Source organism: Narcine bancroftii, chromosome 13 (genome assembly GCF_036971445.1).
Source record: "Narcine bancroftii isolate sNarBan1 chromosome 13, sNarBan1.hap1, whole genome shotgun sequence".
Lineage (NCBI taxonomy): Eukaryota > Metazoa > Chordata > Chondrichthyes > Torpediniformes > Narcinidae > Narcine > Narcine bancroftii.
This window is the reverse complement of record NC_091481.1, coordinates 41,014,839-41,159,017: the sequence shown is the minus strand read 5'-3', so window position 1 is coordinate 41,159,017 and position 144,179 is coordinate 41,014,839.

Here is a 144,179-nt window from a genome sequence, read left to right as displayed (position 1 = left end):
GTGGATGCTCCTCTTGCCAGAGTAATTATCAGGGACACATGCAGCTGGATGCACTTGCCGGTGTAATTATCAGGGACACGTGTAGTTGGATTCACCTCTTGCCAGTGTAATTATCAGGGTCACTTGCAGCTGGATGCACCTCTTGCCGGAGTAATTATCAGTAAAACGTGCAGCTCGGTGCACCTCTTGCCAGAGTATTTATCAGGGATACGTGCAGCTGGATGCACCTCTTGCCAGTGTAATTATCATGGACACATACAGCTGGATACAACTCTTGCCAGTGTAATTATCAGCGATACTTGAAGTGGATGCATCTCTTGCCAGAGTAATTATCAGGGACACATGCAGCTGGATGCACCTCTGGCTGATGTAATTATCTGGGTCACCTGCAGCTGGATGCAAATCTTGCCAGTGTAATTATCAGGGACACATGCAGCTGGATGCACCTCTGGCTGGTGTAATTATCAGGGCGGAGTAATTATCAGGGACACGTGTAGCTGGATGCACCTCCTGCCGGAGTAATTATCAGGGACATGTGCAGCTGGATGCACCTCTTGCCACTGTAATTATCATGGTGGAGTAATTATCAGGGACACGTGTAGCTGGATGCACCTCTTGCCGGAGTAATTATCAGGGACATGTGCAGCTGGATGCATCTCTTGCCGGAATAATTATCAGGGACAAATGTAGCTGGATGCACCTCTTGCCGGAGTAATTCTCAGGGTCACATGCAGCTGGATGTAACTCTTGCCGCTGCAATTATAAGGTTCACTTGCAGCTGGATGCACCTCTGGCCAGTGTAATTATCAGGGTCACCTGCAGCTGGATGCACTTCTTACCATAGTAATGATCAGGGACACGTGCAGCTGGATGCACCTCTTGCTAGAGTAATTATCAGGGACACGTGCAGATGGATGCACCTCTTTCCGGAGTAATTATCAGGGACACGTTCAGCTGGATGCAAATATTGCCAGATTAATTATCAGGGACACATGCAGCTGGATGCACCTCTGGCCGGTGTAATTATCAGGGTCACTTGCAGCTGGATGAACCTCTTGCCAGAGTAATTATCAGGGACCCGTGCAGCTGGATGCACCTCTTGCCGGAGTAATTATCAGGGACACGTTCAACTGGATCCACCTCTTGCCGGAGTAATTATCAGGGAAACGTTCAGCTGGATGCAAATCTTCCCAGATTAATTATCAGGGACACATGCAGCTGGATGCACCTCTGGCCGGTGTAATTTCAGGGTCACTTGCAGCTGGATGTAATTCTTGCCAGAGTAATTATCTGGGACACGTGTAGCTGGATTCACCTCTTGCCAGTGTAATTATCAGGGTCACTTGCAGCTGGATACACCTCCTGCCGGAGTAATTATCAGGGACATGTGCAGCTGTATACACCTCTTGTCTTTGTAATTATCAGGGACACGTGCAGCTGGATGCACCTCTTGCCGGAGTAATTATCAGGGTCACTTGCAGCTGGATGCAGCTCTGGCTGATGTAATTATCAGGGTCACCTGCAGCTGGATGCACCTCTTGCCACTGTAATTATCAGGGACACATGCAGCTGGATGCACCTCTTGCTGGTGTAATTATCAGGGTCACTTGCAGCTGGATGAACCTCTTGCCGGTATAATTATCAGGGACACGTGCAGCTGGATGCACCTCTGGCCGGTGTAATTATCAGGGTGGAGTAATTATCAGGGACAATTGTAGCTGGATGCTCCTCTTGCCGGAGTAATTATCAGGGACACATGCAGGTGGATGCACCTCTTGCCGGAGTAATTATCAGGGACATGTGCAGCTGGATGCAACTCTTGCCGGAGTAATTATCAGGGATACATGCAGCTGGATGCACCTCTTGCCGGAGTAATTATCAGGGACACGTACAGCTGGATGCATCTCTTGCCGGAATAATTAACAGGGATAAATGCAGCTGGATGCACCTCTTGCCGGAGTAATTATCAGGGTCACTTGCAGCTGGATGTAACTCTTGGCGCTGTAATTATAAGGGATACGTTCAGCTGGATGCACCACTTGCCAGAGTAATTGTCAGGTACACATGCAGCTGGATGCACCTCTTGCCGGAGTAATTATCAGGGTCACTTGCAACTGGATGCAGCTCTGGCTGATGTAATTATCAGGGTCACCTGCAGCTGGATGCACCTCTTGCCACTGTAATTATCAGGGACACATGCAGCTGGATGCACCTCTGGCCGGTGTAATTATCAGGGTCAATTGCAGCTGGATGAACCTCTTGCCAGAGTAATTATCAGGGACCCGTGCAGCTTGATGCACCTCTTGCCGGAGTAATTATCAGGGACACGTGCAGCTGGATCCACCTCTTGCCGGAGTAATTATCAGGGAAACGTTCAGCTGGATGCAAATCTTGCCAGATTAATTATCAGGGACACATGCAGCTGGATGCACCTCTGGCCGGTGTAATTATCAGGGTCACTTGCAACTGGATGTAATTCTTGCCAGAGTAATTATCTGGGACACGTGTAGCTGGATTCACCTCTTCCCAGTGTAATTATCAGGGTCACTTGCAGCTGGATACACCTCTTGCCGGATTAATTATCAGGGACATGTGCAGCTGGATGCACCTCTTGTCTTTGTAATTATCAGGGACACGTGCAGCTGGATGCACCTCTTGCCGGAGTAATTATCAGGGTCACTTGCAGCTGGATGCAGCTCTGTCTGATGTAATTATCAGGGTCACCTGCAGCTGGATGCACCTCTTGCCCGAGTAATTATCTGGGACACATGCAGGTGGATGCACCTCTTGCCGGAGTAATTATCAGGGACATGTGCAGCTGGATGCAACTCTTGCCGGAGTAATTATCAGGGATACATGCAGCTGGATGCACCTCTTGCCGGAGTAATTATCAGGGACACGTACAGCTGGATGCACTCTTGCCGGAACAATTAACAGGGATAAATGCAGCTGGATGCACCTCTTGCCGGAGTAATTATCAGGGTCACTTGCAGCTGGATGCAACTCTTGGCGCTGTAATCATAAGGGATACGTTCAGCTGGATGCACCACTTGCCAGAGTAATGATCAGGGACACATGCAGCTGGATGCACCTCTTGCCGGAGTAATTATCAGGGTCACTTGCAGCTGGATGTAACTCTTGCTGCTGTAATTATAAGGGATACGTTCAGCTGGATGCACCACTTGCCAGAGTAATTATCATGGAGACATACAGTTGGATACAACTCTTGCCAGTGTAATTATCAGCGATACTTGAAGTTGGATGCACCTCTTGCCAGAGTAATTATCAGGGACACATGCAGCTGGATGCACCTCTGGCTGATGTAATTATCAGGGTCACCTGCAGCTGGATGCAAATCTTGCCAGTGTAATTATCAGGGACACATGCAGCTGGATGCACCTCTGGCCGGTGTAATTATCAGGGTGGAGTAATTATCAGGGACACGTGTAGCTGGTTGCTCCTCTTGCCGGAGTAATTATCAGGGACACATGCAGTTGGATGCACCTCTTGCCGGAGTAATTATCAGGGACATGTGCAGCTGGATGCACCTCTTGCCACTGTAATTATCAGGGACACGCACAGCTGGATGCACCTCTTGCCAGTGTAATTATCATGGACACATACAGCTGGATGCAACTCTTGCCAGTGTAATTATCAGCGATACTTGTAGTTGGATGCACCTCTTATCCAGAGTAATTATCAGGGACACATGCAGCTGGACGCACCTCTGGCTGATGTAATTATCAGGGTCACCTGCAGTGGATGCACCTCTTGCCACTGTAATTATCAGGGACACGTACAGCTGGATGCATCTCTTGCCGGTATAATTATCAGGGACACATGCAGCTGGATGCACCTCTTGCCGGAGTAATTATCAGGGTCACTTGCAGCTGGATGTAACTCTTGCCGCTGTAATTATAAGGTTCACTTGCAGCTGGATGCACCTCTGGCCAGTGTAATTATCAGGGTCACTTGCAGCTGGATGCACCTCTGGCCAGTGTAATTATCAGGGTCACCTGCAGCTGGATGCACCTCTTACCATAGTAATGATCAGGGACACGTGCAGCTTGATGCACCTCTTGACGGAGTAATTATCAGGGACACGTTCAGCTGGATGCAAATATTGCCAGATTAATTATCAGGGACACATGCAGCTGGATGCACCTATGGCCGGTGTAATTATCAGGGTCACTTGCAGCTGGATGCACCTCTTGCCAGAGTAATTATCAGGGACCCGTGCAGCTGGATGCACCTCTTGCCGGAGTAATTATCAGGGACACGTTCAGCTGGATGCAAATCTTGCCAGATTAATTATCAGGGACACATGCAGCTGGATGCACCTCTGGTCGGTGTAATTATCAGGGTCACTTGCAGCTGGATGTAATTCTTGCCAGAGTAATTATCTGGGACACGTGTAGCTGGATGTTCCTCTTGCCGGAGTAATTATCAGGGACACGTGCAGCTGGATACACCTCTTGCCAGAGTACTTATCAGGGATACGTGCAGCTGGATGCACCTCTTGCCAGTGTAATTATCATGGACACATACAGCTGGATACAACTCTTGCCAATGTAATTATCAGCAATACTTGAAGTTGGATGCACCTATTGCCAGAGTAATTATCAGGGACACATGCAGCTGGATGCACCTCTTGCCACTGTAAATATCAGGGACACATGCAGCTGGATGCACCTCTTGCTGGTGTAATTATCAGGGTCACTTGCAGCTGGATGAACCTCTTGCCGGTATAATTATCAGGGACACGTGCAGCTGGATTCACCTCTTGCCAGTGTAATTATCAGGGTCACTTGCAGCTGGATACACCTCTTGCCGGAGTAAATATCAGGGACCTGTGCAGCTGGATGCACCACTTGTCTTTGTAATTATCAGGGACACGTGCAGCTGGATGCACCTCTTGCCAGAGTAATTATCAGGGACACATGCAGCTGTATGCACCTCTTGCCCGAGTAATTATCAGGGACACGTACAGCTGGATGCATCTCTTGGCGGAATAATTATCAGGGACACATGCAGCTGGATGCAACTCTTGCCGGAGTAATTATCAGGGTCACTTGCAGCTGGATGTAACTCTTGCCGCTGTAATTATAAGGTTCACTTGAAACTGGATGCACCTCTGGCCAGGGTAATTATCAGGGTCACCTGCAGCTGGATGCACCTCTTACCATAGTAATGATCAGGGACACGTGCAGCTGGATGCACCTCTTGCCAGAGTAATTATCAGGGACATGTGCAGCTGGATGCAACTCTTGCCGGAGTAATTATCAGGGATACATGCAGCTGGATGCACCTCTTGCCGGAGTAATTATCAGGGACACGTACAGCTGGATGCACTCTTGCCGGAACAATTAACAGGGATAAATGCAGCTGGATGCACCTCTTGCCGGAGTAATTATCAGGGTCACTTGCAGCTGGATGTAACTCTTGGCGCTGTAATCATAAGAGATACGTTCAGCTGGATGCACCACTTGCCAGAGTAATGATCAGAGACACATGCAGCTGGATGCACCTCTTGCCGGAGTAATTATCAGGGTCACTTGCAGCTGGATCCACCTCTTGCCAGAGTAATTATCAGGGACCCGTGCAGCTGGATGCACCTCTTGCCGGAGTAATTATCAGGGTCACTTGCAGCTGGATGTAACTCTTGGCGCTGTAATCATAAGAGATACGTTCAGCTGGATGCACCACTTGCCAGAGTAATGATCAGGGACACATGCAGCTGGATGCACCTCTTGCCGGAGTAATTATCAGGGTCACTTGCAGCTGGATCCACCTCTTGCCAGAGTAATTATCAGGGACACGTTCAGCTGGATGCAAATATTGCCAGATTAATTATCAGGGACACATGCAGCTGGATGCACCTCTGGCCGGTGTAATTATCAGGGTCAATTGCAGCTGGATGAACCTCTTGCCAGAGTAATTATCAGGGACCCGTGCAGCTGGATGCACCACTTGCCGGAGTAATTATCAGGGACACGTGCAGCTGGATCCACCTCTTGCCGGAGTATTTATCAGGGAAACGTTCAGCTGGATGCAAATCTTGCCAGATTAATTATCAGGGACACATGCAGCTGGATGCACCTCTGGCCGGTGTAATTATCAGGGTCACTTGCAACTGGATGTAATTCTTGCCAGAGTAATTATCTGGGACACGTGTAGCTGGATTCACCTCTTGCCAGTGTAATTATCAGGGTCACTTGCAGCTGGATACACCTCTTGCCGGAGTAATTATCAGGGACATGTGCAGCTGGATGCACCTCTTGTCTTTGTAATTATCAGGGACACGTGCAGCTGGATGCACCTCTTGCCGGAGTAATTATCAGGGTCACTTGCAGCTGGATGCAGCTCTGTCTGATGTAATTATCAGGGTCACCTGCAGCTGGATGCACCTCTTGCCCGAGTAATTATCAGGGTCACGTTCAGCTGGATGCAAATCTTGCCAGTGTAATTATCAGGGACACATGCAGCTGGATGCTCCTCTGGCCGGTGTAATTATCAGGGTGGAGTAATTATCAGGGACACATGTAGCTGGATGCTCCTCTTGCCGGAGTAATTATCAGGGACACATGCAGGTGGATGCACCTCTTGCCGGAGTAATTATCAGGGACATGTGCAGCTGGATGCAACTCTTGCCGGAGTAATTATCAGGGATACATGCAGCTGGATGCACCTCTTGCCGGAGTAATTATCAGGGACACGTGCAGCTGGATGCACTCTTGCCGGAACAATTAACAGGGATAAATGCAGCTGGATGCACCTCTTGCCGGAGTAATTATCAGGGTCACTTGCAGCTGGATGTAACTCTTGGCGCTGTAATCATAAGAGATACGTTCAGCTGGATGCACCACTTGCCAGAGTAATGATCAGGGACACATGCAGCTGGATGCACCTCTTGCCGGAGTAATTATCAGGGTCACTTGCAGCTGGATGTAACTCTTGCTGCTGTAATTATAAGGGATACGTTCAGCTGCATGCACCACTTGCCAGAGTAATTATCATGGAGACATACAGTTGGATACAACTCTTGCCAGTGTAATTATCAGCGATACTTGAAGTTGGATGCACCTCTTGCCAGAGTAATTATCAGGGACACATGCAGCTGGATGCACCTCTGGCTGATGTAATTATCAGGGTCACCTGCAGCTGGATGCAAATCTTGCCAGTGTAATTATCAGGGACACATGCAGCTGGATGCACCTCTGGCCGGTGTAATTATCAGGGTGGAGTAATTATCAGGGACACGTGTAGCTGGTTGCTCCTCTTGCCGGAGTAATTATCAGGGACACATGCAGCTGGATGCACCTCTTGCCGGAGTAATTATCAGGGACATGTGCAGCTGGATGCACCTCTTGCCACTGTAATTATCAGGGACACGCACAGCTGGATGCACCTCTTGCCAGTGTAATTATCATGGACACATACAGCTGGATGCAACTCTTGCCAGTGTAATTATCAGCGATACTTGTAGTTGGATGCACCTCTTATCCAGAGTAATTATCAGGGACACATGCAGCTGGACGCACCTCTGGCTGATGTAATTATCAGGGTCACCTGCAGTGGATGCACCTCTTGCCACTGTAATTATCAGGGACACGTACAGCTGGATGCATCTCTTGCCGGTATAATTATCAGGGACACATGCAGCTGGATGCACCTCTTGCCGGAGTAATTATCAGGGTCACTTGCAGCTGGATGTAACTCTTGCCGCTGTAATTATAAGGTTCACTTGCAGCTGGATGCACCTCTGGCCAGTGTAATTATCAGGGTCACTTGCAGCTGGATGCACCTCTGGCCAGTGTAATTATCAGGGTCACCTGCAGCTGGATGCACCTCTTACCATAGTAATGATCAGGGACACGTGCAGCTTGATGCACCTCTTGACGGAGTAATTATCAGGGACACGTTCAGCTGGATGCAAATATTGCCAGATTAATTATCAGGGACACATGCAGCTGTATGCACCTATGGCCGGTGTAATTATCAGGGTCACTTGCAGCTGGATGCACCTCTTGCCAGAGTAATTATCAGGGACCCGTGCAGCTGGATATGCACCTCTTGCCGGAGTAATTATCAGGGACACGTGCAGCTGGATCCACCTCTTGCCGGAGTAATTATCAGGGACACGTTCAGCTGGATGCAAATCTTGCCAGATTAATTATCAGGGACACATGCAGCTGGATGCACCTCTGGTCGGTGTAATTATCAGGGTCACTTGCAGCTGGATGTAATTCTTGCCAGAGTAATTATCTGGGACACGTGTAGCTGGATGTTCCTCTTGCCGGAGTAATTATCAGGGACACGTGCAGCTGGATACACCTCTTGCCAGAGTACTTATCAGGGATACGTGCAGCTGGATGCACCTCTTGCCAGTGTAATTATCATGGACACATACAGCTGGATACAACTCTTGCCAATGTAATTATCAGCAATACTTGAAGTTGGATGCACCTATTGCCAGAGTAATTATCAGGGACACATGCAGCTGGATGCACCTCTTGCCACTGTAAATATCAGGGACACATGCAGCTGGATGCACCTCTTGCTGGTGTAATTATCAGGGTCACTTGCAGCTGGATGAACCTCTTGCCGGTATAATTATCAGGGACACGTGCAGCTGGATTCACCTCTTGCCAGTGTAATTATCAGGGTCACTTGCAGCTGGATACACCTCTTGCCGGAGTAAATATCAGGGACCTGTGCAGCTGGATGCACCACTTGTCTTTGTAATTATCAGGGACACGTGCAGCTGGATGCACCTCTTGCCAGAGTAATTATCAGGGACACATGCAGCTGGATGCACCTCTTGCCCGAGTAATTATCAGGGACACGTACAGCTGGATGCATCTCTTGGCGGAATAATTATCAGGGACACATGCAGCTGGATGCAACTCTTGCCTGAGTAATTATCAGGATCACTTGCAGCTGGATGTAACTCTTGCCGCTGTAATTATAAGGTTCACTTGAAACTGGATGCACCTCTGGCCAGGGTAATTATCAGGGTCACCTGCAGCTGGATGCACCTCTTACCATAGTAATGATCAGGGACACGTGCAGCTGGATGCACCTCTTGCCAGAGTAATTATCAGGGACACGTGGAGATGGATGCAGCTCTTGTGTTTTTAATTATCAGGGACACGTGGAGCTGGATTTACCTCTTGCCAGTGTAATTATCATGGACACATACTGATGGATGCAACTCTTGCCAGTGTAATTATCAGCGATACTTGTAGTTGGATGCACCTCTTATCCAGAGTAATTATCAGGGACACATGCAGCTGGACGCACCTCTGGCTGATGTAATTATCAGGGTCACCTGCAGTGGATGCACCTCTTGCCAGAGTAATTATCAGGGACACTTGCAGCTGGATGCACCTCTTTCCGGAGTCATTATCAGGGACACGTGGAGCTGGATGCACCTCTTGCCACTGTAATTATCAGGGACACGTACAGCTGGATGCATCTCTTGCCGGAATAATTATCAGGGACACATGCAGCTGGATGCACCTCTTGCCGGAGTAATTATCAGGGTCACTTGCAGCTGGATGTAACTCTTGCCGCTGTAATTATAAGGTTCACTTGCAGCTGGATGCACCTCTGGCCAGTGTAATTATCAGGGTCACCTGCAGCTGGATGCACCTCTTACCATAGTAATGATCAGGGACACGTGCAGCTGGATGCACCTCTTGTCAGAGTAATTATCAGGAACACGTGCAGATTGATGCACCTCTTGCCAGTGTAATTATCATGGACACATACAGCTTCATGCAACTCTTGCCAGTGTAATTATCAGCGATACTTGCAGCTGGATGCACCTCTTTCCGGAGTCATTATCAGGGACACGTGCAGCTGGATGCAACTCTGGCCGGTGTAATTATAATGTTCACTTGCAGCTGGATGCACCTCTTACCAGAGTAATTATCAGGGACACTTGCTGCTGGATTCACCTCTTGCCGGAGTCATTATCAGGGACACGTGCAGCTGGATGCAAATCTTGCCAGTGTAATTATCAAGGACACATACAGCTGGATTCACCTCTGGCCGGTGTAATTATCAGGGTGGAGTAATTGTCAGGGACAAGTGTAGGTGGATGCTCCTCTTGCCAGAGTAATTATCAGGGACACATGCAGCTGGATGCACTTGCCGGTGTAATTATCAGGGACACGTGTAGTTGGATTCACCTCTTGCCAGTGTAATTATCAGGGTCACTTGCAGCTGGATGCACCTCTTGCCGGAGTAATTATCAGTAAAACGTGCAGCTCGGTGCACCTCTTGCCAGAGTACTTATCAGGGATACGTGCAGCTGGATGCACCTCTTGCCAGTGTAATTATCATGGACACATACAGCTGGATACAACTCTTGCCAGTGTAATTATCAGCGATACATGAAGTTGGATGCATCTCTTGCCAGAGTAATTATCAGGGACACATGCAGCTGGATGCACCTCTGGCTGATGTAATTATCTGGGTCACCTGCAGCTGGATGCAAATCTTGCCAGTGTAATTATCAGGGACACATGCAGCTGGATGCACCTCTGGCTGGTGTAATTATCAGGGCGGAGTAATTATCAGGGACACGTGTAGCTGGATGCACCTCCTGCCGGAGTAATTATCAGGGCCATGTGCAGCTGGATGCACCTCTTGCCACTGTAATTATCAGGGTGGAGTAATTATCAGGGACACGTGTAGCTGGATGCACCTCTTGCCGGAGTAATTATCAGGGACATGTGCAGCTGGATGCACCTCTTGCCGGAATAATTATCAGGGACACATGTAGCTGGATGCATCTCTTGCCGGAGTAATTCACAGGGTCACATGCAGCTGGATGTAACTCTTGCCGCTGCAATTATAAGGTTCACTTGCAGCTGGATGCACCTCTGGCCAGTGTAATTATCAGGGACACGTGCAGATGGATGCACCTCTTTCTGGAGTAATTATCAGGGACACGTTCAGCTGGATGCAAATATTGCCAGATTAATTATCAGGGACACATGCAGCTGGATGCACCTCTGGCCGGTGTAATTATCAGGGTCACTTGCAGCTGGATGAACCTCTTGCCTGAGTAATTATCAGGGACCCGTGCAGCTGGATGCACCTCTTGCCGGAGTAATTATCAGGGACACGTTCAACTGGATCCACCTCTTGCCGGAGTAATTATCAGGGAAACGTTCAGCTGGATGCAAATCTTGCCAGATTAATTATCAGGGACACATGCAGCTGGATGCACCTCTGGCCGGTGTAATTTCAGGGTCACTTGCAGCTGGATGTAATTCTTGCCAGAGTAATTATCTGGGACACGTGTAGCTGGATTCACCTCTTGCCAGTGTAATTATCAGGGTCACTTGCAGCTGGATGTAATTCTTGCCAGAGTAATTATCTGGGACACGTGTAGCTGGATGTTCCTCTTGCCGGAGTAATTATCAGGGACACGTGCAGCTGGATACACCTCTTGCCAGAGTACTTATCAGGGATACGTGCAGCTGGATGCAACTCTTGCCAGTGTAATTATCATGGACACATACAGCTGGATACAACTCTTACCAGTGTAATTATCAGCGATACTTGAAGTTGGATGCATCTCTTGCCAGAGTAATTATCAGGGACACATGCAGCTGGATGCACCTCAAGCTGCTGTAATTATCAGGGTCACCTGCAGCTGCATGCAAATCTTGCCAGTGTAATTATCAGGGACACATGCAGCTGGATGCACCTCTGGCCGGTGTAATTATCAGGGTGGAGTAATTATCAGGGACACGTGTAGCTGGATGCACCTCTTGCCGGAGTAATTATCAGGGACATGTGCAGCTGGATGCACCTCTTGACACTGTAATTATCAGGGTGGAGTAATTATCAGGGACACGTGTAGCTGGATGCACCTCTTGCCGGAGTAATTATCAGGGACATGTGCAGCTGGATGCATCTCTTGCTGGAATAATTATCAGGGAAACATGCAGCTGGATGCACCTCTTGCCGGAGTAATTCTCAGGGTCACTTGCAGCTGGATGTAACTCTTGCCGCTGTAATTATAAGGTTCACTTGCAGCTGGATGCACCTCTGGCCAGTGTAATTATCAGGGTCACCTGCAGCTGGATTCACCTCTTACCATAGTAATGATCAGGGACACGTGCAGCTGGATGCACCTCTTGCCAGAGTAATTATCAGGGACACGTGCACATGGATGCACCTCTTGCCGGAGTAATTATCAGGGACACGTTCAGCTGGATGCAAATATTGCCAGATTAATTATCAGGGACACATGCAGCTGGATGCACCTCTGGCCGGTGTAATTATCAGGGTCAATTGCAGCTGGATGAACCTCTTGCCAGAGTAATTATCAGGGACCCGTGCAGCTGGATGCACCTCTTGCCGGAGTAATTATCAGGGACACGTGCAGCTGGATCCACCTCTTGCCGGAGTAATTATCAGGGAAACGTTCAGCTGGATGCAAATCTTGCCAGATTAATTATCAGGGACACATGCAGCTGGATGCACCTCTGGCCGGTGTAATTATCAGGGTCACTTGCAACTGGATGTAATTCTTGCCAGAGTAATTATCTGGGACACGTGTAGCTGGATTCACCTCTTCCCAGTGTAATTATCAGGGTCACTTGCAGCTGGATACACCTCTTGCCGGAGTAATTATCAGGGACATGTGCAGCTGGATGCACCTCTTGTCTTTGTAATTATCAGGGACACGTGCAGCTGGATGCACCTCTTGCCGGAGTAATTATCAGGGTCACTTGCAGCTGGATGCAGCTCTGTCTGATGTAATTATCAGGGTCACCTGCAGCTGGATGCACCTCTTGCCCGAGTAATTATCAGGGTCACGTTCAGCTGGATGCAAATCTTGCCAGTGTAATTATCAGGGACACATGCAGCTGGATGCTCCTCTGGCCGGTGTAATTATCAGGGTGGAGTAATTATCAGGGACACATGTAGCTGGATGCTCCTCTTGCCGGAGTAATTATCTGGGACACATGCAGGTGGATGCACCTCTTGCCGGAGTAATTATCAGGGACATGTGCAGCTGGATGCAACTCTTGCCGGAGTAATTATCAGGGATACATGCAGCTGGATGCACCTCTTGCCGGAGTAATTATCAGGGACACGTACAGCTGGATGCACTCTTGCCGGAACAATTAACAGGGATAAATGCAGCTGGATGCACCTCTTGCCGGAGTAATTATCAGGGTCACTTGCAGCTGGATGTAACTCTTGGCGCTGTAATCATAAGGGATACGTTCAGCTGGATGCACCACTTGCCAGAGTAATGATCAGGGACAAATGCAGCTGGATGCACCTCTTGCCGGAGTAATTATCAGGGTCACTTGCAGCTGGATGTAACTCTTGCTGCTGTAATTATAAGGGATACGTTCAGCTGGATGCACCACTTGCCAGAGTAATTATCATGGAGACATACAGTTGGATACAACTCTTGCCAGTGTAATTATCAGCGATACTTGAAGTTGGATGCACCTCTTGCCAGAGTAATTATCAGGGACACATGCAGCTGGATGCACCTCTGGCTGATGTAATTATCAGGGTCACCTGCAGCTGGATGCAAATCTTGCCAGTGTAATTATCAGGGACACATGCAGCTGGATGCACCTCTGGCCGGTGTAATTATCAGGGTGGAGTAATTATCAGGGACACGTGTAGCTGGTTGCTCCTCTTGCCGGAGTAATTATAAGGGACACATGCAGCTGGATGCACCTCTTGCCGGAGTAATTATCAGGGACATGTGCAGCTGGATGCACCTCTTGCCACTGTAATTATCAGGGACACGCACATCTGGATGCACCTCTTGCCAGTGTAATTATCATGGACACATACAGCTGGATGCAACTCTTGCCAGTGTAATTATCAGCGATACTTGTAGTTGGATGCACCTCTTATCCAGAGTAATTATCAGGGACACATGCAGCTGGACGCACCTCTGGCTGATGTAATTATCAGGGTCACCTGCAGTGGATGCACCTCTTGCCACTGTAATTATCAGGGACACGTACAGCTGGATGCATCTCTTGCCGGTATAATTATCAGGGACACATGCAGCTGGATGCACCTCTTGCCGGAGTAATTATCAGGGTCACTTGCAGCTGGATGTAACTCTTGCCGCTGTAATTATAAGGTTCACTTGCAGCTGGATGCACCTCTGGCCAGTGTAATTATCAGGGTCACTTGCAGCTGGATGCACCTCTGGCCAGTGTAATTATCAGGGTCACCTGCAGCTGGATGCACCTCTTACCATAGTAATGATCAGGGACACGTGCAGCTTGATGCACCTCTTGACGGAGTAATTATCAGGGACACGTTCAGCTGGATGCAAATATTGCCAGATTAATTATCAGGGACACATGCAGCTGGATGCACCTATGGCCGGTGTAATTATCAGGGTCACTTGCAGCTGGATGCACCTCTTGCCAGAGTAATTATCAGGGACCCGTGCAGCTGGATGCACCTCTTGCCGGAGTAATTATCAGGGACACGTGCAGCTGGATCCACCTCTTGCCGGAGTAATTATCAGGGACACGTTCAGCTGGATGCAAATCTTGCCAGATTAATTATCAGGGACACATGCAGCTGGATGCACCTCTGGTCGGTGTAATTATCAGGGTCACTTGCAGCTGGATGTAATTCTTGCCAGAGTAATTATCTGGGACACGTGTAGCTGGATGTTCCTCTTGCCGGAGTAATTATCAGGGACACGTGCAGCTGGATACACCTCTTGCCAGAGTACTTATCAGGGATACGTGCAGCTGGATGCACCTCTTGCCAGTGTAATTATCATGGACACATGCAGCTGGATGCAACTCTTGCCAGTGTAATTATCAGCGATACTTGTAGTTGGATGCACCTCTTATCCAGAGTAATTATCAGGGACACATGCAGCTGGACGCACCTCTGGCTGATGTAATTATCAGGGTCACCTGCAGTGGATGCACCTCTTGCCACTGTAATTATCAGGGACACGTACAGCTGGATGCATCTCTTGCCGGTATAATTATCAGGGACACATGCAGCTGGATGCACCTCTTGCCGGAGTAATTATCAGGGTCACTTGCAGCTGGATGTAACTCTTGCCGCTGTAATTATAAGGTTCACTTGCAGCTGGATGCACCTCTGGCCAGTGTAATTATCAGGGTCACTTGCAGCTGGATGCACCTCTGGCCAGTGTAATTATCAGGGTCACCTGCAGCTGGATGCACCTCTTACCATAGTAATGATCAGGGACACGTGCAGCTTGATGCACCTCTTGACGGAGTAATTATCAGGGACACGTTCAGCTGGATGCAAATATTGCCAGATTAATTATCAGGGACACATGCAGCTGGATGCACCTATGGCCGGTGTAATTATCAGGGTCACTTGCAGCTGGATGCACCTCTTGCCAGAGTAATTATCAGGGACCCGTGCAGCTGGATGCACCTCTTGCCGGAGTAATTATCAGGGACACGTGCAGCTGGATCCACCTCTTGCCGGAGTAATTATCAGGGACACGTTCAGCTGGATGCAAATCTTGCCAGATTAATTATCAGGGACACATGCAGCTGGATGCACCTCTGGTCGGTGTAATTATCAGGGTCACTTGCAGCTGGATGTAATTCTTGCCAGAGTAATTATCTGGGACACGTGTAGCTGGATGTTCCTCTTGCCGGAGTAATTATCAGGGACACGTGCAGCTGGATACACCTCTTGCCAGAGTACTTATCAGGGATACGTGCAGCTGGATGCACCTCTTGCCAGTGTAATTATCATGGACACATACAGCTGGATACAACTCTTGCCAATGTAATTATCAGCAATACTTGAAGTTGGATGCACCTATTGCCAGAGTAATTATCAGGGACACATGCAGCTGGATGCACCTCTTGCCACTGTAAATATCAGGGACACATGCAGCTGGATGCACCTCTTGCTGGTGTAATTATCAGGGTCACTTGCAGCTGGATGAACCTCTTGCCGGTATAATTATCAGGGACACGTGCAGCTGGATTCACCTCTTGCCAGTGTAATTATCAGGGTCACTTGCAGCTGGATACACCTCTTGCCGGAGTAAATATCAGGGACCTGTGCAGCTGGATGCACCACTTGTCTTTGTAATTATCAGGGACACGTGCAGCTGGATGCACCTCTTGCCAGAGTAATTATCAGGGACACATGCAGCTGGATGCACCTCTTGCCCGAGTAATTATCAGGGACACGTACAGCTGGATGCATTTCTTGGCGGAATAATTATCAGGGACACATGCAGCTGGATGCAACTCTTGCCGGAGTAATTATCAGGGTCACTTGCAGCTGGATGTAACTCTTGCCGCTGTAATTATAAGGTTCACTTGAAACTGGATGCACCTCTGGCCAGGGTAATTATCAGGGTCACCTGCAGCTGGATGCACCTCTTACCATAGTAATGATCAGGGACACGTGCAGCTGGATGCACCTCTTGCCAGAGTAATTATCAGGGACACGTGGAGATGGATGCAGCTCTTGTGTTTTTAATTATCAGGGACACGTGGAGCTGGATTTACCTCTTGCCAGTGTAATTATCATGGACACATACTGATGGATGCAACTCTTGCCAGTGTAATTATCAGCGATACTTGTAGTTGGATGCACCTCTTATCCAGAGTAATTATCAGGGACACATGCAGCTGGACGCACCTCTGGCTGATGTAATTATCAGGGTCACCTGCAGTGGATGCACCTCTTGCCAGAGTAATTATCAGGGACACTTGCAGCTGGATGCACCTCTTTCCGGAGTCATTATCAGGGACACGTGGAGCTGGATGCACCTCTTGCCACTGTAATTATCAGGGACACGTACAGCTGGATGCATCTCTTGCCGGAATAATTATCAGGGACACATGCAGCTGGATGCACCTCTTGCCGGAGTAATTATCAGGGTCACTTGCAGCTGGATGTAACTCTTGCCGCTGTAATTATAAGGTTCACTTGCAGCTGGATGCACCTCTGGCCAGTGTAATTATCAGGGTCACCTGCAGCTGGATGCACCTCTTACCATAGTAATGATCAGGGACACGTGCAGCTGGATGCACCTCTTGTCAGAGTAATTATCAGGAACACGTGCAGATTGATGCACCTCTTGCCAGTGTAATTATCATGGACACATACAGCTTCATGCAACTCTTGCCAGTGTAATTATCAGCGATACTTGAAGTTGGATGCACCTCTTATCCAGAGTAATTATCAGGGACACATGCAACTGGATGCACCTCTGGCTGATGTAATTATCAGGGTCACCTGCAGCTGGATGCACCTCTTGCCAGTGTAATTATCAGGGACACATGCAGCTAGATGCACCTCTTGCCGGAGTAATTATCAGGGACACGTGCAGCTGGATGCAACTCTGGCCGGTGTAATTATAATGTTCACTTGCAGCTGGATGCACCTCTTACCAGAGTAATTATCAGGGACACTTGCAGCTGGATGCACCTCTTGCCGGAGTCATTATCAGGGACACGTGCAGCTGGATGCAAATCTTGCCAGTGTAATTATCAAGGACACATGCAGCTGGATGCACCTCTGGCCGGTGTAATTATCAGGGTGGAGTAATTATCAGGGACAAGTGTAGCTGGTTGCTCCTCTTGCCGGAGTAATTATAAGGGACACATGCAGCTGGATGCACCTCTTGCCGGAGTAATTATCAGGGACATGTGCAGCTGGATGCACCTCTTGCCACTGTAATTATCAGGGACACGCACAGCTGGATGCACCTCTTGCCAGTGTAATTATCATGGACACATACAGCTGGATGCAACTCTTGCCAGTGTAATTATCAGCGATACTTGTAGTTGGATGCACCTCTTATCCAGAGTAATTATCAGGGACACATGCAGCTGGACGCACCTCTGGCTGATGTAATTATCAGGGTCACCTGCAGTGGATGCACCTCTTGCCACTGTAATTATCAGGGACACGTACAGCTGGATGCATCTCTTGCCGGTATAATTATCAGGGACACATGCAGCTGGATGCACCTCTTGCCGGAGTAATTATCAGGGTCACTTGCAGCTGGATGTAACTCTTGCCGCTGTAATTATAAGGTTCACTTGCAGCTGGATGCACCTCTGGCCAGTGTAATTATCAGGGTCACTTGCAGCTGGATGCACCTCTGGCCAGTGTAATTATCAGGGTCACCTGCAGCTGGATGCACCTCTTACCATAGTAATGATCAGGGACACGTGCAGCTTGATGCACCTATGGCCGGTGTAATTATCAGGGTCACTTGCAGCTGGATGCACCTCTTGCCAGAGTAATTATCAGGGACCCGTGCAGCTGGATGCACCTCTTGCCGGAGTAATTATCAGGGACACGTGCAGCTGGATCCACCTCTTGCCGGAGTAATTATCAGGGACACGTTCAGCTGGATGCAAATCTTGCCAGATTAATTATCAGGGACACATGCAGCTGGATGCACCTCTGGTCGGTGTAATTATCAGGGTCACTTGCAGCTGGATGTAATTCTTGCCAGAGTAATTATCTGGGACACGTGTAGCTGGATGTTCTTCTTGCCGGAGTAATTATCAGGGACACGTGCAGCTGGATACACCTCTTGCCAGAGTACTTATCAGGGATACGTGCAGCTGGATGCACCTCTTGCCAGTGTAATTATCATGGACACATACAGCTGGATACAACTCTTGCCAATGTAATTATCAGCAATACTTGAAGTTGGATGCACCTATTGCCAGAGTAATTATCAGGGACACATGCAGCTGGATGCACCTCTTGCCACTGTAAATATCAGGGACACATGCAGCTGGATGCACCTCTTGCTGGTGTAATTATCAGGGTCACTTGCAGCTGGATGAACCTCTTGCCGGTATAATTATCAGGGACACGTGCAGCTGGATTCACCTCTTGCCAGTGTAATTATCAGGGTCACTTGCAGCTGGATACACCTCTTGCCGGAGTAAATATCAGGGACCTGTGCAGCTGGATGCACCACTTGTCTTTGTAATTATCAGGGACACGTGCAGCTGGATGCACCTCTTGCCAGAGTAATTATCAGGGACACATGCAGCTGGATGCACCTCTTGCCCGAGTAATTATCAGGGACACGTACAGCTGGATGCATCTCTTGGCGGAATAATTATCAGGGACACATGCAGCTGGATGCAACTCTTGCCGGAGTAATTATCAGGGTCACTTGCAGCTGGATGTAACTCTTGCCGCTGTAATTATAAGGTTCACTTGAAACTGGATGCACCTCTTACCATAGTAATGATCAGGGACACGTGCAGCTGGATGCACCTCTTGCCAGAGTAATTATCAGGGACACGTGGAGATGGATGCAGCTCTTGTGTTTTTAATTATCAGGGACACGTGGAGCTGGATTTACCTCTTGCCAGTGTAATTATCATGGACACATACTGATGGATGCAACTCTTGCCAGTGTAATTATCAGCGATACTTGTAGTTGGATGCACCTCTTATCCAGAGTAATTATCAGGGACACATGCAGCTGGACGCACCTCTGGCTGATGTAATTATCAGGGTCACCTGCAGTGGATGCACCTCTTGCCAGAGTAATTATCAGGGACACTTGCAGCTGGATGCACCTCTTTCCGGAGTCATTATCAGGGACACGTGGAGCTGGATGCACCTCTTGCCACTGTAATTATCAGGGACACGTACAGCTGGATGCATCTCTTGCCGGAATAATTATCAGGGACACATGCAGCTGGATGCACCTCTTGCCGGAGTAATTATCAGGGTCACTTGCAGCTGGATGTAACTCTTGCCGCTGTAATTATAAGGTTCACTTGCAGCTGGATGCACCTCTGGCCAGTGTAATTATCAGGGTCACCTGCAGCTGGATGCACCTCTTACCATAGTAATGATCAGGGACACGTGCAGCTGGATGCACCTCTTGTCAGAGTAATTATCAGGAACACGAGCAGATTGATGCACCTCTTGCCAGTGTAATTATCATGGACACATACAGCTTCATGCAACTCTTGCCAGTGTAATTATCAGCGATACTTGAAGTTGGATGCACCTCTTATCCAGAGTAATTATCAGGGACACATGCAACTGGATGCACCTCTGGCTGATGTAATTATCAGGGTCACCTGCAGCTGGATGCACCTCTTGCCAGTGTAATTATCAGGGACACATGCAGCTAGATGCACCTCTTGCCGGAGTAATTATCAGGGACACGTGCAGCTGGATGCAACTCTGGCCGGTGTAATTATAATGTTCACTTGCAGCTGGATGCACCTCTTACCAGAGTAATTATCAGGGACACTTGCAGCTGGATGCACCTCTTGCCGGAGTCATTATCAGGGACACGTGCAGCTGGATGCAAATCTTGCCAGTGTAATTATCAAGGACACATGCAGCTGGATGCACCTCTGGCCGGTGTAATTATCAGGGTGGAGTAATTATTAGGGACAAGTGTAGGTGGATGCTCCTCTTGCCAGAGTAATTATCAGGGACACATGCAGCTGGATGCACTTGCCGGTGTAATTATCAGGGACACGTGTAGTTGGATTCACCTCTTGCCAGTGTAATTATCAGGGTCACTTGCAGCTGGATGCACCTCTTGCCGGAGTAATTATCAGTAAAACGTGCTGCTCGGTGCACCTCTTGCCAGAGTATTTATCAGGGATACGTGCAGCTGGATGCACCTCTTGCCAGTGTAATTATCATGGACACATACAGCTGGATACAACTCTTGCCAGTGTAATTATCAGCGATACTTGAAGTTGGATGCATCTCTTGCCAGAGTAATTATCAGGGACACATGCAGCTGGATGCACCTCTGGCTGATGTAATTATCTGGGTCACCTGCAGCTGGATGCAAATCTTGCCAGTGTAATTATCAGGGACACATGCAGCTGGATGCACCTCTGGCTGGTGTAATTATCAGGGCGGAGTAATTATCAGGGACACGTGTAGCTGGATGCACCTCCTGCCGGAGTAATTATCAGGGACATGTGCAGCTGGATGCACCTCTTGCCACTGTAATTATCAGGGTGGAGTAATTATCAGGGACACGTGTAGCTGGATGCACCTCTTGCCGGAGTAATTATCAGGGACATGTGCAGCTGGATGCATCTCTTGCCGGAATAATTATCAGGGACACATGTAGCTGGATGCACCTCTTGCCGGAGTAATTCTCAGGGTCACATGCAGCTGGATGTAACTCTTGCCGCTGCAATTATAAGGTTCACTTGCAGCTGGATGCACCTCTGGCCAGTGTAATTATCAGGGTCACCTGCAGCTGGATGCACTTCTTACCATAGTAATGATCAGGGACACGTGCAGCTGGATGCACCTCTTGCTAGAGTAATTATCAGGGACACGTGCAGATGGATGCACCTCTTTCCGGAGTAATTATCAGGGACACGTTCAGCTGGATGCAAATATTGCCAGATTAATTATCAGGGACACATGCAGCTGGATTCACCTCTGGCCGGTGTAATTATCAGGGTCACTTGCAGCTGGATGAACCTCTTGCCAGAGTAATTATCAGGGACCCGTGCAGCTGGATGCACCTCTTGCCGGAGTAATTATCAGGGACACGTTCAACTGGATCCACCTCTTGCCGGAGTAATTATCAGGGAAACGTTCAGCTGGATGCAAATCTTGCCAGATTAATTATCAGGGACACATGCAGCTGGATGCACCTCTGGCCGGTGTAATTTCAGTGTCACTTGCAGCTGTATGTAATTCTTGCCAGAGTAATTATCTGGGACACGTGTAGCTGGATTCACCTCTTGCCAGTGTAATTATCAGGGTCACTTGCAGCTGGATACACCTCCTGCCGGAGTAATTATCAGGGACATGTGCAGCTGTATACACCTCTTGTCTTTGTAATTATCAGGGACACGTGCAGCTGGATGCACCTCTTGCCGGAGTAATTATCAGGGTCACTTGCAGCTGGATGCAGCTCTGGCTGATGTAATTATCAGGGTCACCTGCAGCTGGATGCACCTCTTGCCACTGTAATTATCAGGGACACATGCAGCTGGATGCACCTCTTGCTGGTGTAATTATCAGGGTCACTTGCAGCTGGATGAACCTCTTGCCGGTATAATTATCAGGGACACGTGCAGCTGGATGCACCTCTGGCCGGTGTAATTATCAGGGTGGAGTAATTATCAGGGACAATTGTAGCTGGATGCTCCTCTTGCCGGAGTAATTATCAGGGACACATGCAGGTGGATGCACCTCTTGCCGGAGTAATTATCAGGGACATGTGCAGCTGGATGCAACTCTTGCCGGAGTAATTATCAGGGATACATGCAGCTGGATGCACCTCTTGCCGGAGTAATTATCAGGGACACGTACAGCTGGATGCATCTCTTGCCGGAATAATTAACAGGGATAAATGCAGCTGGATGCACCTCTGGCCGGTGTAATTATCAGGGTGGAGTAATTATCAGGGTCACTTGCAGCTGGATGTAACTCTTGGCGCTGTAATTATAAGGGATACGTTCAGCTGGATGCACCACTTGCCAGAGTAATTGTCAGGTACACTTGCAGCTGGATGCACCTCTTGCCGGAGTAATTATCAGGGTCACTTGCAGCTGGATGCAGCTCTGGCTGATGTAATTATCAGGGTCACCTGCAGCTGGATGCACCTCTTGCCACTGTAATTATCAGGGACACATGCAGCTGGATGCACCTCTGGCCGGTGTAATTATCAGGGTCAATTGCAGCTGGATGAACCTCTTGCCAGAGTAATTATCAGGGACCCGTGCAGCTGGATGCACCTCTTGCCGGAGTAATTATCAGGGACACGTGCAGCTGGATCCACCTCTTGCCGGAGTAATTATCAGGGAAACGTTCAGCTGGATGCAAATCTTGCCAGATTAATTATCAGGGACACATGCAGCTGGATGCACCTCTGGCCGGTGTAATTATCAGGGTCACTTGCAACTGGATGTAATTCTTGCCAGAGTAATTATCTGGGACACGTGTAGCTGGATTCACCTCTTCCCAGTGTAATTATCAGGGTCACTTGCAGCTGGATACACCTCTTGCCGGAGTAATTATCAGGGACATGTGCAGCTGGATGCACCTCTTGTCTTTGTAATTATCAGGGACACGTGCAGCTGGATGCACCTCTTGCCGGAGTAATTATCAGGGTCACTTGCAGCTGGATGCAGCTCTGTCTGATGTAATTATCAGGGTCACCTGCAGCTGGATGCACCTCTTGCCCGAGTAATTATCAGGGTCACGTTCAGCTGGATGCAAATCTTGCCAGTGTAATTATCAGGGACACATGCAGCTGGATGCTCCTCTGGCCGGTGTAATTATCAGGGTGGAGTAATTATCAGGGACACATGTAGCTGGATGCTCCTCTTGCCGGAGTAATTATCAGGGACACATGCAGGTGGATGCACCTCTTGCCGGAGTAATTATCAGGGACATGTGCAGCTGGATGCAACACTTGCCGGAGTAATTATCAGGGATACATGCAGCTGGATGCACCTCTTGCCGGAGTAATTATCAGGGACACGTACAGCTGGATGCACTCTTGCCGGAACAATTAACAGGGATAAATGCAGCTGGATGCACCTCTTGCCGGAGTAATTATCAGGGTCACTTGCAGCTGGATGTAACTCTTGGCGCTGTAATCATAAGGGATACGTTCAGCTGGATGCACCACTTGCCAGAGTAATGATCAGGGACACATGCAGCTGGATGCACCTCTTGCCGGAGTAATTATCAGGGTCACTTGCAGCTGGATGTAACTCTTGCTGCTGTAATTATAAGGGATACGTTCAGCTGGATGCACCACTTGCCAGAGTAATTATCATGGAGACATACAGTTGGATACAACTCTTGCCAGTGTAATTATCAGCGATACTTGAAGTTGGATGCACCTCTTGCCAGAGTAATTATCAGGGACACATGCAGCTGGATGCACCTCTGGCTGATGTAATTATCAGGGTCACCTGCAGCTGGATGCAAATCTTGCCAGTGTAATTATCAGGGACACATGCAGCTGGATGCACCTCTGGCCGGTGTAATTATCAGGGTGGAGTAATTATCAGGGACACGTGTAGCTGGTTGCTCCTCTTGCCGGAGTAATTATAAGGGACACATGCAGCTGGATGCACCTCTTGCCGGAGTAATTATCAGGGACATGTGCAGCTGGATGCACCTCTTGCCTCTGTAATTATCAGGGACACGCACAGCTGGATGCACCTCTTGCCAGTGTAATTATCATGGACACATACAGCTGGATGCAACTCTTGCCAGTGTAATTATCAGCGATACTTGTAGTTGGATGCACCTCTTATCCAGAGTAATTATCAGGGACACATGCAGCTGGACGCACCTCTGGCTGATGTAATTATCAGGGTCACCTGCAGTGGATGCACCTCTTGCCACTGTAATTATCAGGGACACGTACAGCTGGATGCATCTCTTGCCGGTATAATTATCAGGGACACATGCAGCTGGATGCACCTCTTGCCGGAGTAATTATCAGGGTCACTTGCAGCTGGATGTAACTCTTGCCGCTGTAATTATAAGGTTCACTTGCAGCTGGATGCACCTCTGGCCAGTGTAATTATCAGGGTCACTTGCAGCTGGATGCACCTCTGGCCAGTGTAATTATCAGGGTCACCTGCAGCTGGATGCACCTCTTACCATAGTAATGATCAGGGACACGTGCAGCTTGATGCACCTCTTGACGGAGTAATTATCAGGGACACGTTCAGCTGGATGCAAATATTGCCAGATTAATTATCAGGGACACATGCAGCTGGATGCACCTATGGCCGGTGTAATTATCAGGGTCACTTGCAGCTGGATGCACCTCTTGCCAGAGTAATTATCAGGGACCCGTGCAGCTGGATGCACCTCTTGCCGGAGTAATTATCAGGGACACGTGCAGCTGGATCCACCTCTTGCCGGAGTAATTATCAGGGACACGTTCAGCTGGATGCAAATCTTGCCAGATTAATTATCAGGGACACATGCAGCTGGATGCACCTCTGGTCGGTGTAATTATCAGGGTCATTGCAGCTGGATGTAATTCTTGCCAGAGTAATTATCTGGGACACGTGTAGCTGGATGTTCCTCTTGCCGGAGTAATTATCAGGGACACGTGCAGCTGGATACACCTCTTGCCAGAGTACTTATCAGGGATACGTGCAGCTGGATGCACCTCTTGCCAGTGTAATTATCATGGACACATACAGCTGGATACAACTCTTGCCAATGTAATTATCAGCAATACTTGAAGTTGGATGCACCTATTGCCAGAGTAATTATCAGGGACACATGCAGCTGGATGCACCTCTTGCCACTGTAAATATCAGGGACACATGCAGCTGGATGCACCTCTTGCTGGTGTAATTATCAGGGTCACTTGCAGCTGGATGAACCTCTTGCCGGTATAATTATCAGGGACACGTGCAGCTGGATTCACCTCTTGCCAGTGTAATTATCAGGGTCACTTGCAGCTGGATACACCTCTTGCCGGAGTAAATATCAGGGACCTGTGCAGCTGGATGCACCACTTGTCTTTGTAATTATCAGGGACACGTGCAGCTGGATGCACCTCTTGCCAGAGTAATTATCAGGGACACATGCAGCTGGATGCACCTCTTGCCCGAGTAATTATCAGGGACACGTACAGCTGGATGCATCTCTTGGCGGAATAATTATCAGGGACACATGCAGCTGGATGCAACTCTTGCCGGAGTAATTATCAGGGTCACTTGCAGCTGGATGTAACTCTTGCCGCTGTAATTATAAGGTTCACTTGAAACTGGATGCACCTCTGGCCAGGGTAATTATCAGTGTCACCTGCAGCTGGATGCACCTCTTACCATAGTAATGATCAGGGACACGTGCAGCTGGATGCACCTCTTGCCAGAGTAATTATCAGGGACACGTGGAGATGGATGCAGCTCTTGTGTTTTTAATTATCAGGGACACGTGGAGCTGGATTTACCTCTTGCCAGTGTAATTATCATGGACACATACTGATGGATGCAACTCTTGCCAGTGTAATTATCAGCGATACTTGTAGTTGGATGCACCTCTTATCCAGAGTAATTATCAGGGACACATGCAGCTGGACGCACCTCTGGCTGATGTAATTATCAGGGTCACCTGCAGTGGATGCACCTCTTGCCAGAGTAATTATCAGGGACACTTGCAGCTGGATGCACCTCTTTCCGGAGTCATTATCAGGGACACGTGGAGCTGGATGCACCTCTTGCCACTGTAATTATCAGGGACACGTACAGCTGGATGCATCTCTTGCCGGAATAATTATCAGGGACACATGCAGCTGGATGCACCTCTTGCCGGAGTAATTATCAGGGTCACTTGCAGCTGGATGTAACTCTTGCCGCTGTAATTATAAGGTTCACTTGCAGCTGGATGCACCTCTGGCCAGTGTAATTATCAGGGTCACCTGCAGCTGGATGCACCTCTTACCATAGTAATGATCAGGGACACGTGCAGCTGGATGCACCTCTTGTCAGAGTAATTATCAGGAACACGTGCAGATTGATGCACCTCTTGCCAGTGTAATTATCATGGACACATACAGCTTCATGCAACTCTTGCCAGTGTAATTATCAGCGAAACTTGAAGTTGGATGCACCTCTTATCCAGAGTAATTATCAGGGACACATGCAACTGGATGCACCTCTGGCTGATGTAATTATCAGGGTCACCTGCAGCTGGATGCACCTCTTGCAAGTGTAATTATCAGGGACACATGCAGCTAGATGCACCTCTTGCCGGAGTAATTATCAGGGACACGTGCAGCTGGATGCAACTCTGGCCGGTGTAATTATAATGTTCACTTGCAGCTGGATGCACCTCTTACCAGAGTAATTATCAGGGACACTTGCAGCTGGATGCACCTCTTGCCGGAGTCATTATCAGGGACACGTGCAGCTGGATGCAAATCTTGCCAGTGTAATTATCAAGGACACATGCAGCTGGATGCACCTCTGGCCGGTGTAATTATCAGGGTGGAGTAATTATCAGGGACAAGTGTAGCTGGTTGCTCCTCTTGCAGGAGTAATTATAAGGGACACATGCAGCTGGATGCACCTCTTGCCGGAGTAATTATCAGGGACATGTGCAGCTGGATGCACCTCTTGCCACTGTAATTATCAGGGACACGCACAGCTGGATGCACCTCTTGCCAGTGTAATTATCATGGACACATACAGCTGGATGCAACTCTTGCCAGTGTAATTATCAGCGATACTTGTAGTTGGATGCACCTCTTATCCAGTGTAATTATCAGGGACACATGCAGCTGGACGCACCTCTGTCTGATGTAATTATCAGGGTCACCTGCATTGGATGCACCTCTTGCCAGAGTAATTATCAGGGACACTTGCAGCTGGATGCACCTCTTTCCGGAGTCATTATCAGGGACACGTGGAGCTGGATGCACCTCTTGCCACTGTAATTATCAGGGACACGTACAGCTGGATGCATCTCTTGCCGGAATAATTATCAGGGACACATGCAGCTGGATGCACCTCTTGCCGGAGTAATTATCAGGGTCACTTGCAGCTGGATGTAACTCTTGCCGCTGTAATTATAAGGTTCACTTGCAGCTGGATGCACCTCTGGCCAGTGTAATTATCAGGGTCACCTGCAGCTGGATGCACCTCTTACCATAGTAATGATCAGGGACACGTGCAGCTGGATGCACCTCTTGTCAGAGTAATTATCAGGAACACGTGCAGATTGATGCACCTCTTGCAAGTGTAATTATCATGGACACATACAGCTTCATGCAACTCTTGCCAGTGTAATTATCAGCGATACTTGAAGTTGGATGCACCTCTTATCCAGAGTAATTATCAGGGACACATGCAACTGGATGCACCTCTGGCTGATGTAATTATCAGGGTCACCTGCAGCTGGATGCACCTCTTGCCAGTGTAATTATCAGGGACACATGCAGCTAGATGCACCTCTTGCCGGAGTAATTATCAGGGACACGTGCAGCTGGATGCAACTCTGGCCGGTGTAATTATAATGTTCACTTGCAGCTGGATGCACCTCTTACCAGAGTAATTATCAGGGACACTTGCAGCTGGATTCACCTCTTGCCGGAGTCATTATCAGGGACACGTGCAGCTGGATGCAAATCTTGCCAGTGTAATTATCAAGGACACATGCAGCTGGATGCACCTCTGGCCGGTGTAATTATCAGGGTGGAGTAATTATCAGGGACAAGTGTAGGTGGATGCTCCTCTTCTCAGAGTAATTATCAGGGACACATGCAGCTGGATGCACTTGCCGGTGTAATTATCAGGGACACGTGTAGTTGGATTCACCTCTTGCCAGTGTAATTATCAGGGTCACTTGCAGCTGGATGCACCTCTTGCCGGAGTAATTATCAGTAAAACGTGCAGCTCGGTGCACCTCTTGCCAGAGTACTTATCAGGGATACGTGCAGCTGGATGCACCTCTTGCCAGTGTAATTATCATGGACACATACAGCTGGATACAACTCTTGCCAGTGTAATTATCAGCGATACTTGAAGTTGGATGCATCTCTTGCCAGAGTAATTATCAGGGACACATGCAGCTGGATGCACCTCTGGCTGATGTAATTATCTGGGTCACCTGCAGCTGGATGCAAATCTTGCCAGTGTAATTATCAGGGACACATGCAGCTGGATGCACCTCTGGCTGGTGTAATTATAAGGGCGGAGTAATTATCAGGGACACGTGTAGCTGGATGCACCTCCTGCCGGAGTAATTATCAGGGACATGTGCAGCTGGATGCACCTCTTGACACTGTAATTATCAGGGTGGAGTAATTATCAGGGACACGTGTAGCTGGATGCACCTCTTGCCGGAGTAATTATCAGGGACATGTGCAGCTGGATGCATCTCTTGCCGGAATAATTATCAGGGACACATGTAGCTGGATGCACCTCTTGCCGGAGTAATTCTCAGGGTCACATGCAGCTGGATGTAACTCTTGCCGCTGCAATTATAAGGTTCACTTGCAGCTGGATGCACCTCTGGCCAGTGTAATTATCAGGGACACGTGCAGATGGATGCACCTCTTTCCGGAGTAATTATCAGGGACACGTTCAGCTGGATGCAAATATTGCCAGATTAATTATCAGGGACACATGCAGCTGGATGCACCTCTGGCAGGTGTAATTATCAGGGTCACTTGCAGCTGGATGAACCTCTTTCCAGAGTAATTATCAGGGACCCGTGCAGCTGGATGCACCTCTTGCCGGAGTAATTATCAGGGACACGTTCAACTGGATCCACCTCTTGCCGGAGTAATTATCAGGGAAACGTTCAGCTGGATGCAAATCTTGCCAGATTAATTATCAGGGACACATGCAGCTGGATGCACCTCTGGCCGGTGTAATTTCAGGGTCACTTGCAGCTGGATGTAATTCTTGCCAGAGTAATTATCTGGGACACGTGTAGCTGGATTCACCTCTTGCCAGTGTAATTATCAGGGTCACTTGCAGCTGGATGTAATTCTTGCCAGAGTAATTATCTGGGACACGTGTAGCTGGATGTTCCTCTTGCCGGAGTAATTATCAGGGACACGTGCAGCTGGATACACCTCTTGCCAGAGTAGTTATGAGGGATACGTGCAGCTGGATGCACCTCTTGCCAGTGTAATTATCATGGACACATACAGCTGGATACAACTCTTGCCAGTGTAATTATCAGCGATACTTGAAGTTGGATGCATCTCTTGCCAGAGTAATTATCAGGGACACATGCAGCTGGATGCACCTCAAGCTGATGTAATTATCAGGGTCACCTGCAGCTGCATGCAAATCTTGCCAGTGTAATTATCAGGGACACATGCAGCTGGATGCACCTCTGGCCGGTGTAATTATCAGGGTGGAGTAATTATCAGGGACACGTGTAGCTGGATGCACCTCTTGCCGGAGTAATTATCAGGGACATGTGCAGCTGGATGCACCTCTTGACACTGTAATTATCAGGGTGGAGTAATTATCAGGGACACGTGTAGCTGGATGCACCTCTTGCCGGAGTAATTATCAGGGACATGTGCAGCTGGATGCATCTCTTGCCGGAATAATTATCAGGGAAACATGCAGCTGGATGCACCTCTTGCCGGAGTAATTCTCAGGGTCACTTGCAGCTGGATGTAACTCTTGCCGCTGTAATTATAAGGTTCACTTGCAGCTGGATGCACCTCTGGCCAGTGTAATTATCAGGGTCACCTGCAGCTGGATTCACCTCTTACCATAGTAATGATCAGGGACACGTGCAGCTGGATGCACCTCTTGCCAGAGTAATTATCAGGGACACGTGCACATGGATGCACCTCTTGCCGGAGTAATTATCAGGGACACGTTCAGCTGGATGCAAATATTGCCAGATTAATTATCAGGGACACATGCAGCTGGATGCACCTCTGGCCGGTGTAATTATCAGGGTCAATTGCAGATGGATGAACCTCTTGCCAGAGTAATTATCAGGGACCCGTGCAGCTGGATGCACCTCTTGCCGGAGTAATTATCAGGGACACGTGCAGCTGGATCCACCTCTTGCCGGAGTAATTATCAGGGAAACGTTCAGCTGGATGCAAATCTTGCCAGATTAATTATCAGGGACACATGCAGCTGGATGCACCTCTGGCCGGTGTAATTATCAGGGTCACTTGCAACTGGATGTAATTCTTGCCAGAGTAATTATCTGGGACACGTGTAGCTGGATTCACCTCTTGCCAGTGTAATTATCAGGGTCACTTGCAGCTGGATACACCTCTTGCCGGAGTAATTATCAGGGACATGTGCAGCTGGATGCACCTCTTGTCTTTGTAATTATCAGGGACACGTGCAGCTGGATGCACCTCTTGCCGGAGTAATTATCAGGGTCACTTGCAGCTGGATGCATCTCTGTCTGATGTAATTATCAGGGTCACCTGCAGCTGGATGCACCTCTTGCCCGAGTAATTATCAGGGTCACGTTCTGCTGGATGCAAATCTTGCCAGTGTAATTATCAGGGACACATGCAGCTGGATGCTCCCCTGGCCGGTGTAATTATCAGGGTGGAGTAATTATCAGGGACACATGTAGCTGGATGCTCCTCTTGCCGGAGTAATTATCAGGGACACATGCAGGTGGATGCACCTCTTGCCGGAGTAATTATCAGGGACATGTGCAGCTGGATGCAACTCTTGCCGGAGTAATTATCAGGGATACATGCAGCTGGATGCACCTCTTGCCGGAGTAATTATCAGGGACACGTACAGCTGGATGCACTCTTGCCGGAACAATTAACAGGGATAAATGCAGCTGGATGCACCTCTTGCCGGAGTAATTATCAGGGTCACTTGCAGCTGGATGTAACTCTTGGCGCTGTAATCATAAGAGATACGTTCAGCTGGATGCACCACTTGCCAGAGTAATGATCAGGGACACATGCAGCTGGATGCACCTCTTGCCGGAGTAATTATCAGGGTCACTTGCAGCTGGATCCACCTCTTGCCAGAGTAATTATCAGGGACCCGTGCAGCTGGATGCACCTCTTGCCGGAGTAATTATCAGGGTCACTTGCAGCTGGATGTAACTCTTGGCGCTGTAATCATAAGAGATACGTTCAGCTGGATGCACCACTTGCCAGAGTAATGATCAGGGACACATGCCGCTGGATGCACCTCTTGCCGGAGTAATTATCAGGGTCACTTGCAGCTGGATCCACCTCTTGCCAGAGTAATTATCAGGGACACGTTCAGCTGGATGCAAATATTGCCAGATTAATTATCAGGGACACATGCAGCTGGATGCACCTCTGGCCGGTGTAATTATCAGGGTCAATTGCAGCTGGATGAACCTCTTGCCAGAGTAATTATCAGGGACCCGTGCAGCTGGATGCACCACTTGCCGGAGTAATTATCAGGGACACGTGCAGCTGGATCCACCTCTTGCCGGAGTAATTATCAGGGAAACGTTCAGCTGGATGCAAATCTTGCCAGATTAATTATCAGGGACACATGCAGCTGGATGCACCTCTGGCCGGTGTAATTATCAGGGTCACTTGCAACTGGATGTAATTCTTGCCAGAGTAATTATCTGGGACACGTGTAGCTGGATTCACCTCTTGCCAGTGTAATTATCAGGGTCACTTGCAGCTGGATACACCTCTTGCCGGAGTAATTATCAGGGACATGTGCAGCTGGATGCACCTCTTGTCTTTGTAATTATCAGGGACACGTGCAGCTGGATGCACCTCTTGCCGGAGTAATTATCAGGGTCACTTGCAGCTGGATGCAGCTCTGTCTGATGTAATTGTCAGGGTCACCTGCAGCTGGATGCACCTCTTGCCCGAGTAATTATCAGGGTCACGTTCAGCTGGATGCAAATCTTGCCAGTGTAATTATCAGGGACACATGCAGCTGGATGCTCCTCTGGCCGGTGTAATTATCAGGGTGGAGTAATTATCAGGGACACATGTAGCTGGATGCTCCTCTTGCCGGAGTAATTATCAGGGACACATGCAGGTGGATGCACCTCTTGCCGGAGTAATTATCAGGGACATGTGCAGCTGGATGCAACTCTTGCCGGAGTAATTATCAGGGATACATGCAGCTGGATGCACCTCTTGCCGGAGTAATTATCAGGGACACGTGCAGCTGGATGCACTCTTGCCGGAACAATTAACAGGGATAAATGCAGCTGGATGCACCTCTTGCCGGAGTAATTATCAGGGTCACTTGCAGCTGGATGTAACTCTTGGCGCTGTAATCATAAGAGATACGTTCAGCTGGATGCACCACTTGCCAGAGTAATGATCAGGGACACATGCAGCTGGATGCACCTCTTGCCGGAGTAATTATCAGGGTCACTTGCAGCTGGATGTAACTCTTGCTGCTGTAATTATAAGGGATACGTTCAGCTGGATGCACCACTTGCCAGAGTAATTATCATGGAGACATACAGTTGGATACAACTCTTGCCAGTGTAATTATCAGCGATACTTGAAGTTGGATGCACCTCTTGCCAGAGTAATTATCAGGGACACATGCAGCTGGATGCACCTCTGGCTGATGTAATTATCAGGGTCACCTGCAGCTGGATGCAAATCTTGCCAGTGTAATTATCAGGGACACATGCAGCTGGATGCACCTCTGGCCAGTGTAATTATCAGGGTGGAGTAATTATCAGGGACACGTGTAGATGGTTGCTCCTCTTGCCGGAGTAATTATCAGGGACACATGCAGCTGGATGCACCTCTTGCCGGAGTAATTATCAGGGACATGTGCAGCTGGATGCACCTCTTGCCACTGTAATTATCAGGGACACGCACAGCTGGATGCACCTCTTGCCAGTGTAATTATCATGGACACATACAGCTGGATGCAACTCTTGCCAGTGTAATTATCAGCGATACTTGTAGTTGGATGCACCTCTTATCCAGAGTAATTATCAGGGACACATGCAGCTGGACGCACCTCTGGCTGATGTAATTATCAGGGTCACCTGCAGTGGATGCACCTCTTGCCACTGTAATTATCAGGGACACGTACAGCTGGATGCATCTCTTGCCGGTATAATTATCAGGGACACATGCAGCTGGATGCACCTCTTGCCGGAGTAATTATCAGGGTCACTTGCAGCTGGATGTAACTCTTGCCGCTGTAATTATAAGGTTCACTTGCAGCTGGATGCACCTCTGGCCAGTGTAATTATCAGGGTCACTTGCAGCTGGATGCACCTCTGGCCAGTGTAATTATCAGGGTCACCTGCAGCTGGATGCACCTCTTACCATAGTAATGATCAGGGACACGTGCAGCTTGATGCACCTCTTGACGGAGTAATTATCAGGGACACGTTCAGCTGGATGCAAATATTGCCAGATTAATTATCAGGGACACATGCAGCTGTATGCACCTATGGCCGGTGTAATTATCAGGGTCACTTGCAGCTGGATGCACCTCTTGCCAGAGTAATTATCAGGGACCCGTGCAGCTGGATGCACCTCTTGCCGGAGTAATTATCAGGGACACGTGCAGCTGGATCCACCTCTTGCCGGAGTAATTATCAGGGACACGTTCAGCTGGATGCAAATCTTGCCAGATTAATTATCAGGGACACATGCAGCTGGATGCACCTCTGGTCGGTGTAATTATCAGGGTCACTTGCAGCTGGATGTAATTCTTGCCAGAGTAATTATCTGGGACACGTGTAGCTGGATGTTCCTCTTGCCGGAGTAATTATCAGGGACACGTGCAGCTGGATACACCTCTTGCCAGAGTACTTATCAGGGATACGTGCAGCTGGATGCACCTCTTGCCAGTGTAATTATCATGGACACATACAGCTGGATACAACTCTTGCCAATGTAATTATCAGCAATACTTGAAGTTGGATGCACCTATTGCCAGAGTAATTATCAGGGACACATGCAGCTGGATGCACCTCTTGCCACTGTAAATATCAGGGACACATGCAGCTGGATGCACCTCTTGCTGGTGTAATTATCAGGGTCACTTGCAGCTGGATGAACCTCTTGCCGGTATAATTATCAGGGACACGTGCAGCTGGATTCACCTCTTGCCAGTGTAATTATCAGGGTCACTTGCAGCTGGATACACCTCTTGCCGGAGTAAATATCAGGGACCTGTGCAGCTGGATGCACCACTTGTCTTTGTAATTATCAGGGACACGTGCAGCTGGATGCACCTCTTGCCAGAGTAATTATCAGGGACACATGCAGCTGGATGCACCTCTTGCCCGAGTAATTATCAGGGACACGTACAGCTGGATGCATCTCTTGGCGGAATAATTATCAGGGACACATGCAGCTGGATGCAACTCTTGCCGGAGTAATTATCAGGATCACTTGCAGCTGGATGTAACTCTTGCCGCTGTAATTATAAGGTTCACTTGAAACTGGATGCACCTCTGGCCAGGGTAATTATCAGGGTCACCTGCAGCTGGATGCACCTCTTACCATATTAATGATCAGGGACACGTGCAGCTGGATGCACCTCTTGCCAGAGTAATTATCAGGGACACGTGGAGATGGATGCAGCTCTTGTGTTTTTAATTATCAGGGACACGTGGAGCTGGATTTACCTCTTGCCAGTGTAATTATCATGGACACATACTGATGGATGCAACTCTTGCCAGTGTAATTATCAGCGATACTTGTAGTTGGATGCACCTCTTATCCAGAGTAATTATCAGGGACACATGCAGCTGGACGCACCTCTGGCTGATGTAATTATCAGGGTCACCTGCAGTGGATGCACCTCTTGCCAGAGTAATTATCAGGGACACTTGCAGCTGGATGCACCTCTTTCCGGAGTCATTATCAGGGACACGTGGAGCTGGATGCACCTCTTGCCACTGTAATTATCAGGGACACGTACAGCTGGATGCATCTCTTGCCGGAATAATTATCAGGGACACATGCAGCTGGATGCACCTCTTGCCGGAGTAATTATCAGGGTCACTTGCAGCTGGATGTAACTCTTGCCGCTGTAATTATAAGGTTCACTTGCAGCTGGATGCACCTCTGGCCAGTGTAATTATCAGGGTCACCTGCAGCTGGATGCACCTCTTACCATAGTAATGATCAGGGACACGTGCAGCTGGATGCACCTCTTGTCAGAGTAATTATCAGGAACACGTGCAGATTGATGCACCTCTTGCCAGTGTAATTATCATGGACACATACAGCTTCATGCAACTCTTGCCAGTGTAATTATCAGCGATACTTGAAGTTGGATGCACCTCTTATCCAGAGTAATTATCAGGGACACATGCAACTGGATGCACCTCTGGCTGATGTAATTATCAGGGTCACCTGCAGCTGGATGCACCTCTTGCCAGTGTAATTATCAGGGACACATGCAGCTAGATGCACCTCTTGCCGGAGTAATTATCAGGGACACGTGCAGCTGGATGCAACTCTGGCCGGTGTAATTATAATGTTCACTTGCAGCTGGATGCACCTCTTACCAGAGTAATTATCAGGGACACTTGCAGCTGGATTCACCTCTTGCCGGAGTCATTATCAGGGACACGTGCAGCTGGATGCAAATCTTGCCAGTGTAATTATCAAGGACACATGCAGCTGGATGCACCTCTGGCCGGTGTAATTATCAGGGTGGAGTAATTGTCAGGGACAAGTGTAGGTGGATGCTCCTCTTGCCAGAGTAATTATCAGGGACACATGCAGCTGGATGCACTTGCCGGTGTAATTATCAGGGACACGTGTAGTTGGATTCACCTCTTGCCAGTGTAATTATCAGGGTCACTTGCAGCTGGATGCACCTCTTGCCGGAGTAATTATCAGTAAAACGTGCAGCTCGGTGCACCTCTTGCCAGAGTACTTATCAGGGATACGTGCAGCTGGATGCAGCTCTTGCCAGTGTAATTATCATGGACACATACAGCTGGATACAACTCTTGCCAGTGTAATTATCAGCGATACTTGAAGTTGGATGCATCTCTTGCCAGAGTAATTATCAGGGACACATGCAGCTGGATGCACCTCTGGCTGATGTAATTATCTGGGTCACCTGCAGCTGGATGCAAATCTTGCCAGTGTAATTATCAGGGACACATGCAGCTGGATGCACCTCTGGCTGGTGTAATTATCAGGGCGGAGTAATTATCAGGGACACGTGTAGCTGGATGCACCTCCTGCCGGAGTAATTATCAGGGACATGTGCAGCTGGATGCACCTCTTGCCACTGTAATTATCAGGGTGGAGTAATTATCAGGGACACGTGTAGCTGGATGCACCTCTTGCCGGAGTAATTATCAGGGACATGTGCAGCTGGATGCATCTCTTGCCGGAATAATTATCAGGGACACATGTAGCTGGATGCACCTCTTGCCGGAGTAATTCACAGGGTCACATGCAGCTGGATGTAACTCTTGCCTCTGCAATTATAAGGTTCACTTGCAGCTGGATGCACCTCTGGCCAGTGTAATTATCAGGGACACGTGCAGATGGATGCACCTCTTTCTGGAGTAATTATCAGGGACACGTTCAGCTGGATGCAAATATTGCCAGATTAATTATCAGGGACACATGCAGCTGGATGCACCTCTTGCCGGAGTAATTATCGGGGACACGTTCAACTGGATCCACCTCTTGCCGGAGTAATTATCAGGGAAACGTTCAGCTGGATGCAAATCTTGCCAGATTAATTATCAGGGACACATGCAGCTGGATGCACCTCTGGCCGGTGTAATTTCAGGGTCACTTGCAGCTGGATGTAATTCTTGCCAGAGTAATTATCTGGGACACGTGTAGCTGGATTCACCTCTTGCCAGTGTAATTATCAGGGTCACTTGCAGCTGGATGTAATTCTTGCCAGAGTAATTATCTGGGACACGTGTAGCTGGATGTTCCTCTTGCCGGAGTAATTATCAGGGACACGTGCAGCTGGATACACCTCTTGCCAGAGTACTTATCAGGGATACGTGCAGCTGGATGCACCTCTTGCCAGTGTAATTATCATGGACACATACAGCTGGATACAACTCTTGCCAGTGTAATTATCAGCGATACTTGAAGTTGGATGCATCTCTTGCCAGAGTAATTATCAGGGACACATGCAGCTGGATGCACCTCAAGCTGATGTAATTATCAGGGTCACCTGCAGCTGCATGCAAATCTTGCCAGTGTAATTATCAGGGACACATGCAGCTGGATGCACCTCTGGCCGGTGTAATTATCAGGGTGGAGTAATTATCAGGGACACGTGTAGCTGGATGCACCTCTTGCCGGAGTAATTATCAGGGACATGTGCAGCTGGATGCACCTCTTGACACTGTAATTATCAGGGTGGAGTAATTATCAGGGACACGTGTAGCTGGATGCACCTCTTGCCGGAGTAATTATCAGGGACATGTGCAGCTGGATGCATCTCTTGCTGGAATAATTATCAGGGAAACATGCAGCTGGATGCACTTGCCGGTGTAATTATCAGGGACACGTGTAGTTGGATTCACCTCTTGCCAGTGTAATTATCAGGGTCACTTGCAGCTGGATGCACCTCTTGCCGGAGTAATTATCAGTAAAACGTGCAGCTCGGTGCACCTCTTGCCAGAGTACTTATCAGGGATACGTGCAGCTGGATGCAGCTCTTGCCAGTGTAATTATCATGGACACATACAGCTGGATACAACTCTTGCCAGTGTAATTATCAGCGATACTTGAAGTTGGATGCATCTCTTGCCAGAGTAATTATCAGGGACACATGCAGCTGGATGCACCTCTGGCTGATGTAATTATCTGGGTCACCTGCAGCTGGATGCAAATCTTGCCAGTGTAATTATCAGGGACACATGCAGCTGGATGCACCTCTGGCTGGTGTAATTATCAGGGCGGAGTAATTATCAGGGACACGTGTAGCTGGATGCACCTCCTGCCGGAGTAATTATCAGGGACATGTGCAGCTGGATGCACCTCTTGCCACTGTAATTATCAGGGTGGAGTAATTATCAGGGACACGTGTAGCTGGATGCACCTCTTGCCGGAGTAATTATCAGGGACATGTGCAGCTGGATGCATCTCTTGCCGGAATAATTATCAGGGACACATGTAGCTGGATGCACCTCTTGCCGGAGTAATTCACAGGGTCACATGCAGCTGGATGTAACTCTTGCCGCTGCAATTATAAGGTTCACTTGCAGCTGGATGCACCTCTGGCCAGTGTAATTATCAGGGACACGTGCAGATGGATGCACCTCTTTCTGGAGTAATTATCAGGGACACGTTCAGCTGGATGCAAATATTGCCAGATTAATTATCAGGGACACATGCAGCTGGATGCACCTCTTGCCGGAGTAATTATCGGGGACACGTTCAACTGGATCCACCTCTTGCCGGAGTAATTATCAGGGAAACGTTCAGCTGGATGCAAATCTTGCCAGATTAATTATCAGGGACACATGCAGCTGGATGCACCTCTGGCCGGTGTAATTTCAGGGTCACTTGCAGCTGGATGTAATCCTTGCCAGAGTAATTATCTGGGACACGTGTAGCTGGATTCACCTCTTGCCAGTGTAATTATCAGGGTCACTTGCAGCTGGATGTAATTCTTGCCAGAGTAATTATCTGGGACACGTGTAGCTGGATGTTCCTCTTGCCGGAGTAATTATCAGGGACACGTGCAGCTGGATACACCTCTTGCCAGAGTACTTATCAGGGATACGTGCAGCTGGATGCACCTCTTGCCAGTGTAATTATCATGGACACATACAGCTGGATACAACTCTTGCCAGTGTAATTATCAGCGATACTTGAAGTTGGATGCATCTCTTGCCAGAGTAATTATCAGGGACACATGCAGCTGGATGCACCTCAAGCTGATGTAATTATCAGGGTCACCTGCAGCTGCATGCAAATCTTGCCAGTGTAATTATCAGGGACACATGCAGCTGGATGCACCTCTGGCCGGTGTAATTATCAGGGTGGAGTAATTATCAGGGACACGTGTAGCTGGATGCACCTCTTGCCGGAGTAATTATCAGGGACATGTGCAGCTGGATGCACCTCTTGACACTGTAATTATCAGGGTGGAGTAATTATCAGGGACACGTGTAGCTGGATGCACCTCTTGCCGGAGTAATTATCAGGGACATGTGCAGCTGGATGCATCTCTTGCTGGAATAATTATCAGGGAAACATGCAGCTGGATGCACCTCTTGCCGGAGTAATTCTCAGGGTCACTTGCAGCTGGATTCACCTCTTACCATAGTAATGATCAGGGACACGTGCAGCTGGATGCACCTCTTGCCAGAGTAATTATCAGGGACACGTGCACATGGATGCACCTCTTGCCGGAGTAATTATCAGGGACACGTTCAGCTGGATGCAAATATTGCCAGATTAATTATCAGGGACACATGCAGCTGGATGCACCTCTGGCCGGTGTAATTATCAGGGTCACTTGCAACTGGATGTAATTCTTGCCAGAGTAATTATCTGGGACACGTGTAGCTGGATTCACCTCTTCCCAGTGTAATTATCAGGGTCACTTGCAGCTGGATACACCTCTTGCCGGAGTAATTATCAGGGACATGTGCATCTGGATGCACCTCTTGTCTTTGTAATTATCAGGGACACGTGCAGCTGGATGCACCTCTTGCCGGAGTAATTATCAGGGTCACTTGCAGCTGGATGCAGCTCTGTCTGATGTAATTATCAGGGTCACCTGCAGCTGGATGCACCTCTTGCCCGAGTAATTATCAGGGTCACGTTCAGCTGGATGCAAATCTTGCCAGTGTAATTATCAGGGACACATGCAGCTGGATGCTCCTCTGGCCGGTGTAATTATCAGGGTGGAGTAATTATCAGGGACACATGTAGCTGGATGCTCCTCTTGCCGGAGTAATTATCAGGGACACATGCAGGTGGATGCACCTCTTGCCGGAGTAATTATCAGGGACATGTGCAGCTGGATGCAACTCTTGCCGGAGTAATTATCAGGGATACATGCAGCTGGATGCACCTCTTGCCGGAGTAATTATCAGGGACACGTACAGCTGGATGCACTCTTGCCGGAACAATTAACAGGGATAAATGCAGCTGGATGCACCTCTTGCCGGAGTAATTATCAGGGTCACTTGCAGCTGGATGTAACTCTTGGCGCTGTAATCATAAGGGATACGTTCAGCTGGATGCACCACTTGCCAGAGTAATGATCAGGGACACATGCAGCTGGATGCACCTCTTGCCGGAGTAATTATCAGGGTCACTTGCAGCTGGATGTAACTCTTGCTGCTGTAATTATAAGGGATACGTTCAGCTGGATGCACCACTTGCCAGAGTAATTATCATGGAGACATACAGTTGGATACAACTCTTGCCAGTGTAATTATCAGCGATACTTGAAGTTGGATGCACCTCTTGCCAGAGTAATTATCAGGGACACATGCAGCTGGATGCACCTCTGGCTGATGTAATTATCAGGGTCACCTGCAGCTGGATGCAAATCTTGCCAGTGTAATTATCAGGGACACATGCAGCTGGATGCACCTCTGGCCGGTGTAATTATCAGGGTGGAGTAATTATCAGGGACACGTGTAGCTGGTTGCTCCTCTTGCCGGAGTAATTATAAGGGACACATGCAGCTGGATGCACCTCTTGCCGGAGTAATTATCAGGGACATGTGCAGCTGGATGCACCTCTTGCCACTGTAATTATCAGGGACACGCACAGCTGGATGCACCTCTTGCCAGTGTAATTATCATGGACACATACAGCTGGATGCAACTCTTGCCAGTGTAATTATCAGCGATACTTGTAGTTGGATGCACCTCTTATCCAGAGTAATTATCAGGGACACATGCAGCTGGACGCACCTCTGGCTGATGTAATTATCAGGGTCACCTGCAGTGGATGCACCTCTTGCCACTGTAATTATCAGGGACACGTACAGCTGGATGCATCTCTTGCCGGTATAATTATCAGGGACACATGCAGCTGGATGCACCTCTTGCCGGAGTAATTATCAGGGTCACTTGCAGCTGGATGTAACTCTTGCCGCTGTAATTATAAGGTTCACTTGCAGCTGGATGCACCTCTGGCCAGTGTAATTATCAGGGTCACGTTCAGCTGGATGCAAATCTTGCCAGTGTAATTATCAGGGACACATGCAGCTGGATGCTCCTCTGGCCGGTGTAATTATCAGGGTGGAGTAATTATCAGGGACACATGTAGCTGGATGCTCCTCTTGCCGGAGTAATTATCAGGGACACATGCAGGTGGATGCACCTCTTGCCGGAGTAATTATCAGGGACATGTGCAGCTGGATGCAACTCTTGCCGGAGTAATTATCAGGGATACATGCAGCTGGATGCACCTCTTGCCGGAGTAATTATCAGGGACACGTACAGCTGGATGCACTCTTGCCGGAACAATTAACAGGGATAAATGCAGCTGGATGCACCTCTTGCCGGAGTAATTATCAGGGTCACTTGCAGCTGGATGTAACTCTTGGCGCTGTAATCATAAGGGATACGTTCAGCTGGATGCACCACTTGCCAGAGTAATGATCAGGGACACATGCAGCTGGATGCACCTCTTGCCGGAGTAATTATCAGGGTCACTTGCAGCTGGATGTAACTCTTGCTGCTGTAATTATAAGGGATACGTTCAGCTGGATGCACCACTTGCCAGAGTAATTATCATGGAGACATACAGTTGGATACAACTCTTGCCAGTGTAATTATCAGCGATACTTGAAGTTGGATGCACCTCTTGCCAGAGTAATTATCAGGGACACATGCAGCTGGATGCACCTCTGGCTGATGTAATTATCAGGGTCACCTGCAGCTGGATGCAAATCTTGCCAGTGTAATTATCAGGGACACATGCAGCTGGATGCACCTCTGGCCGGTGTAATTATCAGGGTGGAGTAATTATCAGGGACACGTGTAGCTGGTTGCTCCTCTTGCCGGAGTAATTATAAGGGACACATGCAGCTGGATGCACCTCTTGCCGGAGTAATTATCAGGGACATGTGCAGCTGGATGCACCTCTTGCCACTGTAATTATCAGGGACACGCACAGCTGGATGCACCTCTTGCCAGTGTAATTATCATGGACACATACAGCTGGATGCAACTCTTGCCAGTGTAATTATCAGCGATACTTGTAGTTGGATGCACCTCTTATCCAGAGTAATTATCAGGGACACATGCAGCTGGACGCACCTCTGGCTGATGTAATTATCAGGGTCACCTGCAGTGGATGCACCTCTTGCCACTGTAATTATCAGGGACACGTACAGCTGGATGCATCTCTTGCCGGTATAATTATCAGGGACACATGCAGCTGGATGCACCTCTTGCCGGAGTAATTATCAGGGTCACTTGCAGCTGGATGTAACTCTTGCCGCTGTAATTATAAGGTTCACTTGCAGCTGGATGCACCTCTGGCCAGTGTAATTATCAGGGTCACTTGCAGCTGGATGCACCTCTGGCCAGTGTAATTATCAGGGTCACCTGCAGCTGGATGCACCTCTTACCATAGTAATGATCAGGGACACGTGCAGCTTGATGCACCTCTTGACGGAGTAATTATCAGGGACACGTTCAGCTGGATGCAAATATTGCCAGATTAATTATCAGGGACACATGCAGCTGGATGCACCTATGGCCGGTGTAATTATCAGGGTCACTTGCAGCTGGATGCACCTCTTGCCAGAGTAATTATCAGGGACCCGTGCAGCTGGATGCACCTCTTGCCGGAGTAATTATCAGGGACACGTGCAGCTGGATCCACCTCTTGCCGGAGTAATTATCAGGGACACGTTCAGCTGGATGCAAATCTTGCCAGATTAATTATCAGGGACACATGCAGCTGGATGCACCTCTGGTCGGTGTAATTATCAGGGTCACTTGCAGCTGGATGTAATTCTTGCCAGAGTAATTATCTGGGACACGTGTAGCTGGATGTTCCTCTTGCCGGAGTAATTATCAGGGACACGTGCAGCTGGATACACCTCTTGCCAGAGTACTTATCAGGGATACGTGCAGCTGGATGCACCTCTTGCCAGTGTAATTATCATGGACACATACAGCTGGATACAACTCTTGCCAATGTAATTATCAGCAATACTTGAAGTTGGATGCACCTATTGCCAGAGTAATTATCAGGGACACATGCAGCTGGATGCACCTCTTGCCACTGTAAATATCAGGGACACATGCAGCTGGATGCACCTCTTGCTGGTGTAATTATCAGGGTCACTTGCAGCTGGATGAACCTCTTGCCGGTATAATTATCAGGGACACGTGCAGCTGGATTCACCTCTTGCCAGTGTAATTATCAGGGTCACTTGCAGCTGGATACACCTCTTGCCGGAGTAAATATCAGGGACCTGTGCAGCTGGATGCACCACTTGTCTTTGTAATTATCAGGGACACGTGCAGCTGGATGCACCTCTTGCCAGAGTAATTTTCAGGGACACATGCAGCTGGATGCACCTCTTGCCCGAGTAATTATCAGGGACACGTACAGCTGGATGCATCTCTTGGCGGAATAATTATCAGGGACACATGCAGCTGGATGCAACTCTTGCCGGAGTAATTATCAGGGTCACTTGCAGCTGGATGTAACTCTTGCCGCTGTAATTATAAGGTTCACTTGAAACTGGATGCACCTCTGGCCAGGGTAATTATCAGGGTCACCTGCAGCTGGATGCACCTCTTACCATAGTAATGATCAGGGACACGTGCAGCTGGATGCACCTCTTGCCAGAGTAATTATCAGGGACACGTGGAGATGGATGCAGCTCTTGTGTTTTTAATTATCAGGGACACGTGGAGCTGGATTTACCTCTTGCCAGTGTAATTATCATGGACACATACTGATGGATGCAACTCTTGCCAGTGTAATTATCAGCGATACTTGTAGTTGGATGCACCTCTTATCCAGAGTAATTATCAGGGACACATGCAGCTGGACGCACCTCTGGCTGATGTAATTATCAGGGTCACCTGCAGTGGATGCACCTCTTGCCAGAGTAATTATCAGGGACACTTGCAGCTGGATGCAACTCTTTCCGGAGTCATTATCAGGGACACGTGGAGCTGGATGCACCTCTTGCCACTGTAATTATCAGGGACACGTACAGCTGGATGCATCTCTTGCCGGAATAATTATCAGGGACACATGCAGCTGGATGCACCTCTTGCCGGAGTAATTATCAGGGTCACTTGCAGCTGGATGTAACTCTTGCCGCTGTAATTATAAGGTTCACTTGCAGCTGGATGCACCTCTGGCCAGTGTAATTATCAGGGTCACCTGCAGCTGGATGCACCTCTTACCATAGTAATGATCAGGGACACGTGCAGCTGGATGCACCTCTTGTCAGAGTAATTATCAGGAACACGTGCAGATTGATGCACCTCTTGCCAGTGTAATTATCATGGACACATACAGCTTCATGTAACTCTTGCCAGTGTAATTATCAGCGATACTTGAAGTTGGATGCACCTCTTATCCAGAGTAATTATCAGGGACACATGCAACTGGATGCACCTCTGGCTGATGTAATTATCAGGGTCACCTGCAGCTGGATGCACCTCTTGCCAGTGTAATTATCAGGGACACATGCAGCTAGATGCAACTCTTGCCGGAGTAATTATCAGGGACACGTGCAGCTGGATGCAACTCTGGCCGGTGTAATTATAATGTTCACTTGCAGCTGGATGCACCTCTTACCAGAGTAATTATCAGGGACACTTGCAGCTGGATGCACCTCTTGCCGGAGTCATTATCAGGGACACGTGCAGCTGGATGCAAATCTTGCCAGTGTAATTATCAAGGACACATGCAGCTGGATGCACCTCTGGCCGGTGTAATTATCAGGGTGGAGTAATTATCAGGGACAAGTGTAGCTGGTTGCTCCTCTTGCCGGAGTAATTATAAGGGACACATGCAGCTGGATGCACCTCTTGCCGGAGTAATTATCAGGGACATGTGCAGCTGGATGCACCTCTTGCCACTGTAATTATCAGGGACACGCACAGCTGGATGCACCTCTTGCCAGTGTAATTATCATGGACACATACAGCTGGATGCAACTCTTGCCAGTGTAATTATCAGCGATACTTGTAGTTGGATGCACCTCTTATCCAGAGTAATTATCAGGGACACATGCAGCTGGACGCACCTCTGGCTGATGTAATTATCAGGGTCACCTGCAGTGGATGCACCTCTTGCCACTGTAATTATCAGGGACACGTACAGCTGGATGCATCTCTTGCCGGTATAATTATCAGGGACACATGCAGCTGGATGCACCTCTTGCCGGAGTAATTATCAGGGTCACTTGCAGCTGGATGTAACTCTTGCCGCTGTAATTATAACGTTCACTTGCAGCTGGATGCACCTCTGGCCAGTGTAATTATCAGGGTCACTTGCAGCTGGATGCTCCTCTGGCCAGTGTAATTATCAGGGTCACCTGCAGCTGGATGCACCTCTTACCATAGTAATGATCAGGGACACGTGCAGCTTGATGCACCTCTTGACGGAGTAATTATGAGGGACACGTTCAGCTGGATGCAAATATTGCCAGATTAATTATCAGGGACACATGCAGCTGGATGCACCTATGGCCGGTGTAATTATCAGGGTCACTTGCAGCTGGATGCACCTCTTGCCAGAGTAATTATCAGGGACCCGTGCAGCTGGATGCACCTCTTGCCGGAGTAATTATCAGGGACACGTGCAGCTGGATCCACCTCTTGCCGGAGTAATTATCAGGGACACGTTCAGCTGGATGCAAATCTTGCCAGATTAATTATCAGGGACACATGCAGCTGGATGCACCTCTGGTCGGTGTAATTATCAGGGTCACTTGCAGCTGGATGTAATTCTTGCCAGAGTAATTATCTGGGACACGTGTAGCTGGATGTTCCTCTTGCCGGAGTAATTATCAGGGACACGTGCAGCTGGATACACCTCTTGCCAGAGTACTTATCAGGGATACGTGCAGCTGGATGCACCTCTTGCCAGTGTAATTATCATGGACACATACAGCTGGATACAACTCTTGCCAATGTAATTATCAGCAATACTTGAAGTTGGATGCACCTATTGCCAGAGTAATTATCAGGGACACATGCAGCTGGATGCACCTCTTGCCACTGTAAATATCAGGGACACATGCAGCTGGATGCACCTCTTGCTGGTGTAATTATCAGGGTCACTTGCAGCTGGATGAACCTCTTGCCGGTATAATTATCAGGGACACGTGCAGCTGGATTCACCTCTTGCCAGTGTAATTATCAGGGTCACTTGCAGCTGGATACACCTCTTGCCGGAGTAAATATCAGGGACCTGTGCAGCTGGATGCACCACTTGTCTTTGTAATTATCAGGGACACGTGCAGCTGGATGCACCTCTTGCCAGAGTAATTATCAGGGACACATGCAGCTGGATGCACCTCTTGCCCGAGTAATTATCAGGGACACGTACAGCTGGATGCATCTCTTGGCGGAATAATTATCAGGGACACATGCAGCTGGATGCAACTCTTGCCGGAGTAATTATCAGGGTCACTTGCAGCTGGATGTAACTCTTGCCGCTGTAATTATAAGGTTCACTTGAAACTGGATGCACCTCTGGCCAGGGTAATTATCAGGGTCACCTGCAGCTGGATGCACCTCTTACCATAGTAATGATCAGGGACACGTGCAGCTGGATGCACCTCTTGCCAGAGTAATTATCAGGGACACGTGGAGATGGATGCAGCTCTTGTGTTTTTAATTATCAGGGACACGTGGAGCTGGATTTACCTCTTGCCAGTGTAATTATCATGGACACATACTGATGGATGCAACTCTTGCCAGTGTAATTATCAGCGATACTTGTAGTTGGATGCACCTCTTATCCAGAGTAATTATCAGGGACACATGCAGCTGGACGCACCTCTGGCTGATGTAATTATCAGGGTCACCTGCAGTGGATGCACCTCTTGCCAGAGTAATTATCAGGGACACTTGCAGCTGGATGCACCTCTTTCCGGAGTCATTATCAGGGACACGTGGAGCTGGATGCACCTCTTGCCACTGTAATTATCAGGGACACGTACAGCTGGATGCATCTCTTGCCGGAATAATTATCAGGGACACATGCAGCTGGATGCACCTCTTGCCGGAGTAATTATCAGGGTCACTTGCAGCTGGATGTAACTCTTGCCGCTGTAATTATAAGGTTCACTTGCAGCTGGATGCACCTCTGGCCAGTGTAATTATCAGGGTCACCTGCAGCTGGATGCACCTCTTACCATAGTAATGATCAGGGACACGTGCAGCTGGATGCACCTCTTGTCAGAGTAATTATCAGGAACACGTGCAGATTGATGCACCTCTTGCCAGTGTAATTATCATGGACACATACAGCTTCATGCAACTCTTGCCAGTGTAATTATCAGCGATACTTGAAGTTGGATGCACCTCTTATCCAGAGTAATTATCAGGGACACATGCAACTGGATGCACCTCTGGCTGATGTAATTATCAGGGTCACCTGCAGCTGGATGCACCTCTTGCCAGTGTAATTATCAGGGACACATGCAGCTAGATGCACCTCTTGCCGGAGTAATTATCAGGGACACGTGCAGCTGGATGCAACTCTGGCCGGTGTAATTATAATGTTCACTTGCAGCTGGATGCACCTCTTACCAGAGTAATTATCAGGGACACTTGCAGCTGGATGCACCTCTTGCCAGAGTAATTATCAGGGACCCGTGCAGCTGGATGCACCTCTTGCCGGAGTAATTATCAGGGACACGTGCAGCTGGATCCACCTCTTGCCGGAGTAATTATCAGGGACACGTTCAGCTGGATGCAAATCTTGCCAGATTAATTATCAGGGACACATGCAGCTGGATGCACCTCTGGTCGGTGTAATTATCAGGGTCACTTGCAGCTGGATGTAATTCTTGCCAGAGTAATTATCTGGGACACGTGTAGCTGGATGTTCCTCTTGCCGGAGTAATTATCAGGGACACGTGCAGCTGGATACACCTCTTGCCAGAGTACTTATCAGGGATACGTGCAGCTGGATGCACCTCTTGCCAGTGTAATTATCATGGACACATACAGCTGGATACAACTCTTGCCAATGTAATTATCAGCAATACTTGAAGTTGGATGCACCTATTGCCAGAGTAATTATCAGGGACACATGCAGCTGGATGCACCTCTTGCCACTGTAAATATCAGGGACACATGCAGCTGGATGCACCTCTTGCTGGTGTAATTATCAGGGTCACTTGCAGCTGGATGAACCTCTTGCCGGTATAATTATCAGGGACACGTGCAGCTGGATTCACCTCTTGCCAGTGTAATTATCAGGGTCACTTGCAGCTGGATACACCTCTTGCCGGAGTAAATATCAGGGACCTGTGCAGCTGGATGCACCACTTGTCTTTGTAATTATCAGGGACACGTGCAGCTGGATGCACCTCTTGCCAGAGTAATTATCAGGGACACATGCAGCTGGATGCACCTCTTGCCCGAGTAATTATCAGGGACACGTACAGCTGGATGCATCTCTTGGCGGAATAATTATCAGGGACACATGCAGCTGGATGCAACTCTTGCCGGAGTAATTATCAGGGTCACTTGCAGCTGGATGTAACTCTTGCCGCTGTAATTATAAGGTTCACTTGAAACTGGATGCACCTCTGGCCAGGGTAATTATCAGGGTCACCTGCAGCTGGATGCACCTCTTACCATAGTAATGATCAGGGACACGTGCAGCTGGATGCACCTCTTGCCAGAGTAATTATCAGGGACACGTGGAGATGGATGCAGCTCTTGTGTTTTTAATTATCAGGGACACGTGGAGCTGGATTTACCTCTTGCCAGTGTAATTATCATGGACACATACTGATGGATGCAACTCTTGCCAGTGTAATTATCAGCGATACTTGTAGTTGGATGCACCTCTTATCCAGAGTAATTATCAGGGACACATGCAGCTGGACGCACCTCTGGCTGATGTAATTATCAGGGTCACCTGCAGTGGATGCACCTCTTGCCAGAGTAATTATCAGGGACACTTGCAGCTGGATGCACCTCTTTCCGGAGTCATTATCAGGGACACGTGGAGCTGGATGCACCTCTTGCCACTGTAATTATCAGGGACACGTACAGCTGGATGCATCTCTTGCCGGAATAATTATCAGGGACACATGCAGCTGGATGCACCTCTTGCCGGAGTAATTATCAGGGTCACTTGCAGCTGGATGTAACTCTTGCCGCTGTAATTATAAGGTTCACTTGCAGCTGGATGCACCTCTGGCCAGTGTAATTATCAGGGTCACCTGCAGCTGGATGCACCTCTTACCATAGTAATGATCAGGGACACGTGCAGCTGGATGCACCTCTTGTCAGAGTAATTATCAGGAACACGTGCAGATTGATGCACCTCTTGCCAGTGTAATTATCATGGACACATACAGCTTCATGCAACTCTTGCCAGTGTAATTATCAGCGATACTTGAATTTGGATGCACCTCTTATCCAGAGTAATTATCAGGGACACATGCAACTGGATGCACCTCTGGCTGATGTAATTATCAGGGTCACGTGCAGCTGGATGCACCTCTTGCCAGTGTAATTATCAGGGACACATGCAGCTAGATGCACCTCTTGCCGGAGTAATTATCAGGGACACGTGCAGCTGGATGCAACTCTGGCCGGTGTAATTATAATGTTCACTTGCAGCTGGATGCACCTCTTACCAGAGTAATTATCAGGGACACTTGCAGCTGGATGCACCTCTTGCCGGAGTCATTATCAGGGACACGTGCAGCTGGATGCAAATCTTGCCAGTGTAATTATCAAGGACACATGCAGCTGGATGCACCTCTGGCCGGTGTAATTATCAGGGTGGAGTAATTATTAGGGACAAGTGTAGGTGGATGCTCCTCTTGCCAGAGTAATTATCAGGGACACATGCAGCTGGATGCACTTGCCGGTGTAATTATCAGGGACACGTGTAGTTGGATTCACCTCTTGCCAGTGTAATTATCAGGGTCACTTGCAGCTGGATGCACCCCTTGCCGGAGTAATTATCAGTAAAACGTGCAGCTCGGTGCACCTCTTGCCAGAGTATTTATCAGGGATACGTGCAGCTGGATGCACCTCTTGCCAGTGTAATTATCATGGACACATACAGCTGTATACAACTCTTGCCAGTGTAATTATCAGCGATACTTGAAGTTGGATGCATCTCTTGCCAGAGTAATTATCAGGGACACATGCAGCTGGATGCACCTCTGGCTGATGTAATTATCTGGGTCACCTGCAGCTGGATGCAAATCTTGCCAGTGTAATTATCAGGGACACATGCAGCTGGATGCACCTCTGGCTGGTGTAATTATCAGGGCGGAGTAATTATCAGGGACACGTGTAGCTGGATGCACCTCCTGCCGGAGTAATTATCAGGGACATGTGCAGCTGGATGCACCTCTTGCCACTGTAATTATCAGGGTGGAGTAATTATCAGGGACACGTGTAGCTGGATGCACCTCTTGCCGGAGTAATTATCAGGGACATGTGCAGCTGGATGCATCTCTTGCCGGAATAATTATCAGGGACACATGTAGCTGGATGCACCTCTTGCCGGAGTAATTCTCAGGGTCACATGCAGGTGGATTTAACTCTTGCCGCTGCAATTATAAGGTTCACTTGCAGCTGGATGCACCTCTGGCCAGTGTAATTATCAGGGTCACCTGCAGCTGGATGCACTTCTTACCATAGTAATGATCAGGGACACGTGCAGCTGGATGCACCTCTTGCTAGAGTAATTATCAGGGACACGTGCAGATGGATGCACCTCTTTCCGGAGTAATTATCAGGGACACGTTCAGCTGGATGCAAATATTGCCAGATTAATTATCAGGGACACATGCAGCTGGATGCACCTCTGGCCGGTGTAATTATCAGGGTCACTTGCAGCTGGATGAACCTCTTGCCAGAGTAATTATCAGGGACCCGTGCAGCTGGATGCACCTCTTGCCGGAGTAATTATCAGGGACACGTTCATCTGGATCCACCTCTTGCCGGAGTAATTATCAGGGAAACGTTCAGCTGGATGCAAATCTTGCCAGATTAATTATCAGGGACACATGCAGCTGGATGCACCTCTGGCCGGTGTAATTTCAGGGTCACTTTCAGCTGGATGTAATTCTTGCCAGAGTAATTATCTGGGACACGTGTAGCTGGATTCACCTCTTGCCAGTGTAATTATCAGGGTCACTTGCAGCTGGATACACCTCCTGCCGGAGTAATTATCAGGGACATGTGCAGCTGTATACACCTCTTGTCTTTGTAATTATCAGGGACACGTGCAGCTGGATGCACCTCTTGCCGGAGTAATTATCAGGGTCACATGCAGCTGGATGCAGCTCTGGCTGATGTAATTATCAGGGTCACCTGCAGCTGGATGCACCTCTTGCCACTGTAATTATCAGGGACACATGCAGCTGGATGCACCTCTTGCTGGTGTAATTATCAGGGTCACTTGCAGCTGGATGAACCTCTTGCCGGTATAATTATCAGGGACACGTGCAGCTGGATGCACCTCTGGCCGGTGTAATTATCAGGGTGGAGTAATTATCAGGGACAATTGTAGCTGGATGCTCCTCTTGCCGGAGTAATTATCAGGGACACGTGCAGGTGGATGCACCTCTTGCCGGAGTAATTATCAGGGACATGTGCAGCTGGATGCAACTCTTGCCGGAGTAATTATCAGGGATACATGCAGCTGGATGCACCTCTTGCCGGAGTAATTATCAGGGACACGTACAGCTGGATGCATCTCTTGCCGGAATAATTAACAGGGATAAATGCAGCTGGATGCACCTCTTGCCGGAGTAATTATCAGGGTCACTTGCAGCTGGATGTAACTCTTGGCGCTGTAATTATAAGGGATACGTTCAGCTGGATGCACCACTTGCCAGAGTAATTGTCAGGTACACATGCAGCTGGATGCACCTCTTGCCGGAGTAATTATCAGGGTCACTTGCAGCTGGATGCAGCTCTGGCTGATGTAATTATCAGGGTCACCTGCAGCTGGATGCACCTCTTGCCACTGTAATTATCAGGGACACATGCAGCTGGATGCACCTCTGGCCGGTGTAATTATCAGGGTCAATTGCAGCTGGATGAACCTCTTGCCAGAGTAATTATCAGGGACCCGTGCAGCTGGATGCACCTCTTGCCGGAGTAATTATCAGGGACACGTGCAGCTGGATCCACCTCTTGCCGGAGTAATTATCAGGGAAACGTTCAGCTGGATGCAAATCTTGCCAGATTAATTATCAGGGACACATGCAGCTGGATGCACCTCTGGCCGGTGTAATTATCAGGGTCACTTGCAACTGGATGTAATTCTTGCCAGAGTAATTATCTGGGACACGTGTAGCTGGATTCACCTCTTCCCAGTGTAATTATCAGGGTCACTTGCAGCTGGATACACCTCTTGCCGGAGTAATTATCAGGGACATGTGCAGCTGGATGCACCTCTTGTCTTTGTAATTATCAGGGACACGTGCAGCTGGATGCACCTCTTGCCGGAGTAATTATCAGGGTCACTTGCAGCTGGATGCAGCTCTGTCTGATGTAATTATCAGGGTCACCTGCAGCTGGATGCACCTCTTGCCCGAGTAATTATCAGGGTCACGTTCAGCTGGATGCAAATCTTGCCAGTGTAATTATCAGGGACACATGCAGCTGGATGCTCCTCTGGCCGGTGTAATTATCAGGGTGGAGTAATTATCAGGGACACATGTAGCTGGATGCTCCTCTTGCCGGAGTAATTATCAGGGACACATGCAGGTGGATGCACCTCTTGCCGGAGTAATTATCAGGGACATGTGCAGCTGGATGCAACTCTTGCCGGAGTAATTATCAGGGATACATGCAGCTGGATGCACCTCTTGCCGGAGTAATTATCAGGGACACGTACAGCTGGATGCACTCTTGCCGGAACAATTAACAGGGATAAATGCAGCTGGATGCACCTCTTGCCGGAGTAATTATCAGGGTCACTTGCAGCTGGATGTAACTCTTGGCGCTGTAATCATAAGGGATACGTTCAGCTGGATGCACCACTTGCCAGAGTAATGATCAGGGACACATGCAGCTGGATGCACCTCTTGCCGGAGTAATTATCAGGGTCACTTGCAGCTGGATGTAACTCTTGCTGCTGTAATTATAAGGGATACGTTCAGCTGGATGCACCACTTGCCAGAGTAATTATCATGGAGACATACAGTTGGATACAACTCTTGCCAGTGTAATTATCAGCGATACTTGAAGTTGGATGCACCTCTTGCCAGAGTAATTATCAGGGACACATGCAGCTGGATGCACCTCTGGCTGATGTAATTATCAGGGTCACCTGCAGCTGGATGCAAATCTTGCCAGTGTAATTATCAGGGACACATGCAGCTGGATGCACCTCTGGCCGGTGTAATTATCAGGGTGGAGTAATTATCAGGGACACGTGTAGCTGGTTGCTCCTCTTGCCGGAGTAATTATAAGGGACACATGCAGCTGGATGCACCTCTTGCCGGAGTAATTATCAGGGACATGTGCAGCTGGATGCACCTCTTGCCACTGTAATTATCAGGGACACGCACAGCTGGATGCACCTCTTGCCAGTGTAATTATCATGGACACATACAGCTGGATGCAACTCTTGCCAGTGTAATTATCAGCGATACTTGTAGTTGGATGCACCTCTTATCCAGAGTAATTATCAGGGACACATGCAGCTGGACGCACCTCTGGCTGATGTAATTATCAGGGTCACCTGCAGTGGATGCACCTCTTGCCACTGTAATTATCAGGGACACGTACAGCTGGATGCATCTCTTGCCGGTATAATTATCAGGGACACATGCAGCTGGATGCACCTCTTGCCGGAGTAATTATCAGGGTCACTTGCAGCTGGATGTAACTCTTGCCGCTGTAATTATAAGGTTCACTTGCAGCTGGATGCACCTCTGGCCAGTGTAATTATCAGGGTCACTTGCAGCTGGATGCACCTCTGGCCAGTGTAATTATCAGGGTCACCTGCAGCTGGATGCACCTCTTACCATAGTAATGATCAGGGACACGTGCAGCTTGATGCACCTCTTGACGGAGTAATTATCAGGGACACGTTCAGCTGGATGCAAATATTGCCAGATTAATTATCAGGGACACATGCAGCTGGATGCACCTATGGCCGGTGTAATTATCAGGGTCACTTGCAGCTGGATGCACCTCTTGCCAGAGTAATTATCAGGGACCCGTGCAGCTGGATGCACCTCTTGCCGGAGTAATTATCAGGGACACGTGCAGCTGGATCCACCTCTTGCCGGAGTAATTATCAGGGACACGTTCAGCTGGATGCAAATCTTGCCAGATTAATTATCAGGGACACATGCAGCTGGATGCACCTCTGGTCGGTGTAATTATCAGGGTCACTTGCAGCTGGATGTAATTCTTGCCAGAGTAATTATCTGGGACACGTGTAGCTGGATGTTCCTCTTGCCGGAGTAATTATCAGGGACACGTGCAGCTGGATACACCTCTTGCCAGAGTACTTATCAGGGATACGTGCAGCTGGATGCACCTCTTGCCAGTGTAATTATCATGGACACATACAGCTGGATACAACTCTTGCCAATGTAATTATCAGCAATACTTGAAGTTGGATGCACCTATTGCCAGAGTAATTATCAGGGACACATGCAGCTGGATGCACCTCTTGCCACTGTAAATATCAGGGACACATGCAGCTGGATGCACCTCTTGCTGGTGTAATTATCAGGGTCACTTGCAGCTGGATGAACCTCTTGCCGGTATAATTATCAGGGACACGTGCAGCTGGATTCACCTCTTGCCAGTGTAATTATCAGGGTCACTTGCAGCTGGATACACCTCTTGCCGGAGTAAATATCAGGGACCTGTGCAGCTGGATGCACCACTTGTCTTTGTAATTATCAGGGACACGTGCAGCTGGATGCACCTCTTGCCAGAGTAATTATCAGGGACACATGCAGCTGGATGCACCTCTTGCCCGAGTAATTATCAGGGACACGTACAGCTGGATGCATCTCTTGGCGGAATAATTATCAGGGACACATGCAGCTGGATGCAACTCTTGCCGGAGTAATTATCAGGGTCACTTGCAGCTGGATGTAACTCTTGCCGCTGTAATTATAAGGTTCACTTGAAACTGGATGCACCTCTGGCCAGGGTAATTATCAGGGTCACCTGCAGCTGGATGCACCTCTTACCATAGTAATGATCAGGGACACGTGCAGCTGGATGCACCTCTTGCCAGAGTAATTATCAGGGACATGTGCAGCTGGATGCAACTCTTGCCGGAGTAATTATCAGGGATACATGCAGCTGGATGCACCTCTTGCCGGAGTAATTATCAGGGACACGTACAGCTGGATGCACTCTTGCCGGAACAATTAACAGGGATAAATGCAGCTGGATGCACCTCTTGCCGGAGTAATTATCAGGGTCACTTGCAGCTGGATGTAACTCTTGGCGCTGTAATCATAAGAGATACGTTCAGCTGGATGCACCACTTGCCAGAGTAATGATCAGGGACACATGCAGCTGGATGCACCTCTTGCCGGAGTAATTATCAGGGTCACTTGCAGCTGGATCCACCTCTTGCCAGAGTAATTATCAGGGACCCGTGCAGCTGGATGCACCTCTTGCCGGAGTAATTATCAGGGTCACTTGCAGCTGGATGTAACTCTTGGCGCTGTAATCATAAGAGATACGTTCAGCTGGATGCACCACTTGCCAGAGTAATGATCAGGGACACATGCAGCTGGATGCACCTCTTGCCGGAGTAATTATCAGGGTCACTTGCAGCTGGATCCACCTCTTGCCAGAGTAATTATCAGGGACACGTTCAGCTGGATGCAAATATTGCCAGATTAATTATCAGGGACACATGCAGCTGGATGCACCTCTGGCCGGTGTAATTATCAGGGTCAATTGCAGCTGGATGAACCTCTTGCCAGAGTAATTATCAGGGACCCGTGCAGCTGGATGCACCACTTGCCGGAGTAATTATCAGGGACACGTGCAGCTGGATCCACCTCTTGCCGGAGTAATTATCAGGGAAACGTTCAGCTGGATGCAAATCTTGCCAGATTAATTATCAGGGACACATGCAGCTGGATGCACCTCTGGCCGGTGTAATTATCAGGGTCACTTGCAACTGGATGTAATTCTTGCCAGAGTAATTATCTGGGACACGTGTAGCTGGATTCACCTCTTGCCAGTGTAATTATCAGGGTCACTTGCAGCTGGATACACCTCTTGCCGGAGTAATTATCAGGGACATGTGCAGCTGGATGCACCTCTTGTCTTTGTAATTATCAGGGACACGTGCAGCTGGATGCACCTCTTGCCGGAGTAATTATCAGGGTCACTTGCAGCTGGATGCAGCTCTGTCTGATGTAATTATCAGGGTCACCTGCAGCTGGATGCACCTCTTGCCCGAGTAATTATCAGGGTCACGTTCAGCTGGATGCAAATCTTGCCAGTGTAATTATCAGGGACACATGCAGCTGGATGCTCCTCTGGCCGGTGTAATTATCAGGGTGGAGTAATTATCAGGGACACATGTAGCTGGATGCTCCTCTTGCCGGAGTAATTATCAGGGACACATGCAGGTGGATGCACCTCTTGCCGGAGTAATTATCAGGGACATGTGCAGCTGGATGCAACTCTTGCCGGAGTAATTATCAGGGATACATGCAGCTGGATGCACCTCTTGCCGGAGTAATTATCAGGGACACGTGCAGCTGGATGCACTCTTGCCGGAACAATTAACAGGGATAAATGCAGCTGGATGCACCTCTTGCCGGAGTAATTATCAGGGTCACTTGCAGCTGGATGTAACTCTTGGCGCTGTAATCATAAGAGATACGTTCAGCTGGATGCACCACTTGCCAGAGTAATGATCAGGGACACATGCAGCTGGATGCACCTCTTGCCGGAGTAATTATCAGGGTCACTTGCAGCTGGATGTAACTCTTGCTGCTGTAATTATAAGGGATATGTTCAGCTGCATGCACCACTTGCCAGAGTAATTATCATGGAGACATACAGTTGGATACAACTCTTGCCAGTGTAATTATCAGCGATACTTGAAGTTGGATGCACCTCTTGCCAGAGTAATTATCAGGGACACATGCAGCTGGATGCACCTCTGGCTGATGTAATTATCAGGGTCACCTGCAGCTGGATGCAAATCTTGCCAGTGTAATTATCAGGGACACATGCAGCTGGATGCACCTCTGGCCGGTGTAATTATCAGGGTGGAGTAATTATCAGGGACACGTGTAGCTGGTTGCTCCTCTTGCCGGAGTAATTATCAGGGACACATGCAGCTGGATGCACCTCTTGCCGGAGTAATTATCAGGGACATGTGCAGCTGGATGCACCTCTTGCCACTGTAATTATCAGGGACACGCACAGCTGGATGCACCTCTTGCCAGTGTAATTATCATGGACACATACAGCTGGATGCAACTCTTGCCAGTGTAATTATCAGCGATACTTGTAGTTGGATGCACCTCTTATCCAGAGTAATTATCAGGGACACATGCAGCTGGACGCACCTCTGGCTGATGTAATTATCAGGGTCACCTGCAGTGGATGCACCTCTTGCCACTGTAATTATCAGGGACACGTACAGCTGGATGCATCTCTTGCCGGTATAATTATCAGGGACACATGCAGCTGGATGCACCTCTTGCCGGAGTAATTATCAGGGTCACTTGCAGCTGGATGTAACTCTTGCCGCTGTAATTATAAGGTTCACTTGCAGCTGGATGCACCTCTGGCCAGTGTAATTATCAGGGTCACTTGCAGCTGGATGCACCTCTGGCCAGTGTAATTATCAGGGTCACCTGCAGCTGGATGCACCTCTTACCATAGTAATGATCAGGGACACGTGCAGCTTGATGCACCTCTTGACGGAGTAATTATCAGGGACACGTTCAGCTGGATGCAAATATTGCCAGATTAATTATCAGGGACACATGCAGCTGTATGCACCTATGGCCGGTGTAATTATCAGGGTCACTTGCAGCTGGATGCACCTCTTGCCAGAGTAATTATCAGGGACCCGTGCAGCTGGATGCACCTCTTGCCGGAGTAATTATCAGGGACACGTGCAGCTGGATCCACCTCTTGCCGGAGTAATTATCAGGGACACGTTCAGCTGGATGCAAATCTTGCCAGATTAATTATCAGGGACACATGCAGCTGGATGCACCTCTGGTCGGTGTAATTATCAGGTTCACTTGCAGCTGGATGTAATTCTTGCCAGAGTAATTATCTGGGACACGTGTAGCTGGATGTTCCTCTTGCCGGAGTAATTATCAGGGACACGTGCAGCTGGATACACCTCTTGCCAGAGTACTTATCAGGGATACGTGCAGCTGGATGCACCTCTTGCCAGAGTAATTATCAGGGACACATGCAGCTGGATGCACCTCTTGCCACTGTAAATATCAGGGACACATGCAGCTGGATGCACCTCTTGCTGGTGTAATTATCAGGGTCACTTGCAGCTGGATGAACCTCTTGCCGGTATAATTATCAGGGACACGTGCAGCTGGATTCACCTCTTGCCAGTGTAATTATCAGGGTCACTTGCAGCTGGATACACCTCTTGCCGGAGTAAATATCAGGGACCTGTGCAGCTGGATGCACCACTTGTCTTTGTAATTATCAGGGACACGTGCAGCTGGATGCACCTCTTGCCAGAGTAATTATCAGGGACACATGCAGCTGGATGCACCTCTTGCCCGAGTAATTATCAGGGACACGTACAGCTGGATGCATCTCTTGGCGGAATAATTATCAGGGACACATGCAGCTGGATGCAACTCTTGCCTGAGTAATTATCAGGATCACTTGCAGCTGGATGTAACTCTTGCCGCTGTAATTATAAGGTTCACTTGAAACTGGATGCACCTCTGGCCAGGGTAATTATCAGGGTCACCTGCAGCTGGATGCACCTCTTACCATAGTAATGATCAGGGACACGTGCAGCTGGATGCACCTCTTGCCAGAGTAATTATCAGGGACACGTGGAGATGGATGCAGCTCTTGTGTTTTTAATTATCAGGGACACGTGGAGCTGGATTTACCTCTTGCCAGTGTAATTATCATGGACACATACTGATGGATGCAACTCTTGCCAGTGTAATTATCAGCGATACTTGTAGTTGGATGCACCTCTTATCCAGAGTAATTATCAGGGACACATGCAGCTGGACGCACCTCTGGCTGATGTAATTATCAGGGTCACCTGCAGTGGATGCACCTCTTGCAAGAGTAATTATCAGGGACACTTGCAGCTGGATGCACCTCTTTCCGGAGTCATTATCAGGGACACGTGGAGCTGGATGCACCTCTTGCCACTGTAATTATCAGGGACACGTACAGCTGGATGCATCTCTTGCCGGAATAATTATCAGGGACACATGCAGCTGGATGCACCTCTTGCCGGAGTAATTATCAGGGTCACTTGCAGCTGGATGCAACTCTTGCCAGTGTAATTATCAGCGATACTTGTAGTTGGATGCACCTCTTATCCAGAGTAATTATCAGGGACACATGCAGCTGGACGCACCTCTGGCTGATGTAATTATCAGGGTCACCTGCAGTGGATGCACCTCTTGCCACTGTAATTATCAGGGACACGTACAGCTGGATGCATCTCTTGCCGGTATAATTATCAGGGACACATGCAGCTGGATGCACCTCTTGCCGGAGTAATTATCAGGGTCACTTGCAGCTGGATGTAACTCTTGCCGCTGTAATTATAAGGTTCACTTGCAGCTGGATGCACCTCTGGCCAGTGTAATTATCAGGGTCACTTGCAGCTGGATGCACCTCTGGCCAGTGTAATTATCAGGGTCACCTGCAGCTGGATGCACCTCTTACCATAGTAATGATCAGGGACACGTGCAGCTTGATGCACCTCTTGACGGAGTAATTATCAGGGACACGTTCAGCTGGATGCAAATATTGCCAGATTAATTATCAGGGACACATGCAGCTGTATGCACCTATGGCCGGTGTAATTATCAGGGTCACTTGCAGCTGGATGCACCTCTTGCCAGAGTAATTATCAGGGACCCGTGCAGCTGGATGCACCTCTTGCCGGAGTAATTATCAGGGACACGTGCAGCTGGATCCACCTCTTGCCGGAGTAATTATCAGGGACACGTTCAGCTGGATGCAAATCTTGCCAGATTAATTATCAGGGACACATGCAGCTGGATGCACCTCTGGTCGGTGTAATAATCAGGGTCACTTGCAGCTGGATGTAATTCTTGCCAGAGTAATTATCTGGGACACGTGTAGCTGGATGTTCCTCTTGCCGGAGTAATTATCAGGGACACGTGCAGCTGGATACACCTCTTGCCAGAGTACTTATCAGGGATACGTGCAGCTGGATGCACCTCTTGCCAGTGTAATTATCATGGACACAAACAGCTGGATACAACTCTTGCCAATGTAATTATCAGCAATACTTGAAGTTGGATGCACCTATTGCCAGAGTAATTATCAGGGACACATGCAGCTGGATGCACCTCTTGCCACTGTAAATATCAGGGACACATGCAGCTGGATGCACCTCTTGCTGGTGTAATTATCAGGGTCACTTGCAGCTGGATGAACCTCTTGCCGGTATAATTATCAGGGACACGTGCAGCTGGATTCACCTCTTGCCAGTGTAATTATCAGGGTCACTTGCAGCTGGATACACCTCTTGCCGGAGTAAATATCAGGGACCTGTGCAGCTGGATGCACCACTTGTCTTTGTAATTATCAGGGACACGTGCAGCTGGATGCACCTCTTGCCAGAGTAATTATCAGGGACACATGCAGCTGGATGCACCTCTTGCCCGAGTAATTATCAGGGACACGTACAGCTGGATGCATCTCTTGGCGGAATAATTATCAGGGACACATGCAGCTGGATGCAACTCTTGCCTGAGTAATTATCAGGATCACTTGCAGCTGGATGTAACTCTTGACGCTGTAATTATAAGGTTCACTTGAAACTGGATGCACCTCTGGCCAGGGTAATTATCAGGGTCACCTGCAGCTGGATGCACCTCTTACCATAGTAATGATCAGGGACACGTGCAGCTGGATGCACCTCTTGCCAGAGTAATTATCAGGGACACGTGGAGATGGATGCAGCTCTTGTGTTTTTAATTATCAGGGACACGTGGAGCTGGATTTACCTCTTGCCAGTGTAATTATCATGGACACATACTGATGGATGCAACTCTTGCCAGTGTAATTATCAGCGATACTTGTAGTTGGATGCACCTCTTATCCAGAGTAATTATCAGGGACACATGCAGCTGGACGCACCTCTGGCTGATGTAATTATCAGGGTCACCTGCAGTGGATGCACCTCTTGCCAGAGTAATTATCAGGGACACTTGCAGCTGGATGCACCTCTTTCCGGAGTCATTATCAGGGACACGTGGAGCTGGATGCACCTCTTGCCACTGTAATTATCAGGGACACGTACAGCTGGATGCATCTCTTGCCGGAATAATTATCAGGGACACATGCAGCTGGATGCACCTCTTGCCGGAGTAATTATCAGGGTCACTTGCAGCTGGATGTAACTCTTGCCGCTGTAATTATAAGGTTCACTTGCAGCTGGATGCACCTCTGGCCAGTGTAATTATCAGGGTCACCTGCAGCTGGATGCACCTCTTACCATAGTAATGATCAGGGACACGTGCAGCTGGATGCACCTCTTGTCAGAGTAATTATCAGGAACACGTGCAGATTGATGCACCTCTTGCCAGTGTAATTATCATGGACACATACAGCTTCATGCAACTCTTGCCAGTGTAATTATCAGCGATACTTGAAGTTGGATGCACCTCTTATCCAGAGTAATTATCAGGGACACATGCAACTGGATGCACCTCTGGCTGATGTAATTATCAGGGTCACCTGCAGCTGGATGCACCTCTTGCCAGTGTAATTATCAGGGACACATGCAGCTAGATGCACCTCTTGCCGGAGTAATTATCAGGGACACGTGCAGCTGGATGCAACTCTGGCCGGTGTAATTATAATGTTCACTTGCAGCTGGATGCACCTCTTACCAGAGTAATTATCAGGGACACTTGCAGCTGGATTCACCTCTTGCCGGAGTCATTATCAGGGACACGTGCAGCTGGATGCAAATCTTGCCAGTGTAATTATCAAGGACACATGCAGCTGGATGCACCTCTGGCCGGTGTAATTATCAGGGTGGAGTAATTGTCAGGGACAAGTGTAGGTGGATGCTCCTCTTGCCAGAGTAATTATCAGGGACACATGCAGCTGGATGCACTTGCCGGTGTAATTATCAGGGACACGTGTAGTTGGATTCACCTCTTGCCAGTGTAATTATCAGGGTCACTTGCAGCTGGATGCACCTCTTGCCGGAGTAATTATCAGTAAAACGTGCAGCTCGGTGCACCTCTTGCCAGAGTACTTATCAGGGATACGTGCAGCTGGATGCACCTCTTGCCAGTGTAATTATCATGGACACATACAGCTGGATACAACTCTTGCCAGTGTAATTATCAGCGATACTTGAAGTTGGATGCATCTCTTGCCAGAGTAATTATCAGGGACACATGCAGCTGGATGCACCTCTGGCTGATGTAATTATCTGGGTCACCTGCAGCTGGATGCAAATCTTGCCAGTGTAATTATCAGGGACACATGCAGCTGGATGCACCTCTGGCTGGTGTAATTATCAGGGCGGAGTAATTATCAGGGACACGTGTAGCTGGATGCACCTCCTGCCGGAGTAATTATCAGGGCCATGTGCAGCTGGATGCACCTCTTGCCACTGTAATTATCAGGGTGGAGTAATTATCAGGGACACGTGTAGCTGGATGCACCTCTTGCCGGAGTAATTATCAGGGACATGTGCAGCTGGATGCATCTCTTGCCGGAATAATTATCAGGGACACATGTAGCTGGATGCACCTCTTGCCGGAGTAATTCACAGGGTCACATGCAGCTGGATGTAACTCTTGCCGCTGCAATTATAAGGTTCACTTGCAGCTGGATGCACCTCTGGCCAGTGTAATTATCAGGGACACGTGCAGATGGATGCACCTCTTTCTGGAGTAATTATCAGGGACACGTTCAGCTGGATGCAAATATTGCCAGATTAATTATCAGGGACACATGCAGCTGGATGCACCTCTGGCCGGTGTAATTATCAGTGTCACTTGCAGCTGGATGAACCTCTTGCCTGAGTAATTATCAGGGACCCGTGCAGCTGGATGCACCTCTTGCCGGAGTAATTATCAGGGACACGTTCAACTGGATCCACCTCTTGCCGGAGTAATTATCAGGGAAACGTTCAGCTGGATGCAAATCTTGCCAGATTAATTATCAGGGACACATGCAGCTGGATGCACCTCTGGCCGGTGTAATTTCAGGGTCACTTGCAGCTGGATGTAATTCTTGCCAGAGTAATTATCTGGGACACGTGTAGCTGGATTCACCTCTTGCCAGTGTAATTATCAGGGTCACTTGCAGCTGGATGTAATTCTTGCCAGAGTAATTATCTGGGACACGTGTAGCTGGATGTTCCTCTTGCCGGAGTAATTATCAGGGACACGTGCAGCTGGATACACCTCTTGCCAGAGTACTTATCAGGGATACGTGCAGCTGGATGCAACTCTTGCCAGTGTAATTATCATGGACACATACAGCTGGATACAACTCTTGCCAGTGTAATTATCAGCGATACTTGAAGTTGGATGCATCTCTTGCCAGAGTAATTATCAGGGACACATGCAGCTGGATGCACCTCAAGCTGATGTAATTATCAGGGTCACCTGCAGCTGCATGCAAATCTTGGCAGTGTAATTATCAGGGACACACGCAGCTGGATACACCTCTGGCCGGTGTAATTATCAGGGTGGAGTAATTATCAGGGACACGTGTAGCTGGATGCACCTCTTGCCGGAGTAATTATCAGGGACATGTGCAGCTGGATGCACCTCTTGACACTGTAATTATCAGGGTGGAGTAATTATCAGGGACACGTGTAGCTGGATGCACCTCTTGCCGGAGTAATTATCAGGGACATGTGCAGCTGGATGCATCTCTTGCTGGAATAATTATCAGGGAAACATGCAGCTGGATGCACCTCTTGCCGGAGTAATTCTCAGGGTCACTTGCAGCTGGATGTAACTCTTGCCGCTGTAATTATAAGGTTCACTTGCAGCTGGATGCACCTCTGGCCAGTGTAATTATCAGGGTCACCTGCAGCTGGATTCACCTCTTACCATAGTAATGATCAGGGACACGTGCAGCTGGATGCACCTCTTGCCAGAGTAATTATCAGGGACACGTGCACATGGATGCACCTCTTGCCGGAGTAATTATCAGGGACACGTTCAGCTGGATGCAAATATTGCCAGATTAATTATCAGGGACACATGCAGCTGGATGCACCTCTGGCCGGTGTAATTATCAGGGTCAATTGCAGCTGGATGAACCTCTTGCCAGAGTAATTATCAGGGACCCGTGCAGCTGGATGCACCTCTTGCCGGAGTAATTATCAGGGACACGTGCAGCTGGATCCACCTCTTGCCGGAGTAATTATCAGGGAAACGTTCAGCTGGATGCAAATCTTGCCAGATTAATTATCAGGGACACATGCAGCTGGATGCACCTCTGGCCGGTGTAATTATCAGGGTCACTTGCAACTGGATGTAATTCTTGCCAGAGTAATTATCTGGGACACGTGTAGCTGGATTCACCTCTTCCCAGTGTAATTATCAGGGTCACTTGCAGCTGGATACACCTCTTGCCGGAGTAATTATCAGGGACATGTGCAGCTGGATGCACCTCTTGTCTTTGTAATTATCAGGGACACGTGCAGCTGGATGCACCTCTTGCCGGAGTAATTATCAGGGTCACTTGCAGCTGGATGCAGCTCTGTCTGATGTAATTATCAGGGTCACCTGCAGCTGGATGCACCTCTTGCCCGAGTAATTATCAGGGTCACGTTCAGCTGGATGCAAATCTTGCCAGTGTAATTATCAGGGACACATGCAGCTGGATGCTCCTCTGGCCGGTGTAATTATCAGGGTGGAGTAATTATCAGGGACACATGTAGCTGGATGCTCCTCTTGCCGGAGTAATTATCAGGGACACATGCAGGTGGATGCACCTCTTGCCGGAGTAATTATCAGGGACATGTGCAGCTGGATGCAACTCTTGCCGGAGTAATTATCAGGGATACATGCAGCTGGATGCACCTCTTGCCGGAGTAATTATCAGGGACACGTACAGCTGGATGCACTCTTGCCGGAACAATTAACAGGGATAAATGCAGCTGGATGCACCTCTTGCCGGAGTAATTATCAGGGTCACTTGCAGCTGGATGTAACTCTTGGCGCTGTAATCATAAGGGATACGTTCAGCTGGATGCACCACTTGCCAGAGTAATGATCAGGGACACATGCAGCTGGATGCACCTCTTGCCGGAGTAATTATCAGGGTCACTTGCAGCTGGATGTAACTCTTGCTGCTGTAATTATAAGGGATACGTTCAGCTGGATGCACCACTTGCCAGAGTAATTATCATGGAGACATACAGTTGGATACAACTCTTGCCAGTGTAATTATCAGCGATACTTGAAGTTGGATGCACCTCTTGCCAGAGTAATTATCAGGGACACATGCAGCTAGATGCAACTCTTGCCGGAGTAATTATCAGGGACACGTGCAGCTGGATGCAACTCTGGCCGGTGTAATTATAATGTTCACTTGCAGCTGGATGCACCTCTTACCAGAGTAATTATCAGGGACACTTGCAGCTGGATGCACCTCTTGCCGGAATCATTATCAGGGACACGTGCAGCTGGATGCAAATCTTGCCAGTGTAATTATCAAGGACACATGCAGCTGGATGCACCTCTGGCCGGTGTAATTATCAGGGTGGAGTAATTATCAGGGACAAGTGTAGCTGGTTGCTCCTCTTGCCGGAGTAATTATAAGGGACACATGCAGCTGGATGCACCTCTTGCCGGAGTAATTATCAGGGACATGTGCAGCTGGATGCACCTCTTGCCACTGTAATTATCAGGGACACGCACAGCTGGATGCACCTCTTGCCAGTGTAATTATCATGGACACATACAGCTGGATGCAACTCTTGCCAGTGTAATTATCAGCGATACTTGTAGTTGGATGCACCTCTTATCCAGAGTAATTATCAGGGACACATGCAGCTGGACGCACCTCTGGCTGATGTAATTATCAGGGTCACCTGCAGTGGATGCACCTCTTGCCACTGTAATTATCAGGGACACGTACAGCTGGATGCATCTCTTGCCGGTATAATTATCAGGGACACATGCAGCTGGATGCACCTCTTGCCGGAGTAATTATCAGGGTCACTTGCAGCTGGATGTAACTCTTGCCGCTGTAATTATAAGGTTCACTTGCAGCTGGATGCACCTCTGGCCAGTGTAATTATCAGGGTCACTTGCAGCTGGATGCTCCTCTGGCCAGTGTAATTATCAGGGTCACCTGCAGCTGGATGCACCTCTTACCATAGTAATGATCAGGGACACGTGCAGCTTGATGCACCTCTTGACGGAGTAATTATCAGGGACACGTTCAGCTGGATGCAAATATTGCCAGATTAATTATCAGGGACACATGCAGCTGGATGCACCTATGGCCGGTGTAATTATCAGGGTCACTTGCAGCTGGATGCACCTCTTGCCAGAGTAATTATCAGGGACCCGTGCAGCTGGATGCACCTCTTGCCGGAGTAATTATCAGGGACACGTGCAGCTGGATCCACCTCTTGCCGGAGTAATTATCAGGGACACGTTCAGCTGGATGCAAATCTTGCCAGATTAATTATCAGGGACACATGCAGCTGGATGCACCTCTGGTCGGTGTAATTATCAGGGTCACTTGCAGCTGGATGTAATTCTTGCCAGAGTAATTATCTGGGACACGTGTAGCTGGATGTTCCTCTTGCCGGAGTAATTATCAGGGACACGTGCAGCTGGATACACCTCTTGCCAGAGTACTTATCAGGGATACGTGCAGCTGGATGCACCTCTTGCCAGTGTAATTATCATGGACACATACAGCTGGATACAACTCTTGCCAATGTAATTATCAGCAATACTTGAAGTTGGATGCACCTATTGCCAGAGTAATTATCAGGGACACATGCAGCTGGATGCACCTCTTGCCACTGTAAATATCAGGGACACATGCAGCTGGATGCACCTCTTGCTGGTGTAATTATCAGGGTCACTTGCAGCTGGATGAACCTCTTGCCGGTATAATTATCAGGGACACGTGCAGCTGGATTCACCTCTTGCCAGTGTAATTATCAGGGTCACTTGCAGCTGGATACACCTCTTGCCGGAGTAAATATCAGGGACCTGTGCAGCTGGATGCACCACTTGTCTTTGTAATTATCAGGGACACGTGCAGCTGGATGCACCTCTTGCCAGAGTAATTATCAGGGACACATGCAGCTGGATGCACCTCTTGCCCGAGTAATTATCAGGGACACGTACAGCTGGATGCATCTCTTGGCGGAATAATTATCAGGGACACATGCAGCTGGATGCAACTCTTGCCGGAGTAATTATCAGGGTCACTTGCAGCTGGATGTAACTCTTGCCGCTGTAATTATAAGGTTCACTTGAAACTGGATGCACCTCTGGCCAGGGTAATTATCAGGGTCACCTGCAGCTGGATGCACCTCTTACCATAGTAATGATCAGGGACACGTGCAGCTGGATGCACCTCTTGCCAGAGTAATTATCAGGGACACGTGGAGATGGATGCAGCTCTTGTGTTTTTAATTATCAGGGACACGTGGAGCTGGATTTACCTCTTGCCAGTGTAATTATCATGGACACATACTGATGGATGCAACTCTTGCCAGTGTAATTATCAGCGATACTTGTAGTTGGATGCACCTCTTATCCAGAGTAATTATCAGGGACACATGCAGCTGGACGCACCTCTGGCTGATGTAATTATCAGGGTCACCTGCAGTGGATGCACCTCTTGCCAGAGTAATTATCAGGGACACTTGCAGCTGGATGCACCTCTTTCCGGAGTCATTATCAGGGACACGTGGAGCTGGATGCACCTCTTGCCACTGTAATTATCAGGGACACGTACAGCTGGATGCATCTCTTGCCGGAATAATTATCAGGGACACATGCAGCTGGATGCAACTCTTGCCGGAGTAATTATCAGGGTCACTTGCAGCTGGATGTAACTCTTGCCGCTGTAATTATAAGGTTCACTTGCAGCTGGATGCACCTCTGGCCAGTGTAATTATCAGGGTCACCTGCAGCTGGATGCACCTCTTACCATAGTAATGATCAGGGACACGTGCAGCTGGATGCACCTCTTGTCAGAGTAATTATCAGGAACACGTGCAGATTGATGCACCTCTTGCCAGTGTAATTATCATGGACACATACAGCTTCATGCAACTCTTGCCAGTGTAATTATCAGCGATACTTGAAGTTGGATGCACCTCTTATCCAGAGTAATTATCAGGGACACATGCAACTGGATGCACCTCTGGCTGATGTAATTATCAGGGTCACCTGCAGCTGGATGCACCTCTTGCCAGTGTAATTATCAGGGACACATGCAGCTAGATGCACCTCTTGCCGGAGTAATTATCAGGGACACGTGCAGCTGGATGCAACTCTGGCCGGTGTAATTATAATGTTCACTTGCAGCTGGATGCACCTCTTACCAGAGTAATTATCAGGGACACTTGCAGCTGGATGCACCTCTTGCCAGAGTAATTATCAGGGACCCGTGCAGCTGGATGCACCTCTTGCCGGAGTAATTATCAGGGACACGTGCAGCTGGATCCACCTCTTGCCGGAGTAATTATCAGGGACACGTTCAGCTGGATGCAAATCTTGCCAGATTAATTATCAGGGACACATGCAGCTGGATGCACCTCTGGTCGGTGTAATTATCAGGGTCACTTGCAGCTGGATGTAATTCTTGCCAGAGTAATTATCTGGGACACGTGTAGCTGGATGTTCCTCTTGCCGGAGTAATTATCAGGGACACGTGCAGCTGGATACACCTCTTGCCAGAGTACTTATCAGGGATACGTGCAGCTGGATGCACCTCTTGCCAGTGTAATTATCATGGACACATACAGCTGGATACAACTCTTGCCAATGTAATTATCAGCAATACTTGAAGTTGGATGCACCTATTGCCAGAGTAATTATCAGGGACACATGCAGCTGGATGCACCTCTTGCCACTGTAAATATCAGGGACACATGCAGCTGGATGCACCTCTTGCTGGTGTAATTATCAGGGTCACTTGCAGCTGGATGAACCTCTTGCCGGTATAATTATCAGGGACACGTGCAGCTGGATTCACCTCTTGCCAGTGTAATTATCAGGGTCACTTGCAGCTGGATACACCTCTTGCCGGAGTAAATATCAGGGACCTGTGCAGCTGGATGCACCACTTGTCTTTGTAATTATCAGGGACACGTGCAGCTGGATGCACCTCTTGCCAGAGTAATTATCAGGGACACATGCAGCTGGATGCACCTCTTGCCCGAGTAATTATCAGGGACACGTACAGCTGGATGCATCTCTTGGCGGAATAATTATCAGGGACACATGCAGCTGGATGCAACTCTTGCCGGAGTAATTATCAGGGTCACTTGCAGCTGGATGTAACTCTTGCCGCTGTAATTATAAGGTTCACTTGAAACTGGATGCACCTCTGGCCAGGGTAATTATCAGGGTCACCTGCAGCTGGATGCACCTCTTACCATAGTAATGATCAGGGACACGTGCAGCTGGATGCACCTCTTGCCAGAGTAATTATCAGGGACACGTGGAGATGGATGCAGCTCTTGTGTTTTTAATTATCAGGGACACGTGGAGCTGGATTTACCTCTTGCCAGTGTAATTATCATGGACACATACTGATGGATGCAACTCTTGCCAGTGTAATTATCAGCGATACTTGTAGTTGGATGCACCTCTTATCCAGAGTAATTATCAGGGACACATGCAGCTGGACGCACCTCTGGCTGATGTAATTATCAGGGTCACCTGCAGTGGATGCACCTCTTGCCAGAGTAATTATCAGGGACACTTGCAGCTGGATGCACCTCTTTCCGGAGTCATTATCAGGGACACGTGGAGCTGGATGCACCTCTTGCCACTGTAATTATCAGGGACACGTACAGCTGGATGCATCTCTTGCCGGAATAATTATCAGGGACACATGCAGCTGGATGCACCTCTTGCCGGAGTAATTATCAGGGTCACTTGCAGCTGGATGTAACTCTTGCCGCTGTAATTATAAGGTTCACTTGCAGCTGGATGCACCTCTGGCCAGTGTAATTATCAGGGTCACCTGCAGCTGGATGCACCTCTTACCATAGTAATGATCAGGGACACGTGCAGCTGGATGCACCTCTTGTCAGAGTAATTATCAGGAACACGTGCAGATTGATGCACCTCTTGCCAGTGTAATTATCATGGACACATACAGCTTCATGCAACTCTTGCCAGTGTAATTATCAGCGATACTTGAAGTTGGATGCACCTCTGGCCAGTGTAATTATCAGGGTCACTTGCAGCTGGATGCTCCTCTGGCCAGTGTAATTATCAGGGTCACCTGCAGCTGGATGCACCTCTTACCATAGTAATGATCAGGGACACGTGCAGCTTGATGCACCTCTTGACGGAGTAATTATCAGGGACACGTTCAGCTGGATGCAAATATTGCCAGATTAATTATCAGGGACACATGCAGCTGGATGCACCTATGGCCGGTGTAATTATCAGGGTCACTTGCAGCTGGATGCACCTCTTGCCAGAGTAATTATCAGGGACCCGTGCAGCTGGATGCACCTCTTGCCGGAGTAATTATCAGGGACACGTGCAGCTGGATCCACCTCTTGCCGGAGTAATTATCAGGGACACGTTCAGCTGGATGCAAATCTTGCCAGATTAATTATCAGGGACACATGCAGCTGGATGCACCTCTGGTCGGTGTAATTATCAGGGTCACTTGCAGCTGGATGTAATTCTTGCCAGAGTAATTATCTGGGACACGTGTAGCTGGATGTTCCTCTTGCCGGAGTAATTATCAGGGACACGTGCAGCTGGATACACCTCTTGCCAGAGTACTTATCAGGGATACGTGCAGCTGGATGCACCTCTTGCCAGTGTAATTATCATGGACACATACAGCTGGATACAACTCTTGCCAATGTAATTATCAGCAATACTTGAAGTTGGATGCACCTATTGCCAGAGTAATTATCAGGGACACATGCAGCTGGATGCACCTCTTGCCACTGTAAATATCAGGGACACATGCAGCTGGATGCACCTCTTGCTGGTGTAATTATCAGGGTCACTTGCAGCTGGATGAACCTCTTGCCGGTATAATTATCAGGGACACGTGCAGCTGGATTCACCTCTTGCCAGTGTAATTATCAGGGTCACTTGCAGCTGGATACACCTCTTGCCGGAGTAAATATCAGGGACCTGTGCAGCTGGATGCACCACTTGTCTTTGTAATTATCAGGGACACGTGCAGCTGGATGCACCTCTTGCCAGAGTAATTATCAGGGACACATGCAGCTGGATGCACCTCTTGCCCGAGTAATTATCAGGGACACGTACAGCTGGATGCATCTCTTGGCGGAATAATTATCAGGGACACATGCAGCTGGATGCAACTCTTGCCGGAGTAATTATCAGGGTCACTTGCAGCTGGATGTAACTCTTGCCGCTGTAATTATAAGGTTCACTTGAAACTGGATGCACCTCTGGCCAGGGTAATTATCAGGGTCACCTGCAGCTGGATGCACCTCTTACCATAGTAATGATCAGGGACACGTGCAGCTGGATGCACCTCTTGCCAGAGTAATTATCAGGGACACGTGGAGATGGATGCAGCTCTTGTGTTTTTAATTATCAGGGACACGTGGAGCTGGATTTACCTCTTGCCAGTGTAATTATCATGGACACATACTGATGGATGCAACTCTTGCCAGTGTAATTATCAGCGATACTTGTAGTTGGATGCACCTCTTATCCAGAGTAATTATCAGGGACACATGCAGCTGGACGCACCTCTGGCTGATGTAATTATCAGGGTCACCTGCAGTGGATGCACCTCTTGCCAGAGTAATTATCAGGGACACTTGCAGCTGGATGCACCTCTTTCCGGAGTCATTATCAGGGACACGTGGAGCTGGATGCACCTCTTGCCACTGTAATTATCAGGGACACGTACAGCTGGATGCATCTCTTGCCGGAATAATTATCAGGGACACATGCAGCTGGATGCACCTCTTGCCGGAGTAATTATCAGGGTCACTTGCAGCTGGATGTAACTCTTGCCGCTGTAATTATAAGGTTCACTTGCAGCTGGATGCACCTCTGGCCAGTGTAATTATCAGGGTCACCTGCAGCTGGATGCACCTCTTACCATAGTAATGATCAGGGACACGTGCAGCTGGATGCACCTCTTGTCAGAGTAATTATCAGGAACACGTGCAGATTGATGCACCTCTTGCCAGTGTAATTATCATGGACACATACAGCTTCATGCAACTCTTGCCAGTGTAATTATCAGCGATACTTGAAGTTGGATGCACCTCTTATCCAGAGTAATTATCAGGGACACATGCAACTGGATGCACCTCTGGCTGATGTAATTATCAGGGTCACCTGCAGCTGGATGCACCTCTTGCCAGTGTAATTATCAGGGACACATGCAGCTAGATGCACCTCTTGCCGGAGTAATTATCAGGGACACGTGCAGCTGGATGCAACTCTGGCCGGTGTAATTATAATGTTCACTTGCAGCTGGATGCACCTCTTACCAGAGTAATTATCAGGGACACTTGCAGCTGGATGCACCTCTTGCCGGAGTCATTATCAGGGACACGTGCAGCTGGATGCAAATCTTGCCAGTGTAATTATCAAGGACACATGCAGCTGGATGCACCTCTGGCCGGTGTAATTATCAGGGTGGAGTAATTATTAGGGACAAGTGTAGGTGGATGCTCCTCTTGCCAGAGTAATTATCAGGGACACATGCAGCTGGATGCACTTGCCGGTGTAATTATCAGGGACACGTGTAGTTGGATTCACCTCTTGCCAGTGTAATTATCAGGGTCACTTGCAGCTGGATGCACCCCTTGCCGGAGTAATTATCAGTAAAACGTGCAGCTCGGTGCACCTCTTGCCAGAGTATTTATCAGGGATACGTGCAGCTGGATGCACCTCTTGCCAGTGTAATTATCATGGACACATACAGCTGGATACAACTCTTGCCAGTGTAATTATCAGCGATACTTGAAGTTGGATGCATCTCTTGCCAGAGTAATTATCAGGGACACATGCAGCTGGATGCACCTCTGGCTGATGTAATTATCTGGGTCACCTGCAGCTGGATGCAAATCTTGCCAGTGTAATTATCAGGGACACATGCAGCTGGATGCACCTCTGGCTGGTGTAATTATCAGGGCGGAGTAATTATCAGGGACACGTGTAGCTGGATGCACCTCCTGCCGGAGTAATTATCAGGGACATGTGCAGCTGGATGCACCTCTTGCCACTGTAATTATCAGGGTGGAGTAATTATCAGGGACACGTGTAGCTGGATGCACCTCTTGCCGGAGTAATTATCAGGGACATGTGCAGCTGGATGCATCTCTTGCCGGAATAATTATCAGGGACACATGTAGCTGGATGCACCTCTTGCCGGAGTAATTCTCAGGGTCACATGCAGCTGGATGTAACTCTTGCCGCTGCAATTATAAGGTTCACTTGCAGCTGGATGCACCTCTGGCCAGTGTAATTATCAGGGTCACCTGCAGCTGGATGCACTTCTTACCATAGTAATGATCAGGGACACGTGCAGCTGGATGCACCTCTTGCTAGAGTAATTATCAGGGACACGTGCAGATGGATGCACCTCTTTCCGGAGTAATTATCAGGGACACGTTCAGCTGGATGCAAATATTGCCAGATTAATTATCAGGGACACATGCAGCTGGATGCACCTCTGGCCGGTGTAATTATCAGGGTCACTTGCAGCTGGATGAACCTCTTGCCAGAGTAATTATCAGGGACCCGTGCAGCTGGATGCACCTCTTGCCGGAGTAATTATCAGGGACACGTTCATCTGGATCCACCTCTTGCCGGAGTAATTATCAGGGAAACGTTCAGCTGGATGCAAATCTTGCCAGATTAATTATCAGGGACACATGCAGCTGGATGCACCTCTGGCCGGTGTAATTTCAGGGTCACTTTCAGCTGGATGTAATTCTTGCCAGAGTAATTATCTGGGACACGTGTAGCTGGATTCACCTCTTGCCAGTGTAATTATCAGGGTCACTTGCAGCTGGATACACCTCCTGCCGGAGTAATTATCAGGGACATGTGCAGCTGTATACACCTCTTGTCTTTGTAATTATCAGGGACACGTGCAGCTGGATGCACCTCTTGCCGGAGTAATTATCAGGGTCACTTGCAGCTGGATGCAGCTCTGGCTGATGTAATTATCAGGGTCACCTGCAGCTGGATGCACCTCTTGCCACTGTAATTATCAGGGACACATGCAGCTGGATGCACCTCTTGCTGGTGTAATTATCAGGGTCACTTGCAGCTGGATGAACCTCTTGCCGGTATAATTATCAGGGACACGTGCAGCTGGATGCACCTCTGGCCGGTGTAATTATCAGGGTGGAGTAATTATCAGGGACAATTGTAGCTGGATGCTCCTCTTGCCGGAGTAATTATCAGGGACACGTGCAGGTGGATGCACCTCTTGCCGGAGTAATTATCAGGGACATGTGCAGCTGGATGCAACTCTTGCCGGAGTAATTATCAGGGATACATGCAGCTGGATGCACCTCTTGCCGGAGTAATTATCAGGGACACGTACAGCTGGATGCATCTCTTGCCGGAATAATTAACAGGGATAAATGCAGCTGGATGCACCTCTTGCCGGAGTAATTATCAGGGTCACTTGCAGCTGGATGTAACTCTTGGCGCTGTAATTATAAGGGATACGTTCAGCTGGATGCACCACTTGCCAGAGTAATTGTCAGGTACACATGCAGCTGGATGCACCTCTTGCCGGAGTAATTATCAGGGTCACTTGCAGCTGGATGCAGCTCTGGCTGATGTAATTATCAGGGTCACCTGCAGCTGGATGCACCTCTTGCCACTGTAATTATCAGGGACACATGCAGCTGGATGCACCTCTGGCCGGTGTAATTATCAGGGTCAATTGCAGCTGGATGAACCTCTTGCCAGAGTAATTATCAGGGACCCGTGCAGCTGGATGCACCTCTTGCCGGAGTAATTATCAGGGACACGTGCAGCTGGATCCACCTCTTGCCGGAGTAATTATCAGGGAAACGTTCAGCTGGATGCAAATCTTGCCAGATTAATTATCAGGGACACATGCAGCTGGATGCACCTCTGGCCGGTGTAATTATCAGGGTCACTTGCAACTGGATGTAATTCTTGCCAGAGTAATTATCTGGGACACGTGTAGCTGGATTCACCTCTTCCCAGTGTAATTATCAGGGTCACTTGCAGCTGGATACACCTCTTGCCGGAGTAATTATCAGGGACATGTGCAGCTGGATGCACCTCTTGTCTTTGTAATTATCAGGGACACGTGCAGCTGGATGCACCTCTTGCCGGAGTAATTATCAGGGTCACTTGCAGCTGGATGCAGCTCTGTCTGATGTAATTATCAGGGTCACCTGCAGCTGGATGCACCTCTTGCCCGAGTAATTATCAGGGTCACGTTCAGCTGGATGCAAATCTTGCCAGTGTAATTATCAGGGACACATGCAGCTGGATGCTCCTCTGGCCGGTGTAATTATCAGGGTGGAGTAATTATCAGGGACACATGTAGCTGGATGCTCCTCTTGCCGGAGTAATTATCAGGGACACATGCAGGTGGATGCACCTCTTGCCGGAGTAATTATCAGGGACATGTGCAGCTGGATGCAACTCTTGCCGGAGTAATTATCAGGGATACATGCAGCTGGATGCACCTCTTGCCGGAGTAATTATCAGGGACACGTACAGCTGGATGCACTCTTGCCGGAACAATTAACAGGGATAAATGCAGCTGGATGCACCTCTTGCCGGAGTAATTATCAGGGTCACTTGCAGCTGGATGTAACTCTTGGCGCTGTAATCATAAGGGATACGTTCAGCTGGATGCACCACTTGCCAGAGTAATGATCAGGGACACATGCAGCTGGATGCACCTCTTGCCGGAGTAATTATCAGGGTCACTTGCAGCTGGATGTAACTCTTGCTGCTGTAATTATAAGGGATACGTTCAGCTGGATGCACCACTTGCCAGAGTAATTATCATGGAGACATACAGTTGGATACAACTCTTGCCAGTGTAATTATCAGCGATACTTGAAGTTGGATGCACCTCTTGCCAGAGTAATTATCAGGGACACATGCAGCTGGATGCACCTCTGGCTGATGTAATTATCAGGGTCACCTGCAGCTGGATGCAAATCTTGCCAGTGTAATTATCAGGGACACATGCAGCTGGATGCACCTCTGGCCGGTGTAATTATCAGGGTGGAGTAATTATCAGGGACACGTGTAGCTGGTTGCTCCTCTTGCCGGAGTAATTATAAGGGACACATGCAGCTGGATGCACCTCTTGCCGGAGTAATTATCAGGGACATGTGCAGCTGGATGCACCTCTTGCCACTGTAATTATCAGGGACACGCACAGCTGGATGCACCTCTTGCCAGTGTAATTATCATGGACACATACAGCTGGATGCAACTCTTGCCAGTGTAATTATCAGCGATACTTGTAGTTGGATGCACCTCTTATCCAGAGTAATTATCAGGGACACATGCAGCTGGACGCACCTCTGGCTGATGTAATTATCAGGGTCACCTGCAGTGGATGCACCTCTTGCCACTGTAATTATCAGGGACACGTACAGCTGGATGCATCTCTTGCCGGTATAATTATCAGGGACACATGCAGCTGGATGCACCTCTTGCCGGAGTAATTATCAGGGTCACTTGCAGCTGGATGTAACTCTTGCCGCTGTAATTATAAGGTTCACTTGCAGCTGGATGCACCTCTGGCCAGTGTAATTATCAGGGTCACTTGCAGCTGGATGCACCTCTGGCCAGTGTAATTATCAGGGTCACCTGCAGCTGGATGCACCTCTTACCATAGTAATGATCAGGGACACGTGCAGCTTGATGCACCTCTTGACGGAGTAATTATCAGGGACACGTTCAGCTGGATGCAAATATTGCCAGATTAATTATCAGGGACACATGCAGCTGGATGCACCTATGGCCGGTGTAATTATCAGGGTCACTTGCAGCTGGATGCACCTCTTGCCAGAGTAATTATCAGGGACCCGTGCAGCTGGATGCACCTCTTGCCGGAGTAATTATCAGGGACACGTGCAGCTGGATCCACCTCTTGCCGGAGTAATTATCAGGGACACGTTCAGCTGGATGCAAATCTTGCCAGATTAATTATCAGGGACACATGCAGCTGGATGCACCTCTGGTCGGTGTAATTATCAGGGTCACTTGCAGCTGGATGTAATTCTTGACAGAGTAATTATCTGGGACACGTGTAGCTGGATGTTCCTCTTGCCGGAGTAATTATCAGGGACACGTGCAGCTGGATACACCTCTTGCCAGAGTACTTATCAGGGATACGTGCAGCTGGATGCACCTCTTGCCAGTGTAATTATCATGGACACATACAGCTGGATACAACTCTTGCCAATGTAATTATCAGCAATACTTGAAGTTGGATGCACCTATTGCCAGAGTAATTATCAGGGACACATGCAGCTGGATGCACCTCTTGCCACTGTAAATATCAGGGACACATGCAGCTGGATGCACCTCTTGCTGGTGTAATTATCAGGGTCACTTGCAGCTGGATGAACCTCTTGCCGGTATAATTATCAGGGACACGTGCAGCTGGATTCACCTCTTGCCAGTGTAATTATCAGGGTCACTTGCAGCTGGATACACCTCTTGCCGGAGTAAATATCAGGGACCTGTGCAGCTGGATGCACCACTTGTCTTTGTAATTATCAGGGACACGTGCAGCTGGATGCACCTCTTGCCAGAGTAATTATCAGGGACACATGCAGCTGGATGCACCTCTTGCCCGAGTAATTATCAGGGACACGTACAGCTGGATGCATCTCTTGGCGGAATAATTATCAGGGACACATGCAGCTGGATGCAACTCTTGCCGGAGTAATTATCAGGGTCACTTGCAGCTGGATGTAACTCTTGCCGCTGTAATTATAAGGTTCACTTGAAACTGGATGCACCTCTGGCCAGGGTAATTATCAGGGTCACCTGCAGCTGGATGCACCTCTTACCATAGTGATGATCAGGGACACGTGCAGCTGGATGCACCTCTTGCCAGAGTAATTATCAGGGACATGTGCAGCTGGATGCAACTCTTGCCGGAGTAATTATCAGGGATACATGCAGCTGGATGCACCTCTTGCCGGAGTAATTATCAGGGACACGTACAGCTGGATGCACTCTTGCCGGAACAATTAACAGGGATAAATGCAGCTGGATGCACCTCTTGCCGGAGTAATTATCAGGGTCACTTGCAGCTGGATGTAACTCTTGGCGCTGTAATCATAAGAGATACGTTCAGCTGGATGCACCACTTGCCAGAGTAATGATCAGGGACACATGCAGCTGGATGCACCTCTTGCCGGAGTAATTATCAGGGTCACTTGCAGCTGGATCCACCTCTTGCCAGAGTAATTATCAGGGACCCGTGCAGCTGGATGCACCTCTTGCCGGAGTAATTATCAGGGTCACTTGCAGCTGGATGTAACTCTTGGCGCTGTAATCATAAGAGATACGTTCAGCTGGATGCACCACTTGCCAGAGTAATGATCAGGGACACATGCAGCTGGATGCACCTCTTGCCGGAGTAATTATCAGGGTCACTTGCAGCTGGATCCACCTCTTGCCAGAGTAATTATCAGGGACACGTTCAGCTGGATGCAAATATTGCCAGATTAATTATCAGGGACACATGCAGCTGGATGCACCTCTGGCCGGTGTAATTATCAGGGTCAATTGCAGCTGGATGAACCTCTTGCCAGAGTAATTATCAGGGACCCGTGCAGCTGGATGCACCACTTGCCGGAGTAATTATCAGGGACACGTGCAGCTGGATCCACCTCTTGCCGGAGTAATTATCAGGGAAACGTTCAGCTGGATGCAAATCTTGCCAGATTAATTATCAGGGACACATGCAGCTGGATGCACCTCTGGCCGGTGTAATTATCAGGGTCACTTGCAACTGGATGTAATTCTTGCCAGAGTAATTATCTGGGACACGTGTAGCTGGATTCACCTCTTGCCAGTGTAATTATCAGGGTCACTTGCAGCTGGATACACCTCTTGCCGGAGTAATTATCAGGGACACGTGCAGCTGGATGCACCTCTTGCCGGAGTAATTATCAGGGTCACTTGCAGCTGGATGCAGCTCTGTCTGATGTAATTATCAGGGTCACCTGCAGCTGGATGCACCTCTTGCCCGAGTAATTATCAGGGTCACGTTCAGCTGGATGCAAATCTTGCCAGTGTAATTATCAGGGACACATGCAGCTGGATGCTCCTCTGGCCGGTGTAATTATCAGGGTGGAGTAATTATCAGGGACACATGTAGCTGGATGCTCCTCTTGCCGGAGTAATTATCAGGGACACATGCAGGTGGATGCACCTCTTGCCGGAGTAATTATCAGGGACATGTGCAGCTGGATGCAACTCTTGCCGGAGTAATTATCAGGGATACATGCAGCTGGATGCACCTCTTGCCGGAGTAATTATCAGGGACACGTGCAGCTGGATGCACTCTTGCCGGAACAATTAACAGGGATAAATGCAGCTGGATGCACCTCTTGCCGGAGTAATTATCAGGGTCACTTGCAGCTGGATGTAACTCTTGGCGCTGTAATCATAAGAGATACGTTCAGCTGGATGCACCACTTGCCAGAGTAATGATCAGGGACACATGCAGCTGGATGCACCTCTTGCCGGAGTAATTATCTGGGTCACTTGCAGCTGGATGTAACTCTTGCTGCTGTAATTATAAGGGATATGTTCAGCTGCATGCACCACTTGCCAGAGTAATTATCATGGAGACATACAGTTGGATACAACTCTTGCCAGTGTAATTATCAGCGATACTTGAAGTTGGATGCACCTCTTGCCAGAGTAATTATCAGGGACACATGCAGCTGGATGCACCTCTGGCTGATGTAATTATCAGGGTCACCTGCAGCTGGATGCAAATCTTGCCAGTGTAATTATCAGGGACACATGCAGCTGGATGCACCTCTGGCCGGTGTAATTATCAGGGTGGAGTAATTATCAGGGACACGTGTAGCTGGTTGCTCCTCTTGCCGGAGTAATTATCAGGGACACATGCAGCTGGATGCACCTCTTGCCGGAGTAATTATCAGGGACATGTGCAGCTGGATGCACCTCTTGCCACTGTAATTATCAGGGACACGCACAGCTGGATGCACCTCTTGCCAGTGTAATTATCATGGACACATACAGCTGGATGCAACTCTTGCCAGTGTAATTATCAGCGATACTTGTAGTTGGATGCACCTCTTATCCAGAGTAATTATCAGGGACACATGCAGCTGGACGCACCTCTGGCTGATGTAATTATCAGGGTCACCTGCAGTGGATGCACCTCTTGCCACTGTAATTATCAGGGACACGTACAGCTGGATGCATCTCTTGCCGGTATAATTATCAGGGACACATGCAGCTGGATGCACCTCTTGCCGGAGTAATTATCAGGGTCACTTGCAGCTGGATGTAACTCTTGCCGCTGTAATTATAAGGTTCACTTGCAGCTGGATGCACCTCTGGCCAGTGTAATTATCAGGGTCACTTGCAGCTGGATGCACCTCTGGCCAGTGTAATTATCAGGGTCACCTGCAGCTGGATGCACCTCTTACCATAGTAATGATCAGGGACACGTGCAGCTTGATGCACCTCTTGACGGAGTAATTATCAGGGACACGTTCAGCTGGATGCAAATATTGCCAGATTAATTATCAGGGACACATGCAGCTGTATGCACCTATGGCCGGTGTAATTATCAGGGTCACTTGCAGCTGGATGCACCTCTTGCCAGAGTAATTATCAGGGACCCGTGCAGCTGGATGCACCTCTTGCCGGAGTAATTATCAGGGACACGTGCAGCTGGATCCACCTCTTGCCGGAGTAATTATCAGGGACACGTTCAGCTGGATGCAAATCTTGCCAGATTAATTATCAGGGACACATGCAGCTGGATGCACCTCTGGTCGGTGTAATTATCAGGGTCACTTGCAGCTGGATGTAATTCTTGCCAGAGTAATTATCTGGGACACGTGTAGCTGGATGTTCCTCTTGCCGGAGTAATTATCAGGGACACGTGCAGCTGGATACACCTCTTGCCAGAGTACTTATCAGGGATACGTGCAGCTGGATGCACCTCTTGCCAGAGTAATTATCAGGGACACATGCAGCTGGATGCACCTCTTGCCACTGTAAATATCAGGGACACATGCAGCTGGATGCACCTCTTGCTGGTGTAATTATCAGGGTCACTTGCAGCTGGATGAACCTCTTGCCGGTATAATTATCAGGGACACGTGCAGCTGGATTCACCTCTTGCCAGTGTAATTATCAGGGTCACTTGCAGCTGGATACACCTCTTGCCGGAGTAAATATCAGGGACCTGTGCAGCTGGATGCACCACTTGTCTTTGTAATTATCAGGGACACGTGCAGCTGGATGCACCTCTTGCCAGAGTAATTATCAGGGACACATGCAGCTGGATGCACCTCTTGCCCGAGTAATTATCAGGGACACGTACAGCTGGATGCATCTCTTGGCGGAATAATTATCAGGGACACATGCAGCTGGATGCAACTCTTGCCTGAGTAATTATCAGGATCACTTGCAGCTGGATGTAACTCTTGCCGCTGTAATTATAAGGTTCACTTGAAACTGGATGCACCTCTGGCCAGGGTAATTATCAGGGTCACCTGCAGCTGGATGCACCTCTTACCATAGTAATGATCAGGGACACGTGCAGCTGGATGCACCTCTTGCCAGAGTAATTATCAGGGACACGTGGAGATGGATGCAGCTCTTGTGTTTTTAATTATCAGGGACACGTGGAGCTGGATTTACCTCTTGCCAGTGTAATTATCATGGACACATACTGATGGATGCAACTCTTGCCAGTGTAATTATCAGCGATACTTGTAGTTGGATGCACCTCTTATCCAGAGTAATTATCAGGGACACATGCAGCTGGACGCACCTCTGGCTGATGTAATTATCAGGGTCACCTGCAGTGGATGCACCTCTTGCAAGAGTAATTATCAGGGACACTTGCAGCTGGATGCACCTCTTTCCGGAGTCATTATCAGGGACACGTGGAGCTGGATGCACCTCTTGCCACTGTAATTATCAGGGACACGTACAGCTGGATGCATCTCTTGCCGGAATAATTATCAGGGACACATGCAGCTGGATGCACCTCTTGCCGGAGTAATTATCAGGGTCACTTGCAGCTGGATGCAACTCTTGCCAGTGTAATTATCAGCGATACTTGTAGTTGGATGCACCTCTTATCCAGAGTAATTATCAGGGACACATGCAGCTGGACGCACCTCTGGCTGATGTAATTATCAGGGTCACCTGCAGTGGATGCACCTCTTGCCACTGTAATTATCAGGGACACGTACAGCTGGATGCATCTCTTGCCGGTATAATTATCAGGGACACATGCAGCTGGATGCACCTCTTGCCGGAGTAATTATCAGGGTCACTTGCAGCTGGATGTAACTCTTGCCGCTGTAATTATAAGGTTCACTTGCAGCTGGATGCACCTCTGGCCAGTGTAATTATCAGGGTCACTTGCAGCTGGATGCACCTCTGGCCAGTGTAATTATCAGGGTCACCTGCAGCTGGATGCACCTCTTACCATAGTAATGATCAGGGACACGTGCAGCTTGATGCACCTCTTGACGGAGTAATTATCAGGGACACGTTCAGCTGGATGCAAATATTGCCAGATTAATTATCAGGGACACATGCAGCTGTATGCACCTATGGCCGGTGTAATTATCAGGGTCACTTGCAGCTGGATGCACCTCTTGCCAGAGTAATTATCAGGGACCCGTGCAGCTGGATGCACCTCTTGCCGGAGTAATTATCAGGGACACGTGCAGCTGGATCCACCTCTTGCCGGAGTAATTATCAGGGACACGTTCAGCTGGATGCAAATCTTGCCAGATTAATTATCAGGGACACATGCAGCTGGATGCACCTCTGGTCGGTGTAATAATCAGGGTCACTTGCAGCTGGATGTAATTCTTGCCAGAGTAATTATCTGGGACACGTGTAGCTGGATGTTCCTCTTGCCGGAGTAATTATCAGGGACACGTGCAGCTGGATACACCTCTTTCCAGAGTACTTATCAGGGATACGTGCAGCTGGATGCACCTCTTGCCAGTGTAATTATCATGGACACATACAGCTGGATACAACTCTTGCCAATGTAATTATCAGCAATACTTGAAGTTGGATGCACCTATTGCCAGAGTAATTATCAGGGACACATGCAGCTGGATGCACCTCTTGCCACTGTAAATATCAGGGACACATGCAGCTGGATGCACCTCTTGCTGGTGTAATTATCAGGGTCACTTGCAGCTGGATGAAACTCTTGCCGGTATAATTATCAGGGACACGTGCAGCTGGATTCACCTCTTGCCAGTGTAATTATCAGGGTCACTTGCAGCTGGATACACCTCTTGCCGGAGTAAATATCAGGGACCTGTGCAGCTGGATGCACCACTTGTCTTTGTAATTATCAGGGACACGTGCAGCTGGATGCACCTCTTGCCAGAGTAATTATCAGGGACACATGCAGCTGGATGCACCTCTTGCCCGAGTAATTATCAGGGACACGTACAGCTGGATGCATCTCTTGGCGGAATAATTATCAGGGACACATGCAGCTGGATGCAACTCTTGCCTGAGTAATTATCAGGATCACTTGCAGCTGGATGTAACTCTTGACGCTGTAATTATAAGGTTCACTTGAAACTGGATGCACCTCTGGCCAGGGTAATTATCAGGGTCACCTGCAGCTGGATGCACCTCTTACCATAGTAATGATCAGGGACACGTGCAGCTGGATGCACCTCTTGCCAGAGTAATTATCAGGGACACGTGGAGATGGATGCAGCTCTTGTGTTTTTAATTATCAGGGACACGTGGAGCTGGATTTACCTCTTGCCAGTGTAATTATCATGGACACATACTGATGGATGCAACTCTTGCCAGTGTAATTATCAGCGATACTTGTAGTTGGATGCACCTCTTATCCAGAGTAATTATCAGGGACACATGCAGCTGGACGCACCTCTGGCTGATGTAATTATCAGGGTCACCTGCAGTGGATGCACCTCTTGCCAGAGTAATTATCAGGGACACTTGCAGCTGGATGCACCTCTTTCCGGAGTCATTATCAGGGACACGTGGAGCTGGATGCACCTCTTGCCACTGTAATTATCAGGGACACGTACAGCTGGATGCATCTCTTGCCGGAATAATTATCAGGGACACATGCAGCTGGATGCACCTCTTGCCGGAGTAATTATCAGGGTCACTTGCAGCTGGATGTAACTCTTGCCGCTGTAATTATAAGGTTTACTTGCAGCTGGATGCACCTCTGGCCAGTGTAATTATCAGGGTCACCTGCAGCTGGATGCACCTCTTACCATAGTAATGATCAGGGACACGTGCAGCTGGATGCACCTCTTGTCAGAGTAATTATCAGGAACACGTGCAGATTGATGCACCTCTTGCCAGTGTAATTATCATGGACACATACAGCTTCATGCAACTCTTGCCAGTGTAATTATCAGCGATACTTGAAGTTGGATGCACCTCTTATCCAGAGTAATTATCAGGGACACATGCAACTGGATGCACCTCTGGCTGATGTAATTATCAGGGTCACCTGCAGCTGGATGCACCTCTTGCCAGTGTAATTATCAGGGACACATGCAGCTAGATGCACCTCTTGCCGGAGTAATTATCAGGGACACGTGCAGCTGGATGCAACTCTGGCCGGTGTAATTATAATGTTCACTTGCAGCTGGATGCACCTCTTACCAGAGTAATTATCAGGGACACTTGCAGCTGGATTCACCTCTTGCCGGAGTCATTATCAGGGACACGTGCAGCTGGATGCAAATCTTGCCAGTGTAATTATCAAGGACACATGCAGCTGGATGCACCTCTGGCCGGTGTAATTATCAGGGTGGAGTAATTGTCAGGGACAAGTGTAGGTGGATGCTCCTCTTGCCAGAGTAATTATCAGGGACACATGCAGCTGGATGCACTTGCCGGTGTAATTATCAGGGACACGTGTAGTTGGATTCACCTCTTGCCAGTGTAATTATCAGGGTCACTTGCAGCTGGATGCACCTCTTGCCGGAGTAATTATCAGTAAAACGTGCAGCTCGGTGCACCTCTTGCCAGAGTACTTATCAGGGATACGTGCAGCTGGATGCACCTCTTGCCAGTGTAATTATCAAGGACACATACAGCTGGATACAACTCTTGCCAGTGTAATTATCAGCGATACTTGAAGTTGGATGCATCTCTTGCCAGAGTAATTATCAGGGACACATGCAGCTGGATGCACCTCTGGCTGATGTAATTATCTGGGTCACCTGCAGCTGGATGCAAATCTTGCCAGTGTAATTATCAGGGACACATGCAGCTGGATGCACCTCTGGCTGGTGTAATTATCAGGGCGGAGTAATTATCAGGGACACGTGTAGCTGGATGCACCTCCTGCCGGAGTAATTATCAGGGCCATGTGCAGCTGGATGCACCTCTTGCCACTGTAATTATCAGGGTGGAGTAATTATCAGGGACACGTGTAGCTGGATGCACCTCTTGCCGGAGTAATTATCAGGGACATGTGCAGCTGGATGCATCTCTTGCCGGAATAATTCACAGGGTCACATGCAGCTGGATGTAACTCTTGCCGCTGCAATTATAAGGTTCACTTGCAGCTGGATGCACCTCTGGCCAGTGTAATTATCAGGGACACGTGCAGATGGATGCACCTCTTTCTGGAGTAATTATCAGGGACACGTTCAGCTGGATGCAAATATTGCCAGATTAATTATCAGGGACACATGCAGCTGGATGCACCTCTGGCCGGTGTAATTATCAGGGTCACTTGCAGCTGGATGAACCTCTTGCCTGAGTAATTATCAGGGACCCGTGAAGCTGGATGCACCTCTTGCCGGAGTAATTATCAGGGACACGTTCAACTGGATCCACCTCTTGCCGGAGTAATTATCAGGGAAACGTTCAGCTGGATGCAAATCTTGCCAGATTAATTATCAGGGACACATGCAGCTGGATGCACCTCTGGCCGGTGTAATTTCAGGGTCACTTGCAGCTGGATGTAATTCTTGCCAGAGTAATTATCTGGGACACGTGTAGCTGGATTCACCTCTTGCCAGTGTAATTATCAGGGTCACTTGCAGCTGGATGTAATTCTTGCCAGAGTAATTATCTGGGACACGTGTAGCTGGATGTTCCTCTTGCCGGAGTAATTATCAGGGACACGTGCAGCTGGATACACCTCTTGCCAGAGTACTTATCAGGGATACGTGCAGCTGGATGCAACTCTTGCCAGTGTAATTATCATGGACACATACAGCTGGATACAACTCTTGCCAGTGTAATTATCAGCGATACTTGAAGTTGGATGCATCTCTTGCCAGAGTAATTATCAGGGACACATGCAGCTGGATGCACCTCAAGCTGATGTAATTATCAGGGTCACCTGCAGCTGCATGCAAATCTTGGCAGTGTAATTATCAGGGACACATGCAGCTGGATACACCTCTGGCCGGTGTAATTATCAGGGTGGAGTAATTATCAGGGACACGTGTAGCTGGATGCACCTCTTGCCGGAGTAATTATCAGGGACATGTGCAGCTGGATGCACCTCTTGACACTGTAATTATCAGGGTGGAGTAATTATCAGGGACACGTGTAGCTGGATGCACCTCTTGCCGGAGTAATTATCAGGGACATTTGCAGCTGGATGCATCTCTTGCTGGAATAATTATCAGGGAAACATGCAGCTGGATGCACCTCTTGCCGGAGTAATTCTCAGGGTCACTTGCAGCTGGATGTAACTCTTGCCGCTGCAATTATAAGGTTCACTTGCAGCTGGATGCACCTCTGGCCAGTGTAATTATCAGGGTCACCTGCAGCTGGATTCACCTCTTACCATAGTAATGATCAGGGACACGTGCAGCTGGATGCACCTCTTGCCAGAGTAATTATCAGGGACACGTGCACATGGATGCACCTCTTGCCGGAGTAATTATCAGGGACACGTTCAGCTGGATGCAAATATTGCCAGATTAATTATCAGGGACACATGCAGCTGGATGCACCTCTGGCCGGTGTAATTATCAGGGTCAATTGCAGCTGGATGAACCTCTTGCCAGAGTAATTATCAGGGACCCGTGCAGCTGGATGCACCTCTTGCCGGAGTAATTATCAGGGACACGTGCAGCTGGATCCACCTCTTGCCGGAGTAATTATCAGGGAAACGTTCAGCTGGATGCAAATCTTGCCAGATTAATTATCAGGGACACATGCAGCTGGATGCACCTCTGGCCGGTGTAATTATCAGGGTCACTTGCAACTGGATGTAATTCTTGCCAGAGTAATTATCTGGGACACGTGTAGCTGGATTCACCTCTTCCCAGTGTAATTATCAGGGTCACTTGCAGCTGGATACACCTCTTGCCGGAGTAATTATCAGGGACATGTGCAGCTGGATGCACCTCTTGTCTTTGTAATTATCAGGGACACGTGCAGCTGGATGCACCTCTTGCCGGAGTAATTATCAGGGTCACTTGCAGCTGGATGCAGCTCTGTCTGATGTAATTATCAGGGTCACCTGCAGCTGGATGCACCTCTTGCCCGAGTAATTATCAGGGTCACGTTCAGCTGGATGCAAATCTTGCCAGTGTAATTATCAGGGACACATGCAGCTGGATGCTCCTCTGGCCGGTGTAATTATCAGGGTGGAGTAATTATCAGGGACACATGTAGCTGGATGCTCCTCTTGCCGGAGTAATTATCAGGGACACATGCAGGTGGATGCACCTCTTGCCGGAGTAATTATCAGGGACATGTGCAGCTGGATGCAACTCTTGCCGGAGTAATTATCAGGGATACATGCAGCTGGATGCACCTCTTGCCGGAGTAATTATCAGGGACACGTACAGCTGGATGCACTCTTGCCGGAACAATTAACAGGGATAAATGCAGCTGGATGCACCTCTTGCCGGAGTAATTATCAGGGTCACTTGCAGCTGGATGTAACTCTTGGCGCTGTAATCATAAGGGATACGTTCAGCTGGATGCACCACTTGCCAGAGTAATGATCAGGGACACATGCAGCTGGATGCACCTCTTGCCGGAGTAATTATCAGGGTCACTTGCAGCTGGATGTAACTCTTGCTGCTGTAATTATAAGGGATACGTTCAGCTGGATGCACCACTTGCCAGAGTAATTATCATGGAGACATACAGTTGGATACAACTCTTGCCAGTGTAATTATCAGCGATACTTGAAGTTGGATGCACCTCTTGCCAGAGTAATTATCAGGGACACATGCAGCTGGATGCACCTCTGGCTGATGTAATTATCAGGGTCACCTGCAGCTGGATGCAAATCTTGCCAGTGTAATTATCAGGGACACATGCAGCTGGATGCACCTCTGGCCGGTGTAATTATCAGGGTGGAGTAATTATCAGGGACACGTGTAGCTGGTTGCTCCTCTTGCCGGAGTAATTATAAGGGACACATGCAGCTGGATGCACCTCTTGCCGGAGTAATTATCAGGGACATGTGCAGCTGGATGCACCTCTTGCCACTGTAATTATCAGGGACACGCACAGCTGGATGCACCTCTTGCCAGTGTAATTATCATGGACACATACAGCTGGATGCAACTCTTGCCAGTGTAATTATCAGCGATACTTGTAGTTGGATGCACCTCTTATCCAGAGTAATTATCAGGGACACATGCGGCTGGACGCACCTCTGGCTGATGTAATTATCAGGGTCACCTGCAGTGGATGCACCTCTTGCCACTGTAATTATCAGGGACACGTACAGCTGGATGCATCTCTTGCCGGTATAATTATCAGGGACACATGCAGCTGGATGCACCTCTTGCCGGAGTAATTATCAGGGTCACTTGCAGCTGGATGTAACTCTTGCCGCTGTAATTATAAGGTTCACTTGCAGCTGGATGCACCTCTGGCCAGTGTAATTATCAGGGTCACTTGCAGCTGGATGCACCTCTGGCCAGTGTAATTATCAGGGTCACCTGCAGCTGGATGCACCTCTTACCATAGTAATGATCAGGGACACGTGCAGCTTGATGCACCTCTTGACGGAGTAATTATCAGGGACACGTTCAGCTGGATGCAAATATTGCCAGATTAATTATCAGGGACACATGCAGCTGGATGCACCTATGGCCGGTGTAATTATCAGGGTCACTTGCAGCTGGATGCACCTCTTGCCAGAGTAATTATCAGGGACCCGTGCAGCTGGATGCACCTCTTGCCGGAGTAATTATCAGGGACACGTGCAGCTGGATCCACCTCTTGCCGGAGTAATTATCAGGGACACGTTCAGCTGGATGCAAATCTTGCCAGATTAATTATCAGGGACACATGCAGCTGGATGCACCTCTGGTCGGTGTAATTATCAGGGTCACTTGCAGCTGGATGTAATTCTTGCCAGAGTAATTATCTGGGACACGTGTAGCTGGATGTTCCTCTTGCCGGAGTAATTATCAGGGACACGTGCAGCTGGATACACCTCTTGCCAGAGTACTTATCAGGGATACGTGCAGCTGGATGCACCTCTTGCCAGTGTAATTATCATGGACACATACAGCTGGATACAACTCTTGCCAATGTAATTATCAGCAATACTTGAAGTTGGATGCACCTATTGCCAGAGTAATTATCAGGGACACATGCAGCTGGATGCACCTCTTGCCACTGTAAATATCAGGGACACATGCAGCTGGATGCACCTCTTGCTGGTGTAATTATCAGGGTCACTTGCAGCTGGATGAACCTCTTGCCGGTATAATTATCAGGGACACGTGCAGCTGGATTCACCTCTTGCCAGTGTAATTATCAGGGTCACTTGCAGCTGGATACACCTCTTGCCGGAGTAAATATCAGGGACCTGTGCAGCTGGATGCACCACTTGTCTTTGTAATTATCAGGGACACGTGCAGCTGGATGCACCTCTTGCCAGAGTAATTATCAGGGACACATGCAGCTGGATGCACCTCTTGCCCGAGTAATTATCAGGGACACGTACAGCTGGATGCATCTCTTGGCGGAATAATTATCAGGGACACATGCAGCTGGATGCAACTCTTGCCGGAGTAATTATCAGGGTCACTTGCAGCTGGATGTAACTCTTGCCGCTGTAATTATAAGGTTCACTTGAAACTGGATGCACCTCTGGCCAGGGTAATTATCAGGGTCACCTGCAGCTGGATGCACCTCTTACCATAGTAATGATCAGGGACACGTGCAGCTGGATGCACCTCTTGCCAGAGTAATTATCAGGGACACGTGGAGATGGATGCAGCTCTTGTGTTTTTAATTATCAGGGACACGTGGAGCTGGATTTACCTCTTGCCAGTGTAATTATCATGGACACATACTGATGGATGCAACTCTTGCCAGTGTAATTATCAGCGATACTTGTAGTTGGATGCACCTCTTATCCAGAGTAATTATCAGGGACACATGCAGCTGGACGCACCTCTGGCTGATGTAATTATCAGGGTCACCTGCAGTGGATGCACCTCTTGCCAGAGTAATTATCAGGGACACTTGCAGCTGGATGCACCTCTTTCCGGAGTCATTATCAGGGACACGTGGAGCTGGATGCACCTCTTGCCACTGTAATTATCAGGGACACGTACAGCTGGATGCATCTCTTGCCGGAATAATTATCAGGGACACATGCAGCTGGATGCACCTCTTGCCGGAGTAATTATCAGGGTCACTTGCAGCTGGATGTAACTCTTGCCGCTGTAATTATAAGGTTCACTTGCAGCTGGATGCATCTCTGGCCAGTGTAATTATCAGGGTCACCTGCAGCTTGATGCACCTCTTACCATAGTAATGATCAGGGACACGTGCAGCTGGATGCACCTCTTGTCAGAGTAATTATCAGGAACACGTGCAGATTGATGCACCTCTTGCCAGTGTAATTATCATGGACACATACAGCTTCATGCAACTCTTGCCAGTGTAATTATCAGCGATACTTGAAGTTGGATGCACCTCTTATCCAGAGTAATTATCAGGGACACATGCAACTGGATGCACCTCTGGCTGATGTAATTATCAGGGTCACCTGCAGCTGGATGCACCTCTTGCCAGTGTAATTATCAGGGACACATGCAGCTAGATGCACCTCTTGCCGGAGTAATTATCAGGGACACGTGCAGCTGGATGCAACTCTGGCCGGTGTAATTATAATGTTCACTTGCAGCTGGATGCACCTCTTACCAGAGTAATTATCAGGGACACTTGCAGCTGGATGCACCTCTTGCCGGAGTCATTATCAGGGACACGTGCAGCTGGATGCAAATCTTGCCAGTGTAATTATCAAGGACACATGCAGCTGGATGCACCTCTGGCCGGTGTAATTATCAGGGTGGAGTAATTATCAGGGACAAGTGTAGCTGGTTGCTCCTCTTGCCGGAGTAATTATAAGGGACACATGCAGCTGGATGCACCTCTTGCCGGAGTAATTATCAGGGACATGTGCAGCTGGATGCACCTCTTGCCACTGTAATTATCAGGGACACGCACAGCTGGATGCACCTCTTGCCAGTGTAATTATCATGGACACATACAGCTGGATGCAACTCTTGCCAGTGTAATTATCAGCGATACTTGTAGTTGGATGCACCTCTTATCCAGTGTAATTATCAGGGATACATGCAGCTGGACGCACCTCTGGCTGATGTAATTATCAGGGTCACCTGCAGTGGATGCACCTCTTGCCACTGTAATTATCAGGGACACGTACAGCTGGATGCACCTCTTGCCGGAGTAATTATCAGGGTCACTTGCAGCTGGATGTAACTCTTGCCGCTGTAATTATAAGGTTCACTTGCAGCTGGATGCACCTCTGGCCAGTGTAATTATCAGGGTCACTTGCAGCTGGATGCACCTCTGGCCAGTGTAATTATCAGGGTCACCTGCAGCTGGATGCACCTCTTACCATAGTAATGATCAGGGACACGTGCAGCTTGATGCACCTCTTGACGGAGTAATTATCAGGGACACGTTCAGCTGGATGCAAATATTGCCAGATTAATTATCAGGGACACATGCAGCTGGATGCACCTATGGCCGGTGTAATTATCAGGGTCACTTGCAGCTGGATGCACCTCTTGCCAGAGTAATTATCAGGGACCCGTGCAGCTGGATGCACCTCTTGCCGGAGTAATTATCAGGGACACGTGCAGCTGGATCCACCTCTTGCCGGAGTAATTTTCAGTGACACGTTCAGCTGGATGCAAATCTTGCCAGATTAATTATCAGGGACACATGCAGCTGGATGCACCTCTGGTCGGTGTAATTATCAGGGTCACTTGCAGCTGGATGTAATTCTTACCAGAGTAATTATCTGGGACACGTGTAGCTGGATGTTCCTCTTGCCGGAGTAATTATCAGGGACACGTGCAGCTGGATACACCTCTTGCCAGAGTACTTATCAGGGATACGTGCAGCTGGATGCACCTCTTGCCAGTGTAATTATCATGGACACATACAGCTGGATACAACTCTTGCCAATGTAATTATCAGCAATACTTGAAGTTGGATGCACCTATTGCCAGAGTAATTATCAGGGACACATGCAGCTGGATGCACCTCTTGCCACTGTAAATATCAGGGACACATGCAGCTGGATGCACCTCTTGCTGGTGTAATTATCAGGGTCACTTGCAGCTGGATGAACCTCTTGCCGGTATAATTATCAGGGACACGTGCAGCTGGATTCACCTCTTGCCAGTGTAATTATCAGGGTCACTTGCAGCTGGATACACCTCTTGCCGGAGTAAATATCAGGGACCTGTGCAGCTGGATGCACCACTTGTCTTTGTAATTATCAGGGACACGTGCAGCTGGATGCACCTCTTGCCAGAGTAATTATCAGGGACACATGCAGCTGGATGCACCTCTTGCCCGAGTAATTATCAGGGACACGTACAGCTGGATGCATCTCTTGGCGGAATAATTATCAGGGACACATGCAGCTGGATGCAACTCTTGCCGGAGTAATTATCAGGGTCACTTGCAGCTGGATGTAACTCTTGCCGCTGTAATTATAAGGTTCACTTGAAACTGGATGCACCTCTGGCCAGGGTAATTATCAGGGTCACCTGCAGCTGGATGCACCTCTTACCATAGTAATGATCAGGGACACGTGCAGCTGGATGCACCTCTTGCCAGAGTAATTATCAGGGACACGTGGAGATGGATGCAGCTCTTGTGTTTTTAATTATCAGGGACACGTGGAGCTGGATTTACCTCTTGCCAGTGTAATTATCATGGACACATACTGATGGATGCAACTCTTGCCAGTGTAATTATCAGCGATACTTGTAGTTGGATGCACCTCTTATCCAGAGTAATTATCAGGGACACATGCAGCTGGAAGCACCTCTGGCTGATGTAATTATCAGGGTCACCTGCAGTGGATGCACCTCTTGCCAGAGTAATTATCAGGGACACTTGCAGCTGGATGCACCTCTTTCCGGAGTCATTATCAGGGACACGTGGAGCTGGATGCACCTCTTGCCACTGTAATTATCAGGGACACGTACAGCTGGATGCATCTCTTGCCGGAATAATTATCAGGGACACATGCAGCTGGATGCACCTCTTGCCGGAGTAATTATCAGGGTCACTTGCAGCTGGATGTAACTCTTGCCGCTGTAATTATAAGGTTCACTTGCAGCTGGATGCACCTCTGGCCAGTGTAATTATCAGGGTCACCTGCAGCTGGATGCACCTCTTACCATAGTAATGATCAGGGACACGTGCAGCTGGATGCACCTCTTGTCAGAGTAATTATCAGGAACACGTGCAGATTGATGCACCTCTTGCCAGTGTAATTATCATGGACACATACAGCTTCATGCAACTCTTGCCAGTGTAATTATCAGCGATACTTGAAGTTGGATGCACCTCTTATCCAGAGTAATTATCAGGGACACATGCAACTGGATGCACCTCTGGCTGATGTAATTATCAGGGTCACCTGCAGCTGGATGCACCTCTTGCCAGTGTAATTATCAGGGACACATGCAGCTAGATGCACCTCTTGCCGGAGTAATTATCAGGGACACGTGCAGCTGGATGCAACTCTGGCCGGTGTAATTATAATGTTCACTTGCAGCTGGATGCACCTCTTACCAGAGTAATTATCAGGGACACTTGCAGCTGGATGCACCTCTTGCCGGAGTCATTATCAGGGACACGTGCAGCTGGATGCAAATCTTGCCAGTGTAATTATCAAGGACACATGCAGCTGGATGCACCTCTGGCCGGTGTAATTATCAGGGTGGAGTAATTATTAGGGACAAGTGTAGGTGGATGCTCCTCTTGCCAGAGTAATTATCAGGGACACATGCAGCTGGATGCACTTGCCGGTGTAATTATCAGGGACACGTGTAGTTGGATTCACCTCTTGCCAGTGTAATTATCAGGGTCACTTGCAGCTGGATGCACCTCTTGCCGGAGTAATTATCAGTAAAACGTGCAGCTCGGTGCACCTCTTGCCAGAGTATTTATCAGGGATACGTGCAGCTGGATGCACCTCTTGCCAGTGTAATTATCATGGACACATACAGCTGGATACAACTCTTGCCAGTGTAATTATCAGCGATACTTGAAGTTGGATGCATCTCTTGCCAGAGTAATTATCAGGGACACATGCAGCTGGATGCACCTCTGGCTGATGTAATTATCTGGGTCACCTGCAGCTGGATGCAAATCTTGCCAGTGTAATTATCAGGGACACATGCAGCTGGATGCACCTCTGGCTGGTGTAATTATCAGGGCGGAGTAATTATCAGGGACACGTGTAGCTGGATGCACCTCCTGCCGGAGTAATTATCAGGGACATGTGCAGCTGGATGCACCTCTTGCCACTGTAATTATCAGGGTGGAGTAATTATCAGGGACACGTGTAGCTGGATGCACCTCTTGCCGGAGTAATTATCAGGGACATGTGCAGCTGGATGCATCTCTTGCCGGAATAATTATCAGGGACACATGTAGCTGGATGCACCTCTTGCCGGAGTAATTCTCAGGGTCACATGCAGCTGGATGTAACTCTTGACGCTGCAATTATAAGGTTCACTTGCAGCTGGATGCACCTCTGGCCAGTGTAATTATCAGGGTCACCTGCAGCTGGATGCACTTCTTACCATAGTAATGATCAGGGACACGTGCAGCTGGATGCACCTCTTGCTAGAGTAATTATCAGGAACACGTGCAGATGGATGCACCTCTTTCCGGAGTAATTATCAGGGACACGTTCAGCTGGATGCAAATATTGCCAGATTAATTATCAGGGACACATGCAGCTGGATGCACCTCTGGCCGGTGTAATTATCAGGGTCACTTGCAGCTGGATGAACCTCTTGCCAGAGTAATTATCAGGGACCCGTGCAGCTGGATGCACCTCTTGCCGGAGTAATTATCAGGGACACGTTCAACTGGATCCACCTCTTGCCGGAGTAATTATCAGGGAAACGTTCAGCTGGATGCAAATCTTGCCAGATTAATTATCAGGGACACATGCAGCTGGATGCACCTCTGGCCGGAGTAATTTCAGGGTCACTTGCAGCTGGATGTAATTCGTGCCAGAGTAATTATCTGGGACACGTGTAGCTGGATTCACCTCTTGCCAGTGTAATTATCAGGTTCACTTGCAGCTGGATACACCTCCTGCCGGAGTAATTATCAGGGACATGTGCAGCTGTATACACCTCTTGTCTTTGTAATTATCAGGGACACGTGCAGCTGGATGCACCTCTTGCCGGAGTAATTATCAGGGTCACTTGCAGCTGGATGCAGCTCTGGCTGATGTAATTATCAGGGTCACCTGCAGCTGGATGCACCTCTTGCCACTGTAATTATCAGGGACACATGCAGCTGGATGCACCTCTTGCTGGTGTAATTATCAGGGTCACTTGCAGCTGGATGAACCTCTTGCCGGTATAATTATCAGGGACACGTGCAGCTGGATGCACCTCTGGCCGGTGTAATTATCAGGGTGGAGTAATTATCAGGGACAATTGTAGCTGGATGCTCCTCTTGCCGGAGTAATTATCAGGGACACATGCAGGTGGATGCACCTCTTGCCTGAGTAATTATCAGGGACATGTGCAGCTGGATGCAACTCTTGCCGGAGTATTTATCAGGGATACATGCAGCTGGATGCACCTCTTGCCGGAGTAATTATCAGGGACACGTACAGCTGGATGCATCTCTTGCCGGAATAATTAACAGGGATAAATGCAGCTGGATGCACCTCTTGCCGGAGTAATTATCAGGGTCACTTGCAGCTGGATGTAACTCTTGGCGCTGTAATTATAAGGGATACGTTCAGCTGGATGCACCACTTGCCAGAGTAATTGTCAGGTACACATGCAGCTGGATGCACCTCTTGCCGGAGTAATTATCAGGGTCACTTGCAGCTGGATGTAACTCTTGCTGCTGTAATTATAAGGGATACGTTCAGCTGGATGCACCAATTGCCAGAGTAATTATCATGGACACATACAGCTGGATACAACTCTTACCAGTGTAATTATCAGCGATACTTGAAGTTGGATGCACCTCTTGCCAGAGTAATTATCAGGGACACATGCAGCTGGATGCACCTCTGGCTGATGTAATTATCAGGGTCACCTGCAGCTGGATGCACCTCTTGCCACTGTAATTATCAGGGACACGCACAGTTGGATGCATCTCTTGCCGGAATAATTATCAGGGACACATGCAGCTGGATGCACCTCTGGCCGGTGTAATTATAGGGTCACTTGCAGCTGGATGTAATTCTTGCCAGAGTAATTATCTGGGACACGTGCAGCTGGATGTTCCTCTTGCCCGAGTAATTATCAGGGACACGTGCAGCTGGATACACCTCTTGCCAGAGTACTTATCAGGGATACGTGCAGCTGGATGCACCTCTGGCTGATGTAATTATCAGGGTCACCTGTAGCTGGATGCACCTCTTGCCACTGTAATTATCAGGGACACATGCAGCTGGATGCACCTTTTGCTGGTGTAATTATCAGGGTCACTTGCAGCTGGATGCACCTCTTGCCGGTATAATTATCAGGGACACGTGCAGCTGGATTCACCTCTTGCCAGAGTAATTATCAGGGACACATGCAGCTGGATGCACCTCTGGCCGGTGTAATTATCAGGGTGGAGTAATTATCAGGGACAATTGTAGCTGGATGCTCCTCTTGCCGGAGTAATTATCAGGGACACATGCAGGTGGATGCACCTCTTGCCGGAGTAATTATCAGGGACATGTGCAGCTGGATGCAACTCTTGCCGGAGTAATTATCAGGGATACATGCAGCTGGATGCACCTCTTGCCGGAGTAATTATCAGGGACACGTACAGCCGGATGCATCTCTTGCCGGAATAATCAATAGGGATAAATGCAGCTGGATGCAACTCTTGCCGGAGTAATTATCAGGGTCACTTGCAGCAGGATGTAACTCTTGGCGCTGTAATTATAAGGGATACGTTCAGCTGGATGCACCTCTTGCCAGTGTAATTATCATGGACACATACAGCTGGATACAACTCTTGCCAGTGTAATTATCAGCGATACTTGAAGTTGGATGCATCTCTTGCCAGAGTAATTATCAGGGACACATGCAGCTGGATGCACCTCTGGCTGATGTAATTATCTGGGTCACCTGCAGCTGGATGCAAATCTTGCCAGTGTAATTATCAGGGACACATGCAGCTGGATGCACCTCTGGCTGGTGTAATTATCAGGGCGGAGTAATTATCAGGGACACGTGTAGCTGGATGCACCTCCTGCCGGAGTAATTATCAGGGACATGTGCAGCTGGATGCACCTCTTGCCACTGTAATTATCAGGGTGGAGTAATTATCAGGGACACGTGTAGCTGGATGCACCTCTTGCCGGAGTAATTATCAGGGACATGTGCAGCTGGATGCATCTCTTGCCGGAATAATTATCAGGGACTCATTTAGCTGGATGCACCTCTTGCCGGAGTAATTCTCAGGGTCACATGCAGCTGGATGTAACTCTTGCCGCTGCAATTATAAGGTTCACTTGCAGCTGGATGCACCTCTGGCCAGTGTAATTATCAGGGTCACCTGCAGCTGGATGCACCTCTTATCCAGAGTAATTATCAGGGACACATGCAGCTGGACGCACCTCTGGCTGATGTAATTATCAGGGTCACCTGCAGTGGATGCACCTCTTGCAAGAGTAATTATCAGGGACACTTGCAGCTGGATGCACCTCTTTCCGGAGTCATTATCAGGGACACGTGGAGCTGGATGCACCTCTTGCCACTGTAATTATCAGGGACACGTACAGCTGGATGCATCTCTTGCCGGAATAATTATCAGGGACACATGCAGCTGGATGCACCTCTTGCCGGAGTAATTATCAGGGTCACTTGCAGCTGGATGCAACTCTTGCCAGTGTAATTATCAGCGATACTTGTAGTTGGATGCACCTCTTATCCAGAGTAATTATCAGGGACACATGCAGCTGGACGCACCTCTGGCTGATGTAATTATCAGGGTCACCTGCAGTGGATGCACCTCTTGCCACTGTAATTATCAGGGACACGTACAGCTGGATGCATCTCTTGCCGGTATAATTATCAGGGACACATGCAGCTGGATGCACCTCTTGCCGGAGTAATTATCAGGGTCACTTGCAGCTGGATGTAACTCTTGCCGCTGTAATTATAAGGTTCACTTGCAGCTGGATGCACCTCTGGCCAGTGTAATTATCAGGGTCACTTGCAGCTGGATGCACCTCTGGCCAGTGTAATTATCAGGGTCACCTGCAGCTGGATGCACCTCTTACCATAGTAATGATCAGGGACACGTGCAGCTTGATGCACCTCTTGACGGAGTAATTATCAGGGACACGTTCAGCTGGATGCAAATATTGCCAGATTAATTATCAGGGACACATGCAGCTGTATGCACCTATGGCCGGTGTAATTATCAGGGTCACTTGCAGCTGGATGCACCTCTTGCCAGAGTAATTATCAGGGACCCGTGCAGCTGGATGCACCTCTTGCCGGAGTAATTATCAGGGACACGTGCAGCTGGATCCACCTCTTGCCGGAGTAATTATCAGGGACACGTTCAGCTGGATGCAAATCTTGCCAGATTAATTATCAGGGACACATGCAGCTGGATGCACCTCTGGTCGGTGTAATAATCAGGGTCACTTGCAGCTGGATGTAATTCTTGCCAGAGTAATTATCTGGGACACGTGTAGCTGGATGTTCCTCTTGCCGGAGTAATTATCAGGGACACGTGCAGCTGGATACACCTCTTTCCAGAGTACTTATCAGGGATACGTGCAGCTGGATGCACCTCTTGCCAGTGTAATTATTATGGACACATACAGCTGGATACAACTCTTGCCAATGTAATTATCAGCAATACTTGAAGTTGGATGCACCTATTGCCAGAGTAATTATCAGGGACACATGCAGCTGGATGCACCTCTTGCCACTGTAAATATCAGGGACACATGCAGCTGGATGCACCTCTTGCTGGTGTAATTATCAGGGTCACTTGCAGCTGGATGAAACTCTTGCCGGTATAATTATCAGGGACACGTGCAGCTGGATTCACCTCTTGCCAGTGTAATTATCAGGGTCACTTGCAGCTGGATACACCTCTTGCCGGAGTAAATATCAGGGACCTGTGCAGCTGGATGCACCACTTGTCTTTGTAATTATCAGGGACACGTGCAGCTGGATGCACCTCTTGCCAGAGTAATTATCAGGGACACATGCAGCTGGATGCACCTCTTGCCCGAGTAATTATCAGGGACACGTACAGCTGGATGCATCTCTTGGCGGAATAATTATCAGGGACACATGCAGCTGGATGCAACTCTTGCCTGAGTAATTATCAGGATCACTTGCAGCTGGATGTAACTCTTGACGCTGTAATTATAAGGTTCACTTGAAACTGGATGCACCTCTGGCCAGGGTAATTATCAGGGTCACCTGCAGCTGGATGCACCTCTTACCATAGTAATGATCAGGGACACGTGCAGCTGGATGCACCTCTTGCCAGAGTAATTATCAGGGACACGTGGAGATGGATGCAGCTCTTGTGTTTTTAATTATCAGGGACACGTGGAGCTGGATTTACCTCTTGCCAGTGTAATTATCATGGACACATACTGATGGATGCAACTCTTGCCAGTGTAATTATCAGCGATACTTGTAGTTGGATGCACCTCTTATCCAGAGTAATTATCAGGGACACATGCAGCTGGACGCACCTCTGGCTGATGTAATTATCAGGGTCACCTGCAGTGGATGCACCTCTTGCCAGAGTAATTATCAGGGACACTTGCAGCTGGATGCACCTCTTTCCGGAGTCATTATCAGGGACACGTGGAGCTGGATGCACCTCTTGCCACTGTAATTATCAGGGACACGTACAGCTGGATGCATCTCTTGCCGGAATAATTATCAGGGACACATGCAGCTGGATGCACCTCTTGCCGGAGTAATTATCAGGGTCACTTGCAGCTGGATGTAACTCTTGCCGCTGTAATTATAAGGTTCACTTGCAGCTGGATGCACCTCTGGCCAGTGTAATTATCAGGGTCACCTGCAGCTGGATGCACCTCTTACCATAGTAATGATCAGGGACACGTGCAGCTGGATGCACCTCTTGTCAGAGTAATTATCAGGAACACGTGCAGATTGATGCACCTCTTGCCAGTGTAATTATCATGGACACATACAGCTTCATGCAACTCTTGCCAGTGTAATTATCAGCGATACTTGAAGTTGGATGCACCTCTTATCCAGAGTAATTATCAGGGACACATGCAACTGGATGCACCTCTGGCTGATGTAATTATCAGGGTCACCTGCAGCTGGATGCACCTCTTGCCAGTGTAATTATCAGGGACACATGCAGCTAGATGCACCTCTTGCCGGAGTAATTATCAGGGACACGTGCAGCTGGATGCAACTCTGGCCGGTGTAATTATAATGTTCACTTGCAGCTGGATGCACCTCTTACCAGAGTAATTATCAGGGACACTTGCAGCTGGATTCACCTCTTGCCGGAGTCATTATCAGGGACACGTGCAGCTGGATGCAAATCTTGCCAGTGTAATTATCAAGGACACATGCAGCTGGATGCACCTCTGGCCGGTGTAATTATCAGGGTGGAGTAATTGTCAGGGACAAGTGTAGGTGGATGCTCCTCTTGCCAGAGTAATTATCAGGGACACATGCAGCTGGATGCACTTGCCGGTGTAATTATCAGGGACACGTGTAGTTGGATTCACCTCTTGCCAGTGTAATTATCAGGGTCACTTGCAGCTGGATGCACCTCTTGCCGGAGTAATTATCAGTAAAACGTGCAGCTCGGTGCACCTCTTGCCAGAGTACTTATCAGGGATACGTGCAGCTTGATGCACCTCTTGCCAGTGTAATTATCATGGACACATACAGCTGGATACAACTCTTGCCAGTGTAATTATCAGCGATACTTGAAGTTGGATGCATCTCTTGCCAGAGTAATTATCAGGGACACATGCAGCTGGATGCACCTCTGGCTGATGTAATTATCTGGGTCACCTGCAGCTGGATGCAAATCTTGCCAGTGTAATTATCAGGGACACATGCAGCTGGATGCACCTCTGGCTGGTGTAATTATCAGGGCGGAGTAATTATCAGGGACACGTGTAGCTGGATGCACCTCCTGCCGGAGTAATTATCAGGGCCATGTGCAGCTGGATGCACCTCTTGCCACTGTAATTATCAGGGTGGAGTAATTATCAGGGACACGTGTAGCTGGATGCACCTCTTGCCGGAGTAATTATCAGGGACATGTGCAGCTGGATGCATCTCTTGCCGGAATAATTATCAGGGACACATGTAGCTGGATGCACCTCTTGCCGGAGTAATTCACAGGGTCACATGCAGCTGGATGTAACTCTTGCCGCTGCAATTATAAGGTTCACTTGCAGCTGGATGCACCTCTGGCCAGTGTAATTATCAGGGACACGTGCAGATGGATGCACCTCTTTCTGGAGTAATTATCAGGGACACGTTCAGCTGGATGCAAATATTGCCAGATTAATTATCAGGGACACATGCAGCTGGATGCACCTCTGGCCGGTGTAATTATCAGGGTCACTTGCAGCTGGATGAACCTCTTGCCTGAGTAATTATCAGGGACCCGTGAAGCTGGATGCACCTCTTGCCGGAGTAATTATCAGGGACACGTTCAACTGGATCCACCTCTTGCCGGAGTAATTATCAGGGAAACGTTCAGCTGGATGCAAATCTTGCCAGATTAATTATCAGGGACACATGCAGCTGGATGCACCTCTGGCCGGTGTAATTTCAGGGTCACTTGCAGCTGGATGTAATTCTTGCCAGAGTAATTATCTGGGACACGTGTAGCTGGATTCACCTCTTGCCAGTGTAATTATCAGGGTCACTTGCAGCTGGATGTAATTCTTGCCAGAGTAATTATCTGGGACACGTGTAGCTGGATGTTCCTCTTGCCGGAGTAATTATCAGGGACACGTGCAGCTGGATACACCTCTTGCCAGAGTACTTATCAGGGATACGTGCAGCTGGATGCAACTCTTGCCAGTGTAATTATCATGGACACATACAGCTGGATACAACTCTTGCCAGTGTAATTATCAGCGATACTTGAAGTTGGATGCATCTCTTGCCAGAGTAATTATCAGGGACACATGCAGCTGGATGCACCTCAAGCTGATGTAATTATCAGGGTCACCTGCAGCTGCATGCAAATCTTGGCAGTGTAATTATCAGGGACACATGCAGCTGGATACACCTCTGGCCGGTGTAATTATCAGGGTGGAGTAATTATCAGGGACACGTGTAGCTGGATGCACCTCTTGCCGGAGTAATTATCAGGGACATGTGCAGCTGGATGCACCTCTTGACACTGTAATTATCAGGGTGGAGTAATTATCAGGGACACGTGTAGCTGGATGCACCTCTTGCCGGAGTAATTATCAGGGACATTTGCAGCTGGATGCATCTCTTGCTGGAATAATTATCAGGGAAACATGCAGCTGGATGCACCTCTTGCCGGAGTAATTCTCAGGGTCACTTGCAGCTGGATGTAACTCTTGCCGCTGTAATTATAAGGTTCACTTGCAGCTGGATGCACCTCTGGCCAGTGTAATTATCAGGGTCACCTGCAGCTGGATTCACCTCTTACCATAGTAATGATCAGGGACACGTGCAGCTGGATGCACCTCTTGCCAGAGTAATTATCAGGGACACGTGCACATGGATGCACCTCTTGCCGGAGTAATTATCAGGGACACGTTCAGCTGGATGCAAATATTGCCAGATTAATTATCAGGGACACATGCAGCTGGATGCACCTCTGGCCGGTGTAATTATCAGGGTCAATTGCAGCTGGATGAACCTCTTGCCAGAGTAATTATCAGGGACCCGTGCAGCTGGATGCACCTCTTGCCGGAGTAATTATCAGGGACACGTGCAGCTGGATCCACCTCTTGCCGGAGTAATTATCAGGGAAACGTTCAGCTGGATGCAAATCTTGCCAGATTAATTATCAGGGACACATGCAGCTGGATGCACCTCTGGCCGGTGTAATTATCAGGGTCACTTGCAACTGGATGTAATTCTTGCCAGAGTAATTATCTGGGACACGTGTAGCTGGATTCACCTCTTCCCAGTGTAATTATCAGGGTCACTTGCAGCTGGATACACCTCTTGCCGGAGTAATTATCAGGGACATGTGCAGCTGGATGCACCTCTTGTCTTTGTAATTATCAGGGACACGTGCAGCTGGATGCACCTCTTGCCGGAGTAATTATCAGGGTCACTTGCAGCTGGATGCAGCTCTGTCTGATGTAATTATCAGGGTCACCTGCAGCTGGATGCACCTCTTGCCCGAGTAATTATCAGGGTCACGTTCAGCTGGATGCAAATCTTGCCAGTGTAATTATCAGGGACACATGCAGCTGGATGCTCCTCTGGCCGGTGTAATTATCAGGGTGGAGTAATTATCAGGGACACATGTAGCTGGATGCTCCTCTTGCCGGAGTAATTATCAGGGACACATGCAGGTGGATGCACCTCTTGCCGGAGTAATTATCAGGGACATGTGCAGCTGGATGCAACTCTTGCCGGAGTAATTATCAGGGATATATGCAGCTGGATGCACCTCTTGCCGGAGTAATTATCAGGGACACGTACAGCTGGATGCACTCTTGCCGGAACAATTAACAGGGATAAATGCAGCTGGATGCACCTCTTGCCGGAGTAATTATCAGGGTCACTTGCAGCTGGATGTAACTCTTGGCGCTGTAATCATAAGGGATACGTTCAGCTGGATGCACCACTTGCCAGAGTAATGATCAGGGACACATGCAGCTGGATGCACCTCTTGCCGGAGTAATTATCAGGGTCACTTGCAGCTGGATGTAACTCTTGCTGCTGTAATTATAAGGGATACGTTCAGCTGGATGCACCACTTGCCAGAGTAATTATCATGGAGACATACAGTTGGATACAACTCTTGCCAGTGTAATTATCAGCGATACTTGAAGTTGGATGCACCTCTTGCCAGAGTAATTATCAGGGACACATGCAGCTGGATGCACCTCTGGCTGATGTAATTATCAGGGTCACCTGCAGCTGGATGCAAATCTTGCCAGTGTAATTATCAGGGACACATGCAGCTGGATGCACCTCTGGCCGGTGTAATTATCAGGGTGGAGTAATTATCAGGGACACGTGTAGCTGGTTGCTCCTCTTGCCGGAGTAATTATAAGGGACACATGCAGCTGGATGCACCTCTTGCCGGAGTAATTATCAGGGACATGTGCAGCTGGATGCACCTCTTGCCACTGTAATTATCAGGGACACGCACAGCTGGATGCACCTCTTGCCAGTGTAATTATCATGGACACATACAGCTGGATGCAACTCTTGCCAGTGTAATTATCAGCGATACTTGTAGTTGGATGCACCTCTTATCCAGAGTAATTATCAGGGACACATGCGGCTGGACGCACCTCTGGCTGATGTAATTATCAGGGTCACCTGCAGTGGATGCACCTCTTGCCACTGTAATTATCAGGGACACGTACAGCTGGATGCATCTCTTGCCGGTATAATTATCAGGGACACATGCAGCTGGATGCACCTCTTGCCGGAGTAATTATCAGGGTCACTTGCAGCTGGATGTAACTCTTGCCGCTGTAATTATAAGGTTCACTTGCAGCTGGATGCACCTCTGGCCAGTGTAATTATCAGGGTCACTTGCAGCTGGATGCACCTCTGGCCAGTGTAATTATCAGGGTCACCTGCAGCTGGATGCACCTCTTACCATAGTAATGATCAGGGACACGTGCAGCTTGATGCACCTCTTGACGGAGTAATTATCAGGGACACGTTCAGCTGGATGCAAATATTGCCAGATTAATTATCAGGGACACATGCAGCTGGATGCACCTATGGCCGGTGTAATTATCAGGGTCACTTGCAGCTGGATGCACCTCTTGCCAGAGTAATTATCAGGGACCCGTGCAGCTGGATGCACCTCTTGCCGGAGTAATTATCAGGGACACGTGCAGCTGGATCCACCTCTTGCCGGAGTAATTATCAGGGACACGTTCAGCTGGATGCAAATCTTGCCAGATTAATTATCAGGGACACATGCAGCTGGATGCACCTCTGGTCGGTGTAATTATCAGGGTCACTTGCAGCTGGATGTAATTCTTGCCAGAGTAATTATCTGGGACACGTGTAGCTGGATGTTCCTCTTGCCGGAGTAATTATCAGGGACACGTGCAGCTGGATACACCTCTTGCCAGAGTACTTATCAGGGATACGTGCAGCTGGATGCACCTCTTGCCAGTGTAATTATCATGGACACATACAGCTGGATACAACTCTTGCCAATGTAATTATCAGCAATACTTGAAGTTGGATGCACCTATTGCCAGAGTAATTATCAGGGACACATGCAGCTGGATGCACCTCTTGCCACTGTAAATATCAGGGACACATGCAGCTGGATGCACCTCTTGCTGGTGTAATTATAAGGGTCACTTGCAGCTGGATGAACCTCTTGCCGGTATAATTATCAGGGACACGTGCAGCTGGATTCACCTCTTGCCAGTGTAATTATCAGGGTCACTTGCAGCTGGATACACCTCTTGCCGGAGTAAATATCAGGGACCTGTGCAGCTGGATGCACCACTTGTCTTTGTAATTATCAGGGACACGTGCAGCTGGATGCACCTCTTGCCAGAGTAATTATCAGGGACACATGCAGCTGGATGCACCTCTTGCCCGAGTAATTATCAGGGACACGTACAGCTGGATGCATCTCTTGGCGGAATAATTATCAGGGACACATGCAGCTGGATGCAACTCTTGCCGGAGTAATTATCAGGGTCACTTGCAGCTGGATGTAACTCTTGCCGCTGTAATTATAAGGTTCACTTGAAACTGGATGCACCTCTGGCCAGGGTAATTATCAGGGTCACCTGCAGCTGGATGCACCTCTTACCATAGTAATGATCAGGGACACGTGCAGCTGGATGCACCTCTTGCCAGAGTAATTATCAGGGACACGTGGAGATGGATGCAGCTCTTGTGTTTTTAATTATCAGGGACACGTGGAGCTGGATTTACCTCTTGCCAGTGTAATTATCATGGACACATACTGATGGATGCAACTCTTGCCAGTGTAATTATCAGCGATACTTGTAGTTGGATGCACCTCTTATCCAGAGTAATTATCAGGGACACATGCAGCTGGACGCACCTCTGGCTGATGTAATTATCAGGGTCACCTGCAGTGGATGCACCTCTTGCCAGAGTAATTATCAGGGACACTTGCAGCTGGATGCACCTCTTTCCGGAGTCATTATCAGGGACACGTGGAGCTGGATGCACCTCTTGCCACTGTAATTATCAGGGACACGTACAGCTGGATGCATCTCTTGCCGGAATAATTATCAGGGACACATGCAGCTGGATGCACCTCTTGCCGGAGTAATTATCAGGGTCACTTGCAGCTGGATGTAACTCTTGCCGCTGTAATTATAAGGTTCACTTGCAGCTGGATGCATCTCTGGCCAGTGTAATTATCAGGGTCACCTGCAGCTTGATGCACCTCTTACCATAGTAATGATCAGGGACACGTGCAGCTGGATGCACCTCTTGTCAGAGTAATTATCAGGAACACGTGCAGATTGATGCACCTCTTGCCAGTGTAATTATCATGGACACATACAGCTTCATGCAACTCTTGCCAGTGTAATTATCAGCGATACTTGAAGTTGGATGCACCTCTTATCCAGAGTAATTATCAGGGACACATGCAACTGGATGCACCTCTGGCTGATGTAATTATCAGGGTCACCTGCAGCTGGATGCACCTCTTGCCAGTGTAATTATCAGGGACACATGCAGCTAGATGCACCTCTTGCCGGAGTAATTATCAGGGACACGTGCAGCTGGATGCAACTCTGGCCGGTGTAATTATAATGTTCACTTGCAGCTGGATGCACCTCTTACCAGAGTAATTATCAGGGACACTTGCAGCTGGATGCACCTCTTGCCGGAGTCATTATCAGGGACACGTGCAGCTGGATGCAAATCTTGCCAGTGTAATTATCAAGGACACATGCAGCTGGATGCACCTCTGGCCGGTGTAATTATCAGGGTGGAGTAATTATCAGGGACAAGTGTAGCTGGTTGCTCCTCTTGCCGGAGTAATTATAAGGGACACATGCAGCTGGATGCACCTCTTGCCGGAGTAATTATCAGGGACATGTGCAGCTGGATGCACCTCTTGCCACTGTAATTATCAGGGACACGCACAGCTGGATGCACCTCTTGCCAGTGTAATTATCATGGACACATACAGCTGGATGCAACTCTTGCCAGTGTAATTATCAGCGATACTTGTAGTTGGATGCACCTCTTATCCAGTGTAATTATCAGGGATACATGCAGCTGGACGCACCTCTGGCTGATGTAATTATCAGGGTCACCTGCAGTGGATGCACCTCTTGCCACTGTAATTATCAGGGACACGTACAGCTGGATGCACCTCTTGCCGGAGTAATTATCAGGGTCACTTGCAGCTGGATGTAACTCTTGCCGCTGTAATTATAAGGTTCACTTGCAGCTGGATGCACCTCTGGCCAGTGTAATTATCAGGGTTACTTGCAGCTGGATGCACCTCTGGCCAGTGTAATTATCAGGGTCACCTGCAGCTGGATGCACCTCTTACCATAGTAATGATCAGGGACACGTGCAGCTTGATGCACCTCTTGACGGAGTAATTATCAGGGACACGTTCAGCTGGATGCAAATATTGCCAGATTAATTATCAGGGACACATGCAGCTGGATGCACCTATGGCCGGTGTAATTATCAGGGTCACTTGCAGCTGGATGCACCTCTTGCCAGAGTAATTATCAGGGACCCGTGCAGCTGGATGCACCTCTTGCCGGAGTAATTATCAGGGACACGTGCAGCTGGATCCACCTCTTGCCGGAGTAATTTTCAGTGACACGTTCAGCTGGATGCAAATCTTGCCAGATTAATTATCAGGGACACATGCAGCTGGATGCACCTCTGGTCGGTGTAATTATCAGGGTCACTTGCAGCTGGATGTAATTCTTGCCAGAGTAATTATCTGGGACACGTGTAGCTGGATGTTCCTCTTGCCGGAGTAATTATCAGGGACACGTGCAGCTGGATACACCTCTTGCCAGAGTACTTATCAGGGATACGTGCAGCTGGATGCACCTCTTGCCAGTGTAATTATCATGGACACATACAGCTGGATACAACTCTTGCCAATGTAATTATCAGCAATACTTGAAGTTGGATGCACCTATTGCCAGAGTAATTATCAGGGACACATGCAGCTGGATGCACCTCTTGCCACTGTAAATATCAGGGACACATGCAGCTGGATGCACCTCTTGCTGGTGTAATTATCAGGGTCACTTGCAGCTGGATGAACCTCTTGCCGGTATAATTATCAGGGACACGTGCAGCTGGATTCACCTCTTGCCAGTGTAATTATCAGGGTCACTTGCAGCTGGATACACCTCTTGCCGGAGTAAATATCAGGGACCTGTGCAGCTGGATGCACCACTTGTCTTTGTAATTATCAGGGACACGTGCAGCTGGATGCACCTCTTGCCAGAGTAATTATCAGGGACACATGCAGCTGGATGCACCTCTTGCCCGAGTAATTATCAGGGACACGTACAGCTGGATGCATCTCTTGGCGGAATAATTATCAGGGACACATGCAGCTGGATGCAACTCTTGCCGGAGTAATTATCAGGGTCACTTGCAGCTGGATGTAACTCTTGCCGCTGTAATTATAAGGTTCACTTGAAACTGGATGCACCTCTGGCCAGGGTAATTATCAGGGTCACCTGCAGCTGGATGCACCTCTTACCATAGTAATGATCAGGGACACGTGCAGCTGGATGCACCTCTTGCCAGAGTAATTATCAGGGACACGTGGAGATGGATGCAGCTCTTGTGTTTTTAATTATCAGGGACACGTGGAGCTGGATTTACCTCTTGCCAGTGTAATTATCATGGACACATACTGATGGATGCAACTCTTGCCAGTGTAATTATCAGCGATACTTGTAGTTGGATGCACCTCTTATCCAGAGTAATTATCAGGGACACATGCAGCTGGACGCACCTCTGGCTGATGTAATTATCAGGGTCACCTGCAGTGGATGCACCTCTTGCCAGAGTAATTATCAGGGACACTTGCAGCTGGATGCACCTCTTTCCGGAGTCATTATCAGGGACACGTGGAGCTGGATGCACCTCTTGCCACTGTAATTATCAGGGACACGTACAGCTGGATGCATCTCTTGCCGGAATAATTATCAGGGACACATGCAGCTGGATGCACCTCTTGCCTGAGTAATTATCAGGGTCACTTGCAGCTGGATGTAACTCTTGCCGCTGTAATTATAAGGTTCACTTGCAGCTGGATGCACCTCTGGCCAGTGTAATTATCAGGGTCACCTGCAGCTGGATGCACCTCTTACCATAGTAATGATCAGGGACACGTGCAGCTGGATGCACCTCTTGTCAGAGTAATTATCAGGAACACGTGCAGATTGATGCACCTCTTGCCAGTGTAATTATCATGGACACATACAGCTTCATGCAACTCTTGCCAGTGTAATTATCAGCGATACTTGAAGTTGGATGCACCTCTTATCCAGAGTAATTATCAGGGACACATGCAAATGGATGCACCTCTGGCTGATGTAATTATCATGGTCACCTGCAGCTGGATGCACCTCTTGCCAGTGTAATTATCAGGGACACATGCAGCTAGATGCACCTCTTGCCGGAGTAATTATCAGGGACACGTGCAGCTGGATGCAACTCTGGCCGGTGTAATTATAATGTTCACTTGCAGCTGGATGCACCTCTTACCAGAGTAATTATCAGGGACACTTGCAGCTGGATGCACCTCTTGCCGGAGTCATTATCAGGGACACGTGCAGCTGGATGCAAATCTTGCCAGTGTAATTATCAGGGACACGTGTAGTTGGATTCACCTCTTGCCAGTGTAATTATCAGGGTCACTTGCAGCTGGATGCACCTCTGGCCGGTGTAATTATCAGGGTGGAGTAATTATTAGGGACAAGTGTAGGTGGATGCTCCTCTTGCCAGAGTAATTATCAGGGACACATGCAGCTGGATGCACTTGCCGGTGTAATTATCAGGGACACGTGTAGTTGGATTCACCTCTTGCCAGTGTAATTATCAGGGTCACTTGCAGCTGGATGCACCTCTTGCCGGAGTAATTATCAGTAAAACGTGCAGCTCGGTGCACCTCTTGCCAGAGTATTTATCAGGGATACGTGCAGCTGGATGCACCTCTTGCCAGTGTAATTATCATGGACACATACAGCTGGATACAACTCTTGCCAGTGTAATTATCAGCGATACTTGAAGTTGGATGCATCTCTTGCCAGAGTAATTATCAGGGACACATGCAGCTGGATGCACCTCTGGCTGATGTAATTATCTGGGTCACCTGCAGCTGGATGCAAATCTTGCCAGTGTAATTATCAGGGACACATGCAGCTGGATGCACCTCTGGCTGGTGTAATTATCAGGGCGGAGTAATTATCAGGGACACGTGTAGCTGGATGCACCTCCTGCCGGAGTAATTATCAGGGACATGTGCAGCTGGATGCACCTCTTGCCACTGTAATTATCAGGGTGGAGTAATTATCAGGGACACGTGTAGCTGGATGCACCTCTTGCCGGAGTAATTATCAGGGACATGTGCAGCTGGATGCATCTCTTGCCGGAATAATTATCAGGGACACATGTAGCTGGATGCACCTCTTGCCGGAGTAATTCTCAGGGTCACATGCAGCTGGATGTAACTCTTGACGCTGCAATTATAAGGTTCACTTGCAGCTGGATGCACCTCTGGCCAGTGTAATTATCAGGGTCACCTGCAGCTGGATGCACTTCTTACCATAGTAATGATCAGGGACACGTGCAGCTGGATGCACCTCTTGCTAGAGTAATTATCAGGAACACGTGCAGATGGAAGCACCTCTTTCCGGAGTAATTATCAGGGACACGTTCAGCTGGATGCAAATATTGCCAGATTAATTATCAGGGACACATGCAGCTGGATGCACCTCTGGCCGGTGTAATTATCAGGGTCACTTGCAGCTGGATGAACCTCTTGCCAGAGTAATTATCAGGGACCCGTGCAGCTGGATGCACCTCTTGCCGGAGTAATTATCAGGGACACGTTCAACTGGATCCACCTCTTGCCGGAGTAATTATCAGGGAAACGTTCAGCTGGATGCAAATCTTGCCAGATTAATTATCAGGGACACATGCAGCTGGATGCACCTCTGGCCGGAGTAATTTCAGGGTCACTTGCAGCTGGATGTAATTCTTGCCAGAGTAATTATCTGGGACACGTGTAGCTGGATTCACCTCTTGCCAGTGTAATTATCAGGGTCACTTGCAGCTGGATACACCTCCTGCCGGAGTAATTATCAGGGACATGTGCAGCTGTATACACCTCTTGTCTTTGTAATTATCAGGGACACGTGCAGCTGGATGCACCTCTTGCCGGAGTAATTATCAGGGTCACTTGCAGCTGGATGCAGCTCTGGCTGATGTAATTATCAGGGTCACCTGCAGCTGGATGCACCTCTTGCCACTGTAATTATCAGGGACACATGCAGCTGGATGCACCTCTTGCTGGTGTAATTATCAGGGTCACTTGCAGCTGGATGAACCTCTTGCCGGTATAATTATCAGGGACACGTGCAGCTGGATGCACCTCTGGCCGGTGTAATTATCAGGGTGGAGTAATTATCAGGGACAATTGTAGCTGGATGCTCCTCTTGCCGGAGTAATTATCAGGGACACATGCAGGTGGATGCACCTCTTGCCTGAGTAATTATCAGGGACATGTGCAGCTGGATGCAACTCTTGCCGGAGTAATTATCAGGGATACATGCAGCTGGATGCACCTCTTGCCGGAGTAATTATCAGGGACACGTACAGCTGGATGCATCTCTTGCCGGAATAATTAACAGGGATAAATGCAGCTGGATGCACCTCTTGCCGGAGTAATTATCAGGGTCACTTGCAGCTGGATGTAACTCTTGGCGCTGTAATTATAAGGGATACGTTCAGCTGGATGCACCACTTGCCAGAGTAATTGTCAGGTACACATGCAGCTGGATGCACCTCTTGCCGGAGTAATTATCAGGGTCACTTGCAGCTGGATGTAACTCTTGCTGCTGTAATTATAAGGGATACGTTCAGCTGGATGCACCAATTGCCAGAGTAATTATCATGGACACATACAGCTGGATACAACTCTTACCAGTGTAATTATCAGCGATACTTGAAGTTGGATGCACCTCTTGCCAGAGTAATTATCAGGGACACATGCAGCTGGATGCACCTCTGGCTGATGTAATTATCAGGGTCACCTGCAGCTGGATGCACCTCTTGCCACTGTAATTATCAGGGACACGCACAGTTGGATGCATCTCTTGCCGGAATAATTATCAGGGACACATGCAGCTGGATGCACCTCTGGCCGGTGTAATTATAGGGTCACTTGCAGCTGGATGTAATTCTTGCCAGAGTAATTATCTGGGACACGTGTAGCTGGATGTTCCTCTTGCCCGAGTAATTATCAGGGACACGTGCAGCTGGATACACCTCTTGCCAGAGTACTTATCAGGGATACGTGCAGCTGGATGCACCTCTGGCTGATGTAATTATCAGGGTCACCTGTAGCTGGATGCACCTCTTGCCACTGTAATTATCAGGGACACATGCAGCTGGATGCACCTTTTGCTGGTGTAATTATCAGGGTCACTTGCAGCTGGATGCACCTCTTGCCGGTATAATTATCAGGGACACGTGCAGCTGGATTCACCTCTTGCCAGAGTAATTATCAGGGACACATGCAGCTGGATGCACCTCTGGCCGGTGTAATTATCAGGGTGGAGTAATTATCAGGGACAATTGTAGCTGGATGCTCCTCTTGCCGGAGTAATTATCAGGGACACATGCAGGTGGATGCACCTCTTGCCGGAGTAATTATCAGGGACATGTGCAGCTGGATGCAACTCTTGCCGGAGTAATTATCAGGGATACATGCAGCTGGATGCACCTCTTGCCGGAGTAATTATCAGGGACACGTACAGCCGGATGCATCTCTTGCCGGAATAATCAATAGGGATAAATGCAGCTGGATGCAACTCTTGCCGGAGTAATTATCAGGGTCACTTGCAGCAGGATGTAACTCTTGGCGCTGTAATTATAAGGGATACGTTCAGCTGGATGCACCTCTTGCCAGTGTAATTATCATGGACACATACAGCTGGATACAACTCTTGCCAGTGTAATTATCAGCGATACTTGAAGTTGGATGCATCTCTTGCCAGAGTAATTATCAGGGACACATGCAGCTGGATGCACCTCTGGCTGATGTAATTATCTGGGTCACCTGCAGCTGGATGCAAATCTTGCCAGTGTAATTATCAGGGACACATGCAGCTGGATGCACCTCTGGCTGGTGTAATTATCAGGGCGGAGTAATTATCAGGGACACGTGTAGCTGGATGCACCTCCTGCCGGAGTAATTATCAGGGACATGTGCAGCTGGATGCACCTCTTGCCACTGTAATTATCAGGGTGGAGTAATTATCAGGGACACGTGTAGCTGGATGCACCTCTTGCCGGAGTAATTATCAGGGACATGTGCAGCTGGATGCATCTCTTGCCGGAATAATTATCAGGGACTCATTTAGCTGGATGCACCTCTTGCCGGAGTAATTCTCAGGGTCACATGCAGCTGGATGTAACTCTTGCCGCTGCAATTATAAGGTTCACTTGCAGCTGGATGCACCTCTGGCCAGTGTAATTATCAGGGTCACCTGCAGCTGGATGCACTTCTTAACATAGTAATGATCAGGGACACGTGCAGCTGGATGCACCTCTTGCTAGAGTAATTATCAGGGACACGTGCAGATGGATGCACCTCTTTCCGGAGTAAATATCAGGGACACGTTCAGCTGGATGCAAATATTGCCAGATTAATTATCAGGGACACATGCAGCTGGATGCACCTCTGGCCGGTGTAATTATCAGGGTCACTTGCAGCTGGATGAACCTCTTGCCAGAGTAATTATCAGGGACCCATGCAGCTGGATGCACCTCTTGCCGGAGTAATTATCAGGGACACGTTCAACTGGATCCACCTCTTGCCGGAGTAATTATCAGGGAAACGTTCAGCTGGATGCAAATCTTGCCAGATTAATTATCAGGGACACATGCAGCTGGATGCACCTCTGGCCGGTGTAATTTCAGGGTCACTTGCAGCTGGATGTAATTCTTGCCAGAGTAATTATCTGGGACACGTGTAGCTGGATTCACCTCTTGCCAGTGTAATTATCAGGGTCACTTGCAGCTGGATACACCTCCTGCCGGAGTAATTATCAGGGACATGTGCAGCTGTATACACCTCTTGTCTTTGTAATTATCAGGGACACGTGCAGCTGGATGCACCTCTTGCCGGAGTAATTATCAGGGTCACTTGCAGCTGGATGCAGCTCTGGCTGATGTAATTATCAGGGTCACCTGCAGCTGGATGCACCTCTTGCCACTGTAATTATCAGGGACACATGCAGCTGGATGCACCTCTTGCTGGTGTAATTATCAGGGACACTTGCAGCTGGATGAACCTATTGCAGGTATAATTATCAGGGACACGTGCAGCTGGATGCACCTCTGGCCGGTGTAATTATCAGGGTGGAGTAATTATCAGGGACAATTGTAGCTGGATGCTCCTCTTGCCGGAGTAATTATCAGGGACACATGCAGGTGGATGCACCTCTTGCCGGAGTAATTATCAGGGACATGTGCAGCTGGATGCAACTCTTGCCGGAGTAATTATCAGGGATACATGCAGCTGGATACACCTCTTGCCGGAGTAATTATCAGGGTCACTTGCAGCTGGATGTAACTCTTGGCGCTGTAATTATAAGGGATACGTTCAGCTGGATGCACCACTTGCCAGAGTAATTGTCAGGTACACATGCAGCTGGATGCACCTCTTGCCGGAGTAATTATCAGGGTCACTTGCAGCTGGATGTAACTCTTGCTGCTGTAATTATAAGGGATACGTTCAGCTGGATGCACCACTTGCCAGAGTAATTATCATGGACACATACAGCTGGATACAACTCTTACAAGTGTAATTATCAGCGATACTTGAAGTTGGATGCACCTCTTGCCAGAGTAATTATCAGGGACACATGCAGCTGGATGCACCTCTGGCTGATGTAATTATCAGGGTCACCTGCAGCTGGATGCACCTCTTGCCACTGTAATTATCAGGGACACGCACAGTTGGATGCATCTCTTGCCGGAATAATTATCAGGGACACATGCAGCTGGATGCACCTCTGGCCGGTGTAATTATAGGGTCACTTGCAGCTGGATGTAATTCTTGCCAGAGTAATTATCTGGGACACGTGTAGCTGGATGTTCCTCTTGCCCGAGTAATTATCAGGGACACGTGCAGCTGGATACACCTCTTGCCAGAGTACTTATCAGGGATACGTGCAGCTGGATGCACCTCTGGCTGATGTAATTATCAGGGTCACCTGTAGCTGGATGCACCTCTTGCCACTGTAATTATCAGGGACACATGCAGCTGGATGCACCTTTTGCTGGTGTAATTATCAGGGTCACTTGCAGCTGGATGCACCTCTTGCCGGTATAATTATCAGGGACACGTGCAGCTGGATTCACCTCTTGCCAGAGTAATTATCAGGGACACATGCAGCTGGATGCACCTCTGGCCGGTGTAATTATCAGGGTGGAGTAATTATCAGGGACAATTGTAGCTGGATGCTCCTCTTGCCGGAGTATTTATCAGGGACACATGCAGGTGGATGCACCTCTTGCCGGAGTAATTATCAGGGACATGTGCAGCTGGATGCAACTCTTGCCGGAGTAATTATCAGGGATACATGCAGCTGGATGCACCTCTTGCCGGAGTAATTATCAGGGACACGTACAGCCGGATGCATCTCTTGCCGGAATAATCAATAGGGATAAATGCAGCTGGATGCACCTCTTGCCGGAGTAATTATCAGGGTCACTTGCAGCTGGATGTAACTTTTGGCGCTGTAATTATAAGGGATACGTTCAGCTGGATGCACCACTTGCCAAAGTAATTATCAGGGACACATGCAGCTGGATGCACCTCTTGCCGGAGTAATTATCAGGGTCACTTGCAGCTGGATGAATCTCTTGCTGCTGTAATTATAAGGGATACGTTCAGGTGGATGCACCACTTGCCAGAGTAATTATCATGGACACATACAGCTGGATACAACTCTTGCCAGTGTAATTATCAGCGATACTTGAAGTTGGATGCACCTCTTGCCAGAGTAATTATCAGGGACACAAGCAGCTGGATGCACCTCTGGCTGATGTAATTATCAGGGTCACCTGCAGCTGGATGCAAATCTTGCCAGTGTAATTATCAGGGACACATGCAGCTGGATGCATCTCTGGCCGATGTAATTATCAGGGTGGAGTAATTATCAGGGACACGTGTAGCTGGTTGCTCCTCTTGCCGGAGTAATTATCAGGGACACATGCAGCTGGATGCACCTCTTGCAGGAGTAATTATCAGGGACATGTGCAGCTGGATGCACCTCTTGCCACTGTAATTATCAGGGACACGCACAGCTGGATGCATCTCTTGCCGGAATAATTATCAGGGACACATGCAGCTGGATACACCTCTGGCCGGTGTAATTATAGGGTCACTTGCAGCTGGATGTAATTCTTGCCAGAGTAATTATCTGGGACACGTGTAGCTGGATGTTCCTCTTGCCCGAGTAATTATCAGGGACACGTGTAGCTGGATACACCTCTTGCCAGAGTACTCATCAGGGATACGTGCAGCTGGATGCACCTCTGGCTGATGTAATTATCAGGGTCACCTGTAGCTGGATGCACCTCTTGCCACTGTAATTATCAGGGACACATGCAGCTGGATGCACGTTTTGCTGGTGTAATTATCAGGGTCACTTGCAGCTGGATGAACCTCTTGCCGGTATAATTATCAGGGACACGTGCAGCTGGATTCACCTCTTGCCAGAGTAATTATCAGGGACACCTGCAGCTGGATGCACCTCTGGCCGGTGTAATTATCAGGGTGGAGTAATTATCAGGGACAATTGTAGCTGGATGCTCCTCTTGCCGGAGTAATTATCAGGGACACATGCAGGTGGATGCACCTCTTGCCGGAGTAATTATCAGGGACATGTGCAGCTGGATGCAACTCTTGCCGGAGTAATTATCAGGGATACATGCAGCTGGATGCACCTCTTGCCGGAGTAATTATCAGGGACACGTACAGCCGGATGCATCTCTTGCCGGAATAATTAATAGGGATAAATGCAGCTGGATGCACCTCTTGCCGGAGTAATTATCATGGACACATACAGCTGGATACAACTCTTGCCAGTGTAATTATCAGCGATACTTGAAGTTGGATGCACCTCTTGCCAGAGTAATTATCAGGGACACATGCAGCTGGATGCACCTCTGGCTGATGTAATTATCAGGGTCACCTGCAGCTGGATGCAAATCTTGCCAGTGTAATTATCAGGGACACATGCAGCTGGATGCATCTCTGGCCGATGTAATTATCAGGGTGGAGTAATTATCAGGGACACGTGTAGCTGGTTGCTCCTCTTGCCGGAGTAATTATCAGGGACACATGCAGCTGGATGCACCTCTTGCCGGAGTAATTATCAGGGACATGTGCAGCTGGATGCACCTCTTGCCACTGTAATTATCAGAGACACGCACAGCTGGATGCATCTCTTGCCGGAATAATTATCAGGGACACATGCAGCTGGATACACCTCTGGCCGGTGTAATTATAGGGTCACTTGCAGCTGGATGTAATTCTTGCCAGAGTAATTATCTGGGACACGTGTAGCTGGATGTTCCTCTTGCCCGAGTAATTATCAGGGACACGTGCAGCTGGATACACCTCTTGCCAGAGTACTTATCAGGGATACGTGCAGCTGGATGCACCTCTTGCCAGTGTAATTATCATGTACACATACAGCTGGATACAACTCTTGCCAATGCAATTATCAGCAATACTTGAAGTTGGATGCACCTCTTGCCAGAGTAATTATCAGGGACACATGCAGCGGGATGCACCTCTGGCTGATGCAATTATCAGCGTCACCTGTAGCTGGATGCACCTCTTGCCACTGTAATTATCAGGGACACATGCAGCTGGATGCACCTTTTGCTGGTCTAATTATCAGGGTCACTTGCAGCTGGATGAACCTCTTGCCGGTATAATTATCAGGGACACGTGCAGCTGGATGCACCTCTTGCCGGAGTAATTATCAGGGTCACTTGCAGCTGGATGCACCTCTTGCCGGAGTAATTATCAGGGTCACTTGCAGCTGGATGCAGCTCTGGCTGATGTAATTATCAGGGTCACCTGCAGCTGGATGCACCTCTTGCCACTGTAATTATCAGGGACACATGCAGCTGGATGCACCTCTTGCTGGTGTAAGTATCAGGGTCACTTGCAGCTGGATGAACCTCTTGCCGGTATAATTATCAGGGACACGTGCAGCTGGATGCACCTCTGGCCGGTGTAATTATCAGGGTGGAGTAATTATCAGGGACAATTGTAGCTGGATGCTCCTCTTGCCGGAGTAATTATCAGGGACACATGCAGGTGGATGCACCTCTTGCCGGAGTAATTATCAGGGACATGTGCAGCTGGATGCAACTCTTGCCGGAGTAATTATCAGGGATACATGCAGCTGGATGCACCTCTTGCCGGAGTAATTATCAGGGACACGTACAGCTGGATGCATCTCTTGCCGGAATAATTAACAGGGATAAATGCAGCTGGATGCACCTCTTGCCGGAGTAATTATCAGGGTCACTTGCAGCTGGATGTAACTCTTGGCGCTGTAATTATAAGGGATACGTTCAGCTGGATGCACCACTTGCCAGAGTAATTATCAGGTACACATGCAGCTGGATGCACCTCTTGCCGGAGTAATTATCAGGGTCACTTGCAGCTGGATGTAACTCTTGCTGCTGTAATTATAAGGGATACGTTCAGCTGGATGCACCACTTGCCAGAGTAATTATCATGGACACATACAGCTGGATACAACTCTTACCAGTGTAATTATCAGCGATACTTGAAGTTGGATGCACCTCTTGCCAGAGTAATTATCAGGGACACATGCAGCTGGATGCACCTCTGGCTGATGTAATTATCAGGGTCACCTGCAGCTGGATGCACCTCTTGCCACTGTAATTATCAGGGACACGCACAGCTGGATGCATCTCTTGCCGGAATAATTATCAGGGACACATGCAGCTGGATGCACCTCTGGCCGGTGTAATTATAGGGTCACTTGCAGCTGGATGTAATTCTTGCCAGAGTAATTGTCTGGGACACGTGTAGCTGGATGTTCCTCTTGCCCGAGTAATTATGAGGGACACGTGCAGCTGGATACACCTCTTGCCAGAGTACTTATCAGGGATACGTGTAGCTGGATGCACCTCTGGCTGATGTAATTATCAGGGTCACCTGTAGCTGGATGCACCTCTTGCCACTGTAATTATCAGGGACACATGCAGCTGGATGCACGTTTTGCTGGTGTAATTATCAGGGTCACTTGCAGCTGGATGAACCTCTTGCCGGTATAATTATCAGGGACACGTGCAGCTGGATTCACCTCTTGCCAGAGTAATTATCAGGGACACATGCAGCTGGATGCACCTCTGGCCGGTGTAATTATCAGGGTGGAGTAATTATCAGGGACAATTGTAGCTGGATGCTCCTCTTGCCGGAGTAATTATCAGGGACACATGCAGGTGGATGCACCTCTTGCCGGAGTAATTATCAGGGACATGTGCAGCTGGATGCAACTCTTGCCGGAGTAATTATCAGGGATACATGCAGCTGGATGCACCTCTTGCCGGAGTAATTATCAGGGACACGTACAGCCGGATGCATCTCTTGCCGGAATAATTAATAGGGATAAATGCAGCTGGATGCACCTCTTGCCGGAGTAATTATCAGGGTCACTTGCAGCTGGATGTAACTCTTGGCGCTGTAATTATAAGGGATACGTTCAGCTGGATGCACCACTTGCCAGAGTAATTATCAGGGACACATGCAGCTGGATGCACCTCTTGCCGGAGTAATTATCAGGGTCACTTGCAGCTGGATGTATCTCTTGATGCTGTAATTATAAGGGATACGTTCAGCTGGATGCACCACTTGCCAGAGTAATTATCATGGACACATACAGCTGGATACAACTCTTGCCAGTGTAATTATCAGCGATACTTGAAGTTGGATGCACCTCTTGCCAGAGTAATTATCAGGGACACATGCAGCTGGATGCACCTCTGGCTGATGTAATTATCAGGGTCACCTGCAGCTGGATGCAAATCTTGCCAGTGTAATTATCAGGGACACATGCAGCTGGATGCATCTCTGGCCGATGTAATTATCAGGGTGGAGTAATTATCAGGGACACGTGTAGCTGGTTGCTCCTCTTGCCGGAGTAATTATCAGGGACACATGCAGCTGGATGCACCTCTTGCCGGAGTAATTATCAGGGACATGTGCAGCTGGATGCACCTCTTGCCACTGTAATTATCAGGGACACGCACAGCTGGATGCATCTCTTGCCGGAATAATTATCAGGGACACATGCAGCTGGATACACCTCTGGCCGGTGTAATTATAGGGTCACTTGCAGCTGGATGTAATTCTTGCCAGAGTAATTATCTGGGACACGTGTAGCTGGATGTTCCTCTTGCCCGAGTAATTATCAGGGACACGTGTAGCTGGATACACCTCTTGCCAGAGTACTTATCAGGGATACGTGCAGCTGGATGCACCTCTGGCTGTTGTAATTATCAGGGTCACCTGTAGCTGGATGCACCTCTTGCCACTGTAATTATCAGGGACACATGCAGCTGGATGCACGTTTTGCTGGTGTAATTATCAGGGTCACTTGCAGCTGGATGAACCTCTTGCCGGTATAATTATCAGGGACACGTGCGGCTGGATTCACCTCTTGCCAGAGTAATTATCAGGGACACATGCAGCTGGATGCACCTCTGGCCGGTGTAATTATCAGGGTGGAGTAATTATCAGGGACAATTGTAGCTGGATGCTCCTCTTGCCGGAGTAATTATCAGGGACACATGCAGGTGGATGCACCTCTTGCCGGAGTAATTATCAGGGACATGTGCAGCTGGATGCAACTCTTGCCGGAGTAATTATCAGGGATACATGCAGCTGGATGCACCTCTTGCCGGAGTAATTATCAGGGACACGTACAGCCGGATGCATCTCTTGCCGGAATAATTAATAGGGATAAATGCAGCTGGATGCACCTCTTGCCGGAGTAATTATCAGGGTCACTTGCAGCTGGATGTAACTCTTGGCGCTGTAATTATAAGGGATACGTTCAGCTGGATGCACCACTTGCCAGAGTAATTATCAGGGACACATGCAGCTGGATGCACCTCTTGCCGGAGTAATTATCAGGGTCACTTGCAGCTGGATGTATCTCTTGCTGCTGTAATTATAAGGGATACGTTCAGCTGGTTGCACCACTTGGCAGAGTAATTATCATGGACACATACAGCTGGATACAACTCTTGCCAGTGTAATTATCAGCGATACTTGAAGTTGGATGCACCTCTTGCCAGAGTAATTATCAGGGACACATGCAGCTGGATGCACCTCTGGCTGATGTAATTATCAGGGTCACCTGCAGCTGGATGCAAATCTTGCCAGTATAATTATCAGGGACACATGCAGCTGGATGCATCTCTGGCCGATGTAATTATCAGGGTGGAGTAATTATCAGGGACACGTGTAGCTGGTTGCTCCTCTTGCCGGAGTAATTATCAGGGACACATGCAGCTGGATGCACCTCTTGCCGGAGTAATTATCAGGGACATGTGCAGCTGGATGCACCTCTTGCCACTGTAATTATCAGGGACACGCACAGCTGGATGCATCTCTTGCCGGAATAATTATCAGGGCCACATGCAGCTGGATACACCTCTGGCCGGTGTAATTATAGGGTCACTTGCAGCTGGATGTAATTCTTGCCAGAGTAATTATCTGGGACACGTGTAGCTGGATGTTCCTCTTGCCCGAGTAATTATCAGGGACACGTGCAGCTGGATACACCTCTTGCCAGAGTACTTATCAGGGATACGTGCAGCTGGATGCACCTCTTGCCAGTGTAATTATCATGTACACATACAGCTGGATACAACTCTTGCCAATGCAATTATCAGCAATACTTGAAGTTGGATGCACCTCTTGCCAGAGTAATTATCAGGGACACATGCAGCGGGATGCACCTCTGGCTGATACAATTATCAGGGTCACCTGTAGCTGGATGCACCTCTTGCCACTGTAATTATCAGGGACACATGCAGCTGGATGCACCTTTTGCTGGTGTAATTATCAGGGTCAATTGCAGCTGGATGAACCTCTTGCCGGTATAATTATCAGGATCACGTGCAGCTGGATGCACCTCTTGCCGGAGTAATTATCAGGGTCACTTGCAGCTGGATGCACCTCTGGCCGGTGTAATTATCAGGGTGGAGTAATTATCAGGGACACGTGTAGCTGGATGCTCCTCTTGCCGGAGTAATTATCAGGGACACATGCAGCTGGATGCACCTCTTGCCCGAGTAATTTTCAGGGACACGTACAGCTGGATGCATCTTTTGCCGGAATAATTATCAGGGACACATGCAGCTGGATGCACCTCTTGCCGGAGTAATTATCAGGGTCACTTGCAGCTGGATGTAACTCTTGCCGCTGTAATTATAAGGTTCACTTGAAGCTGGATGCACCTCTGGCCAGGGTAATTATCAGGGTCACCTGCAGCTGGATGCAGCTCTTACCATAGTAATGATCAGGGACACGTGCAGCTGGATGCACCTCTTGCCAGAGTAATTATCAGGGACACGTGGAGATGAATGCAGCACTTGTCTTTTTAATTATCAGGGACACGTGGAGCTGGATGTACCTCTTGCCAGTGTAATGATCATGGACACATACAGCTGGATGCAACTCTTGCCAGTGTAATTATCAGCGATACTTGTAGTTGGATGCACCTCTTATCCAGAGTAATTATCAGGGACACATGCAGCTGGACGCACCTCTGGCTGATGTAATTATCAGGGTCACCTGCAGTGGATGCACCTCTTGCCAGAGTAATTATCAGGGACACTTGCAGCTGGATGCACCTCTTTCCGGAGTCATTATCAGGGACACGTCGAGCTGGATGCACCTCTTGCCACTGTAATTATCAGGGACACGTACAGCTGGATGCATCTCTTGCCGGAATAATTATCAGGGACACATGCAGCTGGATGCACCTCTTGTCTTTGTAATTATCAGGGTCACTTGCAGCTGGATGTAACTCTTGCCGCTGTAATTATAATGTTCACTTGCAGCTGGATGCACCTCTGGCCAGTGTAATTATCAGGGTCACCTGCAGCTGGATGCACCTTTTACCATAGTAATGATCAGGGACACGTGCAGCTGGATGCACCTCTTACCAAGTAATTATCAGGAACACGTGCAGATTGATGCACCTCTTGTATTTTTAATTATCAGGGACACGTGGAGCTGGATGCACCTCTTGCCAGTGTAATTATCATGGACACATACAGCTTCATGCAACACTTGCCAGTGTAATTATCAGCGATACTTGAAGTTGGATGCACCTCTTATCCAGAGTAATTATCCGGGACACATGCAACTGGATGCACCTCTGGCTGATGTAATTATCAGGGTCACCTGCAGCTGGATGCACCTCTTGCCAGTGTAATTATCAGGGACACATGCAGCTAGATGCACCTCTTGCCGGAGTAATTATCAGGGACACGTGCAGCTGGATGCACCTCTTGCCGGAGTCATTATCAGGGAGACGTGCAGCTGGATGCAAATCTTGCCAGTGTAATTATCAAGGACACATGCAGCTGGATGCACCTCTGGCCGCTGTAATTATCAGGGTGGAGTAATTATCAGGGACAAGTGTAGGTGGATGCTCCTCTTGCCGGAGTAATTATCAGGGACACATGCAGCTGGATGCACCTCTTGCTGGTGTAATTATCAGGGTCACTTGCAGCTGGATAAACCTCTTGCCGGTGTAATTATCTGGGACACGTGTAGTTGGATTCACCTCTTGCCAGTGTAATTATCAGGGTCACTTGCAGCTGGATGCACCTCTTGCTGGAGTAATTATCAGGGACACGTGCAGCTCGATGCACCTCTTGCCAGAGTACTTATCAGGGATACGTGCAGCTGGATGCACCTCTTGCCGGAGTAATTATCAGGGATACATGCAGCTGGATGCACCTCTTGCCGGAGTAATTATCAGGGACACGTACAGCCGGATGCATCTCTTGCCGGAATAATTAATAGGGATAAATGCAGCTGGATGCAACTCTTGCCGGAGTAATTATCAGGGACACTTGCAGCTGGATGTAACTCTTGGCGCTGTAATTATAAGGGATACGTTCAGCTGGATGCACCACTTGCCAGAGTAATTATCAGGGACACATGCAGCTGGATGCATCTCTTGCCGGAATAATTATCAGGGACACTTGAAGCTGGATGCACCTCTGGCCGGTGTAATTATAGCGTCACTTGCAGCTGGATGTAATTCTTGCCAGAGTAATTATCTGGGACACGTGTCGCTGGATGTTCCTCTTGCCCGAGTAATTATCAGGGACACGTGCAGCTGGATACACCTCTTGCCAGAGTACTTATCAGGGATACGTGCAGCTGGATGCACCTCTGGCTGATGTAATTATCAGGGTCACCTGTAGCTGGATGCACCTCTTGCCACTGTAATTATCAGGGACACATGCAGCTGGATGCACCTTTTGCTGGTGTAATTATCAGGGTCACTTGCAGCTGGATGAACCTCTTGCCGGTATAATTATCAGGGACACGTGCAGCTGGATTCACCTCTTGCCAGAGTAATTATCAGGGACACATGCAGCTGGATGCACCTCTGGCCGGTGTAATTATCAGGGTGGATTAATTATCAGGGACAATTGTAGCTGGATGCTCCTCTTGCCGGAGTAATTATCAGGGACACATGCAGGTGGATGCACCTCTTGCCGGAGTAATTATCAGGGACATGTGCAGCTGGATGCAACTCTTGCCGGAGTAATTATCAGGGATACATGCAGCTGGATGCACCTCTTGCCGGAGTAATTATCAGGGACACGTACAGCCGGATGCATCTCTTGCCGGAATAATTAATAGGGATAAATGCAGCTGGATGCACCTCTTGCCGGAGTAATTATCAGGGTCACTTGCAGCTGGATGTAACTCTTGGCGCTGTAATTATAAGGGATACGTTCAGCTGGATGCACCACTTGCCAGAGTAATTATCAGGGACACATGCAGCTGGATGCACCTCTTGCCGGAGTAATTATCAGGGTCACTTGCAGCTGGATGTATCTCTTGCTGCTGTAATTATAAGGGATACGTTCAGCTGGATGCACCACTTGCCAGAGTAATTATCATGGACACATACAGCTGGATACAACTCTTGCCAGTGTAATTATCAGCGATACTTGAAGTTGGATGCACCTCTTGCCAGAGTAATTATCAGGGACACGTGTAGCTGGATGTTCCTCATGCCCGAGTAATTATCAGGGACACGTGCAGCTGGATACACCTCTTGCCAGAGTACTTATCAGGGATACGTGCAGCTGGATGCACCTCTTGCCAGTGTAATTATCATGTACACATACAGCTGGATACAACTCTTGCCAATGCAATTATCAGCAATACTTGAAGTTGGATGCACCTCTTGCCAGAGTAATTATCAGGGACACATGCAGCGGGATGCACCTCTGGCTGATGCAATTATCAGGGTCACCTGTAGCTGGATGCACCTCTTGCCACTGTAATTATCAGGGACACATGCAGCTGGATGCACCTTTTGCTGGTGTAATTATCAGGGTCACTTGCAGCTGGATGAACCTCTTGCCGGTATAATTATCAGGGACACGTGCAGCTGGATGCACCTCTTGCCGGAGTAATTATCAGGGTCACTTGCAGCTGGATGCACCTCTGGCCGGTGTAATTATCAGGGTGGAGTAATTATCAGGGACACGTGTAGCTGGATGCTCCTCTTGAGGAGTAAATATCAGGGACACATGCAGCTGGATGCACCTCTTGCCCGAGTAATTTTCAGGGACACGTACAGCTGGATGCATCTTTTGCCGGAATAATTATCTGGGACACATGCAGCTGGATGCACCTCTTGCCGGAGTAATTATCAGGGTCACATGCAGCTGGATGTAACTCTTGCCGGAGTAATTATCAGGGTCACTTGCAGCTGGATGTAACTCTTGCCGCTGTAATTATAAGGTTCACTTGAAGCTGGATGCACCTCTGGCCAGGGTAATTATCAGGGTCACCTGCAGCTGGATGCACCTCTTGCCAGAGTAATTATCAGGGACACGTGGAGATGAATGCAGCACTTGTCTTTTTAATTATCAGGGACACGTGGAGCTGGATGTATCTCTTGCCAGTGTAATTATCATGGACACATACAGCTGGATGCAACTCTTGCCAGTGTAATTATCAGCGATACTTGTAGTTGGATGCACCTCTTATCCAGAGTAATTATCAGGGACACATGCAGCTGGACGCACCTCTGGCTGATGTAATTATCAGGGTCACCTGCAGTGGATGCACCTCTTGCCAGAGTAATTATCAGGGACACTTGCAGCTGGATGCACCTCTTTCCGGAGTCATTATCAGGGACACGTCGAGCTGGATGCACCTCTTGCCACTGTAATTATCAGGGACACGTACAGCTGGATGCATCTCTTTCCGGAATAATTATCAGGGACACATGCAGCTGGATGCACCTCTTGTCTTTGTAATTATCAGGGTCACTTGCAGCTGGATGTAACTCTTGCCGCTCTAATTATAAGGTTCACTTGCAGCTGGATGCACCTCTGGCCAGTGTAATTATCAGGGTCACCTGCAGCTGGATGCACCTTTTACCATAGTAATGATCAGGGACACGTGCAGCTGGATGCACCTCTTACCAAGTAATTATCAGGAACACGTGCAGATTGATGCACCTCTTGTATTTTTAATTATCAGGGACACGTGGAGCTGGATGCACCTCTTGCCAGTGTAATTATCATGGACACATACAGCTTCATGCAACACTTGCCAGTGTAATTATCAGCGATACTTGAAGTTGGATGCACCTCTTATCCAGAGTAATTTTCAGGGACACATGCAACTGGATGCACCTCTGGCTGATGTAATTATCAGGGTCACCTGCAGCTGGATGCACCTCTTGCCAGTGTAATTATCAGGGACACATGCAGCTAGATGCACCTCTTGCCGGAGTAATTATCAGGGACACGTGCAGCTGGATGCAACTCTGGCCAGTGTAATTATAATGTTCACTTGCAGCTGGATGCACCTCTTGCCGGAGTCATTATCAGGGAGACGTGCAGCTGGATGCAAATCTTGCCAGTGTAATTATCAAGGACACATGCAGCTGGATACACCTCTGGCCGCTGTAATTATCAGGGTGGAGTAATTATCAGGGACAAGTGTAGGTGGATGCTCCTCTTGCCGGAGTAATTATCAGGGACACATGCAGCTGGATGCACCTCTTGCTGGTGTAATTATCAGGGTCACTTGCAGCTGGATAAACCTCTTGCCGGTGTAATTATCTGGGACACGTGTAGTTGGATTCACCTCTTGCCAGTGTAATTATCAGGGTCACTTGCAGCTGGATGCACCTCTTGCTGGAGTAATTATCAGGGACACTTGCAGCTCGATGCACCTCTTGCCAGAGTACTTATCAGGGATACGTGCAGCTGGATGCACCTCTTGCCAGTGTAATTATCATGGACACATGCAGCTGGATGCACCTCAAGCTGATGTAATTATCAGGGTCACCTGCAGCTGCATGCAAATCTTGCCAGTGTAATTATCAGGGACACATGCAGCTGGATGCACCTCTGGCCGGTGTAATTATCAGGGTGGAGTAATTATCAGGGACACGTGTAGCTGGATGCACCTCTTGCCGGAGTAATTATCAGGGACACATGCAGCTGGATGCACCTCAAGCTGATGTAATTATCAGGGTCACCTGCAGCTGCATGCAAATCTTGCCAGTGTAATTATCAGGGACACATGCAGCTGGATGCACCTCTGGCCGGTGTAATTATCAGGGTGGAGTAATTATCAGGGACACGTGTAGCTGGATGCACCTCTTGCCGGAGTAATTATCAGGGACATGTGCAGCTGGATGCACCTCTTGACACTGTAATTATCAGGGTGGAGTAATTATCAGGGACACGTGTAGCTGGATGCACCTCTTGCCGGAGTAATTATCAGGGACATGTGCAGCTGGATGCATCTCTTGCCGGAATAATTATCAGGGAAACATGCAGCTCGATGCACCTCTTGCCGGAGTAATTCTCAGGGTCACTTGCAGCTGGATGTAACTCTTGCCGCTGTAATTATAAGGTTCACTTGCAGCTGGATGCACCTCTGGCCAGTGTAATTATCAGGGTCACCTGCAGCTGGATTCACCTCTTACCATAGTAATGATCAGGGACACGTTCAGCTGGATGCATCTCTTGCCAGAGTAATTATCAGGGACACGTGCACATGGATGCACCTCTTGCCGGAGTAATTATCAGGGACACGTTCAGCTGGATGCAAATATTGCCAGATTAATTATCAGGGACACATGCAGCTGGATGCACCTCTGGCCGGTGTAATTATCAGGGTCAATTGCAGCTGGATGAACCTCTTGCCAGAGTAATTATCAGGGACCCGTGCAGCTGGATGCACCTCTTGCCGGAGTAATTATCAGGGACACGTGCAGCTGGATCCACCTCTTGCCGGAGTAATTATCAGGGAAACGTTCAGCTGGATGCAAATCTTGCCAGATTAATTATCAGGGACACATGCAGCTGGATGCACCACTGGCCGGTGTAATTATCAGGGTCACTTGCAGCTGGATGTAATACTTGCCAGAGTAATTATCTGGGACACGTGTAGCTGGATTCACCTCTTGCCAGTGTAATTATCAGGGTCACTTGCAGCTGGATACACCTCTTGCCGGAGTAATTATCAGGGACATGTGCAGCTGGATGCACCTCTTGTCTTTGTAATTATCAGGGACACGTGCAGCTGGATGCAAATCTTGCCTGTGTAATTATCAGGGACACATGCAGCTGGATGCACCTCTTGCCAGAGTAATTATAAGGGACACGTTCAGCTGGATGCAAATCTTGCCTGTGTAATTATCAGGGACACATGCAGCTGGATGCTCCTCTGGCCGGTGTAATTATCAGGGTGGAGTAATTATCAGGGACACGTGTAGCTGGATGCTCCTCTTGCCGGAGTAATTATCAGGGACACATGCAGGTGGATGCACCTCTTGCCGGAGTAATTATCAGGGACATGTGCAGCTGGATGCAACTCTTGCCGGAGTAATTATCAGTGATACATGCAGCTGGATGCACCTCTTGCCGGAGTAATTATCAGGGACACGTACAGCTGGATGCACTCTTGCCGGAACAATTAACAGGGATAAATGCAGCTGGATGCACCTCTTGCCGGAGTAATTATCAGGGTCACTTGCAGCTGGATGTAACTCTTGGCGCTGTAATCATAAGGGATACGTTCAGCTGGATGCACCACTTGCCAGAGTAATGATCAGGGACACATGCAGCAGGATTCACCTCTTGCCGGAGTAATTATCAGGGTCACTTGCAGCTGGATGTAACTCTTGCTGCTGTAATTATAAGGGATACGTTCAGCTGGATGCACCACTTGCCAGAGTAATTATCATGGACACATACAGTTGGATAAAACTCTTGCCAGTGTAATTATCAGCGATACTTGAAGTTGGATGCACCTCTTGCCAGAGTAATTATCAGGGACACATGCAGCTGGATGCACCTCTGGCTGATGTAATTATCAGGGTCACCTGCAGCTGGATGCAAATCTTGCCAGTGTAATTATCAGGGACACATGCAGCTGGATGCACCTCTGGCCGGTGTAATTATCAGGGTGGAGTAATTATCAGGGACACGTGTAGCTGGTTGCTCCTCTTGCCGGAGTAATTATCAGGGACACATGCAGCTGGATGTACCTCTTGCCGGAGTAATTATCAGGGACATGTGCAGCTGGATGCACCTCTTGCCACTGTAATTATCAGGGACACGCACAGCTGGATGCATCTCTTGCCGGAATAATTATCAGGGACACATGCAGCTGGATGCACCTCTTGCCGGAGTAATTCTCAGGGTGACTTGCAGCTGGATGTAACTCTTGCCGCTGTAATTATAAGGTTCACTTGCAGCTGGATGCACCTCTGGCCAGTGTAATTATCAGGGTCACCTGCAGCTGGATGCACCTCTTACCATAGTAATGATCAGGGACACGTGCAGCTGGATGCACCTCTTGCCAGAGTAATTATCAGGGACACGTGCAGCTGGATGCACCTCTTGCCGGAGTAATTATCAGGGACACGTTCAGCTGGATGCAAATATTGCCAGATTAATTATCAGGGACACATGCAGCTGGATGCACCTCTGGCCGGTGTAATTATCAGGGTCACTTGCAGCTGGATGCACCTCTTGCCAGAGTAATTTTCAGGGACCCGTGCAGCTGGATGCACCTCTTGCCGGAGTAATTATCAGGGACACGTGCAGCTGGATCCACCTCTTGCCGGAGTAATTATCAGGGACACGTTCAGCTGGATGCAAATCTTGCCAGATTAATTATCAGGGACACATGCAGCTGGATGCACCTCTGGCCGGTGTAATTATCAGGGTCACTTGCAGCTGGATGTAATTCTTGCCAGAGTAATTATCTGGGACACGTGTAGCTGGATGTTCCTCTTGCCGGAGTAATTATCAGGGACACGTGCAGCTGGATACACCTCTTGCCAGTGTAATTATCAGCAATACTTGAAGTTGGATGCACCTATTGCCAGAGTAATTATCAGGGACACATGCAGCTGGATGCACCTCTGGCTGATGTAATTATCAGGGTCACCTGCAGCTGGATGCACCTCTTGCCACTGTAAATATCAGGGACACATGCAGCAGGGTGCACCTCTTGCTGGTGTAATTATCAGGGTCACTTGCAGCTGGATGAACCTCTTGCCGGTATAATTATCAGTTACACGTGCATCTGGATTCACCTCTTGCCAGTGTAATTATCTGGGTCACTTGCAGCTGGATACACCTCTTGCCGGAGTAATTATCAGGGACATGTGCAGCTGGATGCACCTCTTGTCTTTGTAATTATCAGGGACACGTGAACCTGGATGCACCTCTTGCTGGAGTAATTATCAGGGACACATGCAGCTGGATGCACCTCTTGCCCGAGTAACTATCAGGGACACGTACAGCTGGATGCATCTCTTGCCGGAATAATTATAAGGGACACATGCAGCTGGATGCACCTCTTGCCGGAGTAATTATCAGGGTCACTTGCAGCTGGATGTAACTCCTGCCGCTGTAATTATAAGGTTCACTTGAAGCTGGATGCACCTCTGGCCAGGGTAATTATCAGGGTCACCTGCAGCTGGATGCAGCTCTTACCATAGTAATGATCAGGGACACGTGCAGCTGGATGCACCTCTTGCCAGAGTAATTATCAGGGACACGTGGAGATGGATGCAGCTCTTGTGTTTTTAATTATTAGGGACACGTGGAGCTGGATGTACCTCTTGCCAGTGTAATTATCATGGAGACATACAGCTGGATGCAACTCTTGCCAGTGTAATTATCAGCGATACTTGTAGTTGGATGCACCTCTTATCCTGAGTAATTATTAGGGACACATGCAGCTGGATGCACCTCTTGCCACTGTAATTATCAGGGACACGTACAGCTGGATGCATCTCTTGCCGGAATAATTATCAGGGTCACTTGCAGCTGGATGTAACTCTTGCCGCTGTAATTATAAGGTTCACTTGCAGCTGGACGCACCTCTGGCCAGTGTAATTATCAGGGTCACTTGCAGGTGGATGCACCTCTGGCCAGTGTAATTATCAGGGTCACCTGCAGCTGGATGCACCTCTTACCATAGTAATGATCAGGGACACGTGCAGCTGGATGCACCTCTTGCCAGAGTAATTATCAGGGACACGTGCAGCTGGATGCACCTCTTGCCGGAGTAATTATCAGGGACACGTTCAGCTGGATGCAAATATTGCCAGATTAATTATCAGGGACACATGCAGCTGGATGCACCTCTGGCCGGTGTAATTATCAGGGTCACTTGCAGCTGGATGCACCTCTTGCCAGAGTAATTATCAGGGTCCCGTGCAGCTGGATGCACCTCTTGCCGGAGTAATTATCAGGGATACGTGCAGCTGGATCCACCTCTTGCCGGAGTAATTATCAGGGACACGTTCAGCTGGATGCAAATCTTGCCAGATTAATTATCAGGGACACATGCAGCTGGTTGCACCTCTGGCCGGTGTAATTATCAGGGTCACTTGCAGCTGGATGTAATTCTTGCCAGAGTAATTATCTGGGACACGTGTAGCTGGATGTTCCTCTTGCCGGAGTAATTATCAGGGACACGTGCAGCTGGATACACCTCTTGCCAGTGTAATTATCATGGACACATACAGCTGGATACAACTCTTGCCAATGTAATTAACAGCAATACTTGAAGTTGGATGCACCTATTGCCACTGTAATTATCAGGGACACATGCAGCTGGATGCACCTCTGGCTGATGTAATTATCAGGGTCACCTGCAGCTGGATGCACCTCTTGCCACTGTAAATATCAGGGACACATGCAGCTGGATGCACCTCTTTCTGGTGTAATTATCAGGGTCACTTGCAGCTGGATGAACCTCTTGCCGGTATAATTATCAGGGACACGTGCAGCTGGATTCACCTCTTGCCAGTGTAATTATCAGGGTCACTTGCAGCTGGATACACCTCTTGCCGGAGTAATTATCAGGGACGCATGCAGCTGGATGCACCTCTTGCCCGAGTAATTATGAGGGACACGTACAGCTGGATGCATCTCTTGGCGGAATAATTATCAGGGACACATGCAGCTGGATGCAACTCTTGCCGGAGTAATTATCAGGGTCACTTGCAGCTGGATGTAACTCTTGCCGCTGTAATTATAAGGTTCACTTGAAGCTGGATGCACCTCTGGCCAGGGTAATTATCAGGGTCACCTGCAGCTGGATGCACCATAGTAATGATCAGGGACAAGTGCAGCTGGATGCACCTCTTGCCAGAGTAATTATCAGGGACACGTGGAGATGGATGCAGCTCTTGTGTTTTTAATTATCAGGGACACGTGGAGCTGGATGTACCTCTTGCCAGTGTAATTATCATGGACACATACTGATGGATGCAACTCTTGCCAGTGTAATTATCAGCGATACTTGTAGTTGGATGCACCTCTTATCCAGAGAAATTATCAGGGACACATGCAGCTGGACGCACCTCTGGCTGATGTAATTATCAGGGTCACCTGCAGTGGATGCACCTCTTGCCAGAGTAATTATCAGGGACACTTGCAGCTGGATGCACCTCTTTCCGGAGTCATTATCAGGGACACGTGGAGCTGGATGCACCTCTTGCCACTGTAATTATCAGGGACACGTACAGCTGGATGCATCTCTTGCCGGAATAATTATCAGGGACACATGCAGCTGGATGCACCTCTTGCCGGAGTAATTATCAGGGTCACTTGCAGCTGGATGTAACTCTTGCCGCTGTAATTATCAGGTTCATTTGCAGCTGGATGCACCTCTGGCCAGTGTAATTATCAGGGTCACCTGCAGCTGGATGCACCTCTTACCATAGTAATGATCAGGGACACGTGCAGCTGGATGCACCTCTTGCCAGATTAATTATCAGGAACACGTGCAGATTGATGCACCTCTTGTCTTTTTTAATTATCAGGGACACGTGGAGCTGGATGCACCTCTTGCCAGTGTAATTATCATGGACACATACAGCTTCATTCAACTCTTGCCAGTGTAATTATCAGCGATACTTGAAGTTGGATGCACCTCTTATCCAGAGTAATTATCAGGGACACATGCAACTGGATGCACCTCTGGCTGATGTAATTATCACGGTCACCTGCAGCTGGATGCACCTCTTGCCAGTGTAATTTTCAGGGACACATGCAGCTAGATGCACCTCTTGCCGGAGTAATTATCAGGGACACGTGCAGCTGGATGCAACTCTGGCCGGTGTAATTATAATGTTGACTTGCAGCTGGATGCACCTCTTACCAGAGTAATTATCAGGGACACTTGCAGCTGGATGCACCTCTTGCCGGAGTCATTATCAGGGACACGTGCAGCTGGATGCAAATCTTGCCAGTGTAATTATCAAGGACACATGCAGCTGGATGCACCTCTGGCCGGTGTAATTATCAGGGTGGAGTAATTATCAGGGACAAGTGTAGGTGGATGCTCCTCGTGCCGGAGTAATTATCAGGGACACATGCAGCTGGATGCACTTGCCGGTGTAATTATCAGGGACACGTGTAGTTGGATTCACCTCTTGCCAGTGTAATTATCAGGGTCACTTGCAGCTGGATGCACCTCTTGCCGGAGTAATTATCAGGGAACCGTGCAGCTCGATGCACCTCTTGCCAGAGTACTTATCAGGGATACGTGCAGCTGGATGCACCTCTTGCCAGTGTAATTATCATGGACACATACAGCTGGATACAACTCTTGCCAGTGTAATTATCAGCGATACTTGAAGTTGGATGCATCTCTTGCCAGAGTAATTATCAGGGACACATGCAGCTGGATGCACCTCTGGCTGATGTAATTATCTGGGTCACCTGCAGCTGGATGCAAATCTTGCCAGTGTAATTATCAGGGACACATGCAGCTGGATGCACCTCTTGCCGGAGTAATTATCAGGGACATGTGCAGCTGGATGCACCTCTTGACACTGTAATTATCAGGGACACGTGTAGCTGGATGCACCTCTTGCCGGAGTAATTATCAGGGACATGTGCAGCTGGATGCATCTCTTGCCGGAATAATTATCAGGGACACATGTAGCTGGATGCACCTCTTGCCGGAGTAATTCTCAGGGTCACTTGCAGCTGGATGTAACTCTTGCCGCTGCAATTATAAGGTTCACTTGCAGCTGGATGCACCTCTGGCCAGTGTAATTATCAGGGTCACCTGCAGCTGGATGCACTTCTTACCATAGTAATGATCAGGGACACGTGCAGCTGGATGCACCTCTTGCTAGAGTAATTATCAGGGACACGTGCAGATGGATGCACCTCTTTCCGGAGTAATTATCAGGCACACGTTCAGCTGGATGCAAATATTGCCAGATTAATTATCAGGGACACATGCAGCTGGATGCACCTCTGGCCGGTGTAATTATCAGGGTCACTTGCAGCTGGATGAACCTCTTGCCAGAGTAATTATCAGGGACCCGTGCAGCTGGATGCACCTCTTGCCGGAGTAATTATCAGGGACACGTGCAGCTGGATCCACCTCTTGCCGGTGTAATTATCAGGGAAACGTTCAGCTGGATGCAAATCTTGCCAGATTAATTATCAGGGACACATGCAGCTGGATGCACCTCTGGCCGGTGTAATTTCAGGGTCACTTGCAGCTGGATGTAATTCTTGCCAGAGTAATTATCTGGGACACGTGTAGCTGGATTCACCTCTTGCCAGTGTAATTATCAGGGTCACTTGCAGATGGATACACCTCTTGCCGGAGTAATTATCAGGGACATGTGCAGCTGTAGACACCTCTTGTCTTTGTATTTATCAGGGACACGTGCAGCTGGATGCACCTCTTGCCGGAGTAATTATCAGGGTCACTTGCAGCTGGATGCAGCTCTGGCTGATGTAATTATCAGGGTCACCTGCAGCTGGATGCACCTCTTGCCACTGTAATTATCAGGGACACATGCAGCTGGATGCACCTCTTGCTGGTGTAATTATCAGTGTCACTTGCAGCTGGATGAACCTCTTGCCGGTATAATTATCAGGGACACGTGCAGCTGGATTCACCTCTTGCCAGTGTAATTATCAGGGTCACTTGCAGCTGGATACACTTCTTGCCGGAGTAATTATCAGGGACATGTGCAGCTGGATGCACCTCTTGTCTTTGTAATTATCAGGGACACGTGCAGCTGGATGCACGTCTTGCAGGAGTAATTATCAGGGTCACTTGCAACTGGATGCACCTCTTGCCAGTGTAATTATCATGGACACATACAGCTTCATGCAACTCTTGCCAGTGTAATTATCAGCGATACTTGAAGTTGGATGCACCTCTTATCAAGAGTAATTATCAGGGACACATGCAGCTGGATGCACCTCTGGCTGATGTAATTATCAGGGTCACCTGCAGCTGGATGCACCTCTTGCCAGTGTAATTATCAGGGACACATGCAGCTGGATGCACCTCTGGCCGGTGTAATTATCAGGGTCACTTGCAGCTGGATGCACCTCTTGCCAGAGTAATTATCAGGGACCCGTGCAGCTGGATGCACCTCTTGCCAGAGTAATTATCAGGGACACGTTCAGCTGGATGCAAATCTTGCCAGATTAATTATCAGGGACACATGCAGCTGGATGCACCTCTGGCCAGTGTAATTATCAGGGTCACTTGCAGCTGGAAGTAATTCTTGCCAGTGTAATTATCTGCGACACGTGTAGCTGGATGTTCCTCTTGCCGGAGTAATTATCAGGGATACGTGCAGCTGGATACATCTTTTGCCAGAGTACTTATCAGGGATACGTGCAGCTGGATGCACCTCTTGCCAGTGTAATTATCATGGACACATACAGCTGGATACAACTCTTGCCAATGCAATTATCAGCAATACTTGAACTTGGATGCACATCTTGCCAGAGTAATTATCAGGGACACATGAAGCTGGATGCACCTCTGGCTGATGTAATTATCAGGGTCACCTGCAGCTGGATGCACCTCTTGCCACTGTAATTATCAGGGACACATGCAGCTGGATGCACCTTTTGCTGGTGTAATTGTCAGGGTCACTTGCAGCTGGATGAACCTCTTGCCGGTATAATTATCAGGGACACGTGCAGCTGGATTCACCTCTTGCCAGTGTAATTATCAGGGTCACTTGCAGCTGGATGCACCTCTTGCCGGAGTAATTATCAGGGACATGTGCAGCTGGATGCACCTCTTGTCTTTGTAATTATCAGGGACACGTGCAGCTGGATGCACCTCTTGCCGGAGTAATTATCAGGGTCACTTGCATCTGGATGCACCTCTGTCTGGTGTAATTATCAGGATCACCTGCAGCTGGATGCACCTCTTGCCAGAGTAATTATCAGGGACACTTGCAGCTGGATGCACCTCTTGCCGGAGTAATTATCAGGGACACGTTCAGCTGGATGCAAATCTTGCCAGTGTAATTATCAGGGACACATGTAGCTGGATGCACCTCTGGCCGGTGTAATTATCATGGTGGAGTAATTATCAGGGACACGTGTAGCTGGATGCTCCTCTTGCCGGAGTAATTATCAGGGACACATGCAGCTGGATGCACCTCTTGCCGAGTAATTATCAGGGACACGTTCAGCTGGATGCAAATCTTGCCAGATTAATTATCAGGGACACATGCAGCTGGTTGCACCTCTGGCCGGTGTAATTATCAGGGTCACTTGCAGCTGGATGTAATTCTTGCCAGAGTAATTATCTGGGACACGTGTAGCTGGATGTTCCTCTTGCCGGAGTAATTATCAGGGACACGTGCAGCTGGATACACCTCTTGCCAGAGTACTTATCAGGGATACGTGCAGCTGGATGCACCTCTTGCCAGTGTAATTATCATGGACACATACAGCTGGATACAACTCTTGCCAATGTAATTAACAGCAATACTTGAAGTTGGATGCACCTATTGCCACTGTAATTATCAGGGACACATGCAGCTGGATGCACCTCTGGCTGATGTAATTATCAGGGTCACCTGCAGCTGGATGCACCTCTTGCCACTGTAAATATCAGGGACACATGCAGCTGGATGCACCTCTTTCTGGTGTAATTATCAGGGTCACTTGCAGCTGGATGAACCTCTTGCCGGTATAATTATCAGGGACACGTGCAGCTGGATTCACCTCTTGCCAGTGTAATTATCAGGGTCACTTGCAGCTGGATACACCTCTTGCCGGAGTAATTATCAGGGACGCATGCAGCTGGATGCACCTCTTGCCCGAGTAATTATGAGGGACACGTACAGCTGGATGCATCTCTTGGCGGAATAATTATCAGGGACACATGCAGCTGGATGCAACTCTTGCCGGAGTAATTATCAGGGTCACTTGCAGCTGGATGTAACTCTTGCCGCTGTAATTATAAGGTTCACTTGAAGCTGGATGCACCTCTGGCCAGGGTAATTATCAGGGTCACCTGCAGCTGGATGCACCATAGTAATGATCAGGGACAAGTGCAGCTGGATGCACCTCTTGCCAGAGTAATTATCAGGGACACGTGGAGATGGATGCAGCTCTTGTGTTTTTAATTATCAGGGACACGTGGAGCTGGATGTACCTCTTGCCAGTGTAATTATCATGGACACATACTGATGGATGCAACTCTTGCCAGTGTAATTATCAGCGATACTTGTAGTTGGATGCACCTCTTATCCAGAGAAATTATCAGGGACACATGCAGCTGGACGCACCTCTGGCTGATGTAATTATCAGGGTCACCTGCAGTGGATGCACCTCTTGCCAGAGTAATTATCAGGGACACTTGCAGCTGGATGCACCTCTTTCCGGAGTCATTATCAGGGACACGTGGAGCTGGATGCACCTCTTGCCACTGTAATTATCAGGGACACGTACAGCTGGATGCATCTCTTGCCGGAATAATTATCAGGGACACATGCAGCTGGATGCACCTCTTGCCGGAGTAATTATCAGGGTCACTTGCAGCTGGATGTAACTCTTGCCGCTGTAATTATCAGGTTCATTTGCAGCTGGATGCACCTCTGGCCAGTGTAATTATCAGGGTCACCTGCAGCTGGATGCACCTCTTACCATAGTAATGATCAGGGACACGTGCAGCTGGATGCACCTCTTGCCAGATTAATTATCAGGAACACGTGCAGATTGATGCACCTCTTGTCTTTTTTAATTATCAGGGACACGTGGAGCTGGATGCACCTCTTGCCAGTGTAATTATCATGGACACATACAGCTTCATTCAACTCTTGCCAGTGTAATTATCAGCGATACTTGAAGTTGGATGCACCTCTTATCCAGAGTAATTATCAGGGACACATGCAACTGGATGCACCTCTGGCTGATGTAATTATCACGGTCACCTGCAGCTGGATGCACCTCTTGCCAGTGTAATTTTCAGGGACACATGCAGCTAGATGCACCTCTTGCCGGAGTAATTATCAGGGACACGTGCAGCTGGATGCAACTCTGGCCGGTGTAATTATAATGTTGACTTGCAGCTGGATGCACCTCTTACCAGAGTAATTATCAGGGACACTTGCAGCTGGATGCACCTCTTGCCGGAGTCATTATCAGGGACACGTGCAGCTGGATGCAAATCTTGCCAGTGTAATTATCAAGGACACATGCAGCTGGATGCACCTCTGGCCGGTGTAATTATCAGGGTGGAGTAATTATCAGGGACAAGTGTAGGTGGATGCTCCTCGTGCCGGAGTAATTATCAGGGACACATGCAGCTGGATGCACTTGCCGGTGTAATTATCAGGGACACGTGTAGTTGGATTCACCTCTTGCCAGTGTAATTATCAGGGTCACTTGCAGCTGGATGCACCTCTTGCCGGAGTAATTATCAGGGAACCGTGCAGCTCGATGCACCTCTTGCCAGAGTACTTATCAGGGATACGTGCAGCTGGATGCACCTCTTGCCAGTGTAATTATCATGGACACATACAGCTGGATACAACTCTTGCCAGTGTAATTATCAGCGATACTTGAAGTTGGATGCATCTCTTGCCAGAGTAATTATCAGGGACACATGCAGCTGGATGCACCTCTTGCCGGAGTAATTATCAGGGACATGTGCAGCTGGATGCACCTCTTGACACTGTAATTATCAGGGACACGTGTAGCTGGATGCACCTCTTGCCGGAGTAATTATCAGGGACATGTGCAGCTGGATGCATCTCTTGCCGGAATAATTATCAGGGACACATGTAGCTGGATGCACCTCTTGCCGGAGTAATTCTCAGGGTCACTTGCAGCTGGATGTAACTCTTGCCGCTGCAATTATAAGGTTCACTTGCAGCTGGATGCACCTCTGGCCAGTGTAATTATCAGGGTCACCTGCAGCTGGATGCACTTCTTACCATAGTAATGATCAGGGACACGTGCAGCTGGATGCACCTCTTGCTAGAGTAATTATCAGGGACACGTGCAGATGGATGCACCTCTTTCCGGAGTAATTATCAGGCACACGTTCAGCTGGATGCAAATATTGCCAGATTAATTATCAGGGACACATGCAGCTGGATGCACCTCTGGCCGGTGTAATTATCAGGGTCACTTGCAGCTGGATGAACCTCTTGCCAGAGTAATTATCAGGGACCCGTGCAGCTGGATGCACCTCTTGCCGGAGTAATTATCAGGGACACGTGCAGCTGGATCCACCTCTTGCCGGAGTAATTATCAGGGAAACGTTCAGCTGGATGCAAATCTTGCCAGATTAATTATCAGGGACACATGCAGCTGGATGCACCTCTGGCCGGTGTAATTTCAGGGTCACTTGCAGCTGGATGTAATTCTTGCCAGAGTAATTATCTGGGACACGTGTAGCTGGATTCACCTCTTGCCAGTGTAATTATCAGGGTCACTTGCAGATGGATACACCTCTTGCCGGAGTAATTATCAGGGACATGTGCAGCTGTAGACACCTCTTGTCTTTGTATTTATCAGGGACACGTGCAGCTGGATGCACCTCTTGCCGGAGTAATTATCAGGGTCACTTGCAGCTGGATGCAGCTCTGGCTGATGTAATTATCAGGGTCACCTGCAGCTGGATGCACCTCTTGCCACTGTAATTATCAGGGACACATGCAGCTGGATGCACCTCTTGCTGGTGTAATTATCAGTGTCACTTGCAGCTGGATGAACCTCTTGCCGGTATAATTATCAGGGACACGTGCAGCTGGATTCACCTCTTGCCAGTGTAATTATCAGGGTCACTTGCAGCTGGATACACTTCTTGCCGGAGTAATTATCAGGGACATGTGCAGCTGGATGCACCTCTTGTCTTTGTAATTATCAGGGACACGTGCAGCTGGATGCACGTCTTGCAGGAGTAATTATCAGGGTCACTTGCAACTGGATGCACCTCTTGCCAGTGTAATTATCATGGACACATACAGCTTCATGCAACTCTTGCCAGTGTAATTATCAGCGATACTTGAAGTTGGATGCACCTCTTATCAAGAGTAATTATCAGGGACACATGCAGCTGGATGCACCTCTGGCTGATGTAATTATCAGGGTCACCTGCAGCTGGATGCACCTCTTGCCAGTGTAATTATCAGGGACACATGCAGCTGGATGCACCTCTGGCCGGTGTAATTATCAGGGTCACTTGCAGCTGGATGCACCTCTTGCCAGAGTAATTATCAGGGACCCGTGCAGCTGGATGCACCTCTTGCCAGAGTAATTATCAGGGACACGTTCAGCTGGATGCAAATCTTGCCAGATTAATTATCAGGGACACATGCAGCTGGATGCACCTCTGGCCAGTGTAATTATCAGGGTCACTTGCAGCTGGAAGTAATTCTTGCCAGTGTAATTATCTGCGACACGTGTATCTGGATGTTCCTCTTGCCGGAGTAATTATCAGGGATACGTGCAGCTGGATACATCTTTTGCCAGAGTACTTATCAGGGATACGTGCAGCTGGATGCACCTCTTGCCAGTGTAATTATCATGGACACATACAGCTGGATACAACTCTTGCCAATGCAATTATCAGCAATACTTGAACTTGGATGCACATCTTGCCAGAGTAATTATCAGGGACACATGAAGCTGGATGCACCTCTGGCTGATGTAATTATCAGGGTCACCTGCAGCTGGATGCACCTCTTGCCACTGTAATTATCAGGGACACATGCAGCTGGATGCACCTTTTGCTGGTGTAATTGTCAGGGTCACTTGCAGCTGGATGAACCTCTTGCCGGTATAATTATCAGGGACACGTGCAGCTGGATTCACCTCTTGCCAGTGTAATTATCAGGGTCACTTGCAGCTGGATGCACCT